Source organism: Megalobrama amblycephala, linkage group LG14 (assembly GCF_018812025.1).
Source record: "Megalobrama amblycephala isolate DHTTF-2021 linkage group LG14, ASM1881202v1, whole genome shotgun sequence".
In the NCBI taxonomy this organism is placed as follows: Eukaryota; Metazoa; Chordata; class Actinopteri; order Cypriniformes; family Xenocyprididae; genus Megalobrama; species Megalobrama amblycephala.
The window spans coordinates 9,886,856-10,031,034 of record NC_063057.1 but is presented as its reverse complement, the minus strand read 5'-3'; the positions used below and the strand labels follow the sequence as shown (position 1 = coordinate 10,031,034).

The window sequence follows — 144,179 nt, the reverse complement described above, 5'->3', positions numbered from 1 at the left end:
TAAACACCTGGATAACGTACGTGTAGATAAACACCTGGATAACGTACGTGTGGATAAACGCCTGGATAACATATGTGTGGATAAACGCCTGGATAACATATGTGTGGATAAACGCCTGGATAACATATGTGTGGATAAACGTCTGGATAACATGTGTGGATAAACGCCTGGATAACGTACATGTGGATAAACGCCTGGATAACGTGTGGATAAACGCCTGGATAACATATGTGTGGATAAACGCCTGGATAACATATGCGTGGATAAACACCTGGATAACATATGTGTGGATAAACATCTGGATAACATGTGTGGATAAACGCCTGGATAACATGTGTGGATAAATGTCTGGATAACATGTGTGGATAAACGCCTGGATAACATGTGTGGATAAATGCCTGGATAACATATGTGTGGATAAACGCCTGGATAACATGTGTGGATCAACGCCTGGATAACATGTGTGGATAAACGCCTGGATAACATGTGTGGATAAACGCCTGGATAACGTACATGTGGATAAACGTCTGGATAACATGTGTGGATAAACGCCTGGATAACATATGTGTGGATAAACGCCTGGATAACATGTATGGATAAACGCCTGGATAACGTACATGTGGATAAACGTCTGGATAACATGTGTGGATAAACGCCTGGATAACATGTGTGGATAAATGTCTGGATAACGTGTGGATAAACGCCTGGATAACATATGGGTGGATAAATGCCTGGATAACATGTGTGGATAAATGCCTGGATAACATGTGTGGATAAACGCCTGGATAACATATGTGTGCACAAACGCCTGGATAACGTACATGTGGATAAACGTCTGGATAACATGTGTGGATAAATGCCTGGATAACATGTGTGGATAAACGTCTGGATAACATACGTGTGGATAAACGCCTGGATAACATGTGTGGATAAACGCCTGGATAACATATGTGTGGATAAACGCCTGGATAACATGTGTGGATAAACGCCTGGATAAAGTATATGTGGATAAACGCCTGGATAACATGTGTGGATAAACGCCTGGATAACATGTGTGGATAAACACCTGGATAACGTACATGTGGATAAACGCCTGGATAACATATGTGTGGATAAACGCCTGGATAACATATGTGTGGATAAACGCCTGGATAACATGTGTGGATAAACACCTGGATAACATGTGTGGATAAACGTCTGGATAACATGTGTGGATAAACGTCTGGATAACATATGTGTGGATAAACGTCTGGATAACATGTGTGGATAAACGTCTGGATAACATATGTGTGGATAAACACCTGGATAACATGTGTGGATAAACGCCTGGATAACATATGTGTGGAAAAACGTCTGGATAACATGTGTGGAAAAAAGCCTTGATAACATGTGTGGATAAATGCCTGGATAACGTGTGGATAAACGTCTGGATAACGTGTGGATAAACGCCTGGATAACATGTGTGGATAAACGCCTGGATAACATATGTGTGGATAAACACCTGGATAACATGTGTGGATAAACGCCTGGATAACGTACATGTGGATAAACGTCTGGATAACATGTGTGGAAAAACGTCTGGATAACATGTGTGGAAAAAAGCCTTGATAACATGTGTGGATAAATGCCTGGATAACGTGTGGATAAACGTCTGGATAACGTGTGGATAAACGCCTGGATAACATGTGTGGATAAACGCCTGGATAACATATGTGTGGATAAACACCTGGATAACATGTGTGGATAAACGCCTGGATAACGTACATGTGGATAAACGTCTGGATAACATGTGTGGATAAACGCCTGGATAACATATGTGTGGATAAACGCCTGGATAACATATGTTTGGATAAACGCCTGGATAACATATGTTTGGATAAACGCCTGGATAACATATGTGCGGAAAAACGCCTGGATAACATGTGTGGATAAACGCCTGGATAACATATGTGTGGATAAACGTCTGGATAACATATGTTTGGATAAACGCCTGGATAACATATGTGTGGAAAAACGCCTGGATAACATGTGTGGATAAACGCCTGGATAACATGTGTGGATAAACGTCTGAATAACATATGTGTGGATAAACGCCTGGATAACATATGTGTGGATAAACGCCTGGATAACATGTGTGGATAAACGTCTGAATAACATATGTGTGGATAAACGTCTGAATAACATATGTGTGGATAAACGCCTGGATAACATATGTGTGGATAAACGTCTGGATAACATATGTGTGGATAAACGCCTGGATAACATGTGTGGATAAACGCCTGGATAACATATGTGTGGATAAACGCCTGGATAACATATGTGTGGATAAACGCCTGGATAACATATGTTTGGATAAACGCCTGGATAACATATGTTTGGATAAACGCCTGGATAACATATGTGTGGAAAAACGCCTGGATAACATGTGTGGATAAACGCCTGGATAACATGTGTGGATAAACGCCTGGATAACATATGTTTGGATAAACGCCTGGATAACATATGTGTGGAAAAACGCCTGGATAACATATGTGTGGATAAACGTCTGGATAACATATGTTTGGATAAACGCCTGGATAACATATGTGTGGAAAAACGCCTGGATAACATGTGTGGATAAACGCCTGGATAACATGTGTGGATAAACGTCTGGATAACATATGTGTGGATAAACACCTGGATGACATGTGTGGATAAACGTCTGGATAACATATGTTTGGATAAACGTCTGGATAACATGTGTGGATAAACGTCTGGATAACATATGTTTGGATAAACGTCTGGATAACATGTGTGGATAAACGCCTGGATAACATATGTTTGGATAAACGTCTGGATAACGTGTGGATAAACATCTGGATAACATATGTGTGGATAAACGCCTGGATAACATATGTGTGGATAAACGCCTGGATAACATATGTTTGGATAAACGTCTGGATAACATGTGTGGATAAATGCCTGGATAACATATGTTTGGACAAACGTCTGGATAACATATGTGTGGATAAACGTCTGGATAATGTGTGGATAAACGCCTAGATAACATATGTTTGGATAAACGCCTGGATAACATATGTGTGGATAAACGCCTGGATAACATATGTTTGGATAAACGTCTGGATAACATGTGTGGATAAACGCCTGGATAACATATGTTTGGATAAACGCCTGGATAACATATGTTTGGATAAACGCCTGGATAACATATGTGTGGAAAAACGCCTGGATAACATATGTGTGGATAAACGCCTGGATAACATGTGTGGATAAACGTCTGGATAACATATGTTTGGATAAACGTCTGGATAACATGTGTGGATAAACGTCTGGATAACATATGTTTGGATAAACGTCTGGATAACATGTGTGGATAAACGCCTGGATAACATATGTGTGGATAAATGCCTGGATAACATATGTGTGGATAAACGCCTGGATAACATATGTGTGGATAAACGCCTGGATAACATGTGTGGATAAACGTCTGGATAACATATGTTTGGATAAACGTCTGGATAACATGTGTGGATAAACGCCTGGATAACATGTGTGGATAAACGTCTGGATAACATATGTTTGGATAAACGTCTGGATAACATGTGTGGATAAACGTCTGGATAAACGCCTGGATAACATGTGTGGATAAACGCCTGGATAACATATGTTTGGATAAACGTCTGGATAACATGTGTGGATAAACGCCTGGATAACATATGTTTGGATAAACGCCTGGATAACATATGTTTGGATAAACGCCTGGATAACATATGTGTGGAAAAACGCCTGGATAACATGTGTGGATAAACGCCTGGATAACATGTGTGGATAAACGTCTGGATAACATATGTTTGGATAAACGTCTGGATAACATGTGTGGATAAACGTCTGGATAACGTGTGGATAAACGCCTAGATAACATATGTTTGGATAAACGCCTGGATAACATATGTGTGGATAAACGCCTGGATAACATATGTTTGGATAAACGTCTGGATAACATGTGTGGATAAACGCCTGGATAACATATGTTTGGATAAACGCCTGGATAACATATGTTTGGATAAACGCCTGGATAACATATGTGTGGAAAAACGCCTGGATAACATATGTGTGGATAAACGCCTGGATAACATGTGTGGATAAACGTCTGGATAACATATGTTTGGATAAACGTCTGGATAACATGTGTGGATAAACGTCTGGATAACATATGTTTGGATAAACGTCTGGATAACATGTGTGGATAAACGCCTGGATAACATATGTGTGGATAAATGCCTGGATAACATATGTGTGGATAAACGCCTGGATAACATATGTGTGGATAAACGCCTGGATAACATGTGTGGATAAACGCCTGGATAACATGTGTGGATAAACGTCTGGATAACATATGTTTGGATAAACGTCTGGATAACATGTGTGGATAAACGCCTGGATAACATGTGTGGATAAACGTCTGGATAACATATGTTTGGATAAACGTCTGGATAACATGTGTGGATAAACGTCTGGATAAACGCCTGGATAACATGTGTGGATAAACGCCTGGATAACATATGTTTGGATAAACGTCTGGATAACGTGTGGATAAACGCCTGGATAACATATGTTTGGATAAACGTCTGGATAACATGTGTGGATAAACGCCTGGATAACATATGTTTGGATAAACACCTGGATAACATATGTTTGGATAAACGTCTGGATAACATGTTTGGATAAACGTCTGGATAACATATGTTTGGATAAACGTCTGGATAACATGTGTTTGGATAAACGCCTGGATAACATATGTGTGGATAAACGCCTGGATAACATATGTTTGGATAAACGTCTGGATAACATGTGTGGATAAACGTCTGGATAACATATGTTTGGATAAACGCCTGGATAACATATGTTTGGATAAACGTCTGGATAACATGTGTGGATAAACGTCTGGATAACATATGTTGGATAAACGTCTGGATAACATGTGTTTGGATAAACGTCTGGATAACATGTGTGGATAAACGTCTGGATAACATATGTTTGGATAAACGTCTGGATAACATGTGTGGATAAACGTCTGGATAACATATGTGTGGATAAACGCCTGGATAACATATGTGTGGATAAACGCCTGGATAACGTATGTGTGGATAAACGCCTGCCATAGTCTAATTTGTCCCACCATAGTTTTATAATGAATCTAATTCACTTACGCAGTGTTTTGCATCATTGCATTGGCAAAGCATCCGTCAACTGAACAGAAAACAACATCGCGATATAGTTTAGTGCGCTTATCACACGGCAAAGGCTTATCTAATAAAATAGGTTGCGCTGGTTTCAGAATGCTCACGCAAAAAGCACACGATTCGCGTCTCAAAGCTTCATCATTGCATGTGCTCTGAGTTTAACATGTATTTTTCTGTGTATCCAATTTAAGTTGCATATATTTTGTTCTTGCATTGGTGCAGGCCCAGTACCAGAATCAAATCATTGAGGGTGCTTCTGAAATCAGTGAGGATGCTATAGTAAAGTGCAGGTGTAATGTGTAAGCAATAGCTCCACTATAACAAGAATAGCAATGTACAGTGAGACATTTAAGATTTTTTAAGTCATTAATTTTACAAATAATTGGAATAGAATTTAAAAAATATTGATACAAAAATTTAAATATTTTTCTAGTCTGCACATTGCTTATTATTATTATTGCATATTTTTGTCCCATGTTATGGTTATGGTAGCAATTTTGAGCGTGAATCCTGCATTTATATGTAGAAATCACTTCTGAAACTGCAGAATGCAATTGGTCATCGGTCCTCTCATAGCATGAAAAACAAAACTTATATTAAAATTCTGATTGTATAATATAAAGCGTGTAAAGGGCGCTTCCTTTATAATCACTAAAAAGTCATAACTCATCTCAATTATAGCTGTCTACACTGCACAATGAGTCTCTTACATCGTGTCTACACTTTGTTAATGAGAGGCTTCGCGAGCATGCAAACTCAGTGCTGTTTCTTCTGGTGATTCTAACTAACTTAAACACCCCTGATTGACCATTGCATTCAAGAGATCAACACTTATGTCTGTGATTGGCTACGTTGCTCACCGCTGCAAAATCATGTTGTAAATAGAAACATTTGAAATTCTCCAGAGCACAAACACAAATACGCACTGGAGCGTTTGCCAAATCTGTTTCGCCAATATGATATTATTACAGTATCAACTGAGGGTGCTCTTGCTTTTGCTTGTGTCTGAGGGTTCTTAGGTGCATAGAACCAGGCCTGCATTGGTGTGACATTTGTAGCAGTTTTGCACTTTGACAGTCAGGTGTGAGATATAGACTACATTTGAGTATTGTATCTTTTGATATAGATTACAAAATAAAACAGTACGCTTTGAAATCATAATTGTAGTGCATTGCGTTGTTTTAAACCCCAAACATTTTACTTAAACATTCTTCATTAACAGTTATTCAGTTATTTGTAATAGGCTATGTCATTAAAAATATATATATATATCAAAGTAGTTTCAATGTAGCTAGCTACTAACTTGTAGTGTAGCTAACTACTTTTTCAGAAGGGTAGATTGACTGTAGTTTAACTACTTTAATTTATGAGTAGCTTGTAGTTTGTTAAACTACAGTTTCAGAGTCGCTTCCCCATGTAATGACTGAGGCAAATCAGACACAATTATTGGTTAGTTAACCAATAGTTTTAAGCTCACTCTGGAGTCTGTCCCCATCCCCCGGGAAGTTTTCAGTTACAAGTTTATTGCGCTGAGGAATGTGGTTGCCGCATGGAGAACAGAGTAGAGACACAGAAAATCTGCATCTTCCCTGCATTTTCCACACAGAACACAGACTCTATGGCATTAATGTATAGACAGACTGTGCTATAAATGATTCCTTCTCAGGAAATGGTATCCATTATTACTGATGTTGTATTGTACTCATTGTATTTACATGTTTGATGATTGTTAAATGTTATGACCTGCACGGTAACTTCAATCATGCCATGTTTAGTGTCTATACGTTCGTAGCGGGAAGATTTAAATGTTTGTGTATGCGGTACATCCATACCTGTGCAACACATCAGTATTAAAAGAATATTTAATAGTTCTGATTCAAGAACTCAGCTTGTTAATCTTTCTGGGATGTAAAAGCCCTGACAGGAGGGGTGTTGCCACCCAGAATTACAACATCTTCATTGGTCCGGTCAGCAACTGAGAGGTGTGACTTTGACCAGAGGTTAAAAACCAGCGAACAGTGCCACTCCCTCTCTTCTTTCTTCCTTGCTTCTGGACCGAACAAATCTCCTTGCGGCCGGCCTCTCTAGGCCCGGCCGCAAGGCTGGTAGGCCCTGGCCTACAACACCCAGCCATGTGCTCATCACCCAACAGACTGGCAACAACTTCAGATGATAACTTCAAGAGTTATCCTCAACCTGCAGATCCGACGCTCTTCAGCCTAAAGGCATCTTGCAAGTATCGTACATTTTAATGCTAAACAGCGATTTAGTATTGATTTGTAAAGACTTTACCTTTGCTATTGCTAAAAGAAACTGATGAGTCCTTTCCAGATTGCCTTTGACATTTCATGTAGCTCTAGTAACAGCATCTCTTCCGGTTCAACACTATCATTACTCATTCTGACTTGCGTGTGTGTGTGTGTGTGTGTGTGACCCTTTATGTATGTTATGTTATGTGTTTGTTAGTTTAGTTATGTGTTTGTGAGTTAGTTAATAAAGATTGTGCACAATACACGTTTGATTCTGACTCCGTCTGCTAATGAATTGCCTCTTAAGTGATAGATCCGGACTACGTGAGTAGTACAGTACAATAAGAAATATTATTTTTCCATAACTTGGAAATTGACATTTCTTAGAATTAATAAACAATCAACACTGAGCGTTCACTGGACGAACAGGTTAACTGATTGTAATGTTAATTTTAATGTAGCTACGTCCAGTTAATCTGATTAATGGATTTGCATATTCATAATTAATCATAATTAATAATCATAATGAGTTATGAATAATTATTAATATTTCCCCTTTGAGTTAATTTTCGCTACACCCAACACTGCGTATGGAGCTGTCTGAACCTCTGCCAGAGGGAAATTAAACAATGTTCAAATGTTTGTTCAAACTTACAACAGGTTTTGCGAGAGAACGCAAATATCTTTGTGAGAGAAAGCAAAATCTTTGCGAGGGAACACAAAGTTTCTCGGGGGAACGCAAAAGTTTTGAAAAATATTTTTTCCTCCCATCCCAATTTTTTTTCCACCACCATGTCTTTTTATGGGCTCCATAGATTTTAAACTTCACAGATAAAATAATTATTATTTTGATGGTAATTGAAGGCATGTCACATATTTTGGAATATTAATTTTAAAAAAATACATATTTATAAATAGTTTTTTGCTCATGTCTCTGCCTCTACAGAAACTCTGTTTAGACTATGATGGGAACCTTGCTTCTGTACACAGTCATGAGGAGTACATGTTTCTACAGAACCTGATTAGACACGAAACTCAGGCCAAAACACGTGCCTGGATCGGAGGCTATGATGCTGCTGAGGTATGCAATTAGTTTTTTGATCATGCTTTTTGTGGTACTGGGCATTTACAGTAACATTCACACTAAAACTCAAAAACATTTTTCAAAATGCACAAACATAGATGTGTTTTTATTATTTATTTTTGGTCCTCAGAACAGTTTCCCAACCACATTTCTGGAGGCACACCAGCACTCCTTTGTCTAAAACACCCATTTTAGATCTTTGAGTCACTACTAATGAGCTGATAACCCTAATCAGGTGTGTTTAATTGAGGAAACATGCAAAATGTGCAGTGCTGGTGGGCCTCCAGGAATGTGGTTGGGAAACACTTGTTTAGTGCACTGGCAGCCATGAGAGGCACCACTCACCATGATGATGTCATACTCCAGTGTTTGTATCGTGAAACTCGATGTGAAATAGTGTGACTGATAGAGATAACTGCGTGATTTAACCCTTTCTTACATAGTTTTCACATATTCTTTACTGATACCCTTTCTGTGAAATAATTTCTGTTTAGATTTCTGAGATGTTTAAAGTGGGGTTAGGGTTCATGAGGAATCATCTTTTAGAGCAATAAAGATCAAATTAAGCTTTGGTCATAAACACAATGTCATGTTTTCTCTTCTGTACACAGGAGGGAGTTTGGCTCTGGAGTGATGGAACCAGAATGAACTATGAAATATGGTCGCCTGGAAATCCCAGTAATTATCTTGAAAAAGAGCACTGCCTTGAGATGAACTATGACAGTAAGTAACTTCTGTTAATGCTCATGAAATAACATGATAAATGATCCGTCAATCTGAATTGTGTTAGACCATCCATTAGAAGATTAGCAGATACTGCTTCATGTCATATTTTCAGAAGCTAGAAAATAACTTTTTTTCCAGTTTGTTGAATTCAGGAATATTCAACACAAAACACTGTTGCTGATTGTTTTCTAGACATCAAATACTAATATTTCTGTGTCTACCATACTAAATAAACATTATTTAGTTTTTTTCATAATACACAAATGATAAAAACAACTATATTTGTTCTGTCTTTCAACAGATGGCAACTGGAATGATTTGGACTGTAAAGTAGCTAAAGCCTATGTGTGTGCGTACTGAACCAGCATGTGAAGGGTCAATGTAGAAGAAGCAAGCTACTTTAATTAATTTACTTTCCATTAGAAATGTTTAATGGAGGCTAATAAATGTGTGAAAGGTTAATTTTGTTTGAAATTTATTTGGAAGTGATACATTTTAAAGCAGTGAAATCAATTTCATACACCTTCTGAACTGTGTTAACAGTCATCTAGATCCACTTCAGGAAGGAAGAGGAACAGGTGATGCTATCAATAGTTTGATTTGGTTTTTGGTTCGCCTGGAGGATTCAGATGCTTACGGACGAGTGCTTTTTATTGATTTTAGTTCAGCTTTTAATACTATTCAACCACATGTCTGAATTATAAAATTAAAGTTAGATGTAAATCCTACAGTTATACAGTGCTATCACTCCTTTTTAACAAACAGAGCTCAGAGAGTGTGCTGCAAATTCACCTATGAGATTAAAGTCAGGCCACACAATTGGAAACATCTTATCTAACTCCCTTTCTTCTCAGCTGACTGACCTTGTGGAAGAAAGAGTCATAATTCTCAATTTGCTTCTCACAGAAACTGTAGATTAGCATTACAACACCCAAGAAAGATGGAAAAGTATACAAAACAATCTAAGTTGTTTTACCAAATCTGATAACATATGTAAAAGATAACATATGTACATCTCCGTGCTCGTCAATCAAAATCTAACCCTTACATGTACGGCATAACCTCCGCTGGGCAGAGACCTGCTTGAAACCTTCGGTACATTCTTGCATCCTTTAGAAAACGCCCTCTGTCAGAAACAACATATCTTAAAAACAATAAAGGATAGAAAATCATACACTGGTTACACAAATATATCTATGTGGTTGCAGGGTTTCCTCATGTTGAGGTGACCTGAAAGGGAGAGAGACAATCAGTTTCGTAAGGAGACCCGTCAACATTTCCATTGGACTCAAACCTCTTTGTTTCTTTTGACGTGCTCTGATATACATGAGGACCAGTGGCTTGAACCCAATTTAGCCCTCATTATTTTAGCCAATTCTTCTTGATTGTTTTGATAACTACTGAATTTACAAAATGAAAGCCATTGTCTAAGGACAGTCTTTGTGGGATTCCCCATCTGAGAATCACTTCTCTTATCAGGTGCTTCGCCACTGTCAGTGCATCTTGTCTCCAGCATGGAAAACATTCAAGATATTTAGAGAACATATCAATCACAACAAGACAATGTTTGTAGCCTTGAGTTGGGTATAATTGAAATCCTTAATTCAGATGTTCGAACAGAGTCTCTGGTGTTGGGTGTGCAACTCTGAGGGATGTTTGCCACTTTTCCAATATTCATCTGCACACAATAGGTTGTTTGCACATGACGTCACAGCAGCAGTGCGAATGAGTCTGGAGGGCAGGGAGTGATGTTTCTATATAGGAATACTATCAAAAACTCAAAATTCGCATGTTTTGCGTCATTTATGGTTGCTCAAATCGATAAAACCCATCAAGTTGTTTATATCGTTTACATAACTTATACCGTTTTTTATAACTTATTTCATTTTTTAATTTTAAAAGTTGTCACCTTTTATAGCGTTTTGCGTCTGCTGATACTTAACGTAAATGAATATGGATAATTGCTTAGCTTTTTGACTTGGTTAAATATTCACATTCTTCATGCTATCGTTTGCGGGGAGGAGAAGATATTTTATCCTATTTAATTATAATTTGGTATTTTCACTTCAGTTTTGTAGTATTCTGTTTACAATGTTGATCTGGTTACCATGAGAACAGTGTCACGCGCTGCTGCTTCAGCCATCGTATGGTAGAAAATGTCCAAATAAAATAAATGTGTTCAACAAGCTGACAGAAGTCGATCATTTCTTTGTTGGAAGCGTGTAAATGTAACTAGTTTAAATGTTGTTTTTGTAAATACTCACTTTCCCATATGACCACGAAGGAGAATCGGAGGGTCAAAAAGGTCAGGACACAGACACGCTGTATTTTTGTATTTATTTCAACCAATGACAACCAAAACCAAACCCATAGAAGCTCGTGAACAGTTTTGAAGTGGCTGTGTGCAAGTTATAATCATTCACAAGCCGAGTGATCATACTCTAAAACAATGTTAATTATTACACAAAAACCAAATACAAAACTCAGCAAAGTAACGTTATGTGATTATTTTGAGTGAAAGGCAGTGGGTTTATTTAGTGACATTATTACATTTGCTAGTCGTCTTTCCTCACCTTCTCAACCAAGGCGAAAATGTATTACCGTCCTTTTTTTCCACGAACGATATCGTGAGTTCCTATTACAATTCCCGATTCAGCATAAATGACCTACAATGGTGACATTTTTCACAATCACGACAGAAAATCAAAATACTGCTCTAACTTCACTAGCAGAAAGGCAGCGCGATATAAACAAACCCAGACTAGAACTGAACATGGCATGACGGCAGCTTCACATCCTCTATATCTGTCTCCTCGATGGCAGGAAAGTCTTTTAATTCAGCGGAAAAGTCGCTCCTCTTCATAGCATAAGGATCGCGTCCAACATATGTTGTGATTTTCTGTTTATACCTTTCTAAACCAGCAAAGAAAGGACTTTTCCCCATCTCTTCCATTCTAATTTTCATTGCTTGCCCTCCATCGGAATTTCGTGCGTCACCAGATCCACGTGATTGCAAACAACCTATTGGCACATTTTCTACAAAATTGTTCTGCAAAATTTGAAAAACAACACCTGGTGCATATCAGTATCTCTTACCATTTCAACCCCCCCCCCCTCTTAGATTCAAAGTCTGCACCATGTACCAGTTTGGTTATAAATTGAAAAACTGATTTTGGTAATGCGGGTCTGTTCTCAGAGTCGACTCAGGTGCCTGTCTCAGAACCCATCCTGCAGCCAGAGATTCAGTTCGCCTCCAGTAGCTTTTTGCTGCAACAAAGGTAAATCAGAGAGATTAGTTAGAGAGACGTCTTCCATCTGCAGGCATGGTCATTTATTTGACTTGGCTGCTGCTTTTGCAGCAAAAACAACATCAGCATGATTATTACCCTCAGAAATCTGAATCACATGTTTCCTCTGTGTTTGCAAACTCAAAAGGCTTTTAGTAGGAGAGCAGACTCTTTTTGGGGGGGTCCGGCCGTGGCGGGACCTGCCCCAATCCTCTTCCTTCTCAGACTAGGATGACTTAGGGGTCACAGGGTCCAGCACAATCCTGGGCCGGGGTCCCTGGCGCCTGGGGAAGGAGGAGCGCTTAGAAGGGCGCGAGCGCTGGCGTTGCTCCTTGGGCGGTGCTGCTTGGGAAGCAGAAGGGGCGGGCTTGGTCTGCTGAGCCGGCGCAGGCCTGGGGCGGCTAGAGGCAGACGCGGAGCTAGAGCGTTTCGTCAAAAAGTGTCTCATAGCCTGAGAGGACTTCTGCACCGCAGTAAAGCGCTCTGTGAAACCCTCCACCGCGGGTCCAAAGAGTCCTGACGGGGACACGGGGGCATCCAAGAAGGCCGTCTTGTCCTGCTCCTTGATTTCCATCAGATTCAGCCATAGTTGGCGCTCCAGCACAACAAGGCTGGCCATTGACCTGCCAATGGCCTGGGCCGTGGCCTTCGTGGCCCGCAGAGCTAAGTCAGTAGCGCTGCAGAGGTCCTTAAAGGCAGGCGCATCAATACCGGACTCGTCCAGAGAGCGGAGGAGTTTGGCTTGAAAAACCTGAAAGATGGCCATAGAGTGAAGTGCTGAGGCGGCCTGGCCCGCTGAGGCGTAGGCTCTTCCTGCTAGGGCGGAGGTGGTCCTGCAGGGTTTGGACGGGAGGGCTCTCTTGACTTTCCATCCACGGCCGCGGGAGGGCAGAGATGAGCGGCCACTGCTTCGTCCAGGGGCGGCAGGTGTTCGTACCCTTTTTCCTCCGCGCCGTCCACGGCGGTGAGGGCCGAGCGGTGGGTCGTGTGTAGGCGGGCAGAGTAAGTATGCTGTTCTTCACGAGTCTCTGCGGTCATCATTGTGCCATCAGACACAATGAGAAGCTCATCAGAAAATGGAATATAATGTGTAATTTGTATTTGTGTACAGATGGTCACCATGGTCCAATATTTGTTTTTTCTTTAATGAAAAACATGGTAAGTTATGCTGAATCTTATGTTAAGTTTAAATAAAAACTATTGGATTTGTCAATGAAATATGTCTCTTCATTAGTGATGTTCTTATATTTTATTTAATTGAATGGCCTTGAAAACAAATGCATTCAACTTTGGGAAAATGTGTTAAACTGTTTAAATAGTAGCACAACTGTATTGTGTGAGATTATGTAATTCAAAGTACAGTAGTCAACATTTGAAGTGGATCAAAAAAGTTAGGACAACTTTGATTAAAGGTTTTGATCCGCTTTAAATGTTGACTATATTATACAAAGTATAAGTAATAACAAAGTGTATTGTTATTGACTGCAAAGTGTGTAATTTTTAGTATTTGGAATAAGCCAAAGGTGAAGACACATAATTATTTTGTAATGTACTTAAATCACAAATAAAGTGTACTTATAACACAAAGTGTACTCATAACAGAAATAAAGTATACTTATAACACAAATAAAAGTATACTTATAACAGAAATAAAGTATATTTATAATGCAACTTATATTGTAACAAAAAATATATACTTATAACACAAATAAAGTATACTTATAACACAAATTAAGTACACTTTAATATCACTAATCAAGCATGTAATTAGTCCCTACACAGACATATACTTAAAGTGTACTAAGTATACTTGAAGTTGTTCCAATTTAGTACACATAAGTATACTAAATATACTTAAAGTTGTATTTTTAATACTACTTAATTTCAACTTAAATATACTTAGTACAAAATTAGTTGTTTCAAAATAGCACACTTTAAATGAACTAATCAGGTGGTCACCCTAGTCTAAAATCACAATGAACACTTTTCCTCTTTTATTTACAATTTCCTCGCTGCGGCACTCATTTTCTGCTTATCAGTCGCCGGTTACTGAAAAGGAATCCAGCAGACAGACTAGCACGAGACAACGATATAGCGCAACCAAAATTGATACTGTTACATGATTGGCTGTTGGCGTGTCACTCCCTACGTTGCTAGGTTACCAGATAACGAATATCTTTGTTAATGCAACCAAACTTGCTTCACAAACTCTGTTTTCTTCCGACGAAGAATAAAAAATATCGAACGTTTTATCAAACACAGTTTTTATTGATATCGATCACGTGTCTATCGCGATACATATCGTTATCGTTTTATCGCCCAGCCCTAGTTTGATCTGATGTTGACAATCAAAAGGAAAGTTTCTCAAACTTCCCTTTACTGAGCTTTTGTTAGAAAAGGTCATTATGTCTCATTTAATAGTTTAACTGTTTCTCTAAATGTGCAGAAGTGCTTGAATCTTTCTATCATGAATGTTGTTCAGCATCATGAATGAATGAAGAATAAACACCAACCTCTTTGTTCTTCAGTATCTTCAGTGTGTTTCATTCTGCAGGGTTCTGGATCACTCATGTTCTCACTGTCCTCTTTAATAAACTCAGTCTTTGCAGATTTCAGCTCTTCCTTATGCTCTGATGCTCGTCTGATGGAAATATTCCTGCATTTATTGACAAACTAATGTGGGAGGAGCTTCAATGATGATGTGTGTGATGTGGGAGGAGCTTATCTGCCTAAATCAAAAATATCAGTTAATGTGTTTGTTTTTATAGGGTTAAAGTCCAGATATCAAATTTTAGTGTCTGCTTCAAATTAAATGTAAAAAATTGATTTAACATAGAAAACCAGTTAAATGCAAGTGTATTTTAATGTTTCAAACAACTTTTGTTTTTAAAAACAAAATTATTTAAAGTTGCATCATCATTTAGTGTAACAGATGTATTTAATGTAAAATGGAAACAACAGTTATGTTTTACCTGTACTTAATAAAATATATAAAATAATAAGAGAACTACATTTAGTTAAATTTTATATGATTAAAATTTAGTGGATTGAAGCATAGTGTATAACTACACTATATAAAGTATAAATATTTAAAATGACAATTAGAGTATTTTGGGCTGCACTGTGGTCATTAAATTCAGTGTTTGAATGTCATCAAATGATTTTGTACTAAGTACTGACAAGTTTTTTGTTGTTGTTGTTGTTGTTGTTGTTGTTGTTGTTTTTTGATATATTAACCCCTTTTTGTATTTCATCCATAAACTAATTGCAATAAGAATTTATATCAGTCTTTCGTAAAACAACTGATGCTAATTCAGAACATTTTATTTCTAAATTGAACATTATTCTGTTGACAGCAATGAAATGAGCTTTAAGTGTCAATTTACAGCAGATCTGAAGACATCAGCATAATAAATGAGGTGAAAACAGGAACTACTGACATGAAATAAAGAGTGTTTTCAGCAGTTTCTCTGTTAATATTGATGATCCTCAGACTATCAACACTCATTCAACAAGACATTCAGATCATCTCACTTTATTCTGAGTGTTTGCTGTTTCATTTACCCTGCATGCACATTGTGGAGTGGGCCTATGTTAAAAACAAGCGGCAACCTCCCCCAGTCTCTCATGAAGCCAATACGGAAGTGACTTAAACTGCGATTTATCGACTGGCCGCTATAGGGACAGACTCCAAAAGAGAGCAGAATCTCACTGAGTCCCATGTTAAATTGGCCAAGTTTACAGCAGAAAAAAACAAGTTGGTTCAAATTGTGGTTTTGGTCTATACTGCTAATTTTGCCCTTCATGACAACTGTGAGGGGGGTGAATTTTTTTCTAACTCATCCGTTTAAATTATATTAAGCCTTAAAGTTCTGCATAATTAAGGGCGTGGTCATTTGAGTGACAGGTAGATGCCGCTGCTGCCTGTGAGCCGTCATGTTACCTCAGCTAATTCCAGCCGCTGAATTTGGCATCTCAGCCGTATTTGTGCTCGATTATTTTATACAATTATAAAATATGGCTTGCTGCATAATATTCGAGACTGATGTGTGTCTGTGTAGATGTGCGTGCATGCGGAAGAAACAGAACACACGTTGTTGGATCGTGGCATTGGCTAAAAGTTTTGTTTGTGAGATTTACTACAATGACAATGGCGGGAGGATATCAAAATCCGACAGTACTGCTTGGATATTATAACTAAAACTGCTGCACTATTTTGAAAAAATATACTTTGGACACGGGCTCATTTGTTTGTTAGATATGATCGTATACAGTTTTACAACATAAACACTGCTCAGATTGCATTATTTCTTGAAGAACTATGACAGAGAGCAGATCATTCAGAAGAAAGTTTATGCAAACAATGGATAATATAGACCAACTGAATCCTGGTCTAAAGTCAATGGTGCAATATTGTTTTTGTTATTTAAACAGCGTGTTAGTAATATAAGCCCATGGGCCCTATAATACACCCGGCGCAATGCGACGCAAGGCGCAGCGCAAGTGTGTTTGCTAGTTTGCATCCGGCGCCGTTCGCGTTTTCCCGTTCAGCGCCACGTCTTTAAATTAGTAAATGCATTTGCGCCAGTTAGTGCGCCCATGGGCGTGCTGGTCTAAAAAAGAGGTGTGTTCAGGCGCATTGCCGGCGCATTGCTATTTTAAGGAGCTGAAAATAGACTGCGCCATAGACCAACTCAAACCTGGTCTAAAGTCTAAAGTCAATGGCGCAATATTTTTTTGTTAGAGCGCGTTGGTAGAAACTGCACCTCTGGGCGCGTCCACAGTGCGCGTTGACTTTGCTTATTACACACAGGGATGCGCATCACACAAACATGCCAAATATTAAAAACAAAAGGATTACAGTGTAAAAGAATATTATTGTGTAGGCTACATAAATATAAAAATGTAATGCTGATTTTCAATTCAGCCTATTACTACTTATAGCCTAATGATGAACGAAATTGGCTAATTAATTGAATAATCGTGCCAATACACACACACACACATATATATAACTGACTCATCGCGCGGAGCTATTTGAAAGCCTGCATCCAACGCAGACGACTGAAAGATTGACTGGCCACTTAACAGGTAATTTCAGCTTTTCCGCCAACAAATTCCGCCATGTAAATATCAGTCTGCCATGGTGCGAGCGCATCTCGCTCTTAAAGGGAATGGGAGATGACACTCTGATTGGTTTATTGAACATTACGCCCATTACTCATTAAGAGAAAAGGGACAACCCATTTCAAAAATGCGCCCCGGCGCACGGACCGTTTTTCCGTCGTTAAAATAACAAAAGTGGATTTGGCCACGCCCTGAGTGCACCTGCGCCGTGCGCTTTACACTTTGCGTTTAGATCGTTAAAATAGGGCCCCATATGTGGGTGCACAATGTGTGTACCAGGGGCGTTTCCTCCGAGGAGGCAAGGGAGGCAGTGCCTCCTCAAAAAAAAACTGGATGAGAAAATATTCGATATTACAAAAATAATTCAAATGTTACAAAATTTGACTTTAAAAAGTGTAAAAGCCACTCTTTTTTCTAAAGAAACGCTGTCAAAGAGCGACACCCACAGGTAAATTATTTTTTATTAACAAAGTTCGGGAGGAGCAAGTTAAGATAATTAACCTAATTAGCACAGGTGGAGAGCATTCAGTTAATCAACTCGACCAATGACTAGAGAAATAAATTCAGCAGACTGACCTCTGTTCATCTGAGAGTTTATCAGCATCCCTCCTCCACCCTCATCTCCTCACTTTTAGTTATATCTACTTTTACCACACCGGGGGCCAAAATTCAGAGCTCGGCGCCCTCTCCCCGGACAGCACGCCAAATACACAAAACTTTACTCTATTTAATAATATGGATACGTGAGCTTGTGAAAGTTACAGCGGGGAGTCTGTGTCTCTGTGCCTCCCTTGATCAGCTCATAGAAATAAAGCAGAGCCTCTAAAGCATGCAGTGGGTTTAGTGGGGGGTAATTGAGAATGAATGGGGGAAAGTCACGTGAGAAGAGGCAATGCCTCAACTGCGCTATATTGGATATGATCGATTATGATTGGACATGATTGGTTTGTGCGATAAATCCCACCTCTTGTTTTCATGCACGTTCTCGTCGAATCGGCCTGAATGAAGACAGTGATGGGGTTAATGGGAAGACTGATTAAAAAGTAAGTAAACAACTATGAAGGGGGTTTTCACACCCTAGGAAGTAAAATTAGCTCAAATGAAATGATTTATCAGGGAATTATAAAGAGTTATAATTTTACGACCGAGCAACTGATTCGTCCAGCGTTCATTTGCTTGAGCCGTAAGCTCTTCTGATTAGCGCAGGTAACTTGAATCGACAGTTTAAGACATTAAATCATAGAAGCACATAATACGAGACACTTTCTTTTAAAATCTACAAGAGATTTTATTTATTCTAACACAAACTAATCTACGACAAACACGCACACACACACACACACACACACACACACGCATTCATTTGCATTGCAGTGAGAAATGAGAGAGAAAGAGTTTTAAGAGTGATATGATTAACAGAATTCTTATCAATGTCTTTCAAAGACCTGAACGAACCATGAATCATTAAATTAAATGCACCAGTTCAGTTTTCATCTGGAGGTACTTGCTTGCGTTGACTTTTAAATGTGAATCTCCCTCGTCGTGCAGAGACGGGCTTCCCGAGTCGATGGTTTGTCCAGGGTCCGTGTGAAACAAATGAAAGACAAGTCTCTTTGTCACTGGAGTTGAAACGGCAAAAGTCTTTGTTGAACTTTGCGGTAATACTTAGAACACGAGACTTTCAACGGAAAGAAAATTAAGTAAAAGAAAAGTGAGTAAAACTTGAATGGCTTGAATGAGCGGCTTGTCTGTTCTTCTTACTCTGGGGTTAACACAAACTTCTTGTGTAAAACAAAAAACTTCTTGCAAGGCGCTTCGGTGGCGCCGGCAGGGCAAGGCGCTTCGGTGGCGCCGGCAGGGCAAGGCGCTTGGAGAATCCACGAACAACCTCTAGAGTGGTCTCCAGGCCTTGTAGGACGGAGGAAGCCCTTTTCCTCCTTCTCCTCCACTTATGAGGGTGAGGCGGTGGCTCACCCAAAATGGACTCACTGGCTGGAGCGGACTTACTGACTGGAGCGGACTCTGGAGTGGACTCACTGACTGGAGCGGACTCTGGAGTGGACTCACTGACTGGAGCGGGCTCTGGAGTGGACTCACTGACTGGAGCGGGCTCTGGAGTGGACTCACTGACTGGAGCGGGCTCTGGAGCGGACTCACTGGCTGGAGCGGGCTCTGGAGCGGACTCACTGGCTGGAGCGAGCTCTGGAGCGGACTCACTGACTGGAGCGAGCTCTGGAGTGGACTCACTGACTGGAGCGAGCTCTGGAGTGGACTCACTGACTGGAGCGGGCTCTGGAGTGGACTCACTGACTGGAGCGGGCTCTGGAGTGGACTCCCCGACTGGAGCGGGCTCTGGAGTGGACTCACTGACTGGAACGGGCTCTGGAGTGGACTCGCTAAGTGGAACGGGCTCTGGAGTGGACTCGCTAAGTGGAGCGGGCTCTGGGAAGGCCTCTAGGCCTTGAGGGATGATTGAAGCCTTCCTCCTCCTCTTCCTCCTCTTACGTGAGTGAAGAGGAGACTCTGTGGCGGCTGGAACGGACTCACGGACAGGGAAGTCTCTTCGGTAGGGTTCAGGTTGACCAGGTGTAGCCCACTGGCTTCAATGACCGAGATATTTGATGAAGCCCCAAAAATCCAAAATCTGCAGCCCATCCATCCCCCAAGACCCGGAGGCTACTCCAGAGCCCGCTCCAGCCAGTGAGTCCACTCCAGAGCCCACTCCAGCCAGTGAGTCCGCTTCTTTGGTCAGTCCTGCCATGGCCCAGAAGGCTGTCTTCACCTTCTACGCCTTGATTGTCCTACGCGCCTGGAGGATGTATTCAAGGTCTGTCGACCATAGTCCAGTCTGCCAGCCCGAGCCCGCTGTCGTCCCGAAGCAGCCTGAGGCCGCTGCCATCCCGGAGCAATTCGAGCCCACTGCCGTCCCGGAGCAGTCCGCTTCATGTTGGTCTGGTTATGGCCCAGAAGGTGGTCTTAGCCTTTTATGTCCTGGTGGTCTTGCATGCCTGGAGGATGCACACTGGTGTGGTTGATTCTGGATCTGTCTACGTCTTCGTGTGTACCGTAAAACAAAGAACCACCAAACAAGGTAGAAACAACTAAATAGACCAGGGGTATTCAACTAAAATTTAAAGAGGTCCAGTTAGAGAAAATTTCTTGAAGCAAAGGTCCGGAAGATCATAATGTCTATAAGTGTGATATATTATATATACATTATTAGTAGCCTAGTAGTTGTATCAATATCTGCATATAATTAATTCCCGACTGTCAAATCAAATGAATTCTGTTCAATTCAAAAACGTTTTGACTATATTTATTGTCACATAAAATGGAACTGAACAAATATGTATGATTGTAGATATAATGTTCTCTCATTAGCTAAATAAAATGGAGCTACATTTCAAAATAAGAGAAAATAAATAAACAAAAAATTGTGCATGTTCAAACTTAGGCATGTTCTAACTTAAGTAATGTTGGCCACATATTCACAGATTCAAATTTCCCGGATCAATAATCGGTGAGCCAAATTACACAAATAACACCTCTTTTCAATAGGAGTAATGTAGACAAGCAGCTACAACCTAATTTCCCTCAAAACGCACTGCATTGTAGGGCTGGGCGATATGGCAAAAAAAAAAAATCTCGATTTTTCAGAACGATTGACCGATTCACGATTTTTTTTTTTTAACTGTTTAACTAGTCACCTTAAACTTAACTACAATATTATTTAAGTAACATTCTTTTTATTAACAATCTGGTTAAAAAAAGTTGAGTTCCAAGTGCACCACACATCAACGTGTGTAAATGTAAAACAATTTGTTAAATATCTTTGCACAAATATGTCTGAAATATGAAGACAAATGTTGTACAAACTTATCTTAAACACATCCTACTCAGAAATAATATAAAATAAAAAAATTATAAATATTTCTTAGCCAAAAATTGCAATAAATAACACCAGTAATAGGTTATTATTTACAGCAAATGCTTTGTAAAAACAGAAAACAAACAGAGCAGCTTTCAGCCACGACATATAAAACAGGTTTACTGGGTTTTGCATTTCATTGCACTATTGTCCTATTGTTTTTATGTTTGGCGGACATGTTTAGGTGTTGCACTTGTCTCGTGTCTTTTGCAGCGTCTCGCCCATGAAACGGCATTCTAAAAACACGGCGGTCAAGTTAAAAATAAAAAAGCTCAACTCGCGTTTAACAACTTTGACTTTTTTTCCCTCATTCCACTGCCTGCGTCTCATTTTTATAACGCAATAACGTATTTCTGAATGAACAGCCGCTTAAGAACAGTGATGTGTTCTACGTTCATGGAGCGTCACATGAGAGCGGTTGATCCATAGACAGTAAGGGTTGATCAGGCGTGCCGGCGCCATCCTGAGGTTGGATCATTTTCTTCTTCTAATGCGGTTATCATTGCTGTATTGGCTGAGTGGTATCACGTGGGACAGCTTAACTCGCATGCAATTGGTCTGTGCGTTTCATCGTCCGCTAAACCATACCGTAAAGACTACAAAAGCTGCGCATATAAAATAGAACCGAAAATAGAAATAAAATAGAAAATAGTTTTGGCTGTAGGTTCGGGTCCGTACGGGACAGCTTCTGGGTCCGGAACCTGACCGCGGTCCGCCTGTTAGTGACCTATGAAATAGACAGACACTAATTAACAAACCCAAAACAGCTGAATGCAATGAAAGATAATGAGTCCAGGAAGTGGGTTATGGGAAATGAAGTTCTAAACAGTGACACAAGAGTCCAGGTTGGAGTGCCCTCAAGTGGCAGACAAGGGCACTCCCAGTAATGATCATGACAATACTTGGTTTTAATAAATAGAACATTATATAGTGTAAAAATACAAAACAGAATTGTATTTGGTCTCTCATTATATGTAATGTTAACTTAACCAGGAAAATTGTGTAACAGGGACATAAATGAGGATGTTGCCTCCTCATTTTAAAACACCACTGGTGTGTACATATCTTATTACACACACAGGGATGCGCAGCAGCACACAAACATGCCAGCTATTAAAAATAAAAGGTTTACAATGTAAAAGATTATTATTGTGTGCATAAAGATAAAAATATTTTGGTGGAATCCGGCTTGTCCCGGAGATGATCCGTCTCCTCACTAGAGAAGCGTTCAGTATTTCCGCATGTAAATTCTGCTATGTAAATAGCGAATAGTGCAAATGACTTTTAAAGGGAATGGGAGATGAGACTCTGATTGGTTCAGACACAAATCTTTCAGCGCAATGATTCAGAAATCAGGAGAGTGAATCAAAGCGAGAGAAAGAAAGACTTGAAGTGAGTTTGACTGAATCACATGATCATTTCTGGAACAGACACATGATGTTTTATCGTACAGCTGAGACTCTGTGAATGAATCTGCATCTGCTGAAGCTGAATGTGTTTCTCTCAGGGATCCTGAATCTGGAGTCTGGATCTGATGATCCTGATTCACTGAGTCAATGTGAATCTGAACAGTTAAACAGCTCAGTGTCCAGAGGATGATCAGTGTAGCGAGTTAGCTAAAGGGGAATATTAAGAAAGGACACGAGTGCATTCATCACAGTCCTGATCCTCAGACTCCCATGAAGTTCATGAAGTTGAAGTTCACTTATAGACAGAAGAAGCATAAGAAAATCCTGGAATCTGAAATCCCCTGAAGAAGAAACCCTGAAGCATTGTTGTTTGCAGACCCTGCCTGAAGGAAGGTGGAAGATGGTTTAACAATTGCATCTTTGTAACCTGTTATGGTAAACTATGATTCATGAATTTCCACAAACACATCTCTTCTAGGAGCAAGTGTGAACCATTTCAGCATGTTCCCATGTGAGGTCAGTTTGTTTGTTAGTTTCTGCAAAATGCTCTTTTGTGGTATCATCTATAGGGGTGTCCAAACTCTGCTGGAGGGCCACCGTCCTGCAGAGTTTAGCTCCAACTAGAGGTCTTCACGGGTCCAAAAAGTCATACCCGAACTCGAAGAGACCCATAAATGTGCTACACGGAACCGACCTGGGCCCGACTATTATTTTGAAAGTTGGACCCGAACCCGTGCAGAACCAAGAAATGCCATAAATGTACTACCCGGAACCAACACGGACCCGTCTATTATTTGAAAGCTGCACCGAACCCGACCGAGAACCGACTGGACCCGATCGGCACATAGGTCTATTCCACAGCAAATTGCTATTAATAAACAAGTTGCGAAAACAAAACGTTTTGTCTTACCTAGTAGGCTAAGTTAGCTTTCTCCCTTGTACCTGACTGTGATGCACTTGCAAAGAAAGTTCATCCGTTATTCCTCTCTTGGCGATTAGAATGCTTAATCCACTCATTATTCCAGCTTTAAAAGGCGACTTTGAAGTTTTGCATTTTGTTGTATCTCAAGTCAACTCATAAAATAAAATAAAATAATTTAGACTGTTTGCCCGCATTTCTATGCTTTCTGCGCCGAGTCTGACCAAAACTTTAGATATAACAAGACGGTTCATTCATAATGTTATTATAAAAATAGGAGAAAGAAAGTGCGCTTGCACGAGACTGCACATGCGCATTAGCTGGAGCAACCTGAAACAGAAGCTTTTAAACACATATTGAGCATCATAGAAAACATTCATGTGATAGTTTATCTCAGATTTTGTTAATGATTTGAAATACGCTGTTTAAATATGAGTGTGCAAGGCTGCAAGCAGTTTCTGAGATTTGAAGTTTGTTTGCATTACTGTTGCACACAATAGGAATAGGAAAACTCGATGATCATCTGTTCGCTTGCATTAACTCCGCCCGCTCTGCTTCTGATGGCTGGGGTCGCTCGTGTTTTTTCACCTTATTTCCCAGCTCATACTTAGCAAGTTTCAAAACACACGCACAGCGCTGACTGACTCCCAACACGGCCGGGTGATCTCCGAGTCAGATCGGCTCGGGTATACACACAAAGTTAAACAGACCCGGGAACCAAAGTAATAGATTGGGACCTGACCCGGATCCATCTGACCATTTAAAATATAGACCCGAACCCGGATGGGTCCCGGGTCGGGTCCCGGGTCCTCTTTGTAGACCTCTAGCTCCAACCCCAATTAAACACTCCTGAACCAGCTGTTTGGAGCTAAACTCTGCAGGACAGTGTCCCTCCGAGTTTGGACACTCAAAGCAGGTTAAAAACATAACTATAATAAAATAAAAGCCTAAATGACTTGCTTACATAGTTATTTGATATGATTCAAAGGGTTCACCCAAAAATGGAAATTCTGTTATTAATCTAAAGTGACTCACACTGTTTCTTTGGTGTGTAAAGAGGTGATAGTTTATTCACTTTCAACAGCCCGTTTCGTGAAAAAACCTATTTTCACTTTCAGACTGTCAGATTTTTCCTGTAATTCTTGGTATTCAGTGTCTTCTGGACATCATAACATTTACAGAATCATTGGAAATGCCAAATGGATCAGACAGCTGGATGTTAATGAACAGTCCAGTCCAGTGTGAGAAACTGAGTCAAAGGCTTTCTTTAAAGATCACTTCTCCTGAATCTGCCCAGCGGTAAACACCATGTCCATAGTGCCACGGCCTGCACAAAATCCACACCAGTTTCCGGGAAGATGTCGCTGTCATAAAGGTGTTGTTGGAGTCGGTTCAGCAGAATACGTGCCAACACTTGTCTGCACCGTCTACAGTGGAGGAGAGCAACGAGATGCCGTGATGGTTGTCACTGCAGGCTCTGATTTCAACTGATGGAGATTATGAAATAAAGTAGTTTTAGCTGACGTCTTTAACATAGTAAAAGTATGTAGCGTCTGGACCAATCAGCCACACAATTATTCATTGTATTTAATGAATTACCCATAAACTCACTCTCACTATCAAAGTTCTCTGAACCCATCCCCCTAAAACTGCAACCAGCATCCCAAATGTGGCCCACACAGGCCAACCTAGGTGTCCTGTTACAGATATATGGTACTTTTATGATCCAGAAGAATTCTGGAGAGACTAGTGACTCATTCTTCCTGAGAAGGACAAATAAACTCTCTTAATCCTATGTATTCTCTATATAACCACTTGGGAAATGTATAAACACATATCCAATTTTCCCATCTCATGACTTTCCTTTTATAGGCTTTATTCTATGTATTAATTCTCTCTTTTGAACTATTAATGTTCCATAGTTGCAAATGTATAGTTAACTGAGATCAAATTGGCAGCATGTTTGGTATCTACGGACTCCAACTTTCATTTCCTATTTAGTAATTTATGTTACATGTTACTAACTCTGTGACACATTAGTATTATAAGAATCTAGAGGGTTCTTCTCTCAAACATCCAATCCAGTGTCTTATGCTAATGTCTTGCTACAGAACAAAGACTCGTAAAACTTCCCTCCGAGGGGGCAACTCCTTATTGGCTCAGACACCTCAAGAGGGTGTGACATCTTCACCTCTTATATTCACTGATCACAAGATCAAACCCCCTCTCTTCCTGCTCTTCCTCTTCTTCTTTTCTTTTACTGACGAATGCTGACGTCAAGATGATGCTTTAAGAAGCTAGAAGCTTCTGAGGAACCCCAAGCTTGTGCCAGGCCTCGGCCTAGACCTTCCATTCACCAAAGATCCTCTGAATCCAGCCGGTTCTCTTTCGTCAAGACAATATCAGCAAAGATTCAACGGAAGCCTCCACAAATTGCATCAGGACAGTTTTAATTCAACTTGGAGAGACATGCAAGTATCAAATTTGGTCTCATTATCAGATACATTGAGTATCCTTACCCCTTTAAAAGAAGGGCCTGTTAAAACTAAACTGATGGTTTGCTCAAGGCTGTTGATCTGCTGAATGTAACTTCTTGCTTTCCTGTACTCTGCTTTAGCTCTCTCTCTCTTGGTAAACTGTATGCATGTATGTGTGTGAATGTTAGAGTAGTTTAAGTGTTTAGTCTAGTTAATAAAGTCTTGTTCATGTCACACGTAAGGTTGTCCGTGTTTTGCGCTCATATACTGGAGTCCCTATTCATGTCGACCCCCTTTTAGTAGAATAAGATTGTTATTTCCCATAACCTGGAAATGAACATTTCTTAGAATTAATAAACAATTAACACTGTGTGTTCACTGGACAACAGGTTAATTGATTGTAATATTAATTTTATTACATTAAGTTAATTTTATTAACTGATTAAAATATTAATAATTAATTATAACTAGTTATGATTAATTATTCATATTTATTTTGAGCTAATTTGCTACAAGTAGATAAGGCTCATGGGTACTGTAGTAGTCTACTGTTATATTTGACACACCAAATAGATGGAAAATGGTATTTCTCAGAAAAGAAACCGTAGCACAATGGTTAATGCTTCTGAGTTGCAGAAAGAAATATGTGGTGCAGATACAAAAGATGCCTCCTATTGAAATACATTAGATCGAATGTCTTGTTGAGTGACACGAAAAAAAGGGAAATTCGTGGTCATGAACAGGAATCAATAGATTAAATTTCATGACTATGTCACGAACTGCTGTGAGACTGGGTTGTAAGTGCAATTTTAAGCCTGTAAGGCTCGATTTTCCTGCTGGACAAAAACAGAGATCAAGCATCCTGCAATAAAGCAATAAAACTCATCTGGAAAAGAAGATCTCAAAGAAATAGAAGTCACTGAAAATTCTTCAAGACATATAATGTAACTTGTGTATCTATTGTTTTTCCCTTTTTATGTTTGGTATCATATTAAATGTCTCAGTGCGATTGGTAAACTGGTCTCAATTTCACAGCAGTCACTGGTATTATGAAGAAGATTGAAAACTAAGGAAAATTCTGTCCTCTCTTTGGGTGGTGCCTTCTGTGAAACCCACTCCTCTTCCCCCAAAACAGGTGTTGGTGTAGTAAATATTTACCCTTTTGTTATGGTCTGTATATAAGGTCAAGTCAAGTCAAGTCAAGTCACCTTCATTTATATAGCGCTTTTTACAATGCAGATTGTGTCAAAGCAGCTTTACATTGATAATTGGTATATCATTTTTTCTTTTAAAGAATAGTGTCAATGCAGGCAGATCAAAAGCACTGTTGAATAAATGTCAAGGATAATGTTGAATATCAAATGTCAAGTCAAATTAAATTAAATTAGGGCTGCACGATTAATCGTATTTTATCACGATAACGATATCTGCTTCTCTCGATTGATTTTAAATAATCGCCACGATATTGGCCCGCTCTATGAAAATGAACATAATTTGGAAATATTGGAAGTAATATTAGGAATTTCGCTGTTTTATCTTTTGAAGTTCCTAAAGGTTTTACCAGTTTTCATAATGTTGATCAGCTAGAAATGATTTTTCTTTGCTTTACGAATTTGCCGGGCAATTTGAATCTGGTTTGTCTTATTGCAAACGAATTGTATTGCTTTAAAATCTAATGTGAATACATATTACAAAGCGCTCACCAAAACCATGTTTTGTATTGATTTACCATCTAACGAAGTTATCATAGTTGGCTAAATTTAAGTCTTTGTGCCACCTACAGGTCTTTTGGGTGAAGTGTAGGTTGGTAAAGAACTTGCAAAATAGCCATAGTTACATTACTCTTTTGATAGAATAAACATGATTAATAATCGTGATTATAATTTTGAGGAACTGTGGCACTGGCTGTCGTGTCGATGATGTCTTCACAATGGATGATCTAGTCGACTCGATCTCTGCTGATACGTCAGGGCTGCGTTGTGGTCGTGTCAAGGCACCGGTCCTCTGTCTCATCTGGAAACGGCCCCGAATCAGGTTGACTATGGTAAACCTCGGGATAAACAGAAAGACTAATATTAGCGTAGATGCCATTCTTTTTCTGATGTAACAAGTACATCTGGTGTTATAGGAAGTGTTCCCGGTTCCGGCTGAACTAATTTATGCAGCCTAATAATCCTTTAACGGATTTGAAAATATAAATATATAATGTGTTATGTGTATGCCAGGTTAAAGAGATGCGTTTTTAGTCTAGATTTAAACTGACAGAGTGTGTCTGCTTCCCGAACAATGCTAGGAAGATTGTTCCAGAGTTTAGGTGCCAAATAGGAGAAGGATCTACCGCCTGCAGTTGATTTCGATATTCTAGGTATTATCAGCTGGCCTGAATTCTGAGATCGCAATAAACGTGAAGGACTATAATGCATTAAGGTAAATTGCAAAGCAGTCAGGGGGGATTTTCTGTAGCCAGAAACCCCCCAGACAGAGATGGACAAGTGTCTTCAAACACTAATCCAGCACTGTGTGCATGTGCATTTCAAATGATGTTATGCATTTATTATTTCTGAATTGGCTTCTAATTATCCAACTGTAATGTAATTGGCATGATATATTTTTTACTTATACTTTTACAAATAAAATGTTACATTTGGTTTATTCTGTATTATTCTTAATTCATTATATCTAGTAGATTAAAGTGAAGGTATTACCGCAAGTCTGTGTTCAGGATTGTTCATACGAAAGGTTTAATAGATGGAGCATGGGGCACATCGATTAAGTCCATTTCGATTTCTGACTATCACTGCCCTTCACAGAGGCGCTGAAAAGGCATTCACGCGTTAACATTTAATTCTTCGCCCGGACGCGTCGGATTCCGTTTTTGGGCTGATGCGGGGTTCCTTACAAGCCATTTCCAATTTTTTTAAGTTATATTTTTGGCTTTTTGGGCTTTTATTGGATAGGACAGTAGATCAGACAGGAAAGTGTGGGGTGGAACCAATAAGCTTAGGGCCCCTCAAATAAAAGAAAATTTCCCAGTGAACAGTGATGGCCAACAATTCACAAACAGCAATTACTTCATTAATATGAAAAATGGTGGGAAGATTAGCTGATCGTGGCTATTCTACAGTGTGAAAAATGACAGTGCTGTGACTGTCAAATTTTGACGCATTAATATTAAAGTGTAATTACAACTATGGTTAATTAACTGTAAATAGTTTGTGAATGTTAGTTTTTTTTTTTATTTGTCAATTGTATTTAAAGGTGCAGTGTGTAAATTTTAGCAGCATCTAGCAGTGAGGTTGCGAACTGCAATATTAGAGAAGCTACGGTGGCCAACACATGACAAAGATGTCGTTGTCTAAGACAGCAGAGTCAAGTAAACACGTTCTGTAGAGTTTGTCCATTTAGAGCTGCTGTAGAAACATGTCAGCACAAAATGGCAACTTAACATGAAAGGGGACCAGCGGTGTATGTAGATAGAAATGATTCATTCTAAGGTAATAAAAACATAACAGTTCATTATGTAAGGTCTTTGTACACCACTGAAAACATAATTATGTATATTATATTGCATTTCTGTCAATAGATCCTCCTAAATTTTACACATTGCTCCTTTAATTTTACATTGAGAAAATAAAAGTCCCAGGTTACAGATATTTTTAACATGCAGTTTATTTACAAATGTAAAAAAAAAACAACAACAATTGAAAAATATATGTGTAAAAAAAGAGTGTTTTGAGTTCAAAGTCTGACTATTAGGGCCCCTCCTCCTATAAATTTTGCATCTGAAATGGAAACTCCTACAAATCATGTCAGCTTTTCAGCACTAATTTGTCTTTAGTAAATCCTGACAGTAGTTTTTTATTGCCAAAAGAGTTCAAACTGTTAGTAAATCTAGCCCTTACAGATAGTTTTGCTATTGATACATTTTGTATTAACAAAAATGTGTTCAAAAATTCTTCTGCTTTTGCAGCTGTGAGATGATGCATATGTTTTTAACTTTCACTGCTTTTTTTCTACTTTGACATATTTATAATTCAATTTTCCATCAAAATATTGTGTGGTTAAACTGGTCTTTCCTGTATCATTCATGCTTCTTCTTTTTTGTTTAGGTCGCATTAGTTTTAAGGTGAAGGTTAAAGATTGTGCTGTTGACTGTCAATATGGGTCCACAAACTTAAGCGTTGTAAAGATGACTTTTTCCTGCTGTGATAGTTACCTGTGTAACTTCCAAGATTCTCCAGGTATTGTGCCGCAATGATCATGTGCAAATGACTTATCTTTGAAATCAACACTCATTTTGATTTGTGGCTTGAATATATACATATATATATATATATATATATATATATATATATATATATATATATATATATATCAGAAACTGATTGTATGGAGCAGCTAAAGGAATGTTATTTCATTAAGTGTTACATTTTGTACAGAAAATAAAAGACTATTTGTTTTCCTCCTGTATACTGTCCCCAATGGAAAGACATGTTACTCTTGTGATGACAAGAGCTGCTCAAACACAGCGAGCTGTACAGGGAGTGAAGATAACTGCATTACAGCAACAGGTGCGAATGTGGAAAAGGAGGAAAAAGAATAAAGTCTTTATCTTTTGAACTCTATTAGGTTTAATCATTTGATTGAAACAGATCACATATACAGTAGCAGCTCAGACTAACCTTTGTTTTCCCACCTTTCACCAGGGACTGTTGGAGGCCAGTCATTCGTTGTAAAATGGCTGTGTGTTTAAATACTTTTGTGATACCTTAACATTAGCTGCGATGTTGAGCAATGTTGTGTTCTCATGTTGTGAGGGGAACCTGTGTAACGGTGCTCAGAGTGTCACCCAGAGCTTCCTGTTCCTCTGCTGAGCTGCTCTCCTACTTCCTGCTGCACTGAATCTACTATGAGACATGCTGTACAGAGTTTATAACCTGTTTCTCTGCACCATCTTTGGAGTTCTGATAGAATGGACTTACTGCTTGGAATACTGCTAATTTTCTGTAATAAAATAATCACCTTTATCTCTTACAAAAAAAGTTAATTTCATTAAGTGTACTTAAATAAAGTTCAAGTTTATTTTTAAGTAAACTTTATGCAGTGAGTAAGGGAAGCTTTAACCCCTGTTTCATTTACAAGATAAAATGTTTCAAAGATCTTTGCTCCACATTCTATACCCTAAAATATAATACAAGTATGTAAAATGACTCAAGAGGATGGTTAAACCATAATTTTATTAAATCAATTGAATGCTACGAACATTCAGTTCGTAAGACGAGTTTGTCTTAATGACTCTGAAATATTTTATTAAAGACAACACAGAGGACATCTTGAGTGACAACCTAATCATCTCTCGCTCTCTCTTATAGACAACAGACTACCTAGGATCTGTATTTCGTAATTATATATATATATATATATATATATATATATATATATATATATATAATATTGTGTCTGACACCTTTGTAAATTAATAAAACTAATATTTAAGCTAAACAAATATTTAAAATTGTAAAAATTAACAGATGTTAAACTATTTTGATCGTATGCTGATCAGGGATAAAAACCACTTACCATAATGGTGGAGGAACAAATTGAGACAAACACGACAACACATTGTCCTAGTTGTGCCTGTTTCCTGGATCAAACCTAAAAGGCTGATGCCTAAAAGACATAGTATTGTAACGGCCTGCATCAACTAACCTTTCACTTAAAATAACTACTTATCAAGTTTACTTTTTATTGACGTCCTGTTTAGAATACAAAGAAAATGTACTTTATTTATGTTTCCATGACTGTAACTAAGTGTAATAGATAGACTTGTTCTCAGCGCAATAGTTGTAATGTAACAGAAAAACATGTTGATGCATTATGTGTCTTGTGACCGCTTCATAGACAGACCAGAAAGATGGCCTAAAAGAACATTACCATTTTAGTTTAAACACTCTCATGTCGTAGGAGTATCATTTGTTCATGTTTTCATTATTTCCTGTAAGTAGCTCCATGTTTGACCACACTCACAGAGCAGTCTTTATCTAAAACTGTACATGTATTCAAACTAATAAAAATTGTAAACAGTGTCATGTGCTAGTGGAAAAATGGCATTTACAAATTACAATCTTTTGCAATAGATCAGAAGAGAGGATTTCTGTATTATGTTTACATTATAGCTAAATGTATCTTACATGTTGTCGTGGTAAAATACCTGTATGAAGATTGTTTGAATTTCATCTAAGGGCATGCAATGTTATAGTTCTTAAATGAGCTTGAATTACAAAAGCGTTGCATAGACTCTAACAAAACTGTATTCTATAATATATACGCATATTATTTAACGTCATGTGGGATGTTGAAAGAAATAATTCGTTAAACACTTTAAACAGAATTGGTTTTGTCAAAAGAAAAGTTCAGTTATACATCTAAAAGATGCTTAAATGAATGGTCTGTGTTCATCAAAAACTTAGCTTTTGCACAAACTTAGCTTTTGGTACTATGGTTAGATATGTTTCAGTTGTAATCGTTTCAAGTGCAAACAGACAGACTTACTTTTCGTGTCGATGCTTCATGCAATCCCCCATCGAAGAGATGGATAATTGCACTACAAGAATTATCAATTTAATTTCTTAGGAACTAGGCCCTTGAATTTGCATGTGAGTTTTGTGATCGCATAATTCCTACAAAGAACATGTTTGGCTTTTATTTATATAGCTGAATTATTAAAACATTCATAAAATGTAAACATATCACTTGTTAATCATTTATGAATGTATAGTCATGTTTTGTAAGTGATTAGTTCATCATTAACTGTTAATTTATAAATGACTTATAACTGATCGTTATTATAAAGAATTACCTACTTGATTAACTACACCAGTGGTTCTCAAACCTGTCCTGGGGACCCCCCACCACTGCATTTTGCATGTCACCCTCATCTAACACACCTGATTCAAGTCATCAGCTAATTAGTAGAGACTGCAAGAGTTGAATTGGGTGTGTTAGATGAGGGAGACATGCAAAATGCAGTGGTGGGGGGTCCCCAGGACAGGTTTGAGAACCACTGAACTAGACCAGGGGTGTCCAAACTCGGTCCTGGAGGGCCACTGTCCTGCAGAGTTCAGCTCCAACCCCAATTAAACACACTGAACCAGCTAATCAAGGTCTAATCAGGCATACTAGAAACTTCCAGGCAGGTGTGTTGAGGCAAGATGGAGCTAAACTCTACAGGACGGTGGCCCTCCAGGACCGAGTTTTGACACCCTGAACTAGACCAAACACTTAAACTACTCTAACATTCACACACACCGGCATACAGTTTACGAAGGGAAAGAGAGAGCTACAGGAAAGCAAGAAGTTACAGCATTGTTTGAAATTCAGCAGACCAACAGCCTTGAGCAAACCATCAGTTTAGTTTTAACAGGCCCTTCTTTAAAAGGGGTAAGGATACTCAATGTATCAAATGATGAGACTAAGTTTGATACTTGCATGTCTAACCAATTTGAATTAAACTGTCCTGATGTAATTTGTGGAGGCTTCTGTTGATCTTTGCTGATCTTGTCTTGATGAAAGAGAACCAGTTGGATTCAGAGGATCTTTGGAAAATGGAAAGACAAGGCCGAAGCCTGGCACAAGCTTAAGGGTCTTCAGAAGTCCTCTAGATCAGGATCATCTTCATATCAGAGTTTTCTCAGTAAAAGAACACTGTGATCTTGTGATCAGTGATTTGTAAAGTGTGAAGATGCCACACCCTCTGGAGGTGAATGAGCCAATAAGGAGTTGTTCCTTCGGAGGGAACTTTTCTCTGGTAAGACATTAGCATAAGACATTGGATTGGATGAATGAGAGTGTCACGGGTGCACAAGAACAAGATGTAAAAGATCCAATTGCAGCATTTATTTGGGCAATCCACAATCGTAAATCCAAAACAGGCAGGGGTCAAAATCCAGAAAACAGTCCACAAAACAAAAGGCCAGAGAAACAAAAGTGCACGTCACAATACAACAAACCACAACTGAGGACAGAAACAACTGAGATTAAATAGACAGACACTAATGAACAAACACAAAACAGCTGAGTGCAATGAATGAGGTTAATGAGTCCAGGGAAGTGTCTTATGGGTAATGTAGTATAACAGGTGACAAAGTCCATGTTGGAGTGCCCTCAGGTGGCTAAACGGGGCACTCCAACTCATGATCATGACAGTACCCCTCCTTAAGGAGCGGCTACCAGACGCTCCATGAAAAAAAAAAAAAAAAAAAAAAACACAACTCTCAGGAGGGAGGTGGACTGGAGGAGGACCAGGGGGAGGGACGGCGGGCCAGGAACAGAGCCCCCAACCGAAGGCCAGGGGGGAGTCGGAGGAACAGACCACGGGGGCTCTAAAAAGTTCGGGGTCCTGGCTGAATGCCAGGGCGGCACTGGAGGAACTGACCAGGCGGGTTCCCTGGGGTCTGGAGTCCTGGCTGGTTGCCAGGGCGGCGCTGGAGGAACCGACCAGGCGGGTTCCAGCGGTTCAAACGGCCGGGGCAGTGGCAGCAGGGCAGAAAGCTTGGACAACAGTGGCAGGACAGAAGGCTTGGTTGACGGCGGCAGGACAGAAGGCTTGGTTGACGGCGGCAGAACAGAAGGCTTGGTTGACGGCGGCGGCAGGGCAGGCGGCCTGGCGGCGGCGGCGGCAGGGCTGGCGGCCTGGCTGTCCAAGGGTGCTCCGTGGCCGAATCAGGGAGAGCGGGCAGCTCGGTGACGGCCTCCGTGGCCGAATCAGGGAGAGCGGGCAGCTCGGTGACGGCCTCCGTGGCCGAATCAGGGAGAGCGGGCAGCTCGGTGACGGCCTCCGTGGCCGAATCAGGGAGAGCGGGCTGCTCTGGGACGGCAGCAGGCTGCTCGGGCTGCTCTGGGACGGCAGCAGGCTGCTCGGGCTGCTCCGGCGGCGCCGGCAGGGCAAGGCGCTTGGAGATCCAACGAACAACCTCTAAAGTGGTCTCCAGGCCTTGTAGGACGGAGGAAGCCCTTTTCCTCCTTCTCCTCCGCTTATGAGGGTGAGGCGGTGGCTCACCCAAAATGGACTCACTGGCTGGAGCGGACTCACTGGCTAGAGCGGGCTCTGGAGTGGACTCACTGGCTAGAGCGGGCTCTGGAGTGGACTCACTGGCTGGAGCGGACTCTGTAGTGGACTCACTGGCTGGAGCGGGCTCTGTAGTGGACTCACTGGCTGGAGCGGACTCACTGGCTGGAGCGGACTCTGTAGTGGACTCACTGGCTGGAGCGGGCTCTGTAGTGGACTCACTGGCTGGAGCGGACTCACTGGCTGGAGCGAACTCTGTAGTGGACTCACTGGCTGGAGCGGGCTCTGTAGTGGACTCACTGGCTGGAGCGGGCTCTGTAGTGGACTCACTGGCTGGAGCGGACTCACTGGCTGGAGCGGACTCACTGGCTGGAGCGGACTCACTGGCTGGAGCGAACTCTGTAGTGGACTCACTGGCTGGAGCGGGCTCTGTAGTGGACTCACTGGCTGGAGCGGGCTCTGTAGTGGACTCACTGGCTGGAGCGGGCTCTGTAGTGGACTCACTGGCTGGAGCGGGCTCTGTAGTGGACTCACTGGCTGGAGCGGGCTCTGTAGTGGACTCACTGGCTGGAGCGGGCTCACTGGCTGGAGCGGGCTCACTGGCTGGAGCGGGCTCACTGGCTGGAGCCGGCTCACTGGCTGGAGCCGGCTCACTGGCTGGAGCCGACTCCGGGCCTTGAAGGATGGAAGAAGCCTTCTTCCTTCTCCTCCTCCTCCCTTTACCGGAGTGAAGCTGAGGCTCAGTGCCCACCTTCTCTGAAGACTCTGGAGTGGACTCACAGGCGGGAGCGGGCTCTGGCTGAGCGTAGGTTGCCCAACGGCTTCTGTGGGAGAGATAATGGACAAAGCGCCAAAAATCCAGGATCTGGAGCCCCTCCAACTCCCACTGAGGCAGAGGGTCGTCGAGGCATCCATTAAACACCCCTTTAAGCGCCTCATCATTGTACCGCAGCCCTCTTGACATCGTCCAGAAAAACTGGGCAAAACACCCTATCTCTCTCCCCTCCTGTCGCAGAGCCACCACTGCCCGAACTAGAGCCATCCGCTCTCCAATGGAGGCTGGGGGACTAATCCGAATGCTCATGCTGCTGGATCTAGTATTTAAGGTGGTTTGTTCTGTCACGGGTGCACAAGAACAAGATGTAAAAGATCCAATTGCAGCATTTATTTGGGCAATCCACAATCGTAAATCCAAAACAGGCAGGGGTCAAAATCCAGAAAACAGTCCACAAAACAAAAGGCCAGAGAAACAAAAGTGCACATCACAATACAACAAACCACAACTGAGGACAGAAACAACTGAGATTAAATAGACAGACACTAATGAACAAACACAAAACAGCTGAGTGCAATGAATGAGGTTAATGAGTCCAGGGAAGTGTCTTATGGGTAATGTAGTATAACAGGTGACAAAGTCCATGTTGGAGTGCCCTCAGGTGGCTAAACGGGGCACTCCAACTCATGATCATGACAGAGAGAAGAACCTTCTAGATCATTTTAATATTAATGTGTCACAGAGTTAGTAACATGTAAGATTAATTACCAAATAGGAAACAAAAGTTGGAGTCCAAACATGCCACCCATGTGATTTTAGTTAACCATAATATGCAACTCTGGAACATTAATACCAAAAGAGAGAATTAATGCATAGGCCAAACCCTATAAAAGGAAAATGAGATGGGAAAAATGGATACATGTTCAAGTTTCTATAGAATAAAAAAGGGGTTATTTGTCCTTCTCAACAAGAATTAAGTCAGACTCACAAGTCTCTGCAAATTCTTTCTGATCTTAAAAAGTTCTTATCAGTTTTCACCTGGTTCTGTCTGTGTGTTAGCTTCATTTGGGATGTTAGTTGCAGTTTTGGGGGATGGGTTCACAGAACTTTGATAGAGTGAGTTTCTTGATTATTCATTAAATATAATGAATAATTGCGTGTCTGATTGTTCCAGACGCTACAGCAAAATGCGCTCTATGTTACAGTCACTGCCCTTGCCATCCAGAATAAAAGGGAACATCAATTAAGAAAGCACTTAATTACCATTGTGTATGAAATACAAATGTATGAAGCCACTGTACACTTTGTTACATATTATATTGTTATATTACAATGCTATTATATTTCATGCAGGAATTAGCTTATTTTGTTGTAAATAAAAAAAGTCACGGCTAAATATTGTTATTCAGACATGTTTCTCACTGACGCCCTCAACTCGTAAAGATCCTCTGGTATTAACGACTTTGTGGTGGCGTTGCGTGTTCAACTCGTCTTTTCGACATGACTTGAAGAACGCACCCTAAATCCCAGGTGTGGAGATGGGGAACGTTTTAACACTGCGTGAACTTGCTATTGTATGACATGAGTGATTTTATATACCTAAATTACTTGAGAAACAGGTGGATAAAGACTGAGAGACAATGTTCAATGTTCAGAAATTATTACTTCATGAAATGTAAGCATTCTGACTCGTCTATATATCTTGTGTTCTGTGAGAGTGTGCGAGAGTGTTATGTTCATCTCTGTGTTTTTCTGGACGTGGTTTCTCTATCTGTTTGCCCACATTGCTTTGAACTATGCTGTGTACCTGTGTGTTGCAATCGGACTGTCCCAAGCATGCGGGGCCTGGTGCGGATGTGCCAGTTAGACCAGGACAGCCCTGGTCAAGATGTGTTCACTGTCAAACTCCAAAATCAGGTTATTTTTAATTCTTAATATAACATAATTATTTTATTTGAAAAAGTTAATAATTGTATTTTATTGACCTTTTTTTTATCATGTGTCTGTCATGTGGTTGTGCCTGTGGGGCACCTACATACTGTGTGGGACATGTCACAGCCTGTTTAAACTGAACCATCCTGAAATCATGAAAAACTGTGAAAAACAGAAACTTCAACACTTCCCTGACAGCATTTTTATTGTTTCTTTTGTTTTTGTTTTTTTTTGTTTTTTTTTTTTGGTCACAAAATCTACCTTGTAATAATGAAGCTAAACCACTATTTGTACTAGACGTGTGAAATTAATGTGGAAAAAATTCATACTTCGAACCCCAAATTAATTTACACAAACTGAAAAAGTCAAAAAGTGTTAGGTTGTGCCCTGCTCTCCCCTTCTCCATCTATGTTTTGATCATCATTCTGAATCTGATCTGGATGTAGTCTTTTACAAAAATGTAATTTTCAAAGCTTTTTGTTCAGAGTGTTGTTTTTATGAAACATTCAAGTGTTGATAAAATGCATGCATGGAGCATGAAGCTAAAATACTGTACAATGTTTTTGTTGTTTAAAAGCAGAGGCTCCATTCCTTCATGTGATATATTGCATGTTCAGATATTCATGCAACAAAATATTCTGGGAGCCTTGAATTTTTTGTGAAAATTATCAAAAATGCTTGTGCTGGCTGGCAACTTAAAAATGTTGGTGGGGAAAGAGTTAAAGGCTAAGTTTCTGTTCGGATCATGATTTCTGTTTAAACAGGTTGTTACATGTCCCACAATGTACGCTTTAGGTTTTGCCTACATTCGGTTGTGATTATGGAAAGTTATTGAGAAAGCAGGTCAAGACTAGTTTTATGATCTTTCCACATACATTGTTGCAGCATTAAGGGATTACAGTAAGTGCAGTTTAGTAGTGTGTTGTAAACTGAAGTATGAATGATCATCTTTATTCCCTTGTGAAAAAGAAGTGCACTTAATTGTATTGAAAGTGTACTTTGTGTGTACTTAGTATACTTTTTACAAAGTGCACTTGCAGATAATACAATATAATTAAACTTAAAGGCCACTTAAGTGTACTTAAATAGAATATACTTTAATGACAATATTTATTATCATGCTTAAGTGCACTTTTTAAAAATGCACTTTGTAATAATGTCAAATTAAGTTGTACTTAAAGAAAGTACACTTTAATGAAAATATTTATTAACACGCTTAAGTGCACTTTTTAAAAATGCCCTTTGTAATAATGTCAAATTAAGTTTTACTTAAAGAAAGTACACTTTAATGACAATATTTATTAATATGCTCGAGTGCACTTTTTAAAAATGCCCTTTGTAATAATGTCAAATTAAGTTGAACTTAAATAAAGTACACTTTAATGACAATATTTATTATCATGCTTAAGTGCACTTTTTAAAAATGCCCTTTGTAATAATGTCAAATTAAGTTTTACTTAAAGAAAGTACACTTTAATGACAATATTTATTAATATGCTCGAGTGCACTTTTTAAAAATGCCCTTTGTAATAATGTCAAATTAAGCTGTACTTAAAGAAAGTACACTTAAATGACAATATTTACTAACACGCTTGAGTGCACTTTTTAAAAATACACTTTGTAATAATGACTTATTAATTGTACTTACAGAAAGTAAACTTTAATGACAATGTTTATTAACACACTTGAGTGCACTTTTTAAAAATGCACTTTGTAATAATGACTTATTAAGTTGTACTTAAAAAAAGTACACTATAATAGCAATATTTATTAACATGCTTAAGTGCAGTTTTTAAAAATGCACTTTGTAATAATGACTTATTAAGTTGTACTTAAAGAAAGTACACTTAAATGACAATATTTATTAACACTTTTTTAAAAATGCACTTTGTAATAATGACTTATTAAGTTGCACTTGAAGAAAGTACACTTTCATGACAATATTTCTAAACATGCTTAAGAGCACTTTTTAAAAATGCACTTAATTTTTACCTAATTATGACTTTATAGTGTTTTAAATAAGTAAACTTATTCTGATGTATTGACTTATATATTAAAGCACATGAAAAATAATTTATTTTAATTTCAACTTAAGTGTGTTGTCCAAGATGACATTTGTTAATGTATTTTAAATGTGCTTAGTCTTTAATAAATACTGTGTGCATTAATACACTTGAAATTTATTTTTCTGAATTTCAAAACACTTGCTTATACAGTGTATAATCCTGTACAACTTATTGTTGAAATTTTTATCACCAGCTCCTGCTCTAAACTCGACTAGTGTCAGTTTTCTACATAATATTTGACATAAAATGTTTTTTTTTTTTTTTTTTACGGAGTGCTGTATTTGTGATACTTAATGCAACAGTGCTGTACTTTACATATCTGTATAATACTTATAATATCATTGTTGTTATAAGTTGATTAAACCTATTTAATTGCAAGCAAAAGTTTAACAGATCTAAAAAATAATTTGAATTCATATTCAGTTAAAATACATTTAATTTTAATCAGACTAAACTATAAAATAATTGAATTTCAGTTAGGTGAATGAGTCAAGTTCTGTAAACTTACAGTCTAACTACAACAATGAATTAGAAAAACTTCCAACTTGAACAAATTTAATCATGCGCATGCGCCACAATACTACGTCATGACGGCGCATTACTTCACCAGAGTTTGAAAAATGCACCTTCAGCCATCTTTCTGTGATTGCGATGCGCGAGGCAACTTTGCTGATCAAAGAAGAAAACAAAGGAGCGCACGTTTGGATGACTACAGATGAGACGTTATGTATTACAAATAAGTAAGTATCTTGATATTGATATATGCTCTCTTCATTTTTATTTTTTCACTGGAACATAGCAGTTCTTATGAGTGTAACTTATTTAGTTTAATCGCAATATGGAGGTGAATTAATCATGTTTCCTGTAATTTATTTATGATTGCATTATAATAATTTCGTATACAATATGAACGTGGTCGCGTGTGTGGGCGTGTTCAAAGAATTTGGCTACTGAAAATATATTTTAATTGAACTCTGACTTTTTAAATCATTTTAAATGACTTTAAGTTAAATTTGCAGAACTAAATTCAAAGATCTGATCTTGTAACATTTAAAGACAATTATATACATTTAATCGCTATTATAACCACCAGTAATGCTTATAATCTATTTTTCTTTTTGCATTTGAAAAGTTAGTTGTTCAATTACTGTTTGTGTTTGTAATATGTAATATTTTTGTGCTTATCTGTTGTTTTATATATTCATTTTGTAGGATCAGTACATATTTGTTATTGGAGATACAGTGCAAGCTGTGTTGAATCAAAGACCCGTATTGATGAGGTGATGTTCCATGTTTTTCCATTAATTCAGCCACCCTGATCACACACTACAAGCTAAAACACTGCCATCAACTGTCCTTATAGCTTTTAAATGCTTTGAATCTTTTCTGTTTGCAAGTAATAAATTCTCACCTGTGCACTTACAAATCCCCATCTAATCATTATATATTTATATTTACATATAATGATATTATTATATAATTATTTTCAAAGCAAAACCCCTCAATTTGCTTGGGCCTTGGGTTATATATCTATATTTGTGTAATTGATAAAGTTATGTTTAATTCCTTGTAAAGTAGGAATAAAAATGTTTATAAAAATGTTCTCTATTTTTAAAGGCCAGTGTCAGTGAAGATGGTGTGGTCACTGGAATCCTGGTGTTTGTGGGAAATGTGAAGGAGCTTCTCCCAGGATTCTACTACAGTGTTGTCCTGATGACTGAGGTAATTCATCTTGGGTGATGCAGTTGCGGTCAAAAGTTTACTTACACCTTGCAGAATAAACTGCTTCATCAGGGAAGTACTAAATAAAGAAACAAATACAATGCTAATTTGTATGATTTGTTTGTTTTATAATAAAGTTATGATTATGTAAACTTTAGAATTACATAATCATATTTCTACTCTAAATTGTTTTTTGAAATATAAACATTTAAATTGTAGCTGTCATAAATTATGTATTCAAACATTAAATACATAAATTAATTATAAAAAAAAAAATTTAAAATAAAATTATAATGAATATGTAATGTGGTGCATATAATTAGCAGAATGCTCCTCTCTATAGCTGACTAATGAGTTTATGCTGAATATGATTTTTCTGAAGTAAATGTGACGTTACGTGACATTGTTTACAAGCTGTTTCATTGACGTCTTTCCGCGCGTTGAAACACTGATTGAGCGATTAAATGTGACAACTTATGGATCAGTTGTACTGTATGTTGTAACACACCTTCAGATGTTCATTCATATTTATTTCACACTGTAACTGGTATTAAAGTGGAGGAAATTATCAGTACACAGTAAACATCTTGGCCACAGGCTTCAATCACTATCAGCAACTCTTTGCCTTTAGGGAATACCAAATGGGTTTTTATTATTTTCAAACCTACAAAGGTGGATATAAACTTTGGAGTTCTGTATATATATCTATATCTATTGATTTCATTCGATTGAACCAATTATAATAATGGACTGACTCTTACTTCTTTTTTGTTTTTTTTTCCTCCAGGTATTTATTTTTTTTACTTTCTTGCCTCTTTGGAACATGTTCATTTATGCATACTGTGTAGAGGTGGTTCGCAGCTTCATGGACATTTGAGGTTTTCTGCCGATGAAGAGCTTCTGGGACATTGACATAAACAGCACTTTTTCATACAACTTAAAAAAAGGTGGTGACAGACAATTTTGGTTTTCTTGTTTTTGTGCCTTTGGAATTCATTGTTTTTTTGTTTGTTTTATTTTTTCTTTTCAAAATTACATTCACTGTAATGCTGGAGTAAGATTTTAGAAGAAACCTTTTTGTCCTGTTTAATGTTTGTGCTAGTAAGGGTTGCAGAGCTTATAAGTAACAAGGTTTACAAAAGGTAACACTTTACAAAAGGTCTCGCTTGTTAACATCAATTAATATATTAGATAACATTATCTAACTATGTGCATTGACTTTTTTTTACAGTATTTATCAATATTTGTTAACATTAGGCAATAATTTTTTTTTTCTCAAGTTAATAAAATGTATAGTTATTGTTCATGTTAGTTTACAGTGCATTATCTATTAACATATGCAACTTTTGATTTTAATAATGCATAAGTAATATTAACTAGGATTTATAAATGCTTAAAGTATTTTTCATTCATGTTCATGTTAACTAAAGTAGTTAACTAATAGAAAATTATTGTACAGTGTTACCCAAAGTTTTGAATCTTTTCTTTTCTTTACATTTTGTTTGTATTAATTCATGGGTGTTATCTTATTTATCATCTTATACAGAATGATTTTATCTGAAAATGTAAAAATGCAGAAAGATTGTGATGGTAGGTTTAGGTACCTTTATGGAGAAAATGATAGTGCATATAAGCCTCACTGTCCTCCAGACTCTTTCTAAATGAGAGTTAAAGTGTTGTAATTGTTTGTGATTGTGTATAGTGTTTCTTGGGTTTTTCTTGTGCATCAACAAAAAGGTTTTTGTGCATTTGTTTTAGAGATTATTTTGTCAGTAAATTTAGAGGGTTTCAATTTGCATTTGTGTTGATTGTAATATTTTGAAATATACTAAATTGTAACTTCATTATTATATGTACAAAAAATGTAATTACAAATGTATTAAATTATATAATAGTGTACATGTAAATTACATTAAAGTATATTTAAGTTCGCATTAATTGCTTGTCAGTACATTCGGAAGTATACTTTTACCATATTTTGAAGTACATAAAAAATTGTATTAAAGTCCTACTTAAGTGCTTTAAAAAAATCACTCAGAAGTTCATCTTATTGCATTTAATATGAACTTAATCTGTGATATATTTGAAATTAATTACAAATAGAATGCACTTAAGCGGCTGAAAACATTACATTTAATTCACACTTAAGTGTATTGATAACTGATATTAAAATATATTTTAGTTCACATTAATTGCTTGTTAGTACATTGGGCAGTGCACTTTAACTATATTTTAAAGGTACTAGAAGCAATTACGAAGGTTGTCATAAAGTTGTATTAAAGTACCACTTAAGTTGTTCAAAAAAATCACTCAAAAGTTCAACTTATTGCATTTAATATTAACTTAATCTGTGATATATTTGAAATTGATTACAAATAGATTGCACTTAAGCGGATGAAACATTACATTTAATTCACACTTAAGTGTATTGATAACTGATATTAAAATATATTTTAGTTCACATTAATTGCTTGTTAGTACATTGGGCAGTGCACTTCAACTATATTTTAAAGGTACTAGAAGCAATTACGAAGGTTGTCATAAAGTTGTATTAAAGTACCACTTAAGTTGTTCAAAAAAATCACTCAAAAGTTCAACTTATTGCATTTAATATTAACTTAATCTGTGATATATTTAAAATTGATTACAAATAGATTGCACTTAAGCGATGAAACATTACATTTAATTCACACTTAAGTGTATTGATATCTGATATTAAAATATATTTTAGTTCACATTAATTGCTTGTTAGTGCATTGGGCAGTGCACTTCAACTATATTTTAAAGGTACTAGAAGCAATTACGAAGGTTGTCATAAAGTTGTATTAAAGTACCACTTAAGTTGTTCAAAAAATCACTCTTAAGTTCAACTTATTGCATTTAATATGAACTTAATATGTGATATATTTGAAATTAAGTACAGATATAATGCACTTAAGCGATGAAAACATTACATTTAATTCACACTTAAGTGTGTTCTTTTAAAGTATATTATTTTTGCAATAAGTACACTTTATAAAAGTATACTAAAGTGCACTTTTTTTTCACAAGGGTTCTGCAGAACACTAGAAGATATTTTAAAGAACGTTTGGATCCAAACAACATTGAACCAAACTAGCTTTAATTTTATGGACTCAAACACACACTTTTCATTTGTGTTCCATAAAAGAAAAAAGAAAAAAAGGTTTTGAACGATATGAGGGTGAGTAAATGATGGCATAATTTTCATTATGGGTGAACTATATCACTTTTGAAGTAGACTAGAGTATACATTCCTTGTAGTTTCCATATTTTACTGTAATTTAATCATCAACTGGCAGGTAAATTATTTAAGGTGAAGTTTCTGTTTCATTTCCTCATGAAGGCCCTCCCATCTGATAAGCTATAAAATGAGCACTGAAACAGGCACATTGTTTCATTCTCCTCCTGATCAGTGATGGATCTGCACCTGTCAGTTTTTCTTCTGTTCGTTCTGTTCACTGCAGGTACAAAGTCAAACAGTGTTTGTAATGTTACTGAGCACAAATACAGATCACTGGATCTCTCTCAGGGTCTCTCTGTTTGATTACAGGACACTCTCTCAACTGTTATGAGTGTTTCAGTTCCACGGGTTCTTGTGCAACTCAGAAGTTAAAAACATGTCCCAGTGGATTTTCCAAGTGCATCAGTTCATTTGCAGTAACACAAGTTGGTAAGTCATGAATGAATTATTCAAATGTACTGTTATCTTTGACTGAAGATGCTGATATTATTTCCTGGTGCTGCGACAGAACTGCTGTTTTCAGTCACAGAATAATCTAGATTATGATTTGTATTTCAAAATTAGTTTGTGAGAAAACTGCTAAATTGTGACATTTATAGTTAAACTGGTCTTTCTTGTACCTATCATATTTTAGGTGACATTAGTACAAAAGTGATTGTTAAAGATTGTGCTCCCGACTGTTCAAGTCTGTCCATGAACTTCGGCATCATAAAGACATCTGTTTCCTGCTGTAACACTGAACTGTGTAACGTCAAAGATGCTCCAGGTATTGAACTTCACTCATCATGTGCAAATCTTCTTTAAAGTCAACACTCATTTTACTTCCAAGGTCATTCAATCGGGAAGTGAAATAGAAGGTGTGGCTTGTCTGTCTTGAACTGATTTAAATGGAGCGGCTAAAGGTGTGTTGCTTATACAGAAAATAAGACACAGTAATACCTGTTTTCTTCCTGTAGATCCCAGCACTACTGTCCCCAATGGAAAGACATGTTACACTTGTGATGACAAGAGCTGCTCAAAAGTATTGAGCTGTACAGGGAGTGAAGATCGCTGCATTGCAGCAACAGGTGAGAATGTGGAATAGAATTTTTTTGGGTTTGTTTTGTTTAATCATCTTTCATTTTAAACATATGATACAGACCAGTGGCTTACTAAGTCATACCCAGGGCCATATGCTATGGGGGGCACCCTCAGTTGAAACAACGTTCAGCATAATTTGCCCAGGCCATATGCCAATAGCTTAGACTAACCTTTGTTTTCTTTTTCTTTACTTTCAACAGGGAATTATGGAGGCCAATCAGCTGTTGTAAAAGGCTGTGTCTCTAAATTTATTTGTGATGCCACAGCGTTGGTTCCTAATGTTCCTAATGTTGAGGGCATCGCGTGTTGTGAGGGGAACCTGTGTAACGGTGCTCAGAGTGTCACCCACAGCTTCCTGTTCCTCTGCTGTTCTCTGCTCTCCTACTTCCTGCTGCACTGAATCCACAAGATCTTTACATTCTCAAAATAGAGCTTGTGTTTCTTTGTACTACCTTGGGTGTCCTGATGTGATTTTTTTTTTTTTTTTTTTAGTCAGAAAAATATATTGCAATAATAAAATTATTTTATTGCATAAATAAATGATTTCATACTCTCTATTTGGGTGATTCTCACGAAACCATCCGTTTAAGCCAGGACTGGGCCTTAGTTAAAGCTGCAGTCCGTAAGTTTTGCCTCTTTGTCGCCATCTCTGTTTGAAACCTGCAATTGCAGTTATATGCGTAATTATTGTCTTTACGTGAGTTGTGCATCAGCACGACTCCTCAGTTCTGATGAATCTAATGTTTACTGTCAGTCACACACCGGTGTGGATACTGTACTTCATTTTAGTCTTGAAGTATGACCAACAGAAGAATTTTCACTGGAAAATAACATCTGAACAAGTAAGTAACATGTCTGCCACTTTTGTTCTGGCCAAGTGAGGGAAAGAAAAACATTACAGTAAACTGCTCTGCCAATGTTGATTAAATCTAATGATCACTTAGCTTGGATCACATCAAACTGTTCAAATTATTATTATTGTTATACTTTGTTCTCAAATTGTTAATGTTAACAACATCAGCATTGCGTGACTATGCGTATTTAGAGTATATTAGCATTACCTGTAGATTTAAATTTCTGTAGTCACGCCGCAGTCCGACAAATTTTGCTTTTGACTACGGGTGAATCTCCAGTTTTCACTGATGACTGTCATTTGGACCTCAGCCGAATCATCAGATGTTCTGCTGGTATTGTGAAGCATGCAAGCAAGGACAATAGTGAAAAATGGCAGATGGAGCAATAATAACTGACATGATCCATGATAACATGATATTTTTAGTGATATTTGTAAATTGTCTTTCTAAATGTTTTGTTAGCATGTTGCTAATGTACTGTTAAATGTGGTTAATAACCTCATTAAGTGTGTCTGATATGAATAAATGTCGGCAAATTATATTTGAATGGATCGTTATTGCTGCTTCCCCTGATGTCTGCCATCAGTGTGTATTTTATAAAATATTGTTTTACTGGTGCTTATGCATATTTAAATGTCTGAAACCTTAAAAGAAACATTATGTGACTGAAAAGACTGCACAGCTGTGATATATGACAAGAGCTGAGCGCGTCCATCTTGCAGCCAAAGTGCGAAAGCACAGTTTGAATCTGGCAGTTATGTGACGTCGCTGAACATTCTAAATCCCATATGTGGGACCATACCACTCAAAGGGTTAAAATGTTTTTCAAAGTCTCATCTGCTCACCAAGGCTTCTGTCACACTTTCAAGGTGTGTGATTGTAGCAAACAAACAGATGAAGAGTCAGACGGATAAAAATCCAATACAAAGTTTAATCCAAAGAGGCAAAGTAATCCAACAATGTCAGAGAAACACACCATAATGTAAACGTGACCAGACAAAGAGCTCCCTCTCAATCAGCTCTCTAGTTCAGAGTTGGCCACATACATTTACGATATACTGATTCACAACCTAGGAAGCTAGGGAGCTGATTGAGACGCAGGGTAAGTGAACAGGAACTTAAATACACATTGGTGATGAGCTACGTACATGACAAACAGCTGTGATGAAAGTTAGTGTCCATGGAAACAGATTAGTGGTGGGAAAAAAGAAACACAGGAACTGAAGAAATACAAACTTAACGTCCAGAGAATAAAACTAAACTGAACATAATGGTGACACATTGCCTCCCTCCGGCAAAGCACAACCTTGCGTCGTAACTGATGGAGGTGGCTTAGGAGGTGAACGAAGGAGTGGGGAAGAGATGGTAACAGGGGATGTCAAAGAGATGGTAGTCAGTCTGAGGAGGGGTGACCGAGGAACAACAACGAAACCCAAAGATGTAGAATGTCTGATGACACAGACCCAGAGCTTCCCACATTCCACAGTGGAGTCAAGGGAGGGAGGAGCCGAGATGTAGATGGTGTGGCTGTCAACATCTGGGGGCTGACCGATAGAGATGAGGCCGATGGATCCATAGGCACAGACGGAGGGTGATGGAGCTGAGCGCAGGTTCTGGAGACCTGGGAGCAGTTGTGACGAGCGTCAGAGGTGGAACCAGAGCACCTGAATAGAGGGTATGCACGTGACATCACCGTCGACCGTTACGACTGCGGTTACGCCCACTGAGTGGCACAAAGACAGTCAGGCAGCATTGGTTATTAGCGTGAATGCAGCGAAAAACGCACAAAACTTATCCAAAACGGGAATGAGCTTTGCGATTGACTGTACAAATACACTGCGTTCCAAATTATTATGCAATTGACATATCAGTAAGATTTCTGTACAATAAACATTCAGATTTTAGTTTTTCTAAGAAAATGTTTGTTTGTTTATTTATCCATGTCTTATTAGATAACAGGTATCAATCTCAGACAAAATAATTTGCCAGATCTATGGAAACCCTACTTAGAGGTTGTTCCACATTATTAAGCAAGTCACAGTTCTCATGCAATATGGGGAGGAAGAAAGATCTTTCTGAAGATGAAAAGCATGAAATGGTGCAATGTTGTGCAAAAGGCATGAAAACAACTAATATTGTGTGAAACTGAATGGAGATTATCGAATTATCATAAGATTTGTGAGTGATTTAGAGCACAGCAGAACTCGGTCAGATAAAGGCTTATTAATGAAAGTTCCTATCAAAAAAAATAATTGTATTAAAAGGGCAGCTATAAAAAAGCCAGTGTTGAGCAGCAAACAGGTATTTGAAGCTGCTGGTGTCTCTGGAGTCTCAAGAAGCTCTCCATGCAGGTTGTGGCAGTTGTGCGTAAAGATGCATTTTAGACACCACTAACCAAACCTAACAAAGAGAAACATTTACAGTGGCTGTAGAAATACATTTTCAAACAGTTTTATTGCTGTGGTGTTTTTTTTGCAGCATGGGATAGTGCATAGTGCATTGTACAATAGTGCATTGTACTATGCACTATCCTCCTTTTTATATCATAGCTGAAAATGGCCAGTTATAAACTCCATATATCTTGCAAAAGTCATTTTAATACCCTCCATCTCACTTCCCAGTATTCCAGCCCAAATCATCACCCACCAGCTCCTTGCTGACGTCGCAGTCTTGTTGGAACGTGGTGGCCATTCACCAACCATCCAGAAATCCATCCATTTAGACCATCCATTGTAGTACGGCATTAGTCAGTGAATAAAACTATTTAAAAATGAGTCTTCATGTATTTCTAAACCCACTGTAAATGTTTCTCTTTGTGAGGTTTGGTTTAGGGTGGCTGAAATGCATCTTTACGCACAACTGCCAGCCTGCATGGAGAGCTTCTTGAGACTCCCGAGACACCAGCAGCTTCAGATACCTGTTTGCTGCTCAACACTGGCTTTTTTATAGCTGCCCTTTTAATACAATTATTTTTTTTGATAGGAACTTTCATTAATAAGCCTTTATCTGACCGAGTTCTGCTGTGCTCTAAATCACTCACAAATCTTATGATAATTCGATAATCTCCATTCAGTTCTCACACAATATTAGTTGTTTTCATGCCTTTTGCACAACATTGCACCATTTCATGCTTTTCATCTTCAGAAAGATTTTTCTTCCTCCTCATATTGCATGAGAACTGTGACTTGCTTAATAATGTGGAACAACCTCTAAGTAGGGTTTCCATAGATCTGGAAAATTATTTTGTCTGAGATTGATACCAGTTATCTAAAAAGACATGGATAAATAAACGAACAAACATTTTCTTAGAAAAACTAAAATCTGAATGTTTATTGTACAGAAATCTTACTGATTTGTCTCTTGCATAATAATTTGGAACGCAGTGTAGCTTTGACACAAAATCTGAGGTATATATTTAAGGAGTGCTGAAAGCTACAGAAAAAAGAAGCAAATGGATCACTGCAATTCACAGAAACAGCTGGACTCCAGGCAGAGAAACATGGATTTGCAGTTATCATTTTGTGTCAAAATGTTGGATTTTGAGGTAAAGTCATGTGTTTAGTGATTACTCAGATTTAAACGTAATATTTTATATAACTACAATATAGGTAACAGGCAGATTTGCTTTATGTATTTCCCCGGCGTCGAAATCAGGCACATATAACTGATGAATCAGAGTCCTTAAAGTTCTTCGTAAGCAATAAAGATTCAAATACCAGATGGGATAGGATGAGAATTGACAAGTCCCTATTGAAGTTAATCAGCCAGTCTTTTGTCTTTGTTCCCTCAGCCGCTGGTGTCACAGGATCACTCCCCTGGTCAGATTCATGTTGGGGTTCCACGTCCGGCACGATGGTGAGTCCTGTCCTCTCTTTCTTGGGCTCTGGCTCACTCGTTGCAGTGGGTTGACCCTCAACATCTGCAGGGGGCACACGCGATTCCTCCATGGTCGTATTAGATGAAACGGGCTCTGGTTCGGGACTATTGTTCAAAGGACTATTGCATCACACACTGTACCAATGCTTGTATACCAAAATGACAATACCACATGATTGATGACGTTTGAAGCTTCGAACGTCATGCGGTATCGGAAAGTCGGGACAGCTGGATTGAAAAAAAATTCCACTTCATCTGATGCATGAAAGGAAAATGCATTTAATCATGTTTTATTGCTGGGGTCATTGCAGGCTACACATGACACAAGTTGTGGTCTCATTGTCACACATTAATTTAGATGAGATTAGATTAGATCAGATTAGATAGATCTGTATTGATCCAAGACAAGAGTGATTCCATATGTCACAGACTTCCGACACTTTGTTTGGTCACATGATTTTTAAAACTGTAGATCTGCTCCGCAATGATTTGTTAGATGGAGGAGAATGGTTTATGGTGGAGAGAACAAGTCTGACCACCAGATGTCGCTAATGCGCACTGTGTTAAAAGCTACGAGTAAAGGCTGATTTATACTTCTTCGTCGAGTGTACGCCGTAGGCTGTTTGTACCACGCATAGCATATGACGTAGCCTGACGTGCACCTCTTAAAAAACGCAACCGTGTCAATTCTACGCGGACCGCAAGCACTCTGATTGGTCTGCTAGAACCCCTCCCTCGGGTCAAAAAACTGGCGTGGAGCAATAGGAGAAGAGTGAGCTTTTTCAACTTCCATATGAATGAAAATACACTCTGTTTCAGGGAACACATACAGTCAAACTGCAACAAAAGTCATTACCTATTTGCTGCTTCTCTGCCATTTCTGTTTGTAAGCTTCTCTGACAACGTACATGACAAGCTGCTGCTTCTTCAGCTTTTGCCTTGATCATCAACATGACCGCGTACACTGCCTCCTAGTGGTCTGCATGCACGTCAACACGGGCAACAACGCAGAAGTATAAATGAAGACAGACGCATAGCCTACGGCGCAGAGGCTCCAGCGTAGGTCCGACGCAGAAGTATAAATCAGCCTTAATGAACCATTTTCGGCACAATTTGATGAAAGCCTCAAATGCTTCAGAAAGGTCCTCAGTTTCCCATCACTACTTTCAGGGTGTGTGCGTAGCAAACAAACAAGAGTCAGACAGATAAAACTCAAATACGAAGTTTAATTCAAAAGGAAAAAAATATCCTACAAAGGCAGAGAACCATAACATAAACATGACCAGACACAGACTGAGTGAAAAGCAGGAACTTAAATACACATTGGTGATGAGCTAAATGACAAACAGCTGTGATGATAGTTAGTGTCCATGGAAACAGATTAGTGGCGGGAAAATCAAACAAAGGAACACAGAAACTGAAGAATTACAAACTAGTCCATGAATAAAACTAAACTGAACATAATAGTGACAGCTGCATTTATTTGATCAAAAATACAGTAAAACAAGTAATATTAAGAAATATTATTCTAATTTAAAATGTTATTTTTTATGTAAATATAAATGCAGTTTATTCCTATGATGGCAAAGCTGAATTTTCAGCATCATTACTCCAGCCATCAGTGTCATGAGATCCTTCAGAAATCATTCTAATATGCTGATTTGCTGCTCAAGAATTGTTTATTATTATTATCAATGTTTAAAACAGTTGTGCTGCTTCATATTTTTCTGGAAACCACTATTCTTTGATGAATAGATGAACAGCATTTACTTAAGACAGAAATAATTTTTAACATTATAAATATATTTTCTGTCACTTTTGATTAATTTAATGTGTCCTTGCTGAGAGAAAAAAAAAAAAAAAAAAAACTTACTGACCTCAAACTTTTGAATGTTAGTGTTTATGTACAATCCAGTGATGCAATATCTAAAAGAAACAACTTTTCCAAATGTGGTTAGAGCAGATTTCTGGAGGCCAAATAGTTTTCAGAGGCACATTTTTCCCACATTTGGAGACGTCCCATCTACTTCCAGCATGGGGGGCTACATAGCCAATTTACAGAGTAACATGAACAGGGACAAGAAAATCATTACCACAAGATTCATATCGATAGCTGTTTCTTTAATGCTCAGAGACCAAAGTTTAGCCTTAAAGTCCTGCAGCAAAAGACTCAAGGATAGATCAATGTCAACAAACCAGGACTGGCAGTCCGACCCTCTCAACGAGCAGAGCTTCAGGCATGAAAGTCATATTGTGATGTCTGGCTGGTATGGTTTCATTTCATGAATTCTTTAATGTGCTAAGTCCAAATGGTCCCAAATGTCCCCTATTGCTTGGCAGTCTAAAATAATTGAGGAGTTTTCCATCAGGTTTCTCTCAAAATTACATCCTCTCTTTCTGGGCTCTTATGGCTTTCAGGCCAAAAAGCTCGGGTCCTATGATGGAGCTGCGTATGACCGTAATCTACAGATGTAGAGGAAAATGGCCCCCCGGAGAAAACAGCCCCTACCTTCGACATAATTTCTCCTGCTGTCCAATCACCATGCTCATAGATCAATATTACAACCTAACAGAATGAGAAAGTAGAAAAAGTCAACGTGTTAAATGTGTGCTAAAAGAAAGCTGTCTTTAGGCCGGTGTTGAAGTTTGTTTGGGTTCATAATCTGATCTAAAGATACAAATGCTGGAATAAAGTTACACAGCAAATGTTGAGCAAAAAAATTCCCATTAAGTTATGAAAATGTTATTTCTGAACATTCTCAGTAGGGGTGTGCAGCGGAGCTAATATCTGTAACAATCTCAAAGTTATTTGTATCAGCGGGGCTTTAACCCTGTTTTAAATGTAATTTTGTTCCCTATATATTTTTCATTTAACAAATATGCCTTGTATAGCTCATTACATAATTATTTTTATTAGAATTAGAAAGATTATTGAAACATCTAATTAAAACAATAATACTAAATCTTAAATAAAAGAGGAAAACATTTTTATTATTATTATTTTTTTTTTTAATTTCCAGAGAAACTTTATGTAAAGAGTTACTGTATCTTAGGACAATCCTCCATAATGTCAAATAAGAGGACTGTACCTGTATAAAATAGATGATTAGAGATCATGGAAGTTGAACTAAAATATTCCGTGATTGAAAATTGCTAAAACATCTTTTACTATGCAACAAATGCAAATCTGAACAAATTATAAAGAATGCACACATTGAAATACTCATGAGGTTTGTGAAGTTGAATTGCCAGAAATTACTGTACTGTATACTGAATATTCATCTTGTACTCCCAGCATTACAATCACAGTGACTATATACTTCTCATAGACTTGTGTGATGGATGTGGTGGTTGGCAGTGGGTCTTCTGTATCTATCCTGCCCTACAGCACTTATGCATGCCATTTCAGTAACGTTCTGCTGTCGCAACCCACAGCCAAGCTTGTGATGTATTCAAAAGCCCAAATTCCAAAGGGTGGATGTTTGTCAGAGAATGTTTCCCTACATGACCACTCAGTTCCTGCTACGTTTTTCATTGTGGACAAAGGGACACCACTCATGGCAAGGGACCTAATGTCTGCACTGCATGTGAGGAAGTCCTGCCTCCTAATGCCCTTCCTGTGCTTGCTTCTCCTATGCCAGTCTTTCAGTGCACTGTTGCTGAGTCAGCTGAGTTTGGATTTGCTAAAAACTTTATACACCGCATAAAGCTGGATAAAACTGTCGCACTGTGTGGCAAAAACTTTGCCGCCTGCCACTCTTTGTTCGTAGTGCTATGTAAGACGAATTCAATCGCAAGCAGCTGGTGTGATAGAAGGCATGAATGTCTCTGCATGTTTGTCACCAACTGTTGTCACAATAGAACATAGATAACATAACGAATGTTTTAACAACAGAGAAATTTTACAATTTTATGCAACAAAATTAGCTAATTTCAAATTTGATGCCTGCTATGCCTGCATGTTTACCATGGTGTAGCATCTCCTCTACTTTTCAAAACAGTGTGAAGACACCTGGGCATCGAGGTTATGAGTTTCTGGAGTTTTGGTCTTGGTCCCATTTTGGTCCCATTTTTGCCTGATATAGGTTTCCATCTGCTGAAGAGTTTGTGGCTGTATTTGATGTATTTTTCTCTATAGGTGAAAGATCTGGACTGCAGGCAGGCCAATCAGCACCCAAACTCTTTTACGACAAAGCCATGACAAAGCCATTTGATTGGTAACCCTGTTGTCATGTGCAGGAGAGGCAAAGGCAAAGAAGGGGTGAGGTGGATATAATAACAGTCATCATAACTTTAATTTCTTTTTTAATAACCTGTTGACAAGAACAAAGAAGGCAGTCCAACATGAAAACAGTCCACTGGAGAAAAACAACATAACAGCTTTACCAAAGCAGATAATACTGATAATACTGGACAGTAAGTAAGGGCTTAAATATACAGGAGATAATAACTGAACAAGAAACAGGTGCACAAAGCAATCAGTTACCATGACAACAAAGGGCATAGTCAGTAACCTAGGAAACAGAAACAAAGCACAAGAACCAAACGGAAGCAGAAAAGCAAATAAACAGCCCACAGAACAGAATTTAAACCTTACACCTATAGTGTATAGTGTTAATTAGTTTAAATAATTAAAAGATGTTCATCAGTATGCAACTTTATTTTTTTATAAATAATTATGAAAGGGGTGCCCTTTTTTCTCTTAAGCACTGCCTCCCAAATTGTCTGTGCATGGCCCTGAATATAGTAGTTTGTTATTAAATATTAAATTATTAATTAAATCATTACACAAACCTTAGGTAAAATATTCTTAATTAGTTTAATCTATTTTATCAACCCTTTTCCATACTGAATAAATTAAACTGAAATATTATTAACTATTTCTCTTGCTCTGGATTTTGAATCGGTTGTTTTCTCTGAGCTTGTTGCAATATGTGCAACAATTATTAGAAATCACCTTATGGAACGGCCTTAATGTCAGTGCTTTAACATGCTGCCGATGTAGGCAGCTCATTATGTTTTGGAACGGAGCCCACAGTGTAAAAGTTTCACAAAGAATCTGTAAATCAATGAAGGATCTTTTATTTGTGCACATAAAACAATGTGGAATTTACAGTTTGAATTTAAATCCACAGTATCTTTTATTTTATGACAAAAGGTTCACAAGTCACAAGATTACATATTTGGCAGAATATTGGCTTCCTTTGAAAACCAAATACATTAAAAAAACAAAAAAACAAAACAAGGTAGGTCTCCCATCATATTCCAGAATAACTAATCATGACAATGACAAACATAATGGGTTTAAAACAAATAATCATGGCCACGTTCCTCATCATTGATGGAAAAAGAAACAGCTGAATGTAAATCACAGTGGAGCCCAGTCGCGTATGTGTGTGTGTGTGTGTGTGTGTGTGTGTATGAACGGTTTTTCAGGCCCTGCTATGAAGTTATTCGTGGCCTATGTGTTCTGGAGGACAGGATGAATGAGCCAGACAGCCACGATGCCCACAAGGGCTGAGAGATGGTGTTATTTTCAAGACGAATGGGCATCAGAGCTTTTAGGTACACAACAGAAATCCAATGAAAGGGAACATCGCATCATTTGATGAGGCATTCGGGGCGTCCCTGGGGAAATCGAGCCCCATGGCTATATGACAAATGTGTGTGAGCTGCAGTGATTTTAGAGTGACGCACATCGCCTGCGGTCCTGCACTCTTCGTCCTTGAAGATGGCTTTTCTGAAGTCCACTACTTCACTATTACTCCGCTTTACCCACATTTTGAGGTATGCAGCATTTAGGAACTGACATCATACAGCATGTGTCTATTATGTTTTCTTCAATCGCAAATTATTCTGTGATAGTATAATGCACCGTGATTATGTGAAGATTAGTGCTGAATGTCAACAAGTGCATTGCCGTCTACATATCTATAGGTAATAATTTCCCTGTTTATCCCAGGCCAGCAGAACTGTGGTTGTTCATTTTATCTGTAACACTTTACAAAAATGTAAATTGCATATTTTACAATAAAACACTTTACATTTTTACTAATCTCAGTTAAATGTAAATTAGGTAACACTTTACAATAAGGTTCATTAGTTAAACATTAGTTCATGTATTAACTAACATGGGACCTTATTGTAAAGTATTACCGTTTTATCTTGAGGAAACCTCCATGTTTGAATCATGTAAGAAGTTTCAGAAGCCACACATGTCCTGTACTCAATAAACCTCAACACTTTAAATTCTCACTCTCTTGAGTTGTTTTGCAGTTCGGTCCAGTGCACTGCTGCATCTTACAGTGTCAGTCTATTTCATTTCTGAAGCAGGTTTTCGACCATTTACGAGAGACTGACACCACATCCATTTTAACTGACAGCCAGCAAATAGCCCTCCAGTCTCCATTTACTTCCACTGGGACGTCAACTGAAAATAGCAGCACAGCCTCAATGCTGGACTTTCTTTTGGCTGAAGTTTGAATAATGCTTGTTTAAATGAGTTTACCCTTATGTTTGAAACTCAGAAAGTTTTACCAGTACAACCAGAATCTCTGCAGTGTTAAATGGTGCATTATGGATGAAGGCTGGGAAATTTTCACAACTGTGCTTTCTGAGATGTCTGTGTCAGCTCTGATAGTTTGTTGATCTGAAAATCAAATGCACTGTTTTTTATGAGACTAAGGGAAGCAATATGGCCAACATTCTAGCCTTGGTTGGTTCATATCAAATGTATAGACCTTTTTAGTGAGAGCTTGCATGATATTCAATGCTTTTCCTGAAGGACAGTAATGGCACTTTCTTTCTTTCTTTTTTTTTTTTTTTTTTTTTTTGGCCTCTTTGTCCTGAACACTCTGCTGGTTCTCCCTTTCATCTGCATAGCACTGTCATGAATATGAAAATGCTTCAGTGTTTTTATGGTTTGCAATTTAATATATAACTGCATGTGGCATATATAAATGTACAACCATGCATACTTTCATAATAAAGTATTGTCTTTAATATCAAAGAATGACCTTAACGTACAGTCCTTCTCAAAACATATGCAGTACACTGATGAGATTACCATTCGGCAGGCTTGTCAGGATTTACTTAGACTTCCATTATGAAGAGCATCTGCTGAAGTCTTTGCAGAGCCCTGGTGGCTCAGAAATCCAACTTTACAGTGAGCAGGTGTCAGAATTTTAAACAGATTGTCTTTTTGTTCATTTTTCTTAGCACATTCCCTTTAATTCCAGGAAAATTCTGTCACCTCTGCCTGTGTCCTGCCCCTCATTTGAAATAAACCAAATCCTGTGTCTATTTGAATGCATAGCACTGATTCAACCCCAGGTGAAAAAAAAGTACATTTCTATAACGTACTTAAAGTGCTCTATTTTTGCACACTAATTTTGTTCTTAATATACTAAAAAATCTTCTTTAGTAGTTCTTAAGATAATCTTAAGAACATCTAAGTCTACTCAACTGTGCTATTTTGAGACACCACGAAATATTAACTAAAATGTGCTTTTAATATACTATATCTGTTATACAGTACATAAGTATACTATAAGTGGTAACTAAATAAATTTTCTAAATACAGAGATAGTATGTTAATTGCAAATTTCATGGTGTCTCAAAATAGCACACTTGAGTACACTTAGATGTTCTTAAGCTTATCTTAAGAAGTACTAAAGAAGATGTTTTAGTATATTAAGTACAAAAAGAGATCAAAATTTAAATTATTCAGATCCTCCCTTGAAAATGTTGCCTATGGAAATGATGACACCCGTAGTCCCATTTCCATAGTATGGAGAGAAAAAGACGGCTGTGTCATTCTACTTTTATATTCACATGGAAGAAAGGAAGTCATAAAGATTAACATTTACTTTATGCATTTAGCAGACACTTTTATCCAAAGTGACTTACAAAAGAGGTACAAAAGCAGTTTGTCTAAGAGCCAACAATATTCCCTACTAGATTAGGGAAGAAGCTAGAGAAAAAAAATCAAGGTGAGTAAATTACAGAAATCGTGTTCAGTTTCATACAGGAATTAATGTAAACTGTTCAAGAAAAAGTTTTGAAAATCTCACATATGCAACTTAACAGACATGGTAATGGATTTTTTTTATTAAACCAATATCTCCTACAAGGCCTGCATTGGTCCACTGTGGTCCATCTTTATGAAGTATCAGGCAAAATGATCGGACACTGTTCAACTGGACAATAACTCAAAAAGCATTCATAATTCATTCTGACTCCTGCATCTAAGATTAACAACTAAAAGGTTATAAATCTTGTTGCAATACTCAAACAAGTAGGCCTATTTCAAAAACAACTGGAGCGAAGCATGTAGTGTGCTGCAGGACAAGCATTGCTGTCCACTCATTACAAGGGCATGAATAAGCTTTTTTCTTGTGCTTAGTGCTTCAATCATTGTCAAATAAAACCTAAATGTAAGCACTCATTTCAAACACAAGCATATGAGAGTGTGTGGAATATTTCTTACTTTAATGGCAATTTGATCAAATCTGGTGCATCGGTACAGCTGAGTTCTCTGAGAGGGAAATTGGATCGGTCTGTGTGAGGTATGCTGCGTGGATGACGTGCGTGATTCCATTTGCACTTACAGCATCGGGAAATACTTCCATCTATCATCGCGTAAAACAATAAAGCCTGCCAAAGCCAACACACTGGCTCATAGATCATATCCCGACTGTCACCGAACCTGGCAGGATCGTGTTCCGCTCTCAGCAATCGTCCAAATATTTGCATTTCTACATAAGCACCTAGTTTTAAAATAAATGTGTTGTAATTGTTTTCACAGAGTCTCCTTTTGTTCTCAGTACTGCTGGACTGCAATAACCTTGATTTACAAGACACATTTGTGGAGCTGATATTTGAAAACCATAGATTTTACACAGCCTTCTGTTTATTGGGATATTAACGGCAACACTCATCTACAGTCGTGTGGTTATTTATCATAATCAGGAACTGAATGCACAACAGGTCAAAAGGAAGAAGGTGGACATGGAGCTGGTCGTTATCAAGTGAGAATATCAGACATAAAGCAATAGTTCACCCAAAAATGAAAACTGACTCATCATTTATTGGCCCTCATTTGGTTCCAAACCTCTATGACTGTGAGAGATTTTCAACTGAATGTTGATGCCTTTTTTGCTTTCTTCAAAACAATAAAAGCAGACAGTGACCAGTGGCTATCAAGATCTAAAAATCATTATCAAATTATCATTAAAAATAGTTTTATAGTGCTTCTTGTCCATTTTGGAGCTTGACAGCTCCTGATCACTGTCTTCTTTATATGGAAATGAGCTGCTTGGACATTCTACAGAATAACTCCTTTTTGTTTTACAGGGTTTGGGACAACATGAGGAAGAGTAAATGATGCTATTCTTGAGATGAAAGTCTATAAGAGAGAGAACACATTCATTTTTGTTCCCATTACCTCTATATATGAGCAACAGTTCTTTTTTACAATTTTGTTTGTTAACATTACAGACTCAACAATGCCTTATACAAGCATTAGATGGCAGTACTTCACAATACAGATGCCAATATGTTACTGTTCCAGCCACAAACATTATATCACTGCATGTTTCCTTTATTACTGTGAAGCTGCATTAAGACAATCTGTATAGCGCTATAGAAATAAATGTGACTTGAACACCATAAGCTAATGCTGTACTGTTTAAAAGTTTGGGCTTAGTAAGAAAATCAAAAATTGTGAATTATTACAATTTAAAATAATAACGTTTTTTTTATTTTTTTATTGTAAAGCTGAATCAGCATCATTCACAGTCTTCAGTGTCACATGATCCTTCAGAAATCATTCTAATTTGCTGCTCAAGAAACATTTCCTTTCATTTTTGCTGCTCAAGAAACATTATTATCAATGTAAATAAAAAAAGTTCAAAAGAACTTGTAACATCATAAATGTCTTCACTGTCACTTTTGATCAAATTAATGCATCCTTGCTGAATAACAATTGTAAAAAAGAAGCAACCGTTGAATCCAAGGGAATATCACTAGACGACACAGTCCAAACCCTCTCCCAAACATTAGCTGTAAGTCTCAAGCCCATCTGCTTCGCTTCCATGCTGGGTGGCTTTCTCTCATATTCAGCCCTGGAGCCATTAGCAGTAGACTCGGCATCTGCCGGTCCCACCTGCAGTGGCGATGCAGGCCTGCACGCTCAGGTTGTGGATGGCTGATGCCAATGGTAGTGTCTCCCACCACAGGACTCATTGCTCATATGGTTGCATGGAATGGGGTGACCTTCACTGGAGCCTCTCCAAAGGGTGTGTGGTTATTGTGACTCTGGGCATCATTAAGAGAACAGAGAAGAAAAATAGACGTGGGAACGCTCAATAAATCAAACCATTACGATATTTGTGAGTTAATGCATACATTATTTTAATTATCCCTCCTGGGTTTGGTGCCTGCATATTTTAAACGGGAGAGAAATAAGGGCAGCTTTCGTGGATGTAATTTGATAAGATCAATGTGTGGTTTGTGGGCAGTTTCTTCTGGAGAGCGAGGTGTGCTTTATCAGACCCGCACATGCTTCGTTTGTGACGGCCATTTGCAAATTGATCATACCTACTGCACTATATAATTACATTCAATAGTGATCAGTCACACACAGAACGACCAATGCAATTTGATCAACATGTTCTGCAATATCACTTTTCATGTTCATTTGTCTTAATCGTTACTGATTTCCTCACACATAATTCAATTCCAGTTCATTGTTTTAACATTGTTACAATTCAGTGAAAGAGATGACAGAAAGACAATGAGATTCAAGTGGCCTGGAAAGTTGCTGCCAGAAATGAAATGGAGCGCTGTATGTGTCAGCTCTCTGACAGAATCCTATATGACGCTCATTTCACTCTCCTTGCTGAATGACGAATCAGAATCCAGCCAGTTAGGGTCTCCAGAGAGCCCAGAGCCAATCGAAATCAAATAACCAGAGATTGAATTATTTCACTGCTTTTATTGCATTGTATTTCTCTACTGAGATGAAGCTTTGAGTTTTTGCTCTAATATCATCAATACAAATTTGAAGGAACTGAGCTGCTGAGAGACATTTCTCCAAAGATATTCCCAAGCAAAATCACTCCGAACGACCACAGCATGAGCCGTTTTTGGCCGGTGTTTTAAATAAACAACACCTTCTCACACAAAGGTTTGTCTTAAACTGAGAAAAGGCTCCCTTAGAGCTTCCAACAGATCGACATTTATCACATTAACATTTGCAGACTATCATTTAATGAAATGCGGCTCTTAAATAGAGCTCTTGAGATTCAGCGCAGACAGAAGCAAAACACAAGGTGTACAGCAATGGGCGGTGCGGGGCCGTCTTTAGAGCGTTAGCTTAAGGTCGTTAGCGTCCACAGTACAACTCCAGGGAAATTTGATGGATTCAGGAGGGCATTTGCCCTTCAAGTCTCTGCTATTTGCTGCAGGCTTACCCCTGGTTAGCGTTTAATCTAATGCCAACTGTCTACGGCCCAGAAAAAAAATGAAAATATTGCTGGTGAAAAATGAGTATTCCCTTATCAGAAAAATGCTTGGCTACATTTATTGGGCCTCAGAGGATCCCATATTTGCTCTCCTAGGAAAAGTAAACAGAGCCAATTATGCCAGAGAAATTTAACAAAGCCATATATATTCCTTACTTAGTGACTTGTTAGAGAACAGGTATTCTGAGCTCAGGCACTTTTACTTTACAAAAAAATGATATCAAAGAATACAATATAAAAATATATAGGAGTGATGATGTCATTTAGGTGAAGGTTACATAGAGTTAAGTTAGAATGCAGTTGGAATACAGGGAATTCAGAACGGCAGATGACATTTTAAGATAAGGCACATATAAAAAGACAACACTGGGATGTCATATGTGATTTCAACACTCTCTCTAATAGTTCGTAATTCTTATTATTCAACAACTTAAGGTGTATCCCATTTCTTGTACTTACGCACTATTCTAGGCCATTTTTAAGTAGACTTTTTGCACTGAAAATTTCAATGAGAAAAAGTGCACCAGCACCACATTTAACACACCATCCACACTCTCACATTGTCTGGTCTCATCACTCTCTATCTAGTGGATGGACTATATCTGCCTTGTGGATACTTACCCTTTGCGATCATAATCCTCTAAATTTCAATGACAACATTCATTCATCTATACGTGCAAAGGACAAAAGAGATTTCAAGCTCAAGTTAAGTGATGACTCAGCTTCTTTGATACTGTCCATTCCTTGTGTGTGCATGTGTCAATAATGAACTATATATATATATAATGTTTACAAGTACATTAAGCACACACACACACACACACACACATGTTGGCATATGTTGTTTACAGGAACTCTGTAAAGGCGTAACACACACATACACACACACACACACACACACTCTTGTTTTCCTCACATAAGGGGGCCCACCGTTTTTTGGCGAGTTGTGGGGTCCACCCTTTCCAGTGTATCTATGCACATATAAAAAATCATGCAAGATAATAAACAGTTCCTAATAACAAATATAACTTCAATGTGACAATTCAGACAAAATTTTCTCCCATGTGTGTTTTTTGGTCACTTGTGGGGTTCTGGTTTCAACATTTAGAACTTATGGGGTCCACTTTCACAGACACAAACATTTCCAGTTTTTATATCCTAGCAAGGACCAAAGGTTACTATCTGGAAACAACCATTTCCATTAGTTTGGCCTTGATTATCATAGAAAATTGTATAGATTATAGTTTATATCCTTTAAATTAATCAGCTCATAAACCCATTAGCTTAGTCACTCCTATGATTGGTTGGATCTGAGCAAAATATAATGAGGCAGAAAACATAGCAGTAAAATGACATTTAGAAAAATGACCTCCGGCTCAACATATCTCAAATCCTAGTCTCCTATAAAACCAATGAGTCCTCAAATTTTGGTCTGAATTACTTCAGCCTACAAGACACCAACTGAACTTTGTCTGCATTGTATTGATCATGAAATGGACTTCTCTAATGAAGTGTTGGTGGAAAGATCTGGTTTCTCCCTGGTTATTTTTTATCCATTTCTAATGCAGTTTTGTGTTCCTAACCAGTAACCTTTGTCTTATTTAATGGGGCCTTCAACATTAGCTCCTTCAAAATGAAGACTCAACATTTCTTATGGGTTTAGAATAACAGTTTATTTAAAAAATAAACTTTTTTTGGGGGGTGAACGAATGCTTTAAGAGAATAATAAAATAAAAACAATGGAAAAAAAGACTTCACTCTAAAAAATGCTGGGTTAAAAACAACCCAAGTTGGGTTGAAAATGGACAAACCCAGTGGTTGGGTTAAATGTTTGCCCAACGTGCTGGGTAGTTTTATTTAAACCAAATATTGTTTAAAAGTTACTGTACGGCTGGCTTAAAATGAACCCAAATTAAATTAAAAATCAGACACATAATTACTAGAGGCAACAATAATAAAAGAGGAGCATTTATTAATAAGCAATTTAATAAATGTTTATTGTTTAAGTATTATTCAAATGTTTGTTTATTAAACTTGAATAAATATTAATTTCCAACATATTATGGGTTCATTTTAAGCAAGAAATATAGTAATTTTTAAACAATTTTTGGTTTAAATAAAACTACCCAGTTTGTCCATTTTCAACCCAACTTGGGTTGTTTTTAACCCAGCATTTTTTAGAGTGTGACCTTTACCTGAAAACACTTTGAACTCATGTCCCAAGCTGAACACTAGTGGACACTATTTTACTCTACTTTTCTTCGTAAAGCAGTAATGCGGTTTTTTATGAAATACTTGACTGCCTTCCAGTCTCGGGTTCCTAAAACTTCTGGTTCTGCCTCAATGCAATGCTCACAGTCCATTTTTCCAGGGACTTGGTTCCTCGTAATGAACTTCTTGAGGTGCTTTTCCACTGCAGCACATTCATCGGCGGACCAGCATCTTCTGGCTGCAGTTTGTTTGCCTAAGTATACATTAAAAAAAAAAAAAAAAAAAGTTATGTTTATGAACTTAATTTGAAAAAAAAAAAAAAAAAAAAACCCATCTGAAACACTACTGGTTTTGATTAAAATTATATATTATACACATATATACAAAAAACAAACACACACACAAACACTTAAAATTGGTTTCGTGCACACAGGGGTAAAAAAATAGCCCATGTGTACAATGAAATATACTACTGGATCTTTAATGTTGTGGGCTTATTTTTCTGCTGGAGGTCCGGAACATCTTGTTCAGATACATGGCATCATGGATTCTATCAAATAACAACAGATGAAAATCAAAACCTGACTCATCAGGACAATGATCCAAATCAAACATCAAAACCAACACAAAAATGTGTCACTGAGCACAAAATGAAGCTTCTGCCAAGGTCGTCCCAGTCCCCTGACCTGAACCCTAAAGAAAATGAGTGGAGTGAAGGGAAGAGAAGAAGCACCAACATGGAGCTGGAATCTGAAGGATCTGGAGAGATTCTGCATGGAGGAATGATCTCTGATCTCTGGTCAGGTGTTCTCCAAACTCATCAGGCATTATAGAAGATGACTCCGAGCTGTTATCTTGGGAAAAAGGAAGTTGCAAAAAGTATTGAATAAAAGGGTATGATTAATTGTGAGCAATGTGTATTAGAGAAAAACATTTCTCTCATAATGAGATTTCCCCCCCATTTAAAATTATTATTCTCCAATGAAAGTTGGGATTTTTGTAGATTTTTTAAATAAAAGATCAAAAGTATTAACGATGCAGATTTATTTTCACAGCCTTCTTTGGTCATATTCACTAAGGGTATGAATAACCATCAAAATAAAGTGAATAGTCGATCTCATAACTCTGAGTGTTAGTAGACTGGTAGGGTTAGGTTTAGTTGAGTTACTTATGTAGTTACTTATAGTCAGTAGAATTCTAATATGTCAACTTTTCCAGGGCCCAAAAACACCCTCAGACCCCAAAGGATTAAAGATCAGCTGAACCATCAATCTGCTTTACTTTAAGCTCACCTCTCTTTTTGGCCGTCTTTGCTTTTGGTTGCAAATATACTGTTGAAGTTGGTTCCTCAATGGACTTCACGCTGTCTACAGCTTCCGGAATAAATTCATCTGAGTGCAAGAAAAAAAAAAAAAAAGTATTTAAAAAGAAAAATCAATCTATTTAAAAAGACAAATCAAAATCTAAATTAACTGCAAGCAACACTGACAAGATTATGACCTATCATACAGAAACTTTAAAAGTCAATGCTCAAATGTTCGAGTTTTTTTTTTTTTTTTTAAGTTTATTTAGCCATATGATGTTATAAAAATGGGGTGAAGCATCATGACTGAACTTTCTATTTGGTCTGTAGTAGTTTGGACAGGACTTTGATAGCACAGATAAGGCTCACACCGTGTCTACACCAGACGTGATTTATCGCGTTGCGCCGCAACAGCTAAAAGCTGTCTACACTGAACGTGACACGATGACCATTGGACTACGTCACAAATAGAATGGGGAATCGCTCCGTGCCGCATCCAGTGTAGACAATATCACGGATTATAATGGGATCTATTGTCTTTTGACATGTTGCGTCGCTCGCATCCGGTGTCACTCCAATGCTCACTACTGTACAGACTCAGGCTCCAAATCACTACTGTGCAGACAAAGGCAAATGACGTAACCGGTCAAGATGACAGCAGCCAATACTGGGTGTTGTCATCAACAATGTTTTAGTTTTACCTTTTCTATAGTGGAATGAAGTGGAGATGTGTCATCTGTTTTTTTTGTTCGTTTTGTTTTGGGTTTTTTGTGTGTGTGGGGGGGGGGGGTCTATGATTCACAGTCTATGTTTAAAGTAAAGGCTTATATTAAAAGGAACATATGGAAAACACATGAAAAAAAAGTTCTTTATTTTTGTTATTTAATTAAAACAAGCAAACTTTCTTATATTTTAGATTCATTGCACAGTAACTGAAATATTTCAAGAGTTTTTTTGTTTTAATTCTGATGGTTACAGCTTACTAGAGCTGCAACTAACGATTATTTTTTCTGTTGACTAATCTAACGATTATTTTTATTAAATATTTTTTATTAATTTAGTGTTCTTTTTTTTGATTAGTCAAGTCAAGTCAAGTCAAATTTATTTATATAGCGCTTTTACAATTGGTAATTGTTTCAAAGCAGCTTTACATATTAGAAGCACAGAAAAAAGGGAAGTGGTTAAAAATAAGCTGTACAAACAAGCGTGGTAATATGTAACATATACAAGATGGTGCTACATTAAGCCAATGTCGGCTGACTCCCAGGGGTGGAAAAAAACCCCTAGGAGAAAAACCCAGCGTGCTAACACTGGGAAAAAAGTCCTAGGAGGGAAAAAACCCCTTGGAAGATATATATAATATATATATCAATATATATATATCAAAATCTAAATTATACATTTTATTATAGAGATTAAAAATAGATTATATATAAATATATGTAAGCGGATACGGGGATTAGCTACTGAATCCTTTGGATAACTTTACAAAAAATTATAAGTACAACTTCTAATATAATATTTCAACTTTTATTAATTTTTTTTTTTCAACTGACTGACTTCTCATGTGATTTATGAGCTTCTACAACTTTTGACCTCCTAATTGAACTCCTTTCCACAAACTGATCGTAGAAATAAAAAACAGAATAAAAATGGTAACACTTTACAATAAGGTCTCATTTATTAACATTAATGTATTAACCAACATCAACTAACAATGAGCAATATATTTGCTACAGTATTTATTAATCTTTGTTTATGCTAGTTAATAAAAATAGTCATTGTTAGTTAATGATAGTTCACAGTGCATTAACTAATGCTAACAAATGAAACCTTACTGTTTGTGCTTAATAAGATTAAGAGAAATCTGTTATTCATTTTTATGGTAACACTTTACAATAAGTGCAACCATAATCACACTCTCTCAATATTCAAAGTGCAATTAAGACCAATTTTTTTCTTTGATACAGAGCTAAGAGATTGTTACAACTACACTGCCCATCCTAAAATAGCTTTCATATTGAGAGATATATTCATCAGAAATCTCGTTTGAATGCGCCCACGCGTCTACTTTCACATTCACGATGGCATGTAACTCTGTAAATATGGAGCGGCGGCGACCGTTATCCAGCTGAATTAAATGTTTTTTTATTTAAATACAAAGCAAAACGACAGTGGAGGCATAATGTAAACGTTGCGGTGGCATATTCTTTCCTAATCATCCTAACACTCTGTCATGACAATATCACAAGACTACTTTTCACCTCGACAAGAAATCTCGTCACATTTTAATCTAGTCACATTTTAATCTCATGTCACACCCCTAGTGCTCGTGCATCGCAGTTGTGCTGCCGCGGTACGCCATCTCGTTTTTGCAAAGGGAACAAAGGACCATTTTATTTGGCCTCTGTTTAAAGTATTCCCATACTTTTGATAATCGTGGTCTAGGTTTTTGTGATAGAATAGAACTTTCTCCATTCCCAGGAGCAGAAGCCGCCATTACGCAAGATGAATGTAAACAATGTGACGCGTTGACGCATTTCACGCACGTCGATGTATTTTCGTAGTCGACGTAATTGATTACGTCGACACGTTGTTGCAGCACTACAACTTACAGCTTGGGAAAATGAAAAAAAAAAAAACCAAAAAAAAAAAAAAAAAAAGAGCATCTCAAAAAATGAAAATATTCCACTGAGCTTGATTAGTTTTGAGTATAAATATTGGGTACCTCCTAAACTAGTTTAGAACATGCAACCTCAATTATGGGGAAGACTACTGATATGACAGTCGTCCAGAAGATGAACATCAACAACCTACACAAGGAGGGTAAACCACAGAAGGTCATCGCTGAAAGAGCTAGCTGTTCACAGAGAGCTGTATCGAAATATACACATAGGAAGTTGACTGGAAGGAAAAAGCATGGTAGGAAAAGGTGCATAAGCAACAGGGATGACTGCAGCCTTGGGAAGATTATCAGGAAAAGCAGATTCAAGAACTTGGGAGAGCTTCACAAGGAGTGGACCGAAGCCGGAATCGGTGCATCAAGAGCCACAGCACACAGACATCTTCAACTGTCACATTACAACTGTCACATTCCTAGAACCAAGTCACTTCTGAATCAGAAACAAAGCAAGAAGCATCTCACCTGGGCTAAGGAGAAAAAGAACTGGATTGTTGCTCATTGGTCCAAAGTCCTCTTTTCAGATGAAAGCAAGTTTTGAATTTTATTTGGAAATTATGGTCCCAGAGTCTGGAGGAAGAGTGGAGAGGCACAGAATCAAAGTTGCTTGAAGTCCAGTGTGAAGTTTCCACAGTCAGTAATGATTTGGGGTGCAATGTCATCTGTGTTGGTCCACTGTGTTTTATCAAGTACAAAATCAATGCAGCCATCTACCAGGAGATTTTAGAGTACTTTATGCTTCCTTCTGCTGACAAGCTTTTGGAGATGCGGATTTCATTTTGCAGCAGGTCTTAGCACCTACCCACAGTGCCAGAACTACTTTTAAGTGGTTTGCTGACCATAATATTACTGTGCTTGACTGGTCAGCCAATTCGCTGGACCTGAACCCCATAGAGAATCTATGGGATATTGTCAAGAGGAAGATAAGTAGCATCCGACCCAACAATACAGACAAGCTAAAGGTCGCTATCAAAGCAACCTGGGCTTTAATAATACCTCAGCAGTGCCACAGACTAATCGCCTCCATGCCACGCTGCATTGCAGGATTTTTTTTCCAAAAGGAGCCCCTACCAAGTATTGAGTACATAATTAAACCTTTGGATATTGTTTTTTTAATTGATCTTTGAGAAAATATTCTATTTTTTAAGATACTGATTTAATTTTCCTAAGCTACAAGTTGTAACCATCGGAATTACAACAAAAACTCTTGAAATATTTCAGTTTGTCTGCAATGAATCTAGAATATAAGAATGTTTGCTTTTCTAATTTTTTGAGATGCACCTATGGGGTGTTATACAGATCAGCAATTTTTTGGTACGAGTCTTTCCGTTACAACACAGAAGGGGACAGCGACACAGGAATGCAGGTAATGATGTTTACTGAACAACCAGTTGACAGAGTGCAGGTAAGTGATAGCAGGTAAATACGATGGCAGATATGGATGTAGAACTGATACTTGTCTTTGTGTTGCAGTAATGGCAGACGGATGACAGACTTTGAGCTGGAGCAGACTCAGATGAACTCACGAAGGAAGAGGAGACAATGAGGAAACGAGGGAACACACAGGTAAGTATCTTCAGTGGAGTCCTTAAGGTAAGCAAGCAGGTAAGACCATGTGCAAACGAGACTGGACAGTGACTGAGTGAGTGCGTGAGTCTTTTGTGCTGCTGCTGATGAGGGTGGTGATGGGCTGCAGGTGTGCGTGATTAAAACGGCGGTGATGACGTGAGCTGTGTCTGTGTGAAGGTAGAGCCTGGCTAGTCTGTGACATTACTAGGGGAATAGGGAATAGATCTTCCCTTGGAGCACTGGCTCACCCAGAAGCAGATCAATAGCGCAGTCCCATGGCCGGTGTGGAGGCTTTCTTGGGCAGAAGACATCACTGAAGTGGGAGTAACACTGGGGAATGTCCACTGAACGGTTGTCTAGGGGGCTTTCTTAAAGACGTAGCACAGACTGGTAATTCTTCAAAACAAGGAGAGCTTGGAACAGGAAACTCAGGAAAGCAGTCCAGGAAGCAGTTGTCACCCCACTTCAGGATTTCCCCAGTATTCCATGAAATGACTGGGTTATGCTGCTCCAACCACGGGCGCCCTGAAGATCGGTGGATTCCTCCAGAACCAGCAGATGGGGTTGCTCAACGTGGAGGATGCCGACTTGAAGTTGGATCGGGCCTGCGCTGAAGCGCACTTGACTTCGGCTGACGAGCCTTCCAGTTACCAAGTGGATCTGGTAAGTCGACGGCGTGGCTGTTGTCTTGAGATCGAGCTGTCGGCAGAGGGCGCCGGATAAGAAATTACCAGCTGACCCAGAATCGAGGAGGGCACTGACTGGAAGAGACAAACCGGCAGCAGTAAGGTTTTACAATAGTGGTGAGTGGTTTCATCTTATTAATAGAGGGAATAATCACACTCACCATGGGATGAACTGGGCGAGTGGGGCATTCAGAGATGTAATGCCCAGATAATCCACAATATAAACATAAGTTCTGGGTCAACCGTCTCTGCCGCAGACAGACGAGTGTTTTCAATTTGTATGGGTTCATTGGCTGGTTCTGGGGAGCTGACGGATTCTGGTCGGCGGAGTGAAGATGGAAAAGCGGCTGGCCCTGGTGCTCTGAGACAAGACTGCATTCGAGTGGCAAATCTGATGGATAGTTGAATGAAGTGTTCAAGCCCGATGGAATCCTCGTATGCAGCCCTTGACAATATGTGGTGATAAGGGCCTGCTCGTTCCATCTGCTAGCTGCAGCAAGGGTTCTGAATTGGAGAGCATAGTCGTTAACAGTCATTGAACCTCGTTTCAATTGGTATAACTGCTCACCGATGGATGAATCCCACGCGGGTCTTCCAAAGACGACTTTGAAGTGAGCAATGAGACTGGGTAATGGAATTTTTCTGGGACCAGAGCGGTTCAGCCCAGCGAAGCGCCTTGCTAGTTGAGAGATTATAAAAGCTACCTTAGCATTGTCGTTGGAATACAGGTGCAGTTGCATCTCCAGGACCAGCGAACATTGCAGGAGGAATCCATTGCAATCCTCCTCCGAACCAGAGAAGGGTGCCGGTTTGGCCATGGGGACTAGCGACGGCAGGTGGTGAGGAAGAGGCGGCGGTGGATGCGGAAGTGCTTGCTGGTGAAGATGCGGGTGGAGTGGCTGTGAGTGCTCGGCGCAATGCGTCTATGACCTCTTGGAATGGATCCGCGGTACTCATACTGGTGTTCAGCGGTGTTGGGCCGGTCTTCCGTTACAACACAGAAGGGGACAGCGACACAGGAAAGCAGGTAATAATGTTTATTGAACAACCAGTTGAGTGACAGAGTGCAGGTAAGTGATAGCAGGTAAATACGATGGCAGATATGGATGTAGAACTGATACTTGTCTTTGTGTTGCAGTAATGGCAGATGGATGACAGACTTTGAGCTGGAGCAGAAATAGATGAACTCACGAAGGAAGAGGAGACAATGAGGAAACGAGGGTAAGTATCTTCAGTGGAGTCCTTGAGGTAAGCAAGCAGGTAAGACCATGTGCAAACGAGACTGGACAGTGACTGAGTGAGTGCGTGAGTCTTTTGTGCTGCTGCTGATGAGGGTGGTGATGGGCTGCAGGTGTGCGTGATTAAAACGCCGGTGATGACGTGAGCTGTGTCTGTGTGAAGGTAGAGCCTGGCGTGCCTGTGACACTTTCAGTTTGGTACACAGCATTATAGTCGTTTTAATTTTAACCACTGCATTTTAACCACTGTTAAACTTCATCGGAAAAGAAGAAGAAACCATTTACCAAGAGGAAATCATTAACTTTGTTTAACTTAACCTTTGTAGCTTTAAGGATTGAGCTGTATTTAATTTAGAATTTAGTGTTTGATAACTTTATTCAATTTCTGTATATTTCTGCTTAAAGGTTCTCTAAGCGATCCTGGGTGGAGTAACTTCCTGTTGACGTTCTTAGTGTTGTCAAACAAAACAGAGGCTAGCTAGACCCTCCCTCCTCCTCCTCCTCCCCTCCCATCCGTGCTTCCTGAAACAGTCATGAAGGCGCATTTAAAATCATTCTGATCGGTTATTGGCTGGAGCGCGTTTATTATGTTTCGTGGTCCAGGCTGCACCAGTTTGTTTTTGTTGCCATTTTTGGAGCTTGTGGCGACTACAGAGACCACATTTTTTTAACGTGTGTTCAGGGGACAGGCAGCTAGCGGATAATGAGGAGATGTTTGCTGTATGTGACAAAAAATGTTTTGGCCTAAAAACATGTGACATCGCTTAGAGCACCTTTAAGGGCTCAGGTAGCTAAATATGTAATTTATTATAATGGGTTATTTTTTAAAGTCTAATAAATGTTAAAAATGATAGTTCTCAATTATACTGTATAGTTAAATGGCTATAGTCAATTGTAAAATATTAAAAGGGGGGGGGTAAAGACATCAGTAGTATTGGTATCAATAAAAGACAGCATTAAACAAATATTAAAAATATACTAAGTTATTTGTGCATTTTTGAATATTGATATAAAAATAATGTTTAAAAACAATGTTAGGTGGGATTAATCTCAATTTCAGAAAAAAGTGTGATTACTTTTTTTTTATTTGATTAACAGCACTAGTATTTTTTATATAGAAAATGGCGTATTTACATAAACTAATAAAAAGCAGCAGAGTTTTGTAAACAGCTCGAAGTAGTCATGTCATCTCCATAAGAACGGCCAATTTGGCCAATTAAGATTGGCCAATTTGGACCAAATTTCATTGGCTCTGTACTTGTACTCTGCACAGTGACAAAGTTGAATCTAATTTTAATCAGTTAATTTAAATAAGGTCATTCATAAACATTAAATAAATAATAAAAAAAAAAATCATACAGACACACCTTCTTCTTGAGAGCACTCATCCATGTCCACGTCAACAGCCTCTGAAATAATAACAGAATAGAATATGAATAGAATAGTAATAGAATATGAATGAGTTGGAAAGCTGAAACTGGGATCAACCCAACAAGAGTAGGCAAAAATACTTGATAAAGAACTGAACGGACTGTCTAAAACGGTCCAGTTATGGTCTATTATAACTATAAAACCTGCTCTCCCCATGAGTATGTTATTCTGTCCTATTTAATTCCATTCTACTAACCACAACTCAATTCAATTTTACTACTCTATTTAAATGCTACATCTCTAAAAGAGAATGATTTACAGATGGACAAAAAAAAAAAAAAAAAAANAAAAAAAAAAAAAAAAAAAAAGGCTTAATACCAGTCACATCAAGCTGAATTTCATCCAGATTCTTCCCCTTGTACTCTCCTAGCCGTCCCTTTTCCAGAGCTAAAAGTACTTTGCTAATTTTAGCCAGCTGGAGGGTGCCTTCTGGAAGACGGTAGTGCTTTCTGTGGACTGCAATGTTGTGGCCAAGGAAATCTGCTAACTGGTCGAGTTCTGTTGTTTTCAGATTTAGAACGGTTGACAGAGTAGCAATGTGTTTCCTTAGTTTTGTTGAAGTTAGCGCTTCGGGATGTTTGATGTCATCACATTCGTTCACAAACTGCCTAATGCAATCAGAACCCCTCAAGTAATGGACAGAGTGTGGCAATGCAAACAAGAAGCCATTTTCTTTCAGAACTCCACATTCTTCTCGCTTCTCGGTCAAAGCATCAAGTGATTCCCTCATTACTGGAGTAAGGAGAACAGGGACTTTCCTTCCTCTCTTTCCTACTATGGCAACCCGGACAAAATGTTTGCAAAGCTTCTGCTCGAGTGCTGTAAGGGCTAGGTTAACATCTTCATGAGTTTCTGATGTATCCTTTGACAAGTACACAGACAAGGGCATTCGGGATACCTCTCCTGATCTACGGCGGTTGAAGAGGATAACATTTGCCAGGGTCACTTTAGCTAGGTCTTTCCAGTTTAATGGAGAAGGCTCTTTTTGAAGAGCATCAAGTAGTTCTTGCTGTTTGTCAGACAAATAGCAATGAAGTTTTTGGACGTCCTGTGTGAACGGCAGAACCTGAGGAGAATTCCACTTGGTCTGATTAAGCTGAGTAAGTGCTTGACTCGCAATGTCAAATTTCCAACTTTCTTGATATAACAGTGCAAATTCCTCAGCATCTTTGGCAGTCTGTTGATCTTTCCTCATCAGTCCTTCAGACTTGATAAACATAGCTAAAGCATGCAAGCCATGCCCAACTTTGCGAGCAAGAGATGGACGTTTATATTTGCCAGTTGTGTCACTAAAACCAGCAAGGCATCTTGTAGCTCTGACAACCTGACTGTACTTTTCAGGTTTTATGAGTTCTTTTATTGACTTCACATGCGTCACCTTTTTTGCTTCAAGTACCAGCCTGGCAAGCTCTCTGAGTTTCTGTCTGATATATTGATGTTGGCTAGTTACGTGCTCATTCTTACTGAATAATCTGAGACCATACTCAAGAATGCAGCGGTCTTCCTTAACTGCAACTGCAACTTCGTCCTGGTTCATTTCGCTCAGGAACTTCCAGTATGCGTCACTAAAACCAGCTGGAGCAGGTTCTGCAAAAGCACACAACGCTTGAACTCTGGATTTTCCTCGTTTAGAGTTTTTGCCCTGAGGCTTAAAATTGCAAACCTTAAAATGTCTCCACATCACTTTTTTTCGGAACAGTCCGTAGCAGTAAACACAGTGCGTAAATTCTTGTCCTTCAGTTTTTTTCTTTGGTTGCTTCCATGGGATGAGTTGGCCTTTGCGGCTCTCCAAAACTTCAACGTTGTGCTCAAAGTTTCCTTTGTTTCGGATATAATCTAACTGTAGTCTCCTTTCTTTCGAGTTCTTTGGCAAACTTAATGCTTTAGCAACTTCAACTACGTCGCTGTGTTTACGTGACAAGTGTCTGGACATTTTCTGAACAACTTGGCTACAAAACAAGCAGTGATGCTTCTTGTTGTATCTTCTAGACCCATCTTCTTTTTTTAAAACTTCATTAACATAGACAGAGGGCTCTTCAAGAGGAACTGAAACACTCATCGCCTTCTTACTATATGTTTGCCCTGTTTTCTCTCTGCTTCTTTCATCTCTGCTATTGGAAAATCTTTGCACAGAGTCTTGACTTGTTTCAAATCTTCTGCTCTGACTGGACTCAAATTGGCTCTGACCTGAAGACTTGCACCTGCTCTTACTTGATGACTTGCTTCTGCTTTGACTAATAGATGACTTTGGTTTATTTTCCAGAGATAACTTCAAGCTGCAGTCACTGTCATTGCTTTCCCCTGTACTTTCCTCCCTGGGATCTGGAATATACTCATCTTCGCTATCGCCACATGAGTCATCTGATTCTACAAGATGCCTTTGAATCTTTCAAAAAAGAAAAAGAAAAGGTTAACAGGATTAGTCCCCCAAAATGAAGGTCATCAATCATTTATGTGCATTAGTGATCCTTCATAACATGATAGAAATAAATACAGATCACTCATTTTGACCAGAAGTTTGCACTACTTAATAGGTTTATAATGTTATATATTGTTTATTACAAACACAGAGCATTTAGTTTCAATTGGACAAGCATAGATTACCATTAGCCAGCCTGAACGACATACAAGTCTTAAAACTGTTGGTTGCAATCAATTTCCATTCAATGTGTATATATGTATATATAAACTTTAGCATGAAAAACTGACTAAACAATGAACTGCCTACTGCATGTTGGGATGACATACATTCTGTAAGGAACCTAGGTAAAAATGTAGAGAGCTTTTAAACAAGTAAATTAAATTAGAAATTAAAAATGAACTATTAATTAAAAGTTAGACCAAGAGACTAAAATCATTGACAGTGTGCCAAATATAGAGAAAAGCATAAGGTGGCACACCCCTTTCAATATTATTTGGAGCAACAATGGACTGGCATCATGTTAATGGATGAGAAATCTTAAGTTACTGTTAGTATAGTTTGACTATGAAAGGTATTTGAAGTTTACGTTTATGGAGACCTTATTCGCTTGTTAAGTCGTGACGTAAGGAATGCCGTTTCCGGGTCGGTTACATACAAAATCTGGAGTTTGGGTAGCATCAACCATTAAGTAACAAAGCATAAAAAAATTAGGCTTACAGGATGGTGACAGCTTCTCTTTGGCCTTTGTGGAGCCATTTCCGACATAGTGTCAATCTCATCTGTGCTTTCATCACTTGGAACAGAACAATCTGGTACTTTATCCATCTGCAAATAGGGAGTTTGGTCATGGTATGGTTGTTCACATTCTATCAAAATCATTTAATAAAATCATTTGCATACCGAAATGCTTTTTGTCCTTCGCTTTGGAACAACTTTGTCTGATTGAGAACTGGACTCCTCATCAGTTTCATCAACTATACTCTCACTCGAGTCAAACAGAGGGTCAGAATAATCAGGTACCCCATCCATCTGGCAAAAAGGGAGTCATTTTAATGTACGATTATACATTTTTGCTTACACTCTATTAAAACCAGTCACAGGGAAAAAAATGTTTGAACTATTTAGAAAAACTTTACACAAGAATTTAAAGTACTGCATCTGAGGCATACCTGAATGTTTTCATTCCTTGTCTTTTGTCGAACAAAAGAGGTAGGGTTGTCTTTCTCATCATCAGTCTCATCACTTTCGGAATAATTTACCAGGCCAAACCCTTCAGTAAACATCTAAATAGAATTAAAATAAATACACATTAAAAATAACTTTTAAATGAGCAACAGAAAAACAGAAATAACCCACATACATGTGTTCGAGTTCGACACAGTTCAACCAAGAGTGTGCAGCTCTTAAAGGGGCCACACCATATTTATACTCGTTACACATGCCTTTAATAAAAATATCTTCAGCCCCCTCCCGCTGAAGCTTTGAATATTCAGTGCCGTTTACTACTGAGCTGCGAATCAAAAAAAAAAAAAAAAAAAAAAAAAGGTATTCTGACCAGCCCTAATGGTATTATCACGACACAAACTTATTCGCAAAAATGTGTTGTCATAATACAGTATAACAGGTTTAATAACCATTTTCTTACAACAAAAATAACAGAACATTTAAATACAATTAAGCAATAGACAAAAGATGTATAAAGTTAAAAAAAAAAAAAAAAAAAAAAAAAAAATGTACACAGATTAAAATGCAAAAGAACTATAAAGACCAATAGGTATCATTTTACAATAAGATCTCAGTTAGTTAATGCATTCAAATTCAAAATGAGCAATAGCTACATTTGCTACACAAGTTATTCATCTTTGTTACATCTCCTAGTCGTTAGCTCATTAAACAGTTGCAACTTTTGATTTTAACAGTGTTAAAATTGGAATTACCTAAGACTAATTAATGTTTAGAATCAATTTTTCATTGGCAGTTTGTTAACTAATGAAGCCGTAATGTAAAGTTTGACCGAAAAAACCCCCCAAAAAAACCAAACACTTTCAGACAATATCTAGGGCATGTTGTAGTCCAGATTAAAATGTAAAAAAGTTTGAAAATAAATAGCCTATTAAGTCTAAATATTTAAGTATTTGGCACAGTGATGAACACTATAGCAAATACACAATCTGTATCTATTTAATATCTATTTAAATCATTTAAACACTTTTCAGAAACAGAAAACGGTTTAGTTTACGAGGTCTCTAGGGTAATGGCTGAATTATGTTTAGTGCCATCTGCTGCCAGACAGTAATCTTGGCATCCATAATTGTGATTGCAATTAGAAATTCGATTAATTGTGCAGCCCTACCTAGAGGTAACAGCAAGTGTCACAGGAACATATAAGATGATCCAGAGGAATATATTTAAAATACTCAATCTGAACATGTAGCAGCTTGTAAAGTGTTGAATTACACCTGCAATAAGTTCAGTTTAAATAATGACAGGTGCTGTTTCAGTGATATAAAATCACTTAGACTGAGATCCATACGTGAGGGCCCCATAAAGCCCAGACTAGAAATGTGTGTGTGTGAGAACTTAACTGTAAATTCATTAGTTTGAGGGAGGGCCCCATAAGGCCCAGACTAGAAACGTGTGTGTGAGACGCTTAACCAGTGAGAAACCTGTCTGCATTACTCCTTTACCTGTGTGATTTCATCATGCATTTTTGGGTCATCATGGGATGGGTGATCTGTCAGGGACGTGTCGGTCTCTAGAGCAGAAGCCTGCTTCTTTGGACCCTGGAAATCAGACTAAAACAGAACAAGAACCTGTGAAGAACTTACATATGTACTGTATTCAGGCATTTACAAGTGACACAAGACCTCTCATGTAAAAACAGTCTCTCAACTAGCATATAGTTGAAATTTAAACATACACAGAGCTTTCCTAGAGGTAACAGCAAGTGTCACAGGAACATATAAGATGATCCAGAGGAATATATTTAAAATACTCAATCTGAACATGTAGCAGCTTGTAAAGTGTTGAATTACACCTGCAATAAGTTCAGTTTAAATAATGACAGGTGCTGTTTCAGTGATATAAAATCACTTAGACTGAGATCCATACGTGAGGGCCCCATAAAGCCCAGACTAGAAATGTGTGTGTGTGAGAACTTAACTGTAAATTCATTAGTTTGAGGGAGGGCCCCATAAGGCCCAGACTAGAAACGTGTGTGTGAGACGCTTAACCAGTGAGAAACCTGTCTGCATTACTCCTTTACCTGTGTGATTTCATCATGCATTTTTGGGTCATCATGGGATGGGTGATCTGTCAGGGACGTGTCGGTCTCTAGAGCAGAAGCCTGCTTCTTTGGACCCTGGAAATCAGACTAAAACAGAACAAGAACCTGTGAAGAACTTACATATGTACTGTATTCAGGCATTTATAAGTGACACAAGACCTCTCATGTAAAAACAGTCTCTCAACTAGCATATAGTTGAAATTTAAACATACACAGAGCTTTCCTAGAGGTAACAGCAAGTGTCACAGGAACATATAAGATGATCCAGAGGAATATATATAAAATACTCAATCTGAACATGTAGCAGCTTGTAAAGTGTTGAATTACACCTGCAATAAGTTCAGTTTAAATAATGACAGGTGCTGTTTCAGTGATATAAAATCACTTAGACTGAGATCCATACGTGAGGGCCCCATAAAGCCCAGACTAGAAATGTGTGTGTGTGAGAACTTAACTGTAAATTCATTAGTTTGAGGGAGGGCCCCATAAGGCCCAGACTAGAAACGTGTGTGTGAGACGCTTAACCAGTGAGAAACCTGTCTGCATTACTCCTTTACCTGTGTGATTTCATCATGCATTTTTGGGTCATCATGGGATGGGTGATCTGTCAGGGACGTGTCGGTCTCTAGAGCAGAAGCCTGCTTCTTTGGACCCTGGAAATCAGACTAAAACAGAACAAGAACCTGTGAAGAACTTACATATGTACTGTATTCAGGCATTTACAAGTGACACAAGACCTCTCATGTAAAAACAGTCTCTCAACTAGCATATAGTTGAAATTTAAACATACACAGAGCTTTCCTAGAGGTAACAGCAAGTGTCACAGGAACATATAAGATGATCCAGAGGAATATATATAAAATACTCAATCTGAACATGTAGCAGCTTGTAAAGTGTTGAATTACACCTGCAATAAGTTCAGTTTAAATAATGACAGGTGCTGTTTCAGTGATATAAAATCACTTAGACTGAGATCCATACGTGAGGGCCCCATAAAGCCCAGACTAGAAATGTGTGTGTGTGAGAACTTAACTGTAAATTCATTAGTTTGAGGGAGGGCCCCATAAGGCCCAGACTAGAAACGTGTGTGTGAGACGCTTAACCAGTGAGAAACCTGTCTGCATTACTCCTTTACCTGTGTGATTTCATCATGCATTTTTGGGTCATCATGGGATGGGTGATCTGTCAGGGACGTGTCGGTCTCTAGAGCAGAAGCCTGCTTCTTTGGACCCTGGAAATCAGACTAAAACAGAACAAGAACCTGTGAAGAACTTACATATGTACTGTATTCAGGCATTTACAAGTGACACAAGACCTCTCATGTAAAAACAGTCTCTCAACTAGCATATAGTTGAAATTTAAACATACACAGAGCTTTCCTAGAGGTAACAGCAAGTGTCACAGGAACATATAAGATGATCCAGAGGAATATATATAAAATACTCAATCTGAACATGTAGCAGCTTGTAAAGTGTTGAATTACACCTGCAATAAGTTCAGTTTAAATAATGACAGGTGCTGTTTCAGTGATATAAAATCACTTAGACTGAGATCCATACGTGAGGGCCCCATAAAGCCCAGACTAGAAATGTGTGTGTGTGAGAACTTAACTGTAAATTCATTAGTTTGAGGGAGGGCCCCATAAGGCCCAGACTAGAAACGTGTGTGTGAGACGCTTAACCAGTGAGAAACCTGTCTGCATTACTCCTTTACCTGTGTGATTTCATCATGCATTTTTGGGTCATCATGGGATGGGTGATCTGTCAGGGACGTGTCGGTCTCTAGAGCAGAAGCCTGCTTCTTTGGACCCTGGAAATCAGACTAAAACAGAACAAGAACCTGTGAAGAACTTACATATGTACTGTATTCAGGCATTTACAAGTGACACAAGACCTCTCATGTAAAAACAGTCTCTCAACTAGCATATAGTTGAAATTTAAACATACACAGAGCTTTCCTAGAGGTAACAGCAAGTGTCACAGGAACATATAAGATGATCCAGAGGAATATATATAAAATACTCAATCTGAACATGTAGCAGCTTGTAAAGTGTTGAATTACACCTGCAATAAGTTCAGTTTAAATAATGACAGGTGCTGTTTCAGTGATATAAAATCACTTAGACTGAGATCCATACGTGAGGGCCCCATAAAGCCCAGACTAGAAATGTGTGTGTGTGAGAACTTAACTGTAAATTCATTAGTTTGAGGGAGGGCCCCATAAGGCCCAGACTAGAAACGTGTGTGTGAGACGCTTAACCAGTGAGAAACCTGTCTGCATTACTCCTTTACCTGTGTGATTTCATCATGCATTTTTGGGTCATCATGGGATGGGTGATCTGTCAGGGACGTGTCGGTCTCTAGAGCAGAAGCCTGCTTCTTTGGACCCTGGAAATCAGACTAAAACAGAACAAGAACCTGTGAAGAACTTACATATGTACTGTATTCAGGCATTTACAAGTGACACAAGACCTCTCATGTAAAAACAGTCTCTCAACTAGCATATAGTTGAAATTTAAACATACACAGAGCTTTCCTAGAGGTAACAGCAAGTGTCACAGGAACATATAAGATGATCCAGAGGAATATATATAAAATACTCAATCTGAACATGTAGCAGCTTGTAAAGTGTTGAATTACACCTGCAATAAGTTCAGTTTAAATAATGACAGGTGCTGTTTCAGTGATATAAAATCACTTAGACTGAGATCCATACGTGAGGGCCCCATAAAGCCCAGACTAGAAATGTGTGTGTGTGAGAACTTAACTGTAAATTCATTAGTTTGAGGGAGGGCCCCATAAGGCCCAGACTAGAAACGTGTGTGTGAGACGCTTAACCAGTGAGAAACCTGTCTGCATTACTCCTTTACCTGTGTGATTTCATCATGCATTTTTGGGTCATCATGGGATGGGTGATCTGTCAGGGACGTGTCGGTCTCTAGAGCAGAAGCCTGCTTCTTTGGACCCTGGAAATCAGACTAAAACAGAACAAGAACCTGTGAAGAACTTACATATGTACTGTATTCAGGCATTTACAAGTGACACAAGACCTCTCATGTAAAAACAGTCTCTCAACTAGCATATAGTTGAAATTTAAACATACACAGAGCTTTCCTAGAGGTAACAGCAAGTGTCACAGGAACATATAAGATGATCCAGAGGAATATATATAAAATACTCAATCTGAACATGTAGCAGCTTGTAAAGTGTTGAATTACACCTGCAATAAGTTCAGTTTAAATAATGACAGGTGCTGTTTCAGTGATATAAAATCACTTAGACTGAGATCCATACGTGAGGGCCCCATAAAGCCCAGACTAGAAATGTGTGTGTGTGAGAACTTAACTGTAAATTCATTAGTTTGAGGGAGGGCCCCATAAGGCCCAGACTAGAAACGTGTGTGTGAGACGCTTAACCAGTGAGAAACCTGTCTGCATTACTCCTTTACCTGTGTGATTTCATCATGCATTTTTGGGTCATCATGGGATGGGTGATCTGTCAGGGACGTGTCGGTCTCTAGAGCAGAAGCCTGCTTCTTTGGACCCTGGAAATCAGACTAAAACAGAACAAGAACCTGTGAAGAACTTACATATGTACTGTATTCAGGCATTTATAAGTGACACAAGACCTCTCATGTAAAAACAGTCTCTCAACTAGCATATAGTTGAAATTTAAACATACACAGAGCTTTCCTAGAGGTAACAGCAAGTGTCACAGGAACATATAAGATGATCCAGAGGAATATATTTAAAATACTCAATCTGAACATGTAGCAGCTTGTAAAGTGTTGAATTACACCTGCAATAAGTTCAGTTTAAATAATGACAGGTGCTGTTTCAGTGATATAAAATCACTTAGACTGAGATCCATACGTGAGGGCCCCATAAAGCCCAGACTAGAAATGTGTGTGTGTGAGAACTTAACTGTAAATTCATTAGTTTGAGGGAGGGCCCCATAAGGCCCAGACTAGAAACGTGTGTGTGAGACGCTTAACCAGTGAGAAACCTGTCTGCATTACTCCTTTACCTGTGTGATTTCATCATGCATTTTTGGGTCATCATGGGATGGGTGATCTGTCAGGGACGTGTCGGTCTCTAGAGCAGAAGCCTGCTTCTTTGGACCCTGGAAATCAGACTAAAACAGAACAAGAACCTGTGAAGAACTTACATATGTACTGTATTCAGGCATTTATAAGTGACACAAGACCTCTCATGTAAAAACAGTCTCTCAACTAGCATATAGTTGAAATTTAAACATACACAGAGCTTTCCTAGAGGTAACAGCAAGTGTCACAGGAACATATAAGATGATCCAGAGGAATATATTTAAAATACTCAATCTGAACATGTAGCAGCTTGTAAAGTGTTGAATTACACCTGCAATAAGTTCAGTTTAAATAATGACAGGTGCTGTTTCAGTGATATAAAATCACTTAGACTGAGATCCATACGTGAGGGCCCCATAAAGCCCAGACTAGAAATGTGTGTGTGTGAGAACTTAACTGTAAATTCATTAGTTTGAGGGAGGGCCCCATAAGGCCCAGACTAGAAACGTGTGTGTGTGACGCTTAACCAGTGAGAAACCTGTCTGCATTACTCCTTTACCTGTGTGATTTCATCATGCATTTTTGGGTCATCATGGGATGGGTGATCTGTCAGGGACGTGTCGGTCTCTAGAGCAGAAGCCTGCTTCTTTGGACCCTGGAAATCAGACTAAAACAGAACAAGAACCTGTGAAGAACTTACATATGTACTGTATTCAGGCATTTACAAGTGACACAAGACCTCTCATGTAAAAACAGTCTCTCAACTAGCATATAGTTGAAATTTAAACATACACAGAGCTTTCCTAGAGGTAACAGCAAGTGTCACAGGAACATATAAGATGATCCAGAGGAATATATATAAAATACTCAATCTGAACATGTAGCAGCTTGTAAAGTGTTGAATTACACCTGCAATAAGTTCAGTTTAAATAATGACAGGTGCTGTTTCAGTGATATAAAATCACTTAGACTGAGATCCATACGTGAGGGCCCCATAAAGCCCAGACTAGAAATGTGTGTGTGTGAGAACTTAACTGTAAATTCATTAGTTTGAGGGAGGGCCCCATAAGGCCCAGACTAGAAACGTGTGTGTGAGACGCTTAACCAGTGAGAAACCTGTCTGCATTACTCCTTTACCTGTGTGATTTCATCATGCATTTTTGGGTCATCATGGGATGGGTGATCTGTCAGGGACGTGTCGGTCTCTAGAGCAGAAGCCTGCTTCTTTGGACCCTGGAAATCAGACAAAAAGATTGATATATATATATAAAGTAGCTGTGCTACTCAACACATTTTTACATTTTTTTTTAAATTAAATAATAAAATAACATGACTAATCTAACTCACCTTGTTACGCCATGGCCATTGTGCATCACCATAGTTATATTCAATTTCACTTCCTATTTCAATTCTTTTCACGGCAAATAGACATAAATGTGGCCTGTTATTTACTATGATTTTTTTCATAGAGCAGTTGGGAGATTTGTGATTGTCATTACACAGTCTTCCAAGGGATCCATCTTCTTTGGATGCATCAATACTAAAAAGGTATATAAAAAAAAAAAAAAAAAAACTTTGAAAGATCGTTTAAAGAAAACCCTTTAAACATTGAACTACAATATTATGTGCACAAATGTTACACATTTGCACATACATACATGTAAGAGTCATTTAAATTACACAACAAATATAACTGTATGACATAAAAAGCAGAAAGTCCCAAAAAGTGCTTCTCATCCCCCGTAGTGAAAGATTTTATTGTTGATAATATGTCAGTGTATTGTTCTATATGCTTTGAGACAAACCATGTTCAAATTCAGTCAATACCATTGCTGAGTATTTTAAGTTAAGACTGCAGAGTACCACAGAACAGGCAGAAAAACAGGCAGTACAGGGGGACTTCAAGACGTATCATCAGAGTTAACTGCTGATGTCCAGATTAGTCCTGCTTTTGCTCATTCAAAAGAGTGTTGCATGTCTTTGTTAGAATTTCACAGATCTTTCAAAACATGTATCTTGACATACTCACCACCAGTGACGTTGCTGCCATTCAAAATCAAACAGAAATGTGCTCTGTAACTCTGTGTAGTTTCTGGCCTGGCATTCCTCTGCTGTGATGAGTTCCCCCCTATATTCTAAGACAAAAGCTCCCGGTTCAACAGGCTGGGTAGAAAACACTCCTCTACCTATAAGAATATATCATTAGAAATACATTTAATTGGAAGAAAAAGTTGTTGTCTTAACACTTTACATAAAAATAACCCACAGATTGTCAATTTCATGTAATATAACCATACTAAAGTAATGCTAAAGCTTACTGCCTTTATAATCAAGGAGTTAAAGCTAGGAATTCAGAGTAATAACACAATGTGGCCACTTTCATAAATCTTTTGAAAAATAAATTAAAAACTATACTAAACTAAAAACTAAACCATTTCCCCAAATACAAATCATACATAATTATGTAAGTGCATGCTAATGACATGTACTGATAAATGCACATGTAATATACCTTTGTTTCTATCAATAAATCGTTCCACAAACTCTGGCTTGTCACTTGAAGACAAAATATAAGACCTTGCTTCGTCTGCAGGCCGTATCCTCTTACATCTTCTGGACATTATGGCTATGTTAAAAAAGTAAAAATACACAGACACACCCACAGTGAAAAAACAGCATTAATTTAGCATAAGAGAAAAAAACTCAAGCAATTTCAAGTAATATTCATTGGTTTAAGATCTAAGTGGAGTTGTCACTGGCATTAATGTACAAACAAGGAACAATACATATATTACAGCATTTGTTAATCTTTGTTAATGTTAATTAAAGTATAGTCGTTCATTAGGTCATGGTAATTCACAGAACATAATGTTAACAAGCACAACTTTTGATTTAATATTAGTTCATGTTAACTTACTTAACAAATGTTAACCAATGACGCTTAATGTTAACTAAATAAATTTTACCAAGAAAACGTAGTCAAATTATCAACTGCAATTAAAAAAAAAATGCTTCTTTCTTATTCTGTCATCACCATTATCAGCTAACGATTAGCAGATTAGCAGCTAGCGATCTGAATAAAATAGCACATTATTAACCATCAATTTGATGCGTAACGAAATGGAGAAACGAACTACCTCATGTTACGAAGTCAAATACTATAAACCTACCAGTTATTCACATGAAGACATTACGTTACTTCGGTTGGACAGCGTTAAACCTTGTGAAAATGCAGTAAATGTGATGTGTCCCTCTTTCCACGGGCTATTAGCCACCAGCGATCTAATTAAAAAAGTAACGTCACTTCATTAAACATCATACTGGGTAGGAACTGACACGAAACTAAATCAAATGTACAGTCAAAAAGTATATAATAAATATATATATATATACAATATAAACCCACCTGTTGCTCACACGAAGACGTTCTTCCGTTTGTACAGTGTTAACCCGCGTGGAACTTCCGGTTGAAATGCCGTAAAACAGCCCATTTAAATGGCCCCTCCCTTTCCGTGGGCTATTAGCAATTAGCCGTGTGATTAAAATGGTATTTCATTAAGCATCATTCTGTCGATATGGGTAGGAATTGAACTAAATCAAATGCACAGTCAAATAATATAAACATAAGTTACCTGTTGAGTTTCTTCAGTTGGTACAGAGTCCAAACATGTTGAATTATAGATTTTACAAAAGGAATTAACACTGTTTATGACTAAAACTAATCAGCTCCTCCCTTCCGTGAGCTAAAACGACACACACTTCCGGTAGTGTGTATCTGCTGCAATACCCCACTCTCAGATATGGGGGCGATAGAGAGCAAAAAGTGTGTAACACACGTAACCATACTTTGTCACTTTGTGGGGTAAGTGAAAAAAAAGCATGAGGCATATCAGGACAGGCTACTGAGGCAGTTTAAATGAAAAACGGTGTGGGGCCCACTATTTTGGGCCCCACAAGGCTGTTGGACCCCATACTGTTGGTGTGCTCCAGGTCACCGGGCCCAACAAAGTAATAAATACAAGTACACACACACACACACACACACACACACACACACACACACACACACACACACACACACATTTTTCACCCAACTAGAACTTAACTAATTGTGAATGTCCTAAAAATGTCTATTAGCGCACACATTTGTTAGCATGACATTAACATGTAATAAACATAACTCTTTAAAATAAATAATTTTGCACAATTTAAAAAAATAAATAAATACAAAGTTAACAGAGGCAGAAAAAAACTTCTCAAAATTAATTTTGTGAAAAATTGAATCACTGTCCTAAAATTATTCATGTTACTAATGTGAAATGTACTCATATCACACAAAAGTGGTTTGTTTCAAATGGCCCACAAAAACCATAATTGTCAAAGTGAAACTGAGCTTGTTGTTCACCTTGTGTCCAGCAGAGAGAGCCCGTTTGCTACATTTCTGCTAAAGCTCGCTTGTATAGAGTGGTGCATGGATGATGTATTTTTGTAGGCCAAAACCCAGAAACATGTTATCATTTTAGCATTTCCTGTTCCATCATCCTGTAGTCAGTGGGTTTTTTTAATCGGTTTTTGATTAAATGCTTAAAATAGGGTCTGTGGTTAACATAAGCTCAAGATATTTTCATGTTTTATTCAACAATATAGAATACATCATTATTACAGTCTTGTGATTTTTTAAAAGCTTTAGCTTGTCTTGTAAAATTCTGTTGCTAACAATTGGCTAAATGGGACAACAGAGGTTGTCTGGGACATTAAACATCATCAGCCGAACAGGTAAACTACTCACTAGTCTGCTTTCACAACTTTGTTGTGTTTATAATTGCACTCCAGCAAACTACAACTTGAACTTTTAGGGAAATGTTTTTAAACAAAGACTGAAAAAGTTGTTGAAAGCTTAATGATGGTGACGTTTAAGTCATGCACAAAACATGTAAGGCGTCTTCCTGTCTACATTTTAGTGGTTCTTGTCCAAAATGTTTGGCAATTTGGACCAGATCTTTTGCCATTTAGCATGTCCATATAAAGTACAAATAATAAAGTACAAATACAATGTTTGCCAAACTTACATTATGGGGCAGTTTCCCCAGAGATTAAGCCTAGTCCTAGACTAAAATGGCCTTTTATACCAGATTAACAGAAATCTGATTTCTATGCCATGGTTTTAAATAGTTCTAGACTTCGTCTAGGCCAGAGTTTAATGAACTAATTTCCTGGAGGAAGATTAGAGCTACTCCAGGACTAAACTGAGGTTTAAATCAAACCAGGAGACAGGATTAACTTTAAGATTAATGTTGTGTTTCAAAGAAGATACATTAATTACTTGGACTATGTCAATGAAGATCAACACACAGGTTTGTTTTTGTGAATTGTGAGGACATTCCATAGGCGTAATGATTTTTATACTGTACAAACCATATTTTCTATCCCCCTACACCAACCCTACACCTAAACCTACCTATCACAGGAAACTGTGCACACTTTTACTTTCTCACAAAAACTCATTCTGTGATTTATAAGCCTTTTGAAAAGTGGGGACATGGGGTAATGTCCTCATAAGTCACCTCTTCTTAATACCTGTGTCATACCCATGATCCTTCAGAAATCATTCTAATATGCTGCTCAATAAACATTTATGATTATTTTCAATGTTGAAAACAGTTGTGTACTTTTTTTTCCCGGATTCCTTGATGAATAGAAAGTTCAAAAGAACAGCATTTATCTGAAATACAAAGCTTCTGTAGCATTATACACTACCGTTCAAAAGTTTGGGGTCAGTAAGAATTTTTATTTTTATTTTTTTGAAAAGAAATTAAAGAAATTAATACTTTTATTCAGCAAGGATGCATTAAATCAATCAAAAGTGGCAGTAAAGACATTTTTAATGTTACAAAAGATTAGATTTCAGATAAACACTGTTCTTTTGAACTTTCTATTCATCAAATAATCCTGAAAAAAAATATTGTACACAAATATTTTGTACAATTGTACACATTAAATGTTTCTTGAGCAGCAGATCAGCATATTAGAATGATTTCTGAAGGATCATGTGACACTGAAGACTGGAGTAATGATGCTGAAAATTCAGCTTTGCCATCACAGGAATAAATTACTTTGTGAAATATATTCAAATAGAAAAGTTATTTTAAATTGTAATAATATTTCACAATATTACTGTTTTTACTGTATTTTTAATTAAATAAATGTAGCTTTGGTGAGCAGACGAAACTTATTTTAAAAACATTAAAAATCTTAGTGGTTCCAAACTTTTGGATCAAATGAACTAATAAACAGAACGGGAAACTAGGTCACAGGAACACGACATGTAACATTTCGCCCCCTTCCGGGAAGGCACGTCCTCGCGCCGTATGGAGTCCAGAGGAGGAGGCGGGGGCTCTGGAGGAGGGCGAGGAGAAGAAGGGTCGTAAAACAAAACTAAGTCCAGAGAAAAAGTCCAAGGGGGAGTGGAGGGTGGGAGGAGCCAGGGGAAAGCCAGGAGCAGGAAGAGCCAGATGGTACCCCAGAAGCCAGCCAGGACGAGGCCCCAGGGTAGACTCGCAGGTGGGAGGAGCCATGGTGGAGTCAGCTTGAGGGCAGACGACACCCTGGGGACGACCAGTGGAGATTCAGCTGGAGACCCAGATGGAACTGAAGAGCCGACGAGCCCACGTGCAGCCAATGGTCCTGGAGACCGAGGAGGAGCCATGGTGACGAGCGTCTGAGGAGGAGGCGGATGTCCAGAGGGCAGAGGTTGAGCCGGAGGGACCGAGGATGTAGGCAGAGCTGGAGGGAAGGAGGAGCCAGACGGAGCCGTAGGTGCAGGCAGGTGGACGACTGACCAAGGCGGAGCCGGAAAGATGAGGGAGCCCGGAGAAGCCGTATGGCCGACGGCGTCTGGTGGAGCCGAGGGAGGGAGGAGCCAGGGTGACACCGAAGTGTCGACGGGCCGAGGTGGAGCAGGGGGCGTGGAGGCTGGAAGTGGAGGCAGGGGATCTTCTTGAATGGATGGAGTGGAGGGCCTGAAGATGCTTGACATCCCCACCTGGCATGTGGGAGATGTCAAGCGGCTGAAGGGCAGAAATGATGGTGGGGCTGAGGAACTGGCTGTGAGACTGGGTGACGGAGAAGGCGGGAGAGGGAGGCTGGGTGGGCAGACAGGGAACTCAGGAGACGGAGAACTGGAGAACACTGGAGATTGGTCCTCTGGAGGCTCAGGAGATTCATTAAAAACAGGGAAATCAGGGGAATGGGAAATCACCTCTCTGAAAAAAAATCGATTAAATCAGCCGTAAAAACTTCTTTCAGTTCCTCAGCATATTTGCCAGTGTCAGTCATTGTTTCCATCGTGGTGGTGTTGTGGGCGGAGCTTTCCTCCCAGCCCTCAAGCTCCACAAGCACTCCCTCGACGTCAGATGATGTTACCGGCTCGCGCACCTGGTCAGAACCTTGCTGTGAGGTTGGCTCCGGGGCGATGGTACTGTCCGATCCTTTCCTCTGTCCAGGCTCATCCATCGTGGCAGGCTGGCCTCCTCGGTCTGCGGTGGGCACGTGAAACATCTCCGTTGTGACGTTCGTCGATGGTGGCTGACTGGCTTCTGGCAGTGGAGTGGGGCTGGTGGCGAAGTCATCCTCCGCGGGGCCGATGGTAAACGGAGAGTTGTTGTTTACCAGCACCCACTCCACGTAAGTGTGTTAGGCACGCAAGCTGGAGAAAGTCACTGGACCAAGGAGCTGGACTGCGGGTAGAGCCATGAGGGGAAAACAAATAAAAACTGAAGAAAAAACGCTGCAAAAAAAACTGTTTTGGTTCCGTTCTTCTGTTACGTGTGGCTGTAGTTGAAGAGACACGGCAAACACAGACTTCCACAGGAACGGGATTTTAATCAATAACGCAGGAGATAGCATACACACATGTAGACAACAAGGAGAACGGACAAGGAGTGAAGGAGAACACAGGGTATATATACAGGTGACTAACAAAGTGAGCTAAACAAGGTGACGGGATAATTAACAAGACACAGGTGGATCAGAATAAACAGAATGGGAAACTAGGTCACAGGAACACGACATGTAACAGTTATACCAGGAAAAAAAAAAAAATCAATATGCATCCAAAAAAAAACAAAAAACAAATAATTTATTAAAACATGAAATTTTTAGGAAGTTACCCTTCATACATTACTGTTGTCTAAATAAAATGTTAAATATTTGAAGAACTCCTAACTTCAGAAAAGATGAAATCACTTTTATTTATTTATTTGCTAAAAGCAATAAGTTCAAAATACATTTTCATTGAGCAGAAGTACATGTTGGTCATTTTATCTTGTATGGGCTTCTGACCCTCAGAAACTTGATGCATATGCAGAGCTTGAAACGTTAGTGATGATGATATGATAGAGCCTTTTTATTAAATAACCAGAAATGTGAGAATACACGAACAAAATACCCTGTCTGTTTTATTTATCTGTTCTATATATATTTGAATTGAAGTCCATGCTATCTATTAATGCTTCAACTTGTAACAATGGTGGACTGAACCTAAAGCTTAATAGTATGTATCATTTAAACTCATTGTTGAGACAATTAAAAGCTGTAAAAGACTGTGAGGTGGTGGGTGTGGTCACAAACTGAACATAGCCCCTCCCTGTTTTCTTGGCTCCTCCTTCAAATAATCATAGCCTGCTGTTTGAAAACAATAACAAATTCTTGTATCAGTACATGCTTAATGTGCAAATCAACATTTGCATTGCAATTTCTAGTTATAAAATCTAAACATATTGTGTGAGATAAACGGGTCACAATATCTTACCTAACAAGTCTCTCGCATCTTCACTGATATTTCTCTCATCATCTACTCCTTCAGACTGCATACTGATATAAATGTATCAATCATTAAATACATTAACACAATCTCACACTGCACTTTAAAGCACACAACAATATATTAAAAATATAATACAAAAAAGTATAATTTATATAATATAATTTGGAAAGAAAATTCACTGTATCAGACTATCTAAATCTAAAAGAGTAAAATGAAACCCACCGTCTTATGACGACAACATCATCATAGCTTTCTGATATGTCATCTGCAATAATATAATGAAATGTGATAGGCTTAGTAAAATGACCATGCATATTCAAATAATATGAAAAATTATAGAAATAAACCTGTAGCACGATGTCTCAATCCAACAGTGATCACATCATCATAATTTTCTGTTTTAAATTGTTGTTCTTCTAAATAAGTTAAAAGAAAGAGGAAAAACAAACTGATTTATACTGTTCCCAGGCCCAATAAATTTTGTAATCAATCACTGACCTGCTGGACCTTTAGAGTTGGTGACATCATTATAGTAGTCAGGTGTGACTCCTACTGCAGATTCTGATATTAAAAATGTGCAATAAACATTTTCATAGAAAATAATTATCACTGTGCTCCATTCTGTTTTACTGTGAATTTTAAAAATAATTAATTCATGTAAAAATTAAATATGGATTGTTATATTGGATTTTTATTTATTTAAGATATTTAACATTCAGTAATGTTAACTTGGTAAGTGGAAGATTTTGATTCATTTCACATGTTTCTATGTAGCATGTAATATTATTATATTTCAGTCCTCTAACCTGAAAGAAAATTATCAGCATCTTCATACCCAGAATACTGTTCTTCAGAAAGGACACTTCCTGTTATAAAGAAGTAGAACCATAAAAACATGTTTACAATCACAAACCAGCTAAAATCCCAACTTCTTTTGGGTCATTTACAACTAACCTTACATTATTTGACATCAAATGACACAAAAAAGGTCCCACATATAAATCTATGCAATTTGCTCCACTCACTCCCCTGAGTACAGTGATTACCCTGTTGATCTCCTAAATCAGACACTCAGACACTTACTCACCCCTATGAGTGAAGAGATGGTGTCTATTAGTGGGTCTGTGAATGTCCTCATAAATGGCCTCAGTGTTCTTAGAGAGAGCTGTGAGTGTAGAGAGACAAACCTGCTGTCAGTTCACAACACATGACTGATCACACACTGAATAAGACACAATATGACAGTCTCTGGATCTCTCCTACCTCTCCTCATCACTCTGTTCTGCTGAATCAGTATAAGCAGTGGCACTAAGAGCAGTAAGAGCACAACTCCCAGTACAATCACAAGCACAGAGAGAGACGGAGGAGTTTGTGGACAAGAGACTGATGTTGAGCTCACTGTCTGAGAAACTGGAGGAGAAGATGATGTTGTTGTGGCAGGAGTAGTGGACACTGACAAATCTGTCAAAACAGATACAGATACATTTAAAATCATGCAAATAACAAATAGTATTAGCATTAAAATTATGTAAGAATGACTAATATTGGTTAGTGTTTTCTGTGACCTGCACAGGTGAGTCCAGCGTGATATTTGTTGGAGCAGTCAGTGTGGTTCTTCAGGGAGAGAGGACAGTCCCACAGGTGAATCTCATTCCCTCTGCACTCGACTCTGTTCAGCCACACAACACCTTCACCAGCACCAAAGACTGAATTCCCATCAGCCCTCAGTGCTGCTCCACAACCCAGCTGTCTGCAGACCACCTGAGCATCGCTGATGTCCCACAGATCATCACAGACTGAGCCCCACACAGCGTTATGATACACCTCCAGCCTCCCAGAGCACCGGCTCTCCGCTCCACTCAGTCTGAGAGGAACATGATCTAAAACACAATCAAGTAGACATTATTATTGGTCAACAGAGTTCTGTCAGAACAGCGACACCTACAGTGGGGTATGTGTGTTGTGTGATATTAAATCCTGTTGGTGTACCCAGAACAAAATCACATACATGCATCATATATTTTCTGTTATGATTTTTATGTTTTATGTTCTTCTATATCAAATGAACTTACTGTTTACTATAGTAGGAGTCATACACTGTCTCTGATGTGGAGATGTGGAGCAAGACAAATGAGGGGACTCATGAGTCTCCTGTTCTGTAATCACAATCACAATATAATATACTCAATTCATATAACTTACTGCTGTAATTACTGCTGTTTTTTAGTGATGTAAATTGCATGAGTCTTACCTGAGCAGGTGATTTTGGCCACTTCATCCTCATCACAGTCATTCTGTCCCCAGGGTACCGATGGACACTGCCACAGATTTGAATCATGTGGTCGACATTTCACGTCATCCAGCCAGTAAGGAGCTGATTCCAATCTTGGTGTAGAAACAGACAAAACACCAGATCTTCCACAGTTCAGCTCTTGACAGATCAGACTCGCTGTGTCTCTGTCCATCTTATTGTAACAAACATTACCCCAGGATCCATTGTAGAAAACCTCCACATTCCCTTCACAGCCCTCAGTTAACCTGATATCTTTAAACTCTATACAGAAGTAAAAAAAAAAAAGAAAAAAAAGTGAGCATTATGGGCGTGTAAATGTGTTGAAGTTTCTACAAACTGTAAGTTTAATTTAAACATATATATAATGTATAGTATAGCACCATGTTTACCTGAGCACACAACTGCTACATCCTCCTTGTGTTGACAGTCATGTTTTCCCCAGCCTGGAGAAGAGCAGCTCCACAGGGACGTCTCATTCCCCTCACACTCCACCTCATCCAGCCATATGGGTCCAGAACCAGGACCAAACCAGGCTGGTACCTGCTGGTTACTGAGGGCCACTCCACACTGCAGCTGTCTGCACACCACATGGGCATCTTTAATATCCCAGGAGTCATCACACACTGTCCCCCATGAGCCGCTGTGAAAAACCTCCAGCCTCCCTGCACAGTCTCCCCCAGAACCCACCAGCCTGATGGACCCGTGACCTAATATTCAGAGAAAGAGAAACACATTAGTGATCACTAACAACTGAAAAATCTGCCCAGATGTTGCTCTTCTCACCAAGGCAGGTGATTGACAGCTGTTGTGTGGAGCTGCAGTTGAGAGTTTGTGGAGAGCTGCAGTTCCCCAGATGAGCTTCACTCCCAGAGCACTGGAAGCCCGTCACACACTCATGACTGTGTTCAGGACTGGATGAAGAGGAGCCGGAGAAGTTCAGCACAGAGCCACAGCCCAGCTGTCTGCAGACCACAGAGGATTCAGTGAGACTCCAGGAGTCCAGCAGAACTTTCCTCCAGACCTGATGGATGGAAACTTCCACCTCCCCCTCACACTGTCTCTCTCCAGACAACCGCACCAGACCATCATGAACAGCCAGAGAGGAATCTAAGGAGAAATTCTTATTTTTTTTAAATCAGTATTACAGTTTACATGATAAAGTCAGAAATAAATGAAAGGACTCACTAGAGCAGATGACACCAACATCTCGTCTATGAGAACATTCAGCTCGGCTCCATGAAGAGATGGAACATTCTGAGAGTTTTGTTTCATTCCCGTCACAATCAAACACATCAGCCCAGATTTCACCACTTCCCTCTCCAAACCAGTCTGATCCCACAACAGACACAGCAATCCCACAATTCAGCTGTCTACAGAGGACACTGGCAGCTCTCATATTCCAGCATGCATCACACACTGTGCCCCACTTATTGATAAACCAAAGCTCCACTCTTCCAGAACAAGAGTCTGAACTGTTTACCATCCTGAGATCTGTGTAACCTGTGCACAAAAAAAAAAAAAACCTTTTGTCATTACAAGACCCAATACAGATATATCTATGATACAGCATACTGTATCTTGACTATGAAAAACTTATTTTTATGTGTGTGATGTAAAGAGGGGTCAAATAATTCTTAAAGATATACTATGTAGATACCCCTGTAATGGTTAAAAAAAAATCTGCATGCATTTTATGGAAGAACATTGTTTTGGTGGGAACCCACAGGCAGAAACGTAAATATGTGCCTATGAATCAGGGTAAGACAAAAACAAAAAAAAAAGGATTTATGATATAATCACTCATTTAAATTGAGTTAATTCTGAACAAATAAGTTACATACTGTACTTAAATACAAAAAATAAATAAAGTTTTGTAATATAAATCTTACATCAAAAATAAAAGACACACTGAAAATTAATTCTTTACCAGAACATATCAGTCCCACACTATTGTCACTGGTGCAGTTGTGTTTCTGTGATGATGATATTGAACAGAATGAAATCTGAGACTCATTTCCTCTGCACTGAATCTCTTGTGTCCACATCTGAGCTTCTCCTTTTCCAAAAGCATCTTCTCCCAGCACCTGTACAGGAGCCCCACAGTCCAGCTCTCTACACACAACCTCTGCATCCTGCTGGTCAAAGGCAGCAGCACACACTGAAACCCACATCTGATTATGAAGTATCTCTAACCTCCCAGAGCAAAGATGAGAGCCAGCAGCAAGTCTGGAAGGATTATGACCTGTTTATATTACATGAATCAGAGCGCACATTAGACAAAAACACATATAATACAGATGTAATGTAGACAAAACTTGTAAAAAAATAAAATAAAAAATAAATAAATAAATAAATACAGATATGTTAATACGCAAAGTTTTCAGCATAAAACAATCATTCTTTGTGTAAACAAAAATCCATTGGAAACAAGTAGAAAAAGCAAAATTGGAATGCTTTTAAGTCCAGCATTATTTACCTGAACAGATGACCCCAGCATTTGAATTGTGAGTACAGACATGTATGCTCCATCCTGATGCCCCACAGTTCTTCAGTGTAGACTCTGATCCAGTACATAACACAGTACTCATCCAGATTGGTTCTGATCCTTGTCCAAACTGAGTATCAGCCAGAGCATCTACAGGTTCTCCACAGTCCAGCTCTCTACACACCACTGCAGCATCAGTCATATCCCAAAAATTCCCACATACTTTTCCCCACTGACCTCTATGATGAACCTCCACTCTACCAGCACAGCGACTGTGACCACCAACCAACCTCACATTCATTTTATCTAAGTGACAGAAGAATAAAAATAGAGACTAGGCATAAAAGGTAAAATAATAAAAAGAATAAAAATCTCATATTTTATTTCTTACCAGCACATAACAGCCCCTGGTAATTATCATATGAACAACTGTTGTTATGAAATGATTTTGAACAGAGGTGAATCTGAGTCTCATTTCCTCTACACTGAATCTCTTGTGTCCACATCTGAGCTTCTCCTTTTCCAAAAGCATCTTCTCCCAGCACCTGTACAGGAGCCCCACAGTCCAGCTCTCTACACACAACCTCTGCATCCTGCTGGTCGAAGACAGCAGCACACACTGAAACCCAAGTCTGATCATCAAGAACTTCAATTCTCCCAGAACAACTGGAGTTTCCAATAAGCCTGACGCCTGAAGTAGCAAGAGATAAATACATTTTTGTTTGTTATCTAAATGTACAGGTGCTGGTCATATAATTAGAATATCGTGAAAAAGTTCATTTTTTTATTGTAAATTATTTTTAAATATGAAACTTTCATATATTCTAGATTCCCTACATGTAAAGTAAAACATTTCAAAAGGTTTTTTTTTTTTTTTTTTTTTTTTTTAAATTTGTTGATTAGATCGTACAGCTAATGAAAGTCCGAAATCCAGTATCTCAAAATATTAGAATATTTACATTTGAGTTTCATTAAATGACCATCCCTACAGTATAAATTACGGGTATCTCTTGTTCTTTGAAACCACACTAATGGGGAAGACTGCTGACTTGGCAATGGTCCAGGAGACAATCATTGACACCCTCCACAAAGAGAGTAAGTCACAGAAGGTCATTACTGAATGTGGTGGCTGTTTACAGAGTGATGTATCAAAGCATATTAAATGCAAAGTTGACTTGAAAGAAGAAATTGGGTAGGCAAAGGTGCACAAGCAACAGGGATGACCACAAGCTTGAGAATACTGTCAAGTAAAGCCGATTCAAACACTTGGGAGAGCTTCACATTGAGTCAAATGAAGCCGGAGTCAGCGCATCAAGAGTCACCACACTCAGACATCTTCAGGAAAAGGACTACCAAGCCACTTCTGAAACAGAAACAACGTCAGAAGCATCTTACCTGGGCTAAGGAGAAAAAGAACTGGACAGTGAACAGTGGTCAAAAGTCCTCTTTTCAGATAAAAGTAAATTTTGCATTTCATGTTGAAATCATGGTCCCAGAGTCTAAAGGGAGACTGGAGAGGCACAGAATCCAAGCTGCTTGAAGTCTAGTGGGAAGTTTCTGAAGTCAGTAATGATTTTGGGGGGGGGGCGTGACGCCTGCTGGTGTTGGTCCATTGTGTTTTATCAAGTGCTAAGTCAATGCAGCCATCTTCCAGGAGATTTTGGAGCACTTTATGCTTCCATCTGCTGACAAGCTTTATGGAGATGCTGATTTCATTTTCCAGCAGGACTTTAGCACCTGCCCACAGTGCAAAAACCACTTCCAAGTGGTTTGCTGACCATGATATTACTGTGCTTTATTGGCCAGCCAACATGCCTGACCCCTGAATCTATGGGATATTTTCAAGAGAAAGATGAGAAACAGTCGATCCAACAATATACGGATGATCTGAAGGCTCAATAGTGCCTCAGCAGTGCCACAGGCTGATCACTTCCATGCCACACTTCACTGATGCTGTAATTTGTGCTAGGAGCAAGTCATTTGCTGTAATATGTGCTGCCGACCAAGTATTGAGTGCACAAATGAACATACTTTAAAGAACTTGAACTTTTCTGCTTTGCAAATCCATTTTTTGATTGATCTTAGGAAATATTCTAATATTTTGAGATACTGGATTTTGGACTTTGTACGCTCTAATCATCAAAATTAAAGAAAAAAAAAACGTTTGAAATGTTTTACTTTACATGTAGGGAATCTAGAATATATGAAAGTTTCATTTTTAAAAATAATTTACAATAAAAAAATGAACTTTTTGATGATATTCTAATTTTATGACCAGCACCTGTATATTTGTCATTCATTTTTACCACACACTATTTATTAATGTGAAAATTAATGGAAAATAATTAAATACTTTATGAAAGGTTAATTAAAATGGATAGTTCAGTCAAAAATGAAAACACTTGTCATTATTTACTCATCTGTCCATCCATCCCCCAGACTGTTTGTCCTACGTAGAGTTGTAGAGATGCTGGAGCCTATTGCATCTCCATTGCCAGTCCATCACAAGACACACACAGACATACACATTCACATACTCACTAATACCTACAGACAATTTACTCTCTCCAATTCACCTATCATGCATGTCAATCCAAATTCATATTGTTCTTCCATTTTTTAAGAATATTCTGGCAAGTGACTACTATTATGAACATAATGGTAGCAAGTTAAGACGGTCTGTCGAAGCACCAACATTCTATCAAATATTTTGTTCTGTTACACAAAAGCTGTTGGATGTCATTTTATAAAATAATGCACAAAGCTCATTTACCACTTTATGGTGTTTATTATTTTTGGATCTTGAAAAAAATATTTTTTGCTCCACAGAAGAAAAGCATTCAGATTTGGCCTGACTTGAGGGTGAGTAAATAATTAAAGAATTTACATTTTGGGGTGAACTATCCCTTTAAGGCAGGTGGATCATGAGTGATATTAAAAACAGGATCGGGGTTTGGAGCAGCTTACCTGAACAGATGACTCCAGCATCATTAGTATGATCACACTGATATAAACCCCATTGAACTGATCCACAGTACTTCAGTGTAGATTCTGATCCAGTACATAACTTGCGATTTGGCCATATTGGTCCTGTTCCTGATCCAAAATGAGCATCAACCAGAGTATCTACAGGTTCTCCACAGTCCAGCTCTCTACACACCACTGCAGCATCAGCCATATCAAAGTCAACACCACACACTGTTCCCCACTGACCTCTATGAAGAACCTCCACTCTACCAGCACAGCGACTGTGACCACCAACCAACCTTACTCTCATAATGTCTATATAATGAATAATGAAGAGAGATAAGAAAAACACAAAGAAGATAGAAAGAAAAAAGTATCACACAAAGAGGAAAAAAATATTATGGAACTAATATGTATTCTAAATTTAATGAACATTAAAATTCATTTGGTTTATTAATATATATATATATATATATATATATATATATATATATATATATATATATATATATATATATACACTCTAACCTGCACACACTAGATTAACACTGTCATCAGAACAGTTGTTTTCAACTGACGGTGATGTTGAACAGAGGTGAATCTGAGACTCATTTCCTCTGCACTGAATCTCTTGTGTCCACATCTGAGCGTCTCCTTTTCCAAAAGCATCTTCTCCCAGCACCTGTACAGGAGCCCCACAGTCCAGCTCTCTACACACAACCTCTGCATCCTGCTGGTCAAAGGCAGCAGCACACACTGAAACCCACGTCTGATCATCAAGTATCTCTAACTTCCCAGAGCAGCGAGAACCTCCAACCAGCCTGACTTCTAAATAACACAACACAGATCAACAAAATCATGGCTTATTTTAAAGGTATATAGCAGGACACATATCCACCTCCAAGGTCCTGTCCTGAATGGACAAAAGCCCTAACAATAAGCAAAGCTAGGAAATGTTGAGAGTTTTGAGAGAAAATTAAAAAATAAATAAATACTAATTGGAAAAATTGTACAATAGTCAATTTTCACAGACTGTGATGATTTGTTTTAACGGTCATCAATATCATAAATCCTGCAAAGTTTTTTATATTTCCTTTTTTTTTTTTAAGTATGTAGATTTTATAAGACTATACTTAATATTTTATTACCTTTGCATCAAATTACAAAAAAACAAACAAACAAAAAAAAAAAACAAAGTTACTTCTGTGAGGGTGGGGATGTAAAAATTACATCTTTCTCCTTTTTGACTGCCTCTGTATTTTTTTCCTCTTTTTGAAAGTTGTGAAAACATTATTTCAGAGTTTTGCTTTACTATTGGTGCAGATGGAAACAAAAAAATATATTTAATGAAGTCTCTTATTCACCGCTCTAAAACTTTACCCAACTATAACGACTTCTGCTTCTGAGAAACCTAGAAGTGTGAAATGGGTCAATAGACAATATCTATTTTTATGTCACAATTATTTTAGCAGGAAAGAAGGTAGAAAATAGTCATGGAAACTAAAAATGATGACTGCTTATGACAAGTGTTTTTATTATAAAAAAAAAAAAAAAACTTTTAACTTACCTGAGCAAATGACTTGAGCACTCTTATTATCACACTCGCCATGATAACTCAATTTTATGGATGCACATTTCTTAAGTGTAGACTCTGATCCAGTACAAATTGCAATTTTCATTAAGACTGGCCTTGAACCAAGTCCAAAATGAGCATCACCCAGAGCATCTACAGGTTCTCCACAGTCCAGCTCTCTACACACCACTGCAGCATCAGCCAAATCCCAACCAACACCACACACTGTTCCCCACTGACCTCTATGAAGAACCTCCACTCTACCAGCACAGCGACTGGTACCATTTACCAGTCTCACATTTTTTATGTCTTGGAATGTAAAAAAGAGAGAAAGGCAACAGAAGAAGTGAGTTGAAATGTAAAAATTTCATGTAAAAATAAATAAATAAAAAAATCTGATCTGTTGCATTTTGAACTCCTACCAGTACAGAACAAAACAATATTGTGCTCATGTGAACAGTTGTTTTCATGTGATGGTGATGTTGGACAGAGGTGAATCTGAGACTCATTTCCTCTGCACTGAATCTCTTGTGTCCACATCTGAGCGTCTCCTTTTCCAAAAGCATCGTCTCCCAGCACCTGTACAGGAGCCCCACAGTCCAGCTCTCTACACACAACCTCTGCATCCTGCTGGTCAAAGGCAGCAGCACACACTGAAACCCACGACTGATCATTAAGTATCTCTAACCTCCCAGAGCAGCGAGAACCTCCAACCAGCCTGACTTCTACATAAGACAACACAGATCAATAAAACATTGGCTTAGTTAAAAATGTGTTGTTGAATTGTTTTTGAATGAGTGAATAATGAAACATTTTAACAATTAAAATCAACTTAAGTATTAGAAACCAAAATGGAAGCACACATCTTTAAAATACTTTACCTGAGCAGATGACTCCAGCGTCTTTACTGTGATCACAGTTGTGTTTTTCCCATCCTCCTGACCCACACTTCTCCACTTCTGACTCTGATCCTTTACACATGACAAAACTCTTCCAGATTGGTCCTGATCCTGGTCCAAAATGAGCATCACCCAGAGCATCTACAGGTTCTCCACAGTCCAGCTCTCTACACACCACTGCAGCATCAGCCAAATCCCAGTCATCATGACACACTGTTCCCCACTGACCTCTATGAAGAACCTCCACTCTACCAGCACAGTGACTGTGACCACCAACCAACCTCACATTCACATGGACTGATGATGAGAGAGCTGAGAAAATGAGAGAAAGATAAAGGGATGAGAAAGTGTGGAAGAGAAAAATACATACACAGGTTGAAAAAGTTTTTGAATTAAATTTTTTCTCTGTATTGCAGTGGTATTGTATAAAAGGATTGTGCCATACGGAAGCCCTAATGTGCCATGCATTATTCTTTTTTCTGTCTTGGTTGTTCAGAAAATTGTTTGATCACAGCTTAACTTTATTTAGGATCTCAACATGACAAAAGTTGTTCTCTCTCCCTTTGTAATAAAAGCCATTTCTATACTCTATATATACAGTGCTTAATCATGGGTAAGTAAACTGTGAAAAGGGAAATATGTCAATTAAACACTTCCAAATCAAAGTTTATCAAATCAGAATTTCATCATTGTAGACACTAAAGTGATTATTTCTATTTCATTTCTAGTGAACTCAAGGGACAGAGATTTCTGTACAGTTATAGAATGATGTTTGACAAATGCAATTAAAAAGTTTGCAGCTGACCAGAGAAACAGTGAAGACCTTTTTGTCATGTGAAAATTAATCAAAGATTTAATAATCCTGTGATCTGTAAATAACAAATTCATTTATTACTATTCCTTTTATTATACTGTCATCTGAGACACCACATTACAGTTAAACTTAATTTTAAGTAGTCTATTTGAAAAACATAATACTTAATTTCTGACAATAACTTCACCACTTTCATCCCTTGTGTACTTACCAGCTGTGATGAGTTTTACAACTGTAGTCAGTAAAATGAGTGTCAGGCATCTCTCCATCTCTCTCTGCTTTATTAATTCAACATCCAGTTCAAGCTTCTCCGCACTGATGATACAGAAGTACAGGCATCCTCTCACACCCCTTAATGAGAGAGAAAGAGGTCCAACTCCCTCCAATCACACTCGCTGTTACCTTATTAGACACAACAGAGGAAACCATCAAACAACTTCAGTGACAAATCAGATGAGGCTTTTATGACTTTCTCCATATATATCTAACTGTCAGCGCTGATGAACTCCTCCTCCCCACCCATCAAGACACACACACACACAGACATACATAAATTTGACTTACAGGAGACAGGAAACTCTCCAGTTTATTTACAGCATCAAAGCCCAACACCTGCAGAGAAGAGATAAAAGCACTGATAACTAACTGTAAATGTCCTAAACACTGTCTATTAGTGTATACATATGTTAGCATGACATTAACATGTAATAAATTCAACTATGTAAAATGAATGCTATTGTAAAATGGCATTTAAAAAACTTAATAAATTATTAATTAAAAAAGTTAATAAATGCTGGCACAGTGCACAAGTTTCAAAATTAATTTTGTGAAACCTTCCTTTCATGTGTGTCAAATAATTGCTTTGACTAATGTGAAATTGACCTAATTTCACAAAAGTGGTTTCAGGTGGCCCACAAAAACCATAACTCTCATTCAGTGAAGATAAGCATGTTGTTCACCTTGTGACCAGCAGAGAGAGCCAGACCTACAGTTCATGTTCATACACATCCTCTTGCCAGTTCTCTGTTAATTAAAAAAAAAAAAAAAAAAAAAAAAAACTCTGATAATTTTACAATATCATCAAAATTTATAGTCTAGACATGCACCACCTAGTGACTACTTGAGCTGACAGTAACTGAAAATACGCAAGATGATGAACAAATTATTTGTTTTATATGAGATTGGTTGCCAGAGGTGAAAATAATAAGACATCTGATTGAAACCCCCTCAAAATACCTTACAGCTCCAACATTTCTTTCAAAAAAGATCATCATAATTCTTCAGTTTTCTTCTAAATATGTACAGCAGATGCATATTACGTAAAAATATGTCATACCATATTGCCAAAAGTTTTGGGACACCCCTCCAAATCATTGAATGTAGGTGTTCCAATCACTTCCATGGCCACAGGTGTATAAGATCAAGTACCTAGGAATGCAGAATGCTTCTACAAACAATTGGGAAAGAATGGGTCGCTCTCATGAGCTCAAGCGTGGTTCCAGCATTGTACCATGATAGGTTGCCACCTGTGCAACAAGTCCATTCATGAAATTTCCTCACTACTAAATATTCCACTGTCAACTGTTAATGGTATCATAAAGTGGAACAAAAGCAACTCAGCCTCGAAGTGGTAGGCCACGTAAAATCACAGAGCGGGGTGAGCGGATGCTGAGGCGCACAGTGGGCAGAAGTCGCCAACTTTCTGCAGAGTCAATAGCTACAGACCTCCAAACTTCATGTGGCCTTCAGATTAGCTCAAGAACAGTGCGTAGAGAGCTTAATGGAATGGGTTTCCATGGCCGAGCAGCTGCATCCAAGCCTTACATCACCAAGTGTCGAATGCAGTGGTGTAAAACACGCTGCCACTGGACTATAGAATCAGAGAATCACACTTCTCTGTACCATTCTCCTGGCAATCACCAAACCCAGACTCATCCATCAGATTGCCAGGAGAACGGTAGTTGCGCGACTGCATTGTGCCAAGTGTAAAGTTTGGTGGAGGGGGATTATGGTGTGGGGTTGTTTTTCAGGGGTTGGACTTGGCCCCTTAGTTCCAGTGAAAGGAACTCTTAAGGCTTCAGCATTCCAAGACATTTTGGATAATTTCATGGCCCCTTCCTGTTCCAACATGACTGGACTGCACCAGTGCACAAAGCAAGGTCCATAAAGACATGGATGAGCGAGTTTGGTGTGGAGGAACTTGACTGGCCTGCACAGAGTACTGACCTCAACCCGATAGAACACCTGTGGGATGAATTAGAGCGGAGACTGTGAGCCAGGCCTTCTTGCCAACATCACTGCCTGACCTCACAAATGCGCTTCTAGAAGAATGGTCAAAAATTAATTCCTAAACATTGTGGAAAGCCTTCCCAGAAGAGTTGAAGCTGTTATAGCTGCAAAGGGTGGGCCAACTCCATATTAAACCCTACGGAATAAGAATGGGATGTCATTAAAGTTCATGTGCACGTGAAGGCAGGTGTCCCAAAACCTTTGGCAATATAGTGTATATGTCATGCTAAACGAACAGTGAAAAACAAGACTGTAAAAATCACCATAGGTCAATCATCATAGGTCTCATTCGTGCGATCTGTGTCAAAATACAGAGGTAACATCACTGTCTCTAAACAAGCACTAAGTGATATCTGCTCTCCTATTTATGTTGAAGTAATAATTTTAGTATGGGATATTCTCACAATCGTGTATATCAGTGATGACGTCATACTCCTCTGGAGCCTCTTTATCCATTTTGTCTGCATCAATGAAAATAAAGCATACCAATAAATCATATGCTCTTAGAAAAGTCAGTTAAAACAGGGCACAATACATTGGTATTGTGTTAACATGAAGGAATTTTCTGTAAAAATTACAGATAATTTTATTAAAATTACCAGCACCCCTTTCGTTTTTCTAAAAAAAATTCCTGACAAAACCAGTATAACAAACCAAAAAGTTGTTAAATGAATAATTGAATTAATTGCATTAATAAATAAGTTCAGAAATGCTGACATGTTTGTCTACCCTTCGTCAAACCTCCTCTCACACTAACACCTGTGTGCTCTCTCGCTGACTGCAGCACAAACACAGCGCTGTGGTTTTCACTGCTGAATTCTGTGGTTAAAAGCAGGAAGCCTAACAAGATTAACATTTCTTCACTTTAATGGTCAAAAAGACCTGTAGAATCATTAAACATGTCAGCATGTTAAAATAAAACTGACAAATAATGATCACTTTGACCTTTCACACCTATAGTATAAAATGTTATGTCATTATTATTAATAATGGAGATCATTTCAGCAATCATATCTTTCTGAGTGAAGTGATTGTGTCAATTAGTGGGCCTGTAATGGATCTCCTCATAAACAGTTGTAGGGAACCAAAAATGGAATCCGACGGCCTGGGCAAAAGTTAACGTGTGTATGCCTTTTCAACGCCCCTGTGAAGTTCACTTAATTTTACTCATTTAATCTGACTCCAATTTCAAATGATTATTAGACAAATAGACAAAAATCTAGACAAAAATAAAAAAGTCCCATGATGTGCTTACATGCTCCTTACATGGGCCTTTAGTTTTAATCTATGATTTCAGAAAAATCCAGAGTAAATCAAATATAACATTTTATTTGTCAAGTAAACATTGCCAATTACATAGCTGGACAATTAGAAACCAATTCAGAAATAATAAATGCATAACATCAACTGAAATGTCTTACATTCAAGTCTTACAATGTACACATCATACATGTGGAGACTCATCAGTTATCTCTTACCAGATAGATAATTCACTAGTATATGTTTGAAGAAAAAGCAATTAGGCATTCATATGTTAATGCTCTCATTAATAGAACATAACCTACTCACATGTCAACACTGAACATGTCAGATGACTCTGTGGCGAATCGGGACTCTGTTTCTCTGTGATTACAACATGTGAAACTCAATAAAACCTTCAATTTAGATTACATTAAGATGCAAACAAAATTCTTATGAAAACTTTAACAACTTAAAATTATGGTTTAAAAAAAAAAAAACAGTCCCACTTTATATTAAGTGGCCTTAACTACTATGTACTTACATTTAAATTAATCATTCGATACAATGCACTTATTGTGTACATTCATGTTTTTACATTGTACTTATATTTTAAAAACACCTGCATGTAATTACATCTGTAATTAATTTCTGTAATTACATTTATAATTACACTGTTGACTCATCCCTTAACCCTTAGCCCTTAGCCCTACCCTTAAACCTACCCATACCACCAAAGCTTCCCCTAACCTTACCTGTATCACACCTCATAAACAACAAAAGTGTTTTGCAATTCAATCTGAACCCTATTTTTTGATGTAAGTACATAGTAGTTAAGGCCACTTAATATAAAATGGGACCAAAAACTCTAAAATCAAGAAATTAAATCATGATTAAATCATTAAATTAAGTCTAATTGGCCACCTCAGTATCATAACAGTTGTTCTGTCCCCAGGGTAAAGATGGACACTGCCACAAAGTTTTGTCATGTTTTTGACATTTAAGAGGATCTAACGAATTAGGAGCAGATCTTAGGCCATTGAATATCTGGGTTCACTGCCAGATCTTCCACAGTTCAGCTCTTGACAGATCAGATTCACAGTGTCTCTGAACCTCCACTCTACCAGCACAGGGACTGTGACCTCCAACCAACCTCACACTGCCTGCACACAAGACTGCTGTGAAAAAACACTTTTGCATTTCACTCAATTAATATGAAGTCATAAAACCTTCATGAATATTATATACACATAATATATAACACATCAAACCACAAGACAATTTAATGCAATTACAAAAACTAATATTTTGTTTCCATACGTTTTTAAATAAATAAATAAATATCATAGGAAATATAAACAATCTATATAAAGTGGGTACAGAAAGTATTCAGACCCCCTTAAATTTTTCACTCTTTGTTATATTGCAGCCATTTGCTAAAATCATTTAAGTTCATTTTTTTCTCCTCAATATACACACAGCACCCCATATTGACAGAAAAACACAAAATTGTTGACATTTTTGCAGATTTATTAAAAAAGAAAAACTGAAATATCACATGGTCCTAAGTATTCAGACCCTTTGCTCAGTATTTAGTAGAAGCACCCTTTTGATCTAATACAGCCTTGAGTCTTTTTGGGAAAGATGCTACAAGTTTTTCACACCTGGATTTGGGGATCCTCTGCCATTCCTCCTTGCAGATCCTCTCCAGTTCTGTCAGGTTGGATGGTAAACGGTGGACAGCCATTTTTAGGTCTCTCCAGAGATGCTCAATTGGGTTTAAGTCAGGGCTCTGGCTGAGCCATTCAAGTACAGTCACGGAGTTGTTGTGAAGCCACTCCTTCGTTATTTTAGCTGTGTGCTTAGGGTCATTGTCTTGTTGGAAGGTAAACCTTCGGCCCAGTCTGAGGTCCTGAGCACTCTGGAGAAGGTTTACGTCCAGGATATCCCTGTACTTGGCCACATTCATCTTTCCCTCGATTGCAACCAGTCGTCCTGTACCTGCAGCTGAAAAACACTGACCTCTGGAGCTCAGCGACAGTGATCTTTGGGTACTTCTTTACCTCTCTCACCAAGGCTCTTCTCACCCGATAGCTCAGTTTGGCCGGACGGCCAGCTCTAGGAAGGGTTCTGGTCGTCCCAAACATCTTCCATTTAAGGATTATGGAGGTCACTGTGCTCTTAGGAACCTTAAGTGCAGCAGAACATTTTTGTAACCATGGCCAGATCTGTGCCTTGCCACAATTCTGTCTCTGAGCTCTTCAGGCAGTTCCTTTGACCTCATGATTCTCATTTGCTCTGACATGCACTGTGAGCTGTAAGGTCTTATATAGACAGGTGTGTGGCTTTCCTAATCAAGTCCAATCAGTATAATCAAATACAGCTGGACTCAAGTGAAGGTGTAGAACCATCTCAAGGATGATCAGAAGAAATGGACAGCACCTGAGTTAAATATATGAGTGTCACAGCAAAGGGCCTGAATACTTAGGACCATGTGATATTTCAGTTTTTCTTTTTTCTGTGTTTTTCTGTCAATATGGGGTGCTGTGTGTACATTAATGAGGAAAAAAATGAACTTAAATGATTTTAGCAAATGGCTGCAATATAACGAAGAGTGAAAAATTTAAGGGGGTCTGAATACTTTCCGTACCCACTGTAAATCAAACTAACAGAAATTAAATATGACATTTTAAGTTATTAAGTTATTGATGTTACAGAGGAAGATTCTTATGTTAAATATTGATCTACTCTAATTTAATATGTTGAAAGGAACTGTCTGGGCCTTTAACTGAAGGTAAAAATACCTGCACTGGTGAGTGTGACGACTGTGGACATCAGTAGGATTGTCAGACAACTCTTCATCTTCCTCTGCTCTGAACTTCAGTACAAACTTTACATCAACTCTCTAAGCAATTCTGAAGAAAACAAACTGAATGTGGGAAACACTTCAGAGTACATACAGCGCCAAAGTCAGACACAAGCACTGATAACTGCTGACGAAAAACACTAAGACAGAGAGACATATCACTCCTGAATAACAGTATACAATATTACATATAATATATAATTAATTGAATTTTGTATTTTGTATGCAAAAAAAGGTTGAAACAAAATGTTGCAACATTCCCCAGTTTTACAATAATGATAATGATGATAATAATAATGACATAATACAGTCAGTCTGATTTTAATGCTAAACAGAAAACATTCAAATCAATTCAAATTAGCAATCAAATTAGACACAAATATAAAACAAGTACATAAAACAAACATATGAATGCCATGTAACAATGTCTGACTGTCACACAACCCTCTGCAGGACATAAAGTGAACAACAAGCTCTTCTGCTCAGTTCAAAGAGTCTTTACATTATTTTGAGGTAAAGATCCTTGACCACAGCTGCTGTTTGTAAACTTATTTCACAAAGTACATTCCAATGATCTTTAGCAAAATATATTTGTCCACCATCAGTGGGTCTACATTCAAAAGGAATATGATTTTTTCTTTTTTCTTTTTTTTTTTTTTTAAGTATGATGTTTTTTAAGTTGTTGTAAAATGTTAAAGACTGGGACAGTGGAGGGTAAAAGGTGAAGCATCTGAAATCATAATTATATACAAACTGATTAAATGTTAGGAAAAGATGTTTTTTCTCTCTCTCTCTCAAATTGCCAAATCTACATCACAGAAATGTTTCAGATCACTTAAAAGATTTAAAAGGATTTTAAACAGTCCCTCCCTGTATTCCTGGCTCCTCCCCCACATCATCATAATCTGTTATTAGAAAACAAGAGAAAATGTATTAATATTTACTTTAAAAAGTATCATAAACACATCAATATTGGCAGTGAAGTTAAATGAGCTATCATGATCACAGAAATTAATATTATAACACGATTATAAAACCTAAAAGCAAGTTAATTCAGTGTAAGGTAAAAAGGTGTCATTAACGTACCAATCACATCACTCATACACTCCCCGACATTCTTCACATCATCATAATCCTCCTTAATGCCATCTAATATAAATGTTTTTATTATTAATTACATGAGTTTATATGCCAATATAATTTGAAGACAAACAAAAAAAAACAAACAAACAAAAAATGTGTAATTTGAGAGAGTAATGTGAAACCCACACCTGCTTTATCATTGGAGAATTGTTGTACAATGATGACATCATCATAGTTTTCTGGCAAGTCAAAATAGACAAAATAATGAAACAGAATGCATCCATTGACTGTACAAGATTTGGGATTTTGAAACAGTCCATATGTATAATTAAAATGCATATAAATCTATATTGTTAAACCTGTAGAAATGATGAGAAATAAACCTGTATCACGAGGTCTCAGTCCAACAGTGATTACATCATCATAATTCTCAGTTGTGACTTGCTGCTCTTCTGAATGAGTTAATAGTGAAGAGGAAATCAACAGAAACTGATTTTACTATTCAGAGGCCTAATAGCATAATTTAATTCACGAAAATCAGTCACAAGAATGACTGAACACGGCCCGCAGATCGTGGTACTCCTCAGGCACTCCAGACAAATCACTGGGCTCCTCCTGAAACAGAAACAGAAGAAACAGCAGGAACAGCAGACACAAGGCATTGCACATGACAAGATCATTTCCAGGACAAATTGGTTCCCTCATCCCAGTTAATCTGTGGATTATGCTGAACGAGCCAAGGATGACCCAAAACTACAGGTGAAACAGTGGAATGAAAAATTAAAAAAGAAATAGTCTCTTGATGATTGCCAGAGATGGTGAGACTCATCGGTACAGTGGCTCGACGAATCCTCGACAGCTCACTGCCATCAAGCGCGAACACAGGAATAGGATCCTCAAGTTTGCATAAGGGAATATCTCTCTCAAGGGCTTCGTCCATGAAGTTACCCTCTGCTCCAGAATCAATGAAGGCTAAACAGGAAGCAGCAGAACCAGTCCAGCGGAGGGTGACGGGGAAAGTGGTGCGGGTCTTTCCAGGAGGGGGAAGCGATGTTGCGCTCGACAGTACTCCCCGTTCTACTGACGAGCGCTTCCTTTTGAAAGGTTACAGTACGTGCATGGTCTGTGCAAAACATGGCGCTGGCGTTTGGCAGGGGCAGTCTGAATCCCCGCCACCTGCATGGGCTCAGGAAACTGTGCAGTTTCAAACAGAATCTCAGCAGCAGGAGAAGGAGTGGGTGGTACAGATGGCACATCGCGGGCACGGCGCCGTAGGTCAGATCGCTTGTCCAGTCTGATAGCTAATTCCACCAGCTGATCAAACACAGCGGGGACTTCACGCGCATAGATCTCATCCGAGGTTCAGATCGAGGTTCAATCCTTCCAGGAAACAAGCAGTCAGGGCCGGTTCATTCCACTCACAAGTTGCAGAAAGAGTGTGGAATTCAATGGCGTAGTCAGGAACGGAACGTTTCACCTGGCGCAGCACAGCAAGCAGACGAGAAGCCTCGCGTCCTAAGACGGATCGATCGAATACCTTGATCATCTCCTCCTTAAAAGCAATGAAACTCTGACAATAGGCAGCCTCCACCTTCCAGACAGCCGTAGCCCAGTCACGCGCCCTTCCAGACAATAGAGATATGACAAAAGCAACCCTGGTACGGTCAACAGCATACGTCGAAGGCTGCAATGAAAAGACAACCTGACATTGGGTTAGAAACGCTCTGCATTCGGTGGGCTCACCCGAATAACGCGGGGGGTTGTTGACTCTCGGTTCGGAGGTTCCGCTGGAAGTTGATGGATTATCCCAGTGAGGAAACTGAAGGCAACTATTAAATTCCGTTACCTGAGCAGCGAGACTCTCCACAGCGTGCCTGGCCGTGGAGAGCTCTTGCTCGTGTCTGCCCAACATAATTCCCTGCCATCTGACAGCGGAACAAACGGATGGCAAATTCGCCAGGTCCATTTGGTCAAATGATTCTGTTGTGTGAAGCAGATGACCCAGAAGCGAAAGAGCAGATCAATCAGAATTTATTTACAGTTCAGATGATGTTCAACATAGGCAGACTGCCAAGCATTGTTCTCTTAGATGCTTGCAGCTGGATAACAGACAAAATGAATAGAGAAGCAAATCTGGTGATGGCTCACAGTGCTCAGTAGCTCGGTCTCGGACCTGGAAGCACCACAGGTTGTAGATGAAATGCTCAATGCCTGGCAGCTGGCAGAAACCAGGCTTGAAGTACAGAGGGATCAGAAGGTCGGATTTCAAGGTGGCTACTGGGACTAAGACTAGGATGGACACACAAACAAACGTTAAGGATATCAGGATGCAAGCAGAGAGATAATGCCACAATATGGTAATTAATCATCTGACAAAGAAACGAGAAAACAGCAGAGAGAAATAGCAAAGAAAATCAGAGAAGAAGTGCAACAGGTGTGAAGGCAACTCAGCGCGAGCGCTGATAATAATGGCAAACAGCTGAGTCTAATAGGCAATGAAGACAATTGAAAAGAGGTAATAAGGAGAAAATCAAACCCGGCTCATGACATGCATGTGGTTAGAAGCAGTTTCTTGTTTTTATGACATGTGGACTTAATAATCTTGAGCAAAATTAGCAAGCTGACTTTAAGTACAATGTATATTTTTTATTTCAAATATATACAAATGTCATTTACATATTTTAGTTTGTAAAGAGATTTTAAGACATTTGTAGACATCTTACTGTTTTTTTTTTTTTTTTAAGTTTTTTTCAACTGCTTACACACAAAATCTTTGTCACATAATTTCTGAAACCTGACAATCAAACAGCAGAACCACACACCAAATCTGCAAAACCACACATTAATTCTCAGCCTTTGACTCATTTTTCAATTTCATAAAACACTTTTTGCAAAACACAACACACAATTCTCCATATAACACACAAAAATCTAACAGGAAGTATTTCCTTTTTCAAACACAACCAATCAAAATGCCACACTAATTCATAAGGGCCTCACACCAACTCCTCACATCTGCAAACATGAATTGCTTTAATTAACACCAACTAATCATGGCTTTAGAATAGGCCTATAAATAGGCCAAAGGTCAAGTTTTCTGTTGTCTACTTGCTTCCATATTCATCTTTTCTAAACCCTGTTGAGGATTTTTTCTACACATGGTGCTGGCAAGTGCATGATCGTCGTCCATATAACACTTCTCCAGGCAATGGAAGAGGCATGTGGAGACACTGATGCTGCCTCCATCCATGGTTGGATACGCAAGAGAGAATATAGCATGTGACGTGGATGAAGTATTGTGGCCAGACTCAGCCAGGAGGAGAGATGGAGCCTAGATACACCCAACCATCTCGCCCACCAACAAACATGTGAGAAATGTGGCCAGGGCCTGTACAAATTGCCGTCACATTGTACAGAATCTGCTAATGGCTTGTTCTGAGACACTGCTTATGATTTATGGGGATTAAAAAAAGGATTAAGGTTTGGGTGGATTTTTATCATTATAGGGTGGTTGTGTCACTCACTGCCAACACACATTTATGTTCAAACACCATGTAAAACCAAATTTTGCATAATAAGTCCCCTTTAAAGTGCTGACAAAGTCACCCAGCTGTCATGAGAGTGAATGTGGGAAACACAAAGTCTGACACCTGCAGAGAAGAGATGACAAACACTGACAATGACCATGGCTTGAGCAGTACTGGGTGTTAATATGCTTAGAAAGAGAAACAAAGCACAATCTGTGAACAACAAAACATGTTTTGCATTAATGGATTTTGCAAAAAAAAAAAAAAAAAAGTGAAGAAATGTGTTGCAATAAATTGATTCAGCCTTCCCAATTTACCCCAAAAATCATATTTCCATGCACATAGTCAGTCTGATTTTAAATCTTTAATAGAAAACATGGACATCAATTCAAAACAACAATTAAATTGTAAGCAAATCTAAAACTAATACATGAAACAAACAGGGTCTCCATTTTAAAAAGCTCTGAAGGTTTCAGCTCAGCATGCATGTCTTGTGTTTCTGAGAGTCAGAAAGTCCTTTTGCAGGACATAAAGTGAACATACTTTTCTGATAATTGCTCATAGCTGCTATTTGTAAATTTGTTTCCCAAAGTAAATTCCAACAAGTCCACCAGCAGTGGGTCTACATTTAAAAGGAATTATATTTTTATAAAAAATGTTAAAGACTGTGGTTGTGGTGGCTTAAAGTAAAGAAAAAGAAAAATAATTGTGTGTGTGTGTGTGTGTGTGTGTGTGTTCTCTCAAATTTATAGAAATGTATAGCAAAAAAAGAATGATCTGCAAAAAAAACATCTGTACAAAAATGTTTTAAACATTTTTAAAGCAATGCATTTTTTTCTAAGAAATTGTAGCTGAATTAGAAGATTTCAATACAAAGTGCAAAATAAAACATTGCTGGACTGCAGGTAAAACATACAGTATATAGGGTGATCTTAAACACTTTTCAGACCATTTAAACACTTTGATTTGAGGCGCTGTGTGGTTTGAGTTATACAACCCTTCCATGTTTTCCTGGATCTTCCTCCACATCATCATACTCTGTTATTAGAAAACAAGAGCAAATTCATATATCAACATGCTTTAAAAAGTATTATAATGAACACAATATTTTCAGTCTATTTAAATTAGCTATTGTGACAACAGAAGTTAATGGAACAAGATAAATTGATAATATAAAGCTACTATAAAGACTAAACCAAAATTATTCAGTAAAAAAGGTGTCAATAACATACCAAACATGTCACTTATATGTTCCCCAACATTCTTCACATCCTCATACTCCTCCTGATCGTCCTCTGATATAAATGTGTCTAGAATTAATTACATGGAAAAAAGTCTTCATACTTTATATGCTACTATAATTTAATGAAAAATAAGAAAGAAAAAAACTATTCTAATGTACAAGTGTATCATTTGAAACCCAAACCTTTTTTATCATTGGAAAACTGCCGTACGATGACGACATCATCATAGTTTTCTGTTAAGTCATACAAAAAAATAAAAATGAAAATGAAAAATTTTGGATTTTGAAACTATACATATGTACACACACACACACAAACAGACACACTATATTATATATAAATTAAAACTAATTTCTGTGACCATTTAACAAAGTCACTGACCTGCTGGTCCTTCAGTGGTGGTGACGTTTTTAATAATATGGTATTGTTTTTAATAATAATAATAAAACTTTATCTGATTTATGTGTGGAATGTTTTATATAATTTATACTCTTCTAAGATAACATTAACTTAAGTTTTTAATTATTTAACACACATACTTTTCTGTATGTAGTAGGTAACATGATTCTATTTCAGTCGTCTAACCTGAAAGAAGCTCATCAGCATCTTCATACCCAGAATGCTGTTCGGTAGAAAGAACACTTCCTGTTATAGAGTAGAACCATCAGACATGTTCACAATCACAAATCAGCCAAAATCCCCATATCATTTGGATAATATAGTACTAACCCTATATCATTACAAGTGAAATTACAATTTTACTCCACTAACCCTCTGAATAAACTCATTACCCTGTTGACCTCCACAAATCAGACATTATGATACTTACTCACCCCTCTGAGTGAAGTGATTGTGTCTGTGATGAATCTCCTCATAAACAGCCTCAGTCTTGCTCCTGTGTCTCCTCTTAGAGAGAGCTGTGAGTGTAGAGAGACAAACCTGCTGTCAGTTCACAACACATGACTGATCACACACTGAATAAGACACAATATGACAGTCTCTGGATCTCTCCTACCTCTCCTCATCACTCTGTTCTGCTGAATCAGTATAAGCAGTGGCACTAAGAACAGTAAGAGCACAACTCCCAGTACAATCACAAGCACAGAGAGAGACGGAGGAGTTTGTGGACGAGTGACTGATGTTGAGCTCACTGTCTGAGAAACTGCAGGAGAAGATGATGTTGTTGTGGCAGGAGTAGTGGACACTGACAAATCTGGCAAAATAGACAGACACATTCAGAATCATGATTGTCTTGATTCAAGGCTCTTGAATACACAAATATTATTAGCACTAAAATGATCTAAAATGAACGATATTGCTCAGTGTTTGCTGTGACCTGCACAGGTGAGTCCAGCGTGATCTTTGTTGGAGCAGTCAGTGTGGTTCTTCAGGGAGAGAGGACAGTCCCACAGGTGAATCTCATTCCTTCTGCACTCGACTCTGTTCAGCCACACAACACCTTCACCAGCACCAAAGACTGAATTCCCATCAGCCCTCAGTGCTGCTCCACAACCCAGCTGTCTGCAGACCACCTGAGCATCCCTGATGTCCCACAGATCATCACAGACTGAGCCCCACACAGTGTTATGATACACCTCCAGCCTCCCAGAGCACCAGCCCTCCCCTCCACTCAGTCTGAGAGGAACATGATCTAAAATCCACCACAGACAAGACAACTTTATTATTGGCCAACAGAGTTCTGTCAGAACAGTGCCATCTGCAGTGGGGTATGTGTGTTGTGCCTCAGGGATGATGTGTTTTTGTAGGCAAAACCCAGAAGCGAGTTAGCATTTTAGGACTTCTGGTTCCATTGCCCCAAAGTCAATGGGTTTTTTGAATGGGTTTTTGCTAAATTGCCTGAAGTAAGGTCTGTGGTTAACAAAGCCTCTAAATATTTTCATGTTTTGATCTATGACATAAAACACCAGTTATAACCCTCTTGTGAATTGTTGAAACCTTTATTGTGCCTTAAAAACGGCGGGGACTTTAGACGTCATCATGACGAACAGGACATTTGGACAGCATTTCTCATGAAAAAGTGGATAAGTATTCATACACAACGCAGATCATAATCAGCGAGCATGTTTTTAAACAAAGTTTCACGAGTTCACACTTACAAATAATCAGATAGAAAAATGTATGCGTAGTAGTATGCGTATTTGGCGTGCTGTCCGAGGAGAGGGCTCCGAGCTCTGTATTTTGGCCCGAACCCAGATTACTCCCCCCATTCTGGTTAGTATTCTGGAAAGTAACCAGTGCAGGTGTGAGGAGACGGGGTGGTGGAGGGATGCTGTCAAACTGTCGAGGAATATGGGTGAGTCGACCGTGTCTTATATATATGCTTTCACTTGTGCTGATTGGGTAGATATGTTGATTATTGATTGCTGACAGCTGGCCGATATGACGTGATGATTAGTCGGATTATTTGAACGTTGCTCCTCCCGAATTTTGTTAATAAAACATCATTTCACGAGTTCACACTTACAAATAATCAGATAGAAAAATGTATGCGTAGTAGTATGCGTATTTGGCGTGCTGTCCGAGGAGAGGGCTCCGAGCTCGGTATTTTGGCCCGAACCCAGATTACTCCCCCAAAAAATTGCAAACCAATGCAGGACAGCAGCCGGAACATTACTGATGACCCCCAAAATTGCCTTGCTTAGGCTGAATGTGCTGCTAGAAGGGTTAGTAAAGGACCGGTAGAGTTATCGTCATATGAATGAAGACACTGGACAGCGCTGAGCTCCTGCGGGAGCCGAGGCGACATCACTGCTGCGGCAGTGGAGGAATTAGCCAGAACTGAGCTCCTGTGGGAGCCGAGGCGACATCACTGCTGCGGCAGTGGGGGAAATAGCCAGAAGAACTGAGCTCCTGCGGGAGCCGAGGTGACATCACTGCTGCGGCAGTGGAGAAGTTGGCCTGAAGAACTGAGCTCCTGCGGGATCCGAGGTGACAACACTGCTGCGGCAGTGGAGGAATTAGCCAGAACTGAGCTCCTGCGGGAGCCGAGGCGACATCACTGCTGCGGCAGTGGAGGAAATAGCCAGAAGAACTGAGCTCCTGCGGGAGCCGAGGCGACATCACTGCTGCGCCAGTCGAGAAATTGGCCTGAAGAACTGAGCTCCTGCGGGAGCCGAGGTGACGACACTGCTGCGGCAGTGGTGGAATTGGCCTGAAGAACTGAGCTCCTGCGGGAGCCGAGGCGACATCACTGCTGCGGCAGTGGAGGAATTAGCCAGAACTGAGCTCCTGCGGGAGCCGAGGCGACATCACTGCTGCGGCAGTGGAGGAAATAGCCAGAAGAACTGAGCTCCTGCGGGAGCCGAGGCGACATCACTGCTGCGCCAGTCGAGAAATTGGCCTGAAGAACTGAGCTCCTGCGGGAGCCGAGGTGACGACACTGCTGCGGCAGTGGTGGAATTGGCCTGAAGAACTGAGCTCCTGCGGGAGCCGAGGCGACATCACTGCTGCGGCAGTGGAGGAATTAGCCAGAACTGAGCTCCTGCGGGAGCCGAGGCGACATCACTGCTGCGGCAGTGGAGAAATTGGCCTGAAGAACTGAGCTCCTGCGGGAGCCGAGGCAACATCACTGCTGCGGCAGTGGAGGAATTGGCCTGAAGAACTGAGCTCCTGCGGGAGCCGAGGCGACATCACTGCTGCGGCAGTGGAGAAAATAGCCAGAAGAACTGAGCTCCTGCGGGAGCCGAGGCGACATCACTGCTGTGGCAGTGGAGAAATTAGCCAGAACTGAGCCTCTGTGGGAGTTGAGGTGACATCACTTCTGTGGCAGTGGAGAAATCGGCTTGAAGAACTGAGCTCCTGCGGGAGCCGAGGCGACATCACTGCTGCGGCAGTGGAGAGAACAGCCAGAACTGAGCTCCTGTGGGAGCCGAGGTGACATCACTGCTGCGGCAGTGGAGAGAACAGCCAGAACTGAGCTCCTGTGGGAGCCGAGGCGACATCACTGCTGCGGCAGTGGAGAGAACAGCCAGAACTGAGCTCCTGTGGGAGCCGAGGCGACATCACTGCTGCGGCAGTGGAGAGAACAGCCAGAACTGAGCTCCTGTGGGAGCCAAGGTGACATCACTGCTGCGGCAGTGGAGAAATCGGCTTGAAGAACTGAGCTCCTGCGGGAGCCGAGGCGACATCACTGCTGCGGCAGTGGAGAAATCGGCTTGAAGAACTGAGCTCCTGCGGGAGCCGAGGCGACATCACTGCTGCGGCAGTGGAGAAATCGGCTTGAAGAAATGAGCTCCTGCGGGAGCCGAGCCGACATCACTGCTGCGGCTGTGGAGAGAATAGCCAGAGGAAATGAGCTCCTGTGGGAACCGAGGCGATATCACTGCTGTGGCAGTGGACAAGTTAGCCAGAAGAACTGAGCTCCTGCGGGAGCTGAGGCGACATCACTGCTGCGACAGTGGAGAGAATAGCCTGAGGAACTGAGCTCCTGTGGGAGCCGAGGCACATCACTGCTGCGGCAATGATAGAAAGTTTCCGTTGTATTGGAATGATGGTATTAGTTGAGTTGGATATGGCGGCTTGCAGGTATGTGTGAGAACAAGCTGGAGCTAAAACTAGCCGATAGGTGTTCGTTGGGCTTTCTTTAATATGGAAGCGATTAGATTGGATGTAGTTCTTGAAAGCTTCTGATGACCAGCAACCAAATGTTTGAATCTGATGCTGGGAGAGGCCTTTTTGGGTGGCTGTAGTTGCTGCTCCTATGCAGAATGGATTGTAGGGTTCTAGGGGAGACAGCTTGAAGAATGTCAAGGATAGTTTTAAGTAGGTGGTTTATGGAAATATCAGCTCTGAATAATAAGGTACAGGGGTTGGGAATGGGTCCACATTCCAGGCAATTCTTGCCAACAGCTTGAATTTCTAAGAGGATCTGATGTTGTTGGCAACGGGGTTTGGTTCCAAGGCTGTAGCATTTGGTGGGATGGGCATCAGTGTTGTAGTAGACAGGGTGAACGGCGTTTGCTTATGGGAAAGTGCAAGGAGGAAGAAAGGCTGGGACCGAGGCCGTTAGCGGAGGCAGCCTCACACTCGGGTCGGCCCCTGGAGCCAGGGGAGGGATGAGGAGGTTAGAAAAGAGGGAAACTGAGAAAGGGAAATTGGGGTGTCTGGGCCTGCACCGTTAGCAGAGGCAGCCTCTTGCTCGGGTTGGCCGCTGGAGCCTGGGAAGGAACAGGGTGGTTAGAAAAAGAGGGAAGCTGGGGAAAATAGGACGTCTAGGCCTGTGGCGATAGCGGAGGCAGCCTCACGCTAAGGTCCGTAGTTGACACTGTAGACCAAAGGCAAAAGAGAGGTAGGGTGAGAGATGGTGGGATGAAATGGCTGAGACGGCTGAGCTTGCTCCGCTAGTAGAGGCATCCTCACGTTAGGAGGGAAGGCATTCACCAAGAGGGGCAGGCATTGTTGGATGGTGCGCGGCGCCGGTGAAAGCCGCGGTGTGTGGCTAAGCGGAGGGAGAAGGAAAGTGGGGAATCTGGGGCACGACCCAGGCTTGCTGCTGCTGTGGCCTGACGCTTGTTTCTAGCACATGAATTGAAGATACAAGAGTGAGGATGTAAGATGAAAGACTGGCCTTGTGGAATTACTCGCATCATGAAGTTTAAGTAGCTGAGCGAAGATAGTAATTCCTGTTTAGAACAGTTTGGACTGTTTAGGAAGGTGGAAGCAAACATAAATGTCCTATTGATTCCTTATGCCTGGAAATTAACTGTATTCGAGTTAAATCCCAGAAATTCAATGGACGTGGCTGGACCCATCGTTTATCCGGGGCGATTGGAAACCTGAGCTCAGCGAAACAGTGCAGGGCCGAGAGATAGATTATTAAACTTTTACATATTCTTATTTTCTCAGAAGCAGCCTGAAATCCTTTAAACCTGCATATATTCACCTCTGACACAATGGTTTGATACTGTAAATGACAGTACTGTTTGTACCATCATTGCTGTTTGATGATCATTCAACATCAAACGAAGTACAATATGATTTGGATAATCCTTGTTCTTTTAACTGTTGCTGGTTTGAGTCACAAGCGCCTTCATTTAGTGAAGCTCAAAAGAGACTCATTTGTAAAAGACAGAGCTTTGCATAATAAAAATGTGCACCTTGAATTTATTTAATTGTTTTCAACAATCACTTACATTTAACCATGGACATGCTGCTTGTTTAATATTGTTTATTTATATTTATTATATTTTCCATCCAGACCTGGAAATTACTCAATTCCATACTTTCCAAACTGTAATGTAATTAGTTTATTCATTGGTTATCTGTCTATGGTTTGTTAAGTTACTTACAGATTTCTGCTCATTATAAAACAGATACAGACGAAAAGGGGACGGTAAGATTTATTTAAATGCATCAAAATAACGATTTGAAAAGAATTTGTCCTACCAGTCTCTGCGTCTCCAATAGTGAAGCTGTGGTTATACTTCGAAACAGAAATACTAAGCGATTTGTTGATGAATCGCAGGACAGCGATGACAATAAGTTCTGAGTTTAATGAAACTATGCGAACGTGCGTGCAATCTGAACGTCATAGGCTACGAGCATATAACAGCTGATTGAGTGTTTAAACCACAAGCGGCACGTTAATTAGAATGGCAAACTTTACAGAAACAGTTTAAAACGTGAATTCCCCCGATAAGCATTGATACAGATGTCATAATGTGGAAATTAATTCAGGGACGGAAAACGAGAAGGATTTTAACTGTGCTTTTACGGGGTTGAGCCGATGGGGAGGAAAGTCCGAGCTGGCTGGGATTGAATCTGCGCTGCGGCGCGGCTCTGGCTTGCTGAAGGCCTGCGGCGGCGGCCTGATGCTGGAACAAGGCCCGTTCCTTCGCGGGAAGAGGCGGCATTACCCGAGACTCGAGCTTGGTGCTCGACTGCCTTGTTGTCCATTTCTTTATGGCAGGAATGATAGAATGAGCAGGACTAGGAAATACACGGAAGGAGATCGCGGATGTTTCGACCGCAGTGACGAGAGTCGGCCTCGGCGTCTTGGCATGCGGGGACCCGTTTGTTTGGGCTGATGAGATGAATCGGCGGCGGTGTAATTGCTCCTAGTAAGGCCAGAGGATTGTGGCAAAGAGGACGAAAGATTCTTCATCGGACACAAAGAGATTAATTTCGGACATGGTGGGAACTTAGGGCGGGTCAGATGCTGTCAAACTGTCGAGGAATATGGGTGAGTCGACCGTGTCTTATATATATGCTTTCACTTGTGCTGATTGGGTAGATATGTTGATTACTGATTGCTGACAGCTGGCCGAGATGACGTGATGATTAGTCGGATTATTTGAACGTTGCTCCTCCCGAATTTTGTTAATAAAACATCATTTGAGGAAGCTTGGTGGTGGTGACGTTGATCCACGACCATGGTGTGCTGTAGTCCATTTATAGCCTATGTTAGCTTTTTATATCTGATGACTTTATTTAGGCTTAAAATATATATATATATATATATATATATATATATATATATATATATATATATATGTTGTGTTAACGTGTTAACCCTTTCTTAAACACAGAGCTTATTTTTTGCGATTTTCCAAAAGTTTATGGGAAAAATGCATAGGCTTTCGATCGAGGGAACCTGTGACCCGCTAACTTCCGGGTTGGCCTACAATAACAAGTCATCCCTGAGATACTCTATTAAATCCTCTTGGTTCCCCCAAACAAAATTACATGCATTATTCACACATGGCTGTTATGTTTTTTTTTTTTTTGTTTTTTTTTTTGTGTTCTTCTATATCATATGAACTTACCTGAACACTGTCTCTGATGTGGAGATGTGGAGCATGACAAAGAGCTTCTAGGAGACTCATGACTCTCCTGTTCTGTAATCAGTTCATTCAATATTATATTTGGTGCTGTCAATCAATGATTAATTGCATCTAACTTTACAGTTTTTAATATATTTTTATAATAATAATTTCACATTTCATCTCAAAATAGTGTAGCAACATCATAAAGACAGTATATTTTACACATTTGATCTAACAGGAAGGAAATATACAGAAACTGAATAAAGTTTTCAAACACGTCACAGTTTTCACTGCATAAATTATAAATTAAATATATGTCCTGTCCAAATACCCACACTTGCGGTCTTTGCATTTTGCACTTGAACACTTTTCTATGTATATGCTGTATTTGGCCCAAGTGTTTAAGTATGTGTGAAGTATAGAACTTTTGATTACCCGATAGGACACACTTATAGTCTTGGAAAAAAGTTTACAGTGCTTTTTCTTATTTTCATGACTTTGCATTTTAAAATAAACTGTCTATTCAGTAGTCATGTAACTAACAGAAGTAACTAACAATTTTAAAATTGTGGTGCTTCTAATTAAGTGATAAAAAGCAGTTGAAAATGTTGTACAAAGACATACCCTACCCATATTTCCACCAATAAAATGTGCAACACTTTATGTTTTACTACCAAATTATATGTAATATATAATTAATTTTACTTACAGTGGAATGTTTTCCTCGGCATGTGAGTTCCCGAAAATAATGCATGATGGGATATGCTTAGCCTTGAAAATCGCTATTCGAGATAGTGTGGGTTTAGTGTGCATTAAGGGCACTGCACTTTGGCATTTTTCAGACACTTACTTCCTGTCGTGTGCACAAGCTCTAAAGTGACCAAGATTGCAAGTATGAGTATTTGGACAGGGCACAAGAATAATCCTTAAAGCTATAAAAGTTATTCAGTCAAGAGTAGTGAGTGATTTTCTCTTTTTCTTTTGTTCTTTGATTAACATTAATGACAGACAGTAGAAGGTTTATTAGGCATTCTGGCATCATTTTGTGAGAAAGAGAACTCAATGTGGCCGGCACGCTGTCTAAAGCAATTTCTGTGCGTGAGTTGTGTGTGTGTCACACAGACAGGAGATTCACAGACAGTGTGCTAGTATTTCACTGAGTTCTCTTTTGTCACATTAGAATGGTTTAAAAGCATTTGCATGAATAACAGCACAATCATATAATGTAACACTAGCTAAAGGATGATGGTAAAAAAATGGATGCTGTGTTAAATATTTTTAACATGTTAAAATAAAATTGAATAAAATTACTTGCATGGGTAAACATGTTAAATTTGACAGCCCTAATTATATTATATATATATATTTTGTTTATATGCTCAGACATGTTAGCGGATTACTGCTGTATTTATAGAGATGGAAAATACATCAGTCTTACCCAAGCAGGTGATTTTGGCCACTTCATCTTTATCACAGTCATTCTGTCCCCAGGGTAAAGATGGACACTGCCACAGATTTGAATCATGTGGGCGACATTTCACTTTATCCAGCCAGTTACGAGCTGATTCAACTCTTGGTGTAGATTCAGACAAAACACCAGATCTTCCACAGTTCAGCTCTTGACAGATCAGACTCGCTGTGTCTTTGTCCATCTTATTGTAACACACATTACCCCAGGATCCATTGTAGAAAACCTCCACATTCCCTTCACAGCCCTCAGTTAACCTGATCTCTTTAAACTCTAGATAGAAACATGAATGCTATATCAGCTCTCATCCAACCCCATTCATTTCAACCACTGGATGTTACATACATACAAATGACTAAAATAACCAAAAAAAGATTAGGTTAAAAATATTTTAAAAATAGATACAATTTAGATTTTAAAATTTAAAATCTAAATTGTATCTATTTTTTAAATATTTTTGTTTTGATGTTACTGATTAACAATTTTTTCACAACTGAGTCCTAATTTACCTGAACACACGACTCCTACATCCTCCTTGTGTTGACAGTCATGTTTTCCCCAGCCTGGAGATGAGCAGCTCCATATGGACGTCTCATTCCCCTCACACTCCACCTCATCCAGCCATATGGGTCCAGAACCAGGACCAAACCAGGCTGGTACCTGCTGGTTACTGAGAGCCACTCCACACTGCAGCTGTCTGCACACCACATGGGCATCTTTAATATCCCAGGAGTCATCACACACTGTCCCCCATGAGCCACTGTGAAAAACCTCCAGCCTCCCTGCACAGTCTCCCCCAGAACCCACCAGCCTGATGGACCCGTGACCTAATATTCAGAGAAAGAGAAACACATTAGTGATCACTAACATCTGAAGAATCTGCCCAGATGTTGATTTTCTTACCAAAGTTTGTGATTGACAGCTGTTTTGTGGAGCTGCATTTGAGAGTTTGTGGAGAGCTGCAGTTCCCCAGATGAGCTTCACTCTCTGTAGAGAGTATTTATTTGTCATTCAGTATCTAAAATATGCTACATTTATTAAAATGTGTAGTTTCAATCTGAAACCCATGACTTCATTACAGTACGATTTTGCTCACCAGAGCAGATGACTCCAATATCTCGTCTATGAGAACGTTCAGCTCGACTCCATGAAGAGATGGAACATTCTGAGAGTTTTGTTTCATTCCCGTCACAATCAAACACATCAGCCCAGATTTCACCACTTCCCTCGCCAAACCAGTCTGATCCCACAACAGACACAGCAACCCCACAATTCAGCTGTCTACAGAGGACACTGGCAGCTCTCATATCCCAGCATGCATCACACACTGTGCCCCACTTATTGATGAACCGAAGCTCCACTCTTCCAGAACAAGAGTCTGAACCATTCATCAGTTTGGCCTCTGTGTAACCTGGATAGAGCAAAGAAGTTAAAATTAAGTATAATGCAACTGACAGAGAAGACATACTGTATCAAATACAAATTAAGAGACACTGAATATTTATAATTTACCAGAACAGATCAGTCCCACATTATTGTCACTGGTGCAGTTGTGTTTCTGTGGCAATGATATTGAACAGAATGAAATCTGAGACTCATTTCCTCTGCACTGAATCTCTTGTGTCCACATCTGAGCGTCTCCTTTTCCAAAAGCGTCTTCTCCCAGCACCTGTACAGGAGCCCCACAGTCCAGCTCTCTACACACAACCTCTGCATCCTGCTGGTCAAAGGCAGCAGCACACACTGAAACCCACGTCTGATCATCAAGTATCTCTAACCTCCCAGAGCAGAGGTGAGATCCATTAACAAGTCTGGAAGCTTTATGACCTGTTCATATTACATGAATGACAGAGCACAGTAGACAAAAACAATTGCTTGATAGTTACATAGAATAACCATAAAAACATTTACAGTTTTATAAACAATATTCTTTGTCAACACAAATTCTTGGGCAATCAGTTAAATTACTCACCCGAACAGATGACACCGGCATCATAATTGTGAGTACATGAATGTATGCTCCATCCTCCTGACCCACAATTCTTCAGGGTAGACTCTGATCCAGCACATAATGTACCACCCATCCAGATTGGTCCTGATCCTGGTCCAAAATGAGCATCACCCAGAGCATCTACAGGTTCTCCACAGTCCAGCTCTCTACACACCACTGCAGCATCAGCCATATCCCAGGCATAATGACACACTGTTCCCCACTGACCTCTATGAAGAAGCTCCACTCTACCAGCGCAGCGACTGGGACCACCAACCAACCTCACATTCTTTTTATCTAAGTGACAGAAAAATACAGATAGAGACTATGCATGGATCTCCATAAGCACACTAGTTCACGTATCAGTATATTGTGTACACAAATTTGGGCATAGGTAAAGCACACTGGCTCACTACACATTCAGACAATGAATGCTCAATTTCTGGTGACATGACTTGGTGCTTGTATTGTCACCACTGGTGTTTATTAACAACACAAAGGAAAAAAATCTTTCTTTTTTTATGCTGTTTAAAGTATGTCATGAAATATACTTTGATGTTATATATATGCAACATTATAGCCAAATTTTAATTTTATAATACCTATCTACTGATGTTTAGGCTGACTTTTCATTAAATAATGGTTTGACTTTTCAAATCTTCTATTGCATGTCATGATAATATTTTGTTGATATTGTGTTGGTTCATGTGATTTGTTTTGTGCTTAAGAATTTCCATTTAGGGAACATAGTGAGCATCAGGTTTTCAGAGTGCATTGTGGGATTTCTAGGGAGTTAACATTCAAAGGATTTTGTGACTGAGACAGCCCTTAAAATGTCTGGCTTCCTGGTCAGTGTTCTGACTACTGAACTAGGGAGCTGACTGAGACACACCCTATGAGTAAAAAGTATATTATTATCATATTCTTTTAACTCACCAGCACAGAACAGCCTCTGGTACTTATCATGTGAACAGCTTTTGTGTGAGGACGTTGGACAGAGGTGAATCTGAGACTCGTTTCCTCTGCATTGAATCTCTTGTGTCCACATCTGAGCGTCTCCTTTTCCAAAAGCATCTTCTCCCAGCACCTGTACAGGAGCCCCACAGTCCAGCTCTCTACACACAACCTCTGCATCCTGCTGGTCAAAGGCAGCAGCACACATTGTGTACCATGTTTTTCCATGAACCATCTCTAATCTCCCAGAGCAAGTGGAGTTTCCAATAAGTCTGACACCTGAAGTAGCAAGAGATAAGAAACTTTCCAGTTCTGTTTGCTATCTATGTGTAATTCTTGTCATTAATGGTCAACCACAAAGCACAACTTATTAATGTGAAAGGAGTAAAATAATCAAATTACTCAATCTCATGTCAATCCAAACTCATCTTACATTCTTTCATGGAACATAAAAGGGAAATTTTCAACATTCACCAACCAATAACCAAAACTATATAGGTCATTTGTCACTTCCCTGAAATACGACCCATAGGAGCGTTTACTAAAGTGGCGCCCCTATCGACAACAAGACACTTTCATTTTAATGCATTTCGTATTTTGCGTAGCTCAACTGGTAGAGCATTGCAATATATAACAATATGCGATCATGCGATCCTGGGTTCGATCCCAAGGAGTGAATGTGCTCATTAAGTGTATATGCACTATAAATCACTAAGGGTAGGGGGTGGGTGTAGTCGTTAATAAAAAAAAAAAGAGTTTTGCTAAATGGAAATAGGAAAAATTGTGTAAAAAGTCCACACATTGCTTTTAAATGAACTCACATTTTAATAAGTAACGACATATACATACATCATTCCATGATGACAGACGTAACACGACTGTCATTTTTACACCAGCTAGAGGGCGCATGACTTTAAAACGTAAATATAGGTCATAATAAAGTCTTTGAAAAATGACCTATAGGCAGGTATGGGCAGTATTTCTGATACATGTATTTCAAATACAAAATAGTATTTTGTATTTGTATTTGATAGGGTTGATGAAAATGGCTTAGAATTTTGTATCAAAATACTTTAGTGTTTTGTACTTTTGTATTTTTAAAATACTGTAAAATGTAAGAAGTCTACATGATAACATAAAAATGCGGCCTCTGATTGGTGCCTACTCAGTAGTTTTCCCAGATTTGTTGAGATCAGAACAGAAAATTGATCCATATGGAAGAAGGTGGTCAAGAAATGTGCAGGCTGTCAGCTTTCCATACATTTTTTGCTTAAATTGCTATCATTTTTAACAGTTCATGATAAGTTTTGGTGTTCGTTTTGGTAGCATAGGCTAGTTTACCAATTTACATAATGTTCTTGAAAACTATTATACCGGGCAGCATCCCCCTATATTTATGCTTAACAATCAATTGATTAATTAGTTAGAAACTAGTTGCTATGAATACAGGTGCCATCAGTTATCTTCTTATGAATGACTTGTTTGTCATTCAAAACAAAGGCATAGCTTGATGACACCTTGATTTCATGGAATCATGGGAGGTGTTGTCTTCAAGTCTACAGCTGGTGGAAAAGAATTGGGATAGGACTCAGGCAGAAATCAAGTTCATGGATGAGATTATTAACGTTACTGTAGTATGAAGCAGAGCTGGCTGAATGCTGTGAGAGCTGTAACAAGGCCGCTGGAGCGATTGCTAATGAGAAACGAGCGCGACACACAGCTCAAGAGCAGTGGAACTTTTATTATGCCGCAGTCGCTGCTTCCACTTTTCCGGTCATGTGCACGTAGGGTAAAGCAGTGCTGTTTATCATATTAGATTCATTTGTGTGTTGAAAGTTGTTATAGTGCTACTCTGCTTTCGCTCGGCGGCTATTATGAGACTCTTGTTGCACACTGCAGTAAGCTAGATCGATATTAGTAATGGAAAAACATGGTACTCATGGTAAATCAAGAAAACAAGATTTAAACAATAAGATTTACTGTGTTGAGCTACATAACAATGATTAGTTTTCTGTTGATGAATGTATCCAAACAGTTGCTCACCTGTCTAATGAAACACATAATATACTAAAGTGTCTTTGATGTTTCCACGGTTTCTACTAAATAAAAACGGAAATTGAGGGTATGATGTCATTGATAGGCAACGCATGGACATGTGATTATTTATTAGAAACTGAATATTTCTCTGCATTTAAAAATTCTTGGGAACATTTGGGATAATGTAAGTACACAAGTCAACAAAATATATAACATTGTTCTAGTGGTTTCCGGATATTTTAATCCAAAAATCCTACATATTGTGATTTAACTGGTTACATATGCAAATTTATTAAAATGACTTGGGCAGAGAATAGCTGTTGCTATCAAACATTGTTTACTTAATCAACTGAGTCAGAGTAATGGTCAAATTAGGCCAAATGATGGAAGGCTTGCGAAGAAATTTCATGCTCCCTTTTAAAAAACAAAAATACAGTAGTTTATTTTGATATACTTAAAATTAAGGTATTTTGTATTTTATTTTATTTATTTATTTATTTATTTATTTTTGGAGGAGGATAGTCTCATATCTTTATAGTAGGTGGTTTATCAGTGACATAAAAATAGGTCAAGGTTTGGAGGAGTTTACCTGAGCAGATGACTCCTGCATCTTTTGTATGATCACAGTCATAAAAACCCCAATTTACTGTTCCACAGTTCTTCGATGTAGATTCTGATCCAGAACATAAACTGCGATTTGTCCAGATTGGTCCTGATCCTGGTCCAAAGTGAGCACCTCCTACAGCATCTACAGGTTCTCCACAGTCCAGCTCTCTACACACCACTGCAGCTTCAGCCATATCCCAGAAAATATCACACACTGTTCCCCACTGACCTCTATGAAGAACCTCCACTCTACCAGCACAGCGACTGTGACCACCAACCAACCTCACTCTCATAATGTCTATATAATGAATAAAAAGGGAGTAAAAACATATGGACAAAGGGAAAGAATTAGGGGAAAGTATCATGCAAAGAAAATGAAATTAATGAATATTTAGTGTAGTTTTTGGGAACATTAAATTTGAAAAAAAAAAAAAAAAAAAAATTAGCTCAAACCTGCACACATCAAGCCAACATCACTTTCATATGAACAGGTGTTTTTGTGTAAGGATGTTGGGCAGAGGTGAATCTGAGACTCATTTCCTCTGCACTGAATCTCTTGTGTCCACATCTGAACGTCTCCTTTTCCAAAAGCATCTTCTCCCAGCACCTGTACAGGAGCCCCACAGTCCAGCTCTCTACACACAACCTCTGCATCCTGCTGGTCAAAGGCAGCAGCACACACTGAAACCCACGACTGATCATCAAGTATCTCTAACCTCCCAGAGCAGCGAGAACCTCCAACCAGCCTGACTTCTGAAAGAACAACACAGGAAAGAACAAAATTTGAAGTTCAATAATTTCAATAATGAGTTCAATAATGAGTCAGTCATATATTCACTATATTAGTAATATAATGATAAATCATATTTTCCTTTATCTTCTGAAATAAATATATTTACTATGAAAACATATTATTCATGTAAACTTTTTCCAGTCCAAAAAGGCCTTGAAAATAAGCTTCACAAACAGCTCATATAGAAAAAAAATGAATAGTTATAGTTTATGTAAAAATCTACCCACATTTCCATGTCAACAATATCTATGAATAAATTTATTCAGGGCATTACATTAAAATGTATTATTAGAAAAAAGCTTCTAAGGTTTATTTTTAACAAGGTCCATGATTATTACAGCCTAATTGAAAAGTTTGTGTGGTCAAAAAGGTGGAAAATGGTAACAAAAAAATGAAATTATGACAGCTTTTGATGCAACTGCCTTATACATTAGGACTGGATTTTCAGCTTTAGCTTACCTGAACAAATGACTTGAGCGCTTTTATTAAGACACAAATCAGGTTCAGTTGGTTTTAAGAATCCACATTTCTTAAGTGTAGACTCTGAACCAGTACATATTGCATTTTTCATCCAAAACAGTTTTGATCCCAGTCCAAAATGAGCATCACCCAGAGCATCTACAGGTTCTCCACAGTCCAGCTCTCTACACACCACTGCAGCATCAGCCAAATCCCAGCCAGCACCACACACTGTTCCCCACTGACCTCGATGAAGAACCTCCACTCTACCAGCACAGCGACTGTGACCACCAACCAACCTCACATTTATTATGTCTGTGAATGTAAGAAAAAAAGCTAGTGTAAATATGAAATGATATAATAAAATGAAGTTAATATGTTTTGTTGTACTTTAAACTCCTACCAGTACACTGCAAAGCAATGCTGTGTTCTTGTGAACAGTTGTTTTCATGTGATGGTGATGTTGGGCAGAGATGAATCTGAGACTCATTTCCTCTGCACTGAATCTCTTGTGTCCACATCTGAGCGTCTCCTTTGCCAAAAGCATCTTCTCCCAGCACCTGTACAGGATTCCCACAGTCCAGCTCTCTACACACAACCTCTGCATCCTGCTGGTCAAAGGCAGCAGCACACACTGAAACCCACGTCTGATTATCAAGTATCTCTAACCTCCCAGAGCAGCGAGAACCTCCAACCAGTCTGACTTCTAAATAAGACAACACAGATCAACAAAAGCATGACTTATTTATGGGGCTTCAAGATAATGATTTGTACATATAAAAAAAAAAAAAAAAAAAAAAAAAAAAAAACACAACAACAACATTTTATTGTTAGTATTTTAATCAATATATATGCAAAAAAAAAAAAAAAAAAAACTAATATAAATATGAAATCTATCATTGAAGTCAACATTTTAAAATCAACTTAAAAATTAGAAGCCAATATGGAAGCACAAAAAAATATTGCAAAGATATGAATTTGAATATGTAGAATACCTCACCTGAGCAGATGACTCCAGCATCTTTAGTATGATCACAGGTGCTTCTACCCCATCCTCCTGACCCACAGTTCTTCAGTGTAGATTCTGATCCAGTACACCTGACAAAACTCATCCAGATTGGTCCTGATCCTTGTCCAAAATGAGCATCACTCAGAGCATCTACAGGTTCTCCACAGTCCAGCTCTCTACACACCACTGCAGCAGCAGCCAAATCCCAGTCCTCATCACACACTGTTCCCCACTGACCTCTATGAAGAACCTCCACTGTACCAGCACAGCGACTGTGACCACCAACCAACCTCACATTCACACCGTCTAAATATTAAGCAGTAACAATGAGAGAGGTAATATATGAGAGTTTAATTCATAGCATTACAAAGTGGAACAACTGGCAAAATGGGACACATACATTTGAATATTTAAAATAACATTCAGACTTCAACACACTTTTTTATTAAAAACTTTTATTAAAACTTATAATTTTCCTAAATTTTCCCCAATTATCCTAAAATTTTTAAAACATTGTTACAGGGTTTATACCATTACTTTGTCATGGAAACAAAGTTGTAAAACTGGATATAAATTTACACAGAAAAGGCTAGTAATTTTTTCCACACTAAAATCATGTTAACACACATATTGTTTACGTCTTGTGTCTAAATTATTGAGACGGTGAGTATTTTAAAGTTTACAGATTGGCCCCAAACTTCTTCTGCAGCTGAGCTCTGTATTATGTAAGATTTAACACAGTAAGGCCTTTAGGTTTTAGGTCTTGTTTCTCATGATTCTTTTTATTGAGATCTTGACATAATATAGCATTTATGTTGCAGGATCGTGAATTAGCAAATAATTTTGGGGGGTTAATGTTTATGGGACTCACTCAAGCTAACATGTCTCAAACTAATATTTCCAAATGAATGTCTATAAAATCAGAACTCCAAATGTGTGATCAAATTTACTTAACCGAGATGCCTGCATGATGTTTGAAACATGACGATTAAATCATTTGCAACCTGAGAAAAGGTGGGCAATGTATGGTTATTTTTTCTTTCTTTCTTCTATTTTGAGAAAACAGAATATTGAGACAAAATTTCCAATGTTGATATCACGTGCAAAATTAAATTGTGATCACAAAACAAGGCAAAAAATCTGTTGATATCAAATAATAACATTATTTTGATAATTATAATGAATAAAAAAAGACCATCATGTTAAACTTATTTATAGATCTTTATAAATGGGAGAAACAGAGAGAGAAAGACAGAGAGCAAAAGAGAAAGAAAGAAAAAATTGCGTGTTAAACACAGGAGCACATTTAAAATATTGTGACAATGTGATTACCCAGACACAAAAAACACATTACGGTATAGTTTAATTTTAAGTGACTAAATAACAGTCTGACACCTTCATTCCTAAAAATAACTTAATTTCTTTAATTTCTTGTGCACTTACCAGCTGTGATGAGTTTTACAACTGTAGTCAGTAAAATGAGCATCAGGCATCTCTCCATCTCTCTCTGCTTGATTAATTCAACATCCAGTAAAGCTTCTCCGCACTGATGATACAGAAGTACAGGCATCCTCTCACACCCCTTAATGAGAGAGAAAGAGGTCCAACACCTCCAATCACACTCGCTGTTACCTTATTAGACACAACAGAGGAAATCATCAAACAACTTCAGTGACAAATCAAAGGAGGCTTTTATGATTTTTTCCATATATATCTAACTGTCAGTGCTGATGAACTCCTCCTCCCCACCCATCAAGACACACACACACACACACACACACACACACACACACACACACACGACACTTACAGGAGACAGGAAACTCTCCAGTTTATTTACAGCATCAAAGTCCACACCTGCAGAGAAGAGATAAAAGCACTGATAACTAACTGTGAATGTCCTAAACACTGTCTGTTAGTGTATACATATGTTATGTTAGCATGATATTAACATGTAATAAACTCAACTTTGTAAAATAAGTACTCATTTTATAAAGCATTTAAGTAAATGTTTACCAAGAGCACAGCACACAGCAAAAGTAAGCCCTTATTAAACTAATTAGAGGTTTTTTTTTTTTTTTTTTTTTTTTTTTAAATAATTCCTGTAACTAATGTGAAATGTATTTAACTGCACAAAAGTGTTTTCTTTCAGGTGGCCCACAAAAAAAAAAAAAAAAAAAAAAAAAAAAAAATCACTGAAGATGAGCATGTTGTTCACCCTGTCACCAGCAGAGGGAGCCAGTGAATTACATCTCTGCTAAATTACTGTGTATTTCACATTCATACTTCAAGAGCAGAGACAAACTAACATTATATATTTGAAGAAATAAATAATAAATGACCCTCTGTAAATTTTAATATTAAAGAAACTTTTATTTTTTTTATAGCATTAGTTATATTTCACACATCGAAAACAGTGAGCAGTGAATAAAGATGAAGGAAAAAAATAACTTAACATAATAACTTAACATAATGTTACATAAAACAAACCTACCTGTTGTTGGTTTACATGTCAGTCATACAGTCTCTTCCTTCTACATTTTAGTGGTTCTTGTCCAGAATATTTGACAATGTGGACCAGATGCCAGATGCCTGTCCACATGAGAGAATAAAGTACAAATACAATGTTTGCCAAACTTACATTATGAGTGAGTGAAGTGACCCATACTCGTGACCCATACTCGGAATATGTGCTCTGCATTTAACCCATCCAAGTGCACACACACAGCAGTGAACACACACCCGGAGCAGTGGGCAGCCATTGCTGCGGCGCCCGGGGAGCACTCAGGGGTACGGTGCCTTGCTCAAGGGTCTCACCTCAGTCTTGGTATTGAGAGTGGGGAGAGCGCTGGACATTCACTCCCCTCACAATCCCTGCCGCACCTGAGACTCGAACCCAAGACCTTTGGGTTACAAGTCCAACTCTCTATTAATTAGGCCATGACTGCCCCTATTAAATCCAGGGGAGAGCGCAAACGCAGTCCCCCACTACCATAAATTATGCAGTCGAGATTCCCACATTTGGGGAATTTGCAGGGATCATGAATTAATTGGACTATGTCAGTAAAATTTGAAACTATACTTGCTTCATTATTGGAATACCCATAAAGCTTTTGGTTCATCTTTGAAACAATATTTTTAATGAAACCTGAGAGGTGTCTGTCCCTCAGTTTAAAGGACAGGTAAACAAAACAATCAAAAAGGTCATAAAATGTAAAATGAATCTAAATAATCAATTTGAGAGGTTTAATCTAAGTGTTTTGAGGGGAAAAAAGAAAGACAGAAAAAATAATATTAAAAAGTTTGGTTGGTGAAATAAAATGGTGACAAATCATAGCACCTAAAAAGTTACTCATAACAATAAGTAATAAAAATAAAATAATAAAAATAAAAAAATAAAAATATCAATAGAAAAAAAAAGATGGAAAAAAAAATAAAATAATATAAATATAAAGTCACTGATGGCACACACACAGGAATCTCCTTTTGTTAAATATTTAACTACTAATATTAAATATTTTGCTAACACTTGCCATTAGTTAACATTAGTTAGTGCATTAACTATACTGTATTTAAGCGTTTTTGTTAATGTTAGTTCATAACAATACAACTGTTGTTAGTACATAGCTCAGGTCCATAATAATATTCTATTATACTAAATAATTACATACATTTTTTTATTTTAAAGATGTATCAATAAATGTCAAAATGAACATTAACTAAGACTGATAATGCTTTAGAAGTTTTTTTTTTTTCTTTCATTATTAGGTCATTTTAAATAATGTAGGTTAAGCTAACGTTAACAAATGAAACCTTATTGTAAAGGGTTACCAATATTTTAAAAGGAACTGTTTGAACCTTTAACTGAAGGTGCACTTACCTGCATTGGTGACATTATCTTCCTCTGCTCTACACACAGTCCAAACTTCTCATCATCTCTCTCAGCAATTCAAAAGAAAAAAAGTCTTGTTTCCTCTGGTGAGAGAGAAAAGGAAAGAAGGAAGAGAGTGTGCTCAGCGTTAACTTTAATAGAGAAAATCACCGACCAGCTTCATTTACATCAGACAAGGTTTTTTCGGCTTTTCCATACACGCGCACGTGCACACAAAAACACGCACACACACTCTCGCGCGCACGTAAACTATTTATATTATGAAGTAAAGCATGATGTATTTTTTTTATTTATGCATTTCAAATACAAATTAATTAAATAAGAATCAAGTAAAAAATTGTCTTGGTACATTATTGTCTGAATAAAACATTTGAATAGTGTATGCAGATGATGTTAGAGTTTTATATTTTGCTATAATTTTGTTTTAGAAACACCTGAGTATGTGTGCAATATTTGCAATATGTGTGCTTTCATTTTAACCCTCAGAAACTCACAGTATGCATATACTAAACTAAAAACTACAATGCTGATATAACAGAGCCATTTATAAGAGAGAAGTGTGAGTATACAATAATATGTAAATGTGAGTTTTATTTATTCGTTATTTGTTTCCAATTTCTTTGGCATTTTGAAATTATGTCCATGTTTTGCACATACATATATAGTAATTAATTGTTCAAGTCAAAGGCCAGTGTTGGGAGTAACAAGTAATGCAAGTTAAGTAATCACATTACTTTTTTCAAGTAACTAGTAAAGTAACATTGCTTTTAAATTTACAACAAAATATCTGAGTTAGTACTTTTTCAAATAAGTAAAGCAATTTACTTGTTTTCCCATTTATTGACTGACAGCTCTCTTATCTCAGTGTTGAGAGAAATCAGGAGCAAGAGACAGAGGTGTTGTGTGTGCTGTGTGAACATGATCGTTATTGTAGTTAGACTAATGAGCAGGCATTTACTCATCTCACTTGCACAAAAAACTGATTCAGATATTAGACAAACATTCAATAATTAAATGTTAAATTAAATATATGTAAATATATGTATTTGATCTCTCTCTATTTACCAATGTATTTGCTGCTGTATCAGACACACAAAATTATATATCTCAAAACTTCAAGAGGAGTTTAATGAACGTTATACCAGGAAAAAAAAAAAAAAAAAAAAAAAAATCACAACATGATGAAAAGAATCACAAAAAAACAAAACAAACAAACAAAAAAAAAACAGAAATAATTTTTTAAAACATGAAATCATTTTTTAGGAAGCTACCCATACATAACTGTTGTCTAAATAAAATTTAGACAACAGTTTAGACAACAGGCTTCTGACCCTCAAAATCTTGATGCATGTGCAGAGCTTGAAACATTACTGATGATGATATGAGCGTTTTTTTTTTTTTTTAATAATCAGAAATGTGAGAATAATACAAGAACATGAAATACCCTGTCTGTTTTATTTATCTGTTCTATATATATATATTTCCAGTTTGTTTGCTGCATGTTTTGAATTGAAGTCCATGTTTTCTATTAATGCTTCAGCTGTAACAATAGTGGACTGAAACTAAAACTTAATAGTATGTATCATTTAAACTCATTGTTGAGACAATTAAAAGCTGTATAAGACTGTGGTGGTGGTGGGTGTGGTCACAAACTGAACATAGCCCCTCCCTGTTTTCTTGGCTCCTCCTTCAAATAATCATAGCCTGCTGTTTGAAAACAAGAACAAATTCTTGTATCAGTACATGCTTAATGTGCAAATCAACATTTGCATTGCAATTTCTAGTTATAAAATCTAAACATATTGTGTGAGATAAACAGGTCACAATAACTTACCTAACAAGTCTCTCGCATCTTCACTGATATTTCTCTCATCATCTACTCCTTCAGACTGCATTCTGATATAAATGTATCAATCATTAAATACATGAACACAATCTCACACTGCACTTGAAAACACACTACAATATATAAAAAATATAATAAAAGTAGTATGAAGTATAATTTATATAATAATATAATTTGGAAAGAAAAATCACTGTATCAGACTATCTTGATTCTAAAAGAGTAAAATGAAACCCACCGTCTTATGACGACAACATCATCATAGCTTTCTGATATGTCATCTGCAATAAAATAATGAAAAATGAAATGTTATAGGCCTAATCAAAGGACCATGCATATTCAAATAATATTAATAATTAAAGAAATAAACCTGTATCACGATGTCTCAATCCAACAGTGATTACATCATCATAATTCTCTGTTTTAAATTGTTGTTCTTCTAAATAAGTTAAAAGAAAGAGGGAAAAAAAAAAAATATTTCACCGTTTCCAGGCCCAATAAGTTTAACTTGAAGTGAAATTTTGTGATCAGTCACTGACCTGTTGGACCTATAATGGTGGTGACATCATTATAGTAGTCAGGTGTGACTCCTACTGCAGATTCTGATATTAAAAAAGTGCAATAAACATTTTCATAAAAACATAATTAACACTGTGCTCCATTCTGTTTTACAGTGAATTTTAAAAATAATTACTTTGCGTAAAAATTAAATGTGGATTATGTTATATTGGATTTTTATTTATTTAAGATATTTAACATTCAGTAATGTTAACTTGGTAAGTGGAAGATTTTGATTCATTTCACATGTTTCTATGTAGCATGTAATATTATTATATTTCAGTCCTCTAACCTGAAAGAAAATTATCAGCATCTCCATACCCAGAATACTGTTCTTCAGAAAGGACACTTCCTGTTATAAAGAAGTAGAACCATAAAAATATGTTTACAATCACAAACCAGCTAAAATCCCAACTTATTTTGGGTCATTCAGCACTAACCACACATCATTTGACATCAAATGACATAAAAAAGGTCCTACAAATAAATCTATGCAATTTACTCCACTCACTCCCCTGAGTACAGTGATTACCCTGTTGATCTCCTAAATCAGACACTCTGACACTTACTCACCCCTATGAGTGAAGAGATGGTGTCTATTAGTGGGTCTGTGAAGCTCCTCATAAATGGCCTCAGTCTTCTTAGAGAGAGCTGTGAGTGTAGAGAGACAAACCTGCTGTCAGTTCACAACACATGACTGATCACACACTGAATAAGACACAATATGACAGTCTCTGGATCTCTCCTACCTCTCCTCATCACTCTGTTCTGCTGAATCAGTATAAGCAGTGGCACTAAGAGCAGTAAGAGCACAACTCCCAGTACAATCACAAGCACAGAGAGAGACGGAGGAGTTTGTGGACGAGAGACTGATGTTGAGCTCACTGTCTGAGAAACTGGAGGAGAAGATGATGTTGTTGTGGCCGGAGTAGTGGACACTGACAAATCTGGCAAAACAGACACAACCACATTCAAAATCAGGCAAATACACAAATATTATCAGCAATGAATGAATCATTTTCATCAGTGTTTTCTGTGACCTGCACAGGTGAGTCCAGCGTGATCTTTGTTGGAGCAGTCAGTGTGGTTCTTCAGGGAGAGAGGACAGTCCCACAGGTGAATCTCATTCCCTCTGCACTCGACTCTGTTCAGCCACACAACATATGATGATTAAATCATTTGCAACCAGAGAAAAGATGAGCAATGTATGAACAGAATATTGAGACAAAATGTGGGATGTTGGTATCATGTGCAAAATTAAATTGCAATCACAAGACAACAAGGAAAAAACACAATAATAATAAATGGCCTTTTAGGGTTTCTCTAAATAACAAATAATAACATTATTTTGATAATGATATTATAAAGAATAAAAGAAGACAGCATGTAAAACTTATAGCTCTTTATAAATGGGAGAAACAGACAGAGAGCGAAAGAGAAAAAAAAGGAAAAATTGCCTGTTAAACACAGGAGCACATTTAAAATATTGTGACAAAGCGATTACACAGACATAAAAAAAACACATTTCAGTATAATTTAAATTTAAGTGATTAAATCTGACACCTTCATTCCTAAAAATAACTTAATCTCTTTAATTTCATGTGTACTTACCAGCTGTGATGAGTTTTACAGTCAGTAAAATGAGTGTCAGGCAACTCTCCATCTCTCTCTGCTTGATAAACTCAACATCAAACTCTCCAGTTTATTTACAGCATCAAAGCCCAACACCTGCAGAGAAGAGATAAAAGCACTGATAACTAACTGTAAATGTCCTAAACACTGTCTATTAGTGTATACATATGTTAGCATGACATTAACATGTAATAAACTCAACTCTGTAAAATGACTCTTTTACAAAACCATTTAAGTAAATGTTTACCAAGAGCACAACGCACAAGTAAGCCCTCATTACTAATGACAGACAGAAAAAAATTATAATTTTGTGAAACATTTGATCTATATAACTAATTTAAAATTTACTTAGTGGTATTTCTCACATTAAAATAGTGAACAGTGAAACAGATACTAAATAAAGATGAAGATGAAGAAGGCATAACATATGAGAAATGGCATAACATATTTCAAATAATCCCTCTACTAAACATTATATAAGTTCTTTCCTGAGAGTCTCAGTCCTGCAGAGTTTAGCTTCAACCCTGATAAAAACTCACCTGCCTGTAGCTTTCTAGCAACCTTCAGACCTTGAATATCTTGATCAGGTGTGTTTGAATGAAGCTGAACTCTGCAGGACTGTGGCTCTCCAGGACCAACGTCACCCACCACTGGTATAAACTAACTGTGGTTGGTTTTAAATAGCAGTCATGTGGTCTCTTCCTGTCTACACTTTAGTGGTTCTTGTCCAGAATGTGACACTATCCCCCAGTTTCACAGACAAGGTTTAAGCTAGTCCTAGACTAAAATGCATGTTTGAGCTGTTTTAACTGAAAGCAACTTAAACTGACATATCTCAAAATATGTCAGTGCCATTGTTTTGTCTGAAGATGCACACCAGGAATGTTTTTTTTCTAGTGTACATTTCTAAAAGCTACTGAAATATCTTATTCGAACTAAGGCTTAATTCTGGCTTAGGCTAAGTCTGTGAAACCAGGCCTATGTTGTCTAAACCTAATAAGAAGAACAATTACAATGTTTACCACACTTACATAAGTGATTTTTCTTCTAAAATCACAGATCACTTAAATGATTTAATGTTTATATATATATATATATATATATATATATATATATATATATATATATATTTTTAAAGTGAGAAAGATTGAGGAAAAAACAGAAGCAAATATGTTAAAGAGACATATACATAAGTATATTTTCATTTATTTATTTAGCATACACGTTTAAGTGAGATACAGAGAAACAACAGTGAATGGGTGGTTTAAAGTTGAACAGTCATGATTTGAGACTTTATTTGAAACAACATTTATTTTACTCAAGAAGGACGCATTGTTTAAAATGACAGTAAAGTCATTTATAATGTTACAAAATATTTTGTTTCAAATAAACACTTTAAACTTTCTTTTCAAAGAATCCTGAAAAAAATACTTCATATTTAATTCATTATTCTGTTTGCTTCCAATTCCTCTCTCTCTCTCTCTCTCTCTCACACACACACACACACACACACACACACACACCACTCGAACCTTCCATAAAATAATCTTTCAAAAAGTTTGGGAAGGTTGAAGCGATCGATGAGTGTGAGGTCTCATCCGCTGGTATTTTCCTTAAAAATGCTCTATTAATTTCAAATGCTCACCTGCTGTTTGTGAAGAGGACTCGTGCATGCGGCTGTTTGTGACTCTGTTTAAATGGTTAAATGTACTTGCATCTCAAAATGCTTTTATGATGCGAAATTAATGCAATCAGTCAATTATGTTTTAAGGGATTAGACATGGCAAAACATCTTATATTTCAAAAGAGATCTGTGCATTAGTGTGAAAGCAGCCCATTGTCTGATGTCATCAGTAATAATCAAACAACAGTAAAGCTATAGAAACATCACTCACAGCTCTTGAATGGAAAACATTCAGATAAGCTACTCTTGAATATCGAAATCAGTCTTTGTTTATTGCTTGTAATATATTTCTTTATTAATCATTATTTATTATATGCACGATTTTATGTTTTGAAGCTCATCTGAAACAGATCTCAAACACAGCTGGCCAGAAGCTCACAGGTTGAACAGTCGAAGATCAAATAAGCAGAACAAGCAGCCAGAAACACAGAGACGCTAAAGAAAAGAGAGCAAGAGTGGATGATGAAGGAGGACCTCTCCTGCTTCACTGTGGGATGTTTCTTTAAGTTTTAAATTACGTAAATTGTACATTGTTGGTGTATCGAGGCTTCAAGACTGACAAGATGAAAATTCTGTCATTAATTACTTACCCTCATGTCGTTCTACACCCGTAAGACCTTCATTCATCTTCAGAACACAAATGAAGATATTTTTGATAAAATCCAATGGCTCATTGAGGCCTCCATTGACAGCAAGCCATGATTTCAAATGCCCAAAAAGGTACTAAGACATATTTAAAACGGTTCATGTGACTGCAGTGATTCAACCTTAATGTTATGAAGTGACGAGAATACTTTTTGTGCGCCAAAAAAAACCAAAATAACTTTATTCAACAATATCTAGTGATGGGCGATTTCAAAACACTACTTCATGAAGCTTCGAAGCTTTACAGATCTTTTGTTTTCGAATCAGTGGTTCAGAGCATGTAGCATCCTGTGTTCCATTCGGAAGGGCTCATCCCTATGCCCTAATCCCTTTCAAAGGGTTTACCCTCCGTGAGCGCTGCGAAGGGATGAAGGGTGTAGGGTTAAAAAAAAAAACTCTTTTTTTGGAAAGCACTTAACGAGTCATCTTAACAAGACAATCAAGGATTTACCTTCGTTGCACATTTTGTACACTGGTTGACCCCTAACAAACACACTCTGAATGATGAGTAGATTGTGCAAGCTGCGCCTTTTGTTTAACATTAGTTTATTTTTAGTTTATTTTTATTTTACATTAGTTTATTTTTATTATTATTTATTATTGGTTTATCACACCATATTGTATATTGTGTCTATGTATTTGAAACATTTGAATAAAGTATTTTTGTTAAAGTACAATGTCATTTTGACCATAATAATGTACCAAATCTAACTCTATAATACAGAAAAATTATATACATATATTTATCGAACTCCGAGCCTCCTGTACCCATTCTGTGACGTCAAACAACTTCCCTGCAAAGGATCATGGGGGCCCGAAGTGTCCGGTTTTGAGCACTTTGGTTTGGAACGACCCTTCAATATGGCTGATTGTTTTCACTCCGAAGTGCCCTTTGGAGGGCGATATATCCTGTTTGAAATGCACCAATGAACTGCCAAAGTCACGTGATTTAGGTCAATGAGGCTTTGCTACGTCATAAGTGTTTTGAAAAGTTTCGAGATTTCAATGGTTCACCACTGGGGGGTGTGACTTTGGCAGTTTGATACAAGCTCATACACATTTTTTGTAATTTTAGTCATCTTTTTTGGGTGAGACAAGTAATTATTGCATCCTAAAATATAATGCAATTAAGTTTTTATTAGCACATTTCTTTTCTATTGGTGTAAATGTAGAACTTCACAGCCACTGAATAACATTTATGCAAACATCCTTCAACAATGTTTTCTAACATATATTTAACAAAT

The 144,179-nt window shown here is 38.4% G+C and overlaps 6 protein-coding genes, 2 long non-coding RNA genes and 1 pseudogene across 9 annotated transcripts; 2 read left to right on the top strand and 7 right to left on the bottom strand.

Moving 5' to 3' along the window:
* Positions 1-45,388: 45,388 nt before the first annotated feature.
* On the top strand, positions 45,389-47,618 carry LOC125245454 (urokinase plasminogen activator surface receptor-like). Its single transcript, XM_048156052.1, has 5 exons — positions 45,389-45,496; positions 45,583-45,702; positions 45,908-46,039; positions 46,230-46,340; positions 46,554-47,618. Exons 1-5 carry the CDS (start codon positions 45,448-45,450, stop codon positions 46,751-46,753), a joined length of 612 nt encoding a protein of 203 aa, XP_048012009.1. The 5' UTR covers positions 45,389-45,447; the 3' UTR covers positions 46,754-47,618.
* Positions 47,619-48,284: 666 nt separating this feature from the next.
* LOC125245466 lies at positions 48,285-58,078 on the top strand. Its single transcript, XR_007179539.1, has 4 exons — positions 48,285-48,882; positions 50,998-51,062; positions 55,222-56,870; positions 57,414-58,078. It is a non-coding gene; the product is annotated as an uncharacterized LOC125245466 (long non-coding RNA).
* A 6,508-nt stretch (positions 58,079-64,586) lies between these two features.
* Positions 64,587-80,047, bottom strand: LOC125245424. 2 transcript variants are annotated; one of them, XM_048156009.1, is made up of 8 exons: positions 79,992-80,047; positions 77,318-77,431; positions 77,049-77,177; positions 76,866-76,973; positions 74,045-76,112; positions 73,663-73,704; positions 66,112-66,210; positions 64,587-65,072 (listed from the first exon to the last, which is right to left on the bottom strand). In XM_048156009.1, the coding sequence occupies exons 1-8, from the start codon at positions 80,010-80,012 to the stop codon at positions 64,855-64,857; spliced, it is 2,799 nt and encodes a 932-aa protein (XP_048011966.1). In that variant the 5' UTR covers positions 80,013-80,047; the 3' UTR covers positions 64,587-64,854. The 2 variants fall into 2 exon arrangements, with proteins under 2 accessions (XP_048011966.1, XP_048011967.1); XM_048156010.1 differs by lacking the exons at positions 64,587-65,072; positions 66,112-66,210 and adding an exon at positions 69,314-69,372.
* Positions 80,048-91,684: 11,637 nt separating this feature from the next.
* LOC125245633 (scavenger receptor cysteine-rich type 1 protein M130-like) lies at positions 91,685-97,705 on the bottom strand. The gene is made up of 17 exons (XM_048156299.1): positions 97,472-97,705; positions 97,072-97,386; positions 96,523-96,837; positions 95,781-96,095; positions 95,379-95,702; positions 94,985-95,302; positions 94,554-94,856; positions 94,375-94,458; positions 93,868-94,182; positions 93,566-93,763; positions 93,390-93,467; positions 93,109-93,168; positions 92,801-92,863; positions 92,650-92,718; positions 92,525-92,567; positions 92,288-92,349; positions 91,685-92,160 (listed from the first exon to the last, which is right to left on the bottom strand). Exons 1-17 carry the CDS (start codon positions 97,584-97,586, stop codon positions 92,099-92,101), a joined length of 3,039 nt encoding a protein of 1,012 aa, XP_048012256.1. The 5' UTR covers positions 97,587-97,705; the 3' UTR covers positions 91,685-92,098.
* A 3,421-nt stretch (positions 97,706-101,126) lies between these two features.
* On the bottom strand, positions 101,127-103,858 carry LOC125245448 (soluble scavenger receptor cysteine-rich domain-containing protein SSC5D-like). The gene is made up of 3 exons (XM_048156047.1): positions 103,545-103,858; positions 102,502-102,831; positions 101,127-102,345 (listed from the first exon to the last, which is right to left on the bottom strand). Exons 1-3 carry the CDS (start codon positions 103,600-103,602, stop codon positions 101,924-101,926), a joined length of 810 nt encoding a protein of 269 aa, XP_048012004.1. The 5' UTR covers positions 103,603-103,858; the 3' UTR covers positions 101,127-101,923.
* A 6,135-nt stretch (positions 103,859-109,993) lies between these two features.
* On the bottom strand, positions 109,994-111,336 carry LOC125245473. The gene is made up of 4 exons (XR_007179547.1): positions 111,194-111,336; positions 110,999-111,049; positions 110,814-110,876; positions 109,994-110,632 (listed from the first exon to the last, which is right to left on the bottom strand). It is a non-coding gene; the product is annotated as an uncharacterized LOC125245473 (long non-coding RNA).
* Positions 111,337-116,338: 5,002 nt separating this feature from the next.
* Positions 116,339-122,453, bottom strand: LOC125245632 (scavenger receptor cysteine-rich type 1 protein M130-like). Its single transcript, XM_048156298.1, has 4 exons — positions 122,315-122,453; positions 116,918-117,232; positions 116,597-116,794; positions 116,339-116,498 (listed from the first exon to the last, which is right to left on the bottom strand). The coding sequence occupies exons 1-4, from the start codon at positions 122,451-122,453 to the stop codon at positions 116,407-116,409; spliced, it is 744 nt and encodes a 247-aa protein (XP_048012255.1). The 3' UTR covers positions 116,339-116,406.
* Positions 122,454-123,311: 858 nt separating this feature from the next.
* On the bottom strand, positions 123,312-140,883 carry LOC125245630 (antigen WC1.1-like). Its single transcript, XM_048156297.1, has 17 exons — positions 140,854-140,883; positions 140,662-140,702; positions 140,015-140,118; positions 139,724-139,921; positions 139,548-139,625; positions 138,956-139,018; positions 134,492-134,538; positions 134,125-134,263; positions 132,673-132,987; positions 132,076-132,378; positions 131,673-131,987; positions 131,137-131,173; positions 126,346-126,611; positions 125,888-126,244; positions 125,343-125,660; positions 124,804-125,106; positions 123,312-123,437 (listed from the first exon to the last, which is right to left on the bottom strand). Exons 1-17 carry the CDS (start codon positions 140,881-140,883, stop codon positions 123,352-123,354), a joined length of 3,000 nt encoding a protein of 999 aa, XP_048012254.1. The 3' UTR covers positions 123,312-123,351.
* On the bottom strand, positions 135,642-135,753 carry LOC125246491 (annotated as a pseudogene).
* Positions 140,884-144,179: the final 3,296 nt, after the last annotated feature.

What these genes read in the sequence shown, in the direction of transcription:
- LOC125245454 (XM_048156052.1), top strand. Translation starts at nt 45,448, where the DNA reads ATGGATCTGCACCTGTCAGTTTTTCTTCTGTTCGTTCTGTTCACTGCA. An exon ending in TAACGTCAAAGATGCTCCAG is followed by an intron (nt 46,040 to 46,229) that starts GTATTGAACTTC and finishes TTCTTCCTGTAG; the next exon opens with ATCCCAGCACTACTGTCCCC. An exon ending in TCGCTGCATTGCAGCAACAG is followed by an intron (nt 46,341 to 46,553) that starts GTGAGAATGTGG and finishes TACTTTCAACAG; the next exon opens with GGAATTATGGAGGCCAATCA.
- LOC125245424 (XM_048156009.1), bottom strand. Translation starts at nt 80,012, where the DNA reads ATGCATGATGAAATCACACAG. An exon ending in CAAGGAATGAAAACATTCAG is followed by an intron (nt 77,178 to 77,317) that starts GTATGCCTCAGA and finishes CCTTTTTGCCAG; the next exon opens with ATGGATGGGGTACCTGATTA. An exon ending in TGAGTGCTCTCAAGAAGAAG is followed by an intron (nt 66,211 to 73,662) that starts GTGTGTCTGTAT and finishes TCTTGCACTCAG; the next exon opens with ATGAATTTATTCCGGAAGCT.
- LOC125245633 (XM_048156299.1), bottom strand. Translation starts at nt 97,586, where the DNA reads ATGTGGACACAAGAGATTCAGTGTAGAGGAAATGAGACTCAGATTCAC. An exon ending in CCAGGGGCTGTTATGTGCTG is followed by an intron (nt 97,387 to 97,471) that starts GTAAGAAATAAA and finishes TCTGTCACTTAG; the next exon opens with ATAAAATGAATGTGAGGTTG. An exon ending in CAACTCTAAAGGTCCAGCAG is followed by an intron (nt 92,719 to 92,800) that starts GTCAGTGATTGA and finishes TAACTTATTTAG; the next exon opens with AAGAACAACAATTTAAAACA.
- LOC125245448 (XM_048156047.1), bottom strand. Translation starts at nt 103,602, where the DNA reads ATGGAGAGATGCCTGACACTCATTTTACTGACTACAGTTGTAAAACTC. An exon ending in TGTAAAACTCATCACAGCTG is followed by an intron (nt 102,832 to 103,544) that starts GTAAGTACACAA and finishes TCATTTTCTCAG; the next exon opens with CTCTCTCATCATCAGTCCAT. An exon ending in CGCTGGAGTCATCTGCTCAG is followed by an intron (nt 102,346 to 102,501) that starts GTAAAGTATTTT and finishes TGTCTTATGTAG; the next exon opens with AAGTCAGGCTGGTTGGAGGT.
- LOC125245632 (XM_048156298.1), bottom strand. Translation starts at nt 122,453, where the DNA reads ATGCCGCCTCTTCCCGCGAAGGAACGGGCCTTGTTCCAGCATCAGGCC. An exon ending in CTCCCCATCGGCTCAACCCC is followed by an intron (nt 117,233 to 122,314) that starts GTAAAAGCACAG and finishes GGTGGATTTTAG; the next exon opens with ATCATGTTCCTCTCAGACTG. An exon ending in CGCTGGACTCACCTGTGCAG is followed by an intron (nt 116,795 to 116,917) that starts GTCACAGCAAAC and finishes CTATTTTGCCAG; the next exon opens with ATTTGTCAGTGTCCACTACT.
- LOC125245630 (XM_048156297.1), bottom strand. Translation starts at nt 140,883, where the DNA reads ATGAGGGCTTACTTGTGCGTTGTGCTCTTG. An exon ending in TGTGGGACTGATCTGTTCTG is followed by an intron (nt 126,245 to 126,345) that starts GTAAATTATAAA and finishes TGCTCTATCCAG; the next exon opens with GTTACACAGAGGCCAAACTG. An exon ending in GGCCAAAATCACCTGCTTGG is followed by an intron (nt 123,438 to 124,803) that starts GTAAGACTGATG and finishes AACTGATTACAG; the next exon opens with AACAGGAGAGTCATGAGTCT.